Source organism: Varanus komodoensis, unplaced genomic scaffold, assembly GCF_004798865.1.
Source record: "Varanus komodoensis strain SLA01 unplaced genomic scaffold, ASM479886v1 scaffold19, whole genome shotgun sequence".
Lineage (NCBI taxonomy): Eukaryota > Metazoa > Chordata > Lepidosauria > Squamata > Varanidae > Varanus > Varanus komodoensis.
Genome location: NW_025335550.1, coordinates 5495144 through 5639027, shown reverse-complemented (window position 1 = coordinate 5639027; position 143884 = coordinate 5495144). Strand labels below are relative to the sequence as shown.

At 46.1% G+C, this 143884-nt stretch overlaps 2 protein-coding genes across 4 annotated transcripts; one reads left to right on the top strand and one right to left on the bottom strand.

Annotated features, from left to right (window-relative positions):
• Nucleotides 1-73109: 73109 nt before the first annotated feature.
• Nucleotides 73110-94198, top strand: BRD7 (bromodomain containing 7). Its single transcript, XM_044427570.1, has 17 exons — nt 73110-73246; nt 75828-76036; nt 76788-76917; nt 78177-78234; nt 79806-79950; nt 83094-83204; nt 83710-83891; nt 85215-85338; nt 85568-85640; nt 86985-87092; nt 87946-88078; nt 89259-89370; nt 91333-91395; nt 92149-92257; nt 92356-92499; nt 93343-93486; nt 94012-94198. The coding sequence occupies exons 1-17, from the start codon at nt 73198-73200 to the stop codon at nt 94074-94076; spliced, it is 1959 nt and encodes a 652-aa protein (XP_044283505.1). The 5' UTR covers nt 73110-73197; the 3' UTR covers nt 94077-94198.
• A 1144-nt stretch (nt 94199-95342) lies between these two features.
• Nucleotides 95343-141499, bottom strand: ADCY7 (adenylate cyclase 7). Of its 3 annotated transcripts, none has more exons than XM_044427567.1 (27): nt 141351-141499; nt 138361-138914; nt 137190-137393; nt 134616-134780; nt 128766-128915; nt 128010-128155; nt 126849-126960; nt 124532-124659; nt 123719-123877; nt 117048-117180; nt 114539-114724; nt 113917-113960; nt 113340-113393; nt 112862-112942; nt 111455-111536; nt 110324-110421; nt 109380-109464; nt 109020-109157; nt 107653-107712; nt 105875-106041; nt 105079-105160; nt 103441-103599; nt 102575-102721; nt 101614-101721; nt 101048-101162; nt 100165-100289; nt 95343-98693 (listed from the first exon to the last, which is right to left on the bottom strand). In XM_044427567.1, the coding sequence occupies exons 2-27, from the start codon at nt 138529-138531 to the stop codon at nt 98556-98558; spliced, it is 3237 nt and encodes a 1078-aa protein (XP_044283502.1). In that variant the 5' UTR covers nt 138532-138914; nt 141351-141499; the 3' UTR covers nt 95343-98555. The 3 variants fall into 3 exon arrangements, with proteins under 3 accessions (XP_044283502.1, XP_044283503.1, XP_044283504.1); XM_044427568.1 differs by having other exon boundaries at nt 105881-106041; XM_044427569.1 differs by lacking the exon at nt 113340-113393.
• Nucleotides 141500-143884: the final 2385 nt, after the last annotated feature.

The window sequence follows — 143884 nt, the reverse complement described above, 5'->3', positions numbered from 1 at the left end:
ACCCCATCGTACACATCATCTCCACATTCCACAAAGTAAACATGTTGTTGCGAGAGACACGAGCAAGGCCGGCTGGAAAATCCTCTGAGCCCTTGGGAACCCACCTGGACCCATCGTACGTCTAGGCAGAACATCTTAGCAGGTACTCCATTGTCAAGGCATTGTCTGCAGCCTGGACCTAGGCAAGCAATGACCTGTCCTTGGCAAAAGCAGTCCCATCCCACTTGCCTAAAAGAAAACACCATGTTAAGGATATGCCCCAGGATGTGAGGAGGCGCCATCACCCACTGGGACAGGACCACTTTTGCCCTGGAAGCCCTGAAATCCTGAAGTGCACTCAACAAGGTGGTCCCTCGATGGACAATGAAGTTGCCTAGGACAACGCAGGGATGGGGGATGATTGCTCAGGTCACTGCCCAAGCAGATTAGCAGAAAACAAGCCCAGATCCATGAGGAACAAGAGAAGCAGCAAGCATATTTCAATGGTCACACACTTTCAGGTGATCCAGGAAGACTGGATCAGAAGATCTGTAGGAATAGCCAATAGCATAACTTTGGAAGTTTCCCAGTAGTAAGATTCACACCTTTCTGTCTTCCATTAAAAAATGCCTACATCGCCTTTAATCGTAAAGGCGTAAAGCCTAGAGCAGCTTACAAAGGAGAATTGGAGCCATAAACCAGTATTTCAAATGCCAGTAAAACAATGTACCTCCAAAAATGAAAATCAGCAGCTGTTTCCACCCTGGCTCACAGCACTTTTAAAAGAACATGGTTAGAAGCAAATGCATTGCTATGGTTCATTTTAGAAGCCCTGGATGATGGAGCCAAACAAGCGTCTTTTGGAAGTGTGTTCCAGAGATTTGGGGCCACCAGCAAGACTGATGCAAAAGTTGATTGTTTGCTTCATACTGCAAGATTCCTCTAAAACTTCAGGAGTGGCTCCTCCATGCTTGAGATAAGTTTTGGTTAATCTCACAGAAAGAGAGCAATCTGCAAAGAAGCAGCCAAGTGGTAATAAGAAGTTATCACAGAAGCCGTGGTGGACAATGGGAATAAGTCTGCACCTTTAAACACAATGCCAGCGACGTCCATTATTCCTCCAAAATTCGTGGTATACTTTAAAGGCTCATCAAAAGCACATTCTTGACCTCCAGAATGCTTGCATGATTTCAATGCACACATAGGCAGACAGGCAGACAGGCAGACAGAAAGACACTTGCCCGAGCCTACATTTCTTCAACCGCAGTCATGTACCCTTTTACAGAACAGACAAGGTACTTCTCAGGGGAGAGGAGGGAGGGAAAGCCCAGCCTGACAACCCGTCAAATCAACATTAAAGCGCTGAGGGAAAATCATTAACAAGTACACTGTGTTTAAACAAGTGTCACAAAGACATCACTCAGCTAACACATCTGTCCCAAGCAACAGAACGGAGATGGCAAAAGTGCGAAGTGTTTTGATCTTTCCATTTCTTTATTGGTGAGGTGAATTAATGAGGCTTGCACTAATTCTATTTTGGAAGGATCTGGGGGAAAAGATAGGGAGGAAACAGGTTTAAGTCATGCGTGTAGGTATGTGCGGGTTTGTCAACTGAGTGAGTCTAGGAGTCTTTTCCTCCTTGGGTCATCAGGCACAACAACTCAGCTATTGCTTGCCAAAGATGGTGGACACAAACATCTTCCTGCATGAATCAAAGATGCTGATGTCTCAGAAAACCAAATGTCCTTTAGAAGATGCTCTTGGGGTCCAACCCCAAGTGGCAGGCAAGAACAAAAGCTAAATGCCACAAATACCTGCCTATTGTCCCTTACGGTCCCCCCTGCTAGCTCAGCCTCGGAGAAGGCATTCCAACATTTCAGAAATGGGGAAGGAAGGAACTGCAGAAAGCCAAAAACCACCAGGAGCTTGGTGGCTGACGTGGAAAGAACAGGGCGCGACCACCGGAGTGATTCCACAGCACTGGGCTGGGACACCAAGAGAGCTTTTTTTGGCCCCAGGCCTAACATTTTGCAGCCCGATCCACAAGGCCTGGTTGCAGCTTGCCATGGATTCAGAGAGGTCTTTCCTGGCCCTGGCCAAAAATATAAGCCGGAACCTGTGCACCTGTGCATGGCACACCTGTGTTCTGCCTCTGAGCTACAGCCTTCTGCCACTCATACCCTCAGTGGCTGCAATCCCCAACAAAGCAAAGGCAGAAACGTCCTTCCCCCATGTCTTCCCCAGTCTTTGCTATCCAGTTTTCCAGCCCAATGTATTGGCTGCCTCCCTTGCGAAGCTTAGGAATAGACCCATATTCACCAGCAGGCAACAGTGCATGTCATCTGGAAGGTTATTTCATAGCAGGTATAAACAGATCTCATGTCTAAGGATCCTGGCACTGCTATTAGCCTCAGCAAGGCTGCATGTGCTGGAAAACCAAAGGAAAGTTGGGCAGCAAGGTGCATGGATCACACAAACCATTGTGCACCTCCTAAGCCAGTCTTCAGGCACAGTGGGAGGTATTGCTCTGTCCCTGTCCCAGCTTCTGAACTTCTGAACACCTTCTCTTTTGCCGCGGGCCTGTCCTGTATTTATTAGAAGCTCACCAGCTAGACCCAGGTGTGAAATATTGACTTGCTGACTCTGCCTTCTTATTTTATTCATGTTTTCATACCTCTCCATATTTAGGCAGATTCTGGAGCAGAGAATAGTAAACTACAACAGATAAAAGAATAAGAACAATGCTGTCAAAACAAGGTAACATTACAACTGTGACTGATCAGCAAGAAAGGTTTCAAAAAAGGCCTTTTTGCAAGCTTATGCAGCTGCCAGAGCTGGACAAATTGCACCTGCCACATCCAAGTGAAGCCATGCCCGTTGGCACGCTTGGGCGTCCCCCTGCCAAGCTGCACCCAAATAGGCCACCAGCAGGCTGCCCCAGAGCAGTGGGAGCTGGGCAAGCAAATAACTCCTTTGCCTGATTGCAATTGTAGGGACTGGAAAGCAACGTGATAGTTGAGGAAATCTGCCCCTAGTGGCTGAAGGTGTTATTTCAGGCTTCACGCATGCAAAGTTTCAGGGGTCTAGGTTTCACAGGCTTGGAGCTATTGCAAGGATGGATGAACCAACGGACAGACAGATGCGCTTCCTCTTATCGCAGCTGTGCAAAATCAATAATTACTACAGATTGAGGTTCTGGCCATCCAATTTGAGAGAGGTGTGCCTTTGGGGGTTGATACAATTAAAGCATTCATAATCTACTGCAACCTCATCTAGTAAATCCAGAGCTGCATTCTGTCAACTCGTGCTCCTAAGAAGGGATGTAAGGGAAAAGTCTGGTCCAAAATTGATGGATGAGTTTCAGTTGTTGTGGCTGATGATGTGGACAAGATGCTTGGACAAGTACATCCCACCACCTGCTTACTGGACCCTTGCCCATCTTGGCTACTTAACAAAGCCAAGCACGGGATACGGATCTGGATCCTGGAGGTGGTCAACGCCTCTCTGAGGGATGGCTGGGTACCTGCCCCTTTAAAGGAGTCAGTAGTCCGGCTAGTCCTAAAGAAGGCATCCCTGGATCCAGAGATGGCCGCCAATTATAGATCGATGGCCAACATCCCGTTCTTGGGCAAGGTGTTTGAGCGGGTGGTGGCGGGACAACTCCAAGCACTCTTGGATGAGACTGATTATCTGGACCCATTTCAGTCCAGCTTCAGACCCAGGTATGGTACTGAATCTGCCTTGGTCGCCCTGTATGATGACCTGTGCAGGGAGAGAGACGGGGAGTGTGTCCCTGTTCGTTCTCCTGGACCTCTCAGCAGCTTTCGATACCATCGACCATGGTATCCTTCTGGATAGGCTAGCGGGATTGGGAGTTGGAGGCACAGCTTCGCAGTGGTTCCGCTCCTATCTCAGTGGCTGATTCCAGAAGGTGGTGCTGGGGGACTATGGCTCTGTGCCATGGCAGCTATGCCATGGAGTTCAGCAGGGGTCCATTTTGTCCCCCTTGCTATTCAACATCTACATGAAACTGCTGGGAGAGGTCATCCGGAGGTGTGGGCTGCGGAATCATCAGTACGCTGATGATACCCAGCTCTACCTCTCATTCTCCACCAATCCAGGTGAGGCAGTGGCTGTACTGAACCGGTGCCTGGCCGAGGTAATGGGCTGGATGAGGGCCAATAAACTGAGGCTCAATCCAGACAAGATGGAGGTCCTGTTGGTAGGTGGTTCGGGCTTCGGGGTAGGGGATCTGGACCTTGTCCTGAATGGCGTTGCACTCCCTCTTAGGGGCAAGGTTCGCAGCTTGGGAGTGCTCCTCGACCCAGAGCTGGCATTAGAAGCTCAGGTGACGGCGGTGGCGAGGAGCGCTTTCCTTCAGCTTCGGCTGATCCATCAGCTGCGTCCCTTCCTGGAGAACGATTGCCTGGCGACAGTGACACATGCACTGGTAACTTCCCGATTAGACTTCTGTAACATGCTGTATGTGGGGCTACCCTTGAAGGCAGTCCGGATACTTCAATTGGTGCAGAATAGAGCTGCCAGGCTGCTGACAGGGACTGGGCGTTGTTCTCATATAACCCCAGTTCTCCGTCAGCTTCACTGACTTCCCATTGAAGTCTGGGCCCAATTCAAGGTGTTGGTTATCACCTATAAAGCCCTTAACGGCTTGGGATCTGGTTATCTAAAGGAGCACTTGCGTCCATATATGCCCTCCTGCCCCTTGAGATCGGCAACAGATGCCCTTCTCCGGGAACCCTCTGCGAATGATATTAGGAGGGTGAGTACCCGGAGGAGGGCCTTCTCTGCGGTGGCGCCCCACCTATGGAATGCGCTTCCCAGAGAGGTTCGCCTGGAGCCATCGTTGTTTTTCAGCACCAGGCCAAGACCTTTTTATTTAAAAGTTATTTTAATTGTTAATTTATTGATTGTATTTATTGGGGTTTTTATGTATGTGCCGAGATGTTTCCGGATTTTTAAGGTTAATTATATAATTGTTTATTTATGTTGTAAGCCGCCCCAAGGCTTTTTGCAAATGGGGCGGCATAGAAATGGTTTAAATAAATAAATAAAAGCTTCCTTGAGAACAGCAGCCAGAGTTTTAGGACCCTGCAACAAACACTTCACATCCATTTCTGTCAAGCTGTTTCACAGTATCCTGGATACTGGGGAGATTAGTAAAGGTGGGAAGAAAAGATCCAGCTTGCACCAGTATTTGGGATTTTGTTAAAGAGAGAACAAAGTGAGTGAGGATCAGAAAGAGCAAGGTGATTGCTATGACACTAAGACAATTAATCACTGCCAGAGGTTAAGGGTCACCCAGCAGTGCATGCTGGGAAAAGCAGCAGGGATCCTTGGACACTGAATGGACAGAAGAAGGAAAAATAAATGGCCGTGTCAGTGAAGTAGTAAAAGGTTTGGGGCGCCCGTCATTTAACAGCAAGAATGCCCTCCATATTGATTGTGCGTTTTGGGCAGAAGTTGCTGAGAGATAGCTTAATAATCGCCATGTATCAAAAGAACTAACATCACTATTCAGGCTTTATCCTTTCCCCCCCTTAGTTTGTAATGAACACCTTGGGGGTTCTGTTGGATTAATAGATCACTTGTTGACTGACAAGAACAAATGTGCACAGGGAGCGAGCGTTACGCAACACGCACATCTACTACATTTGGTTTCATGGCCCCAGGAGATGCCGCAGCTCAGTGGCAGAGGGCGTGCGGAAGGTCACGGGTTCAGATCTTCACATCTCTCCTTTAACAAGGGCTGGCAAATACCTCTGCCTTGGACCCTGCAAAACGGCTCCAACATCCGAGATTCCAGATGCTCGGAAAGTCTGCGGTCTTAGGGGCAGGAAAATGGTCAGTTTAACTTGGATTAAGCCTCTCACAGGAGGAGACAGCGGTGAGCTAGCTCACCTGGAGTGAGGATGAGAAATGGTCATGCAGCAGAGACGGGGCAACATTTGTGAGGGGAAGGTATTTCGTCTGGGGGAAAAGAGAGCTCCACACAAGTTTGGTCCCCACATAAGATGGAAAGATGCGATTTTTAAAAAGAGGGTGACATGCATCCAAAATACATGGATGAAGTCCGCATCTGTCAAGGCAGAAGGAGGATGAGTATTGGTTTCCCTCCTCCTTCTTTTCGAAGAAGCCACTTCTAAGCCCACAGGCACCCCCCACACAATGGCCTCCCCAGGAGCCCCTCCCTCACTCCTTGCAGTTTGCTCTTGGCAGAAGTAGAAAGAGAATCGGTGATGCCGCTTCTTTGTAACCGTTGTGTTTCCAGGTGGGCTGGCGAAGATCATGTCACAGCGCTCTGAGGATGCTCAAAGGTGCTGTGAGTAAGACATGCTTTGATGCCAGCCAGAAAACCATTAGAAGCCAAGCGCCACTGACAGCAGCAGCTGTAGCAGAAGAGAAAGCACCGCCTCGCGGAGCAAGACCTCTTCCTCTCACCCAAGTAAGCCATCAAGGCTTTACCCATGAGCAAGACACAGAGAGAGTTCTCGACAGGACAGGCTGTGACATGGGGGACTCTTTAAGTTACAGGAAATGCAATTACAGGGCAACATGACAGAGCTGCACAAAATTATGCGTACTTCGGCAGGAAAAGTGGGTGGGGGGCATTTTTCTCCCTTTTCCATAATACTCCAAGCTGGGGTCATCCCATGGAACTGATGGGCGAGAGATGCATAGTTCAAACTAGGGAAACTGCTATTTTATGACGTCAGAATGGCCACAAATTTGGATGGGGATTGGATGAATTCATGGAGGAAACATTGCTAGTCCTGAAGGCTAGGGATGACCCTGCCCATGCAGGGAGCAATCTTTCAGGTGCTGGAGAGCATGGCCATGTTCTCAGTGGAGCTGCAACTGCTCCTCCTCAGCAAGGAACCACTGCTCTGGAAGGAGGGCACTGTCCGATGCCCCACCATCTAATTCCTCAATTGTGCCCCATGCAGGGAGCAGAGACCAAGCAAGAAAACACCAGCACAGCCCTGCAACCTCCCGACATCACTGGGGGGCACTGGGGTGCTCTGGGCTCAGTTTCCAGACTCTGGTGGCCAAGTTTGTGCTGACCCGCTTAGCAAGAGCCATGTTCGCTCCCTCTCCAAGAGTGGAAACCGGCCCTGGTGGCAGGAAGTGGGCTGCTCTGGGGCTCCAGGTGGCGGCCAGAACAAGGAAGCCCATCTCAGTATTTGCGGGATCGGTCCGTGGGAGCTCTCAGCCTCTTCATGAGAGGCAGCTGGGGGCCCTGGGGGAAGAGCTATACCGGCCTTCCCCAACCTGGTGGCCTTCAGAGGCATTCGGACTGCAACTCCCAGAATTCCTACCCAGCAGGGCCACTGAGTGGGAATCCCGGGTATTGCAGTCCAAACATGTCTGGAAGGCACCAGGGTGGGGGAGGCCGAGCTATACAAGAGCGAACTGCTTCCTCCAGTACTTGCCTCCTCCTTGCCTTGCCCTGCCTTACTATGACCTGCTCCTTAGCAACTCGGCTTCCTGCAAGTTGTGGCTCAGCTCTTGTATGCTGCCTGACCTTTGCCATGCATCCTGCCAGCTTACCCTGCCTCAAGGTACCTGCAGCTCTATCTGCCTTCTGGGCTTGATCCATAACCAAGCCCATGTCTTGCTCCAATGCGTACTTCTGCCTCCTGGCTTTAGCTTGCCCCATGACTCCCACCTGGACTTCTCCACTGGACTTTAGCCTCTCCGTTGCCCTGGTCCCAGTGCCTCTGTCTCATCCCCTGCACACCACACCCCAGCCCCTGACACCTGGAGACTTGCAGATGGCTGAAAATGGACGTGTAAATGAAACGCAAGAGGCAAGGCCCAGAGACGATGAATTTCACCATGACTGTGCCGTTGGTTACACGTAAACCCCTTCACCGGCCGGTTCGTGCACATTCAAGGTAGGGGTGCTTGGACCGCATCTTCAGCAGATCAGGACTAGCCACACCTGGATGGCTGCAGTTTATCTAGAACCTGACACAGTGTGGAAGCAGCACCCAGATCTCCGAGAGCCTCTTGCACAAACAGACACAGTTGTCCAGTCTGTACGCTGCGGGAAGCGTAAAGCAAAGGCAGGGAAACTTGTGCGATCCAAGCGAGGTGTCGACTCTCTCGGCAAGCTCAGCAGCAGTGCGTGTGAGTGGCGGTTGGGGCCACGGAGTAAAATAAGCAGGCGCATTCTTGCAGCCGTCCTCTCCCCTCTGCCAGGCTGGCCAGACACCCACATTGCATCCCATTCCTCTGGAACTCAGCCAAAGGCCCTGCATGGGCTAAGATGCCACCTCGTTGCAGGTGGACCTTTTGCTATTCCAGTTCTTGTCATCGGGGAGACATCACTGGGGCCTGGCCTGACCTTTTCCCTCCCATTCCGAAACCCCTCCTTCTGTTCCACACTCACTGGGACTTCCTTCTGAGCAAACATGCAAAGAGTTGCAGTGGGTGCATCACTCAGCATCAAATAAGTTAGCTCAGAGGTGGCAGCAGTAACTCCCACCAAAAAAAAAAAAAAGAGTAAATAAACTGGATGCTATTTGTTTAAGGATTTTGAATTCCGAATTTAAACGAGACGTTATGTGGTAGTGGTTGTTTTCACAAGAGCTGCTCTTGCTTTTAAACTCATCCAGCTAAGCCTCCGACCCACCTCCCTTCAGAGTCTCTAGAAAACGAAACACATGTGAAGCATTAAGCCCATTGAGAAAGCATGAATCATTTTGGCCAACGCTGGAGATGAGCTGGAAACGTATTTCTTAGTGTTTCCCATTATACAAGCATTCCAAAAAGTTTGATGGCAAAGTGGGTCAGTATGTTTGGTGACTTTCATCTCAGAAGGCTTGCATGCAATCTGTCCAAGACCAAAGCCTTGGCCAGGTGAAAGGCCATGGAGAGCCTGGAGAAGCCAGATTCTGCGGCCCCTCTGAGACCCTGCCAATTCGTTAAGGCAAGTTCGAGGGAAGACAGCAGCACCGAAGTGCCAGGAGACAAGATCCCGGCTCGGTCCATTTCAAGCCCTCCTGCATTTGCTTAACCAGGGCTCACAAGCAAAGAATTAGCGATGATACGGTGAGCATCACATGCCGCGCTTGCAAGCGAGTTTCAGTTGCTGTTGTCAAGCAAAGTCATCTCAAGCAAACCCTGGAAGGTCTGGCAAAAGGCCCTTCTTTTCTGTTCCTCCTCTCTTGTCCCCTTCAACCCACCTGGACCATCACAAGAGAATCCATAGGGTGCCCCAAAGAGCCAGTGTGTTGTAGTGGTTAAAGATAAAGCTGGGGATCCAGAGATCCACCTGGGTGACCTCAGGACAGGCACTGACTCTCAGCCCAACCGAGGCCCCACAGAGGTAAGGATAACGTGGAGAGATGGATTCTGTAAGTCATCTCAGCTTCCTCGCAGGGAAAAAGCAGGACAGAAATGCGATAAACAAAGATGCTGATTTTAGTCTGTTCCCCAAACCAGACCTCTGCCATAAGATTGTGTTTGCTTATGTTATTGCACATGTTCTCTGCTTTCCATCATGATCCTGATTTTCTTGTTACATTAGGAAACCTTTCTAACAGGGATGCTGGGCCGGGCCGGACTGGGCTTGATTCCCATGTACACCATGAAGAGTTGGCTTGTTCCGCCCCACCTGCACCCAGTCCTCATGCTGCTTAAAAGCTTAACTCTTCCTACACTTCACTTCACCTTGGATTAGTTCAGAGCAATTGTAGCAAAGAAAAGAGCCAGAGGCGCACAGCACAAGCCCCCACAGGGCATAAGTCCTTCAAAGGTTGTCACAAAGAGGAAGGTCAAGATCTCTTCTTGCTGACACCAGAGTGTAGGACACAGAGTAATCAAGTCAAGTTGCGACAACCCAGATTCAGGCTGGACATCAGGAACAGCTTCCTCACTGTCGGAGCAACACAACAGTGGAACCAGCTGCCTGGAGAGGTGGGGGGCTCTCCCCCACTGGAGACGTTCAGAAAGAAACTGGACAGCCACCTGAGTGGGATGGTGTAACGTGGTGTCCTGCAACAGCCATGCAACAACCCCAACAAGGGGTTGCACCCGATGGCCTTCATGGCCCTTCCAAGTCTATTGTTCTATGATTCTATGAAAACCAAAACCAGAAGCACTTTGAAGCTGTTGATACGAGCCTTCAGAATGTTATTATTTGTCCTTGCCCCCCAGAACTGCCATCTCCATCCACGAAAATCCATGCAACTGCACTCTTTAAGGAGTTTTCTTCCATCTAATAGGAGACCACGCAATATCTCCAGCATGGCTTGGTCACAGGAAGGTTAGAGGGAAAGGACCTCTTGTTGTTGTTCTTCTCTGTCCTCCCTTGTTCCTCTATATTATTTTCTCCTTTTTCATCTTCCTGGTGTATTTGACAGCTTTATACTTTGAACTCCTGCATTTTTCAAAGGGCGAACACAAGTTGAAGGTGTCTTGTTAGTTTATTCTTTCCTTGAAAAAGGTTCTTCTGCAAGACCGTCTGGGCTATTTTTCCCCTTTGCTCTTAGAACTAAGTTTGAGATCCTGATACTGCTTCCTATTCAGGCGGACTGAGATCAAAAGCAACATGCCAGGGTCTCCCCACCCTCTCCTCCTCCACTTGAGCCCAGACTAAGCATCAGGAAATCATCCGCACAAAGCAGTTTTTCCTCTGTCATTGCCATTGCCACCTGGTGGCAGAAGTCCTCAGAGCTCCCCTTGCCCTTGAGAAGAATGGAAAGGAAAGAAATTCATGATCAAAGTAGACCTCATGCAAAAATGCAAACTCCTGGCCAAAAATACACTCAGATTTTGCTTCCAGAACTGTGAGATTTCATCTGAAATATTCATAACAGCGTATATAATGCAGTTGCTTCCAAACATTTTTTCCCTTTAGAAAAGGGAGCTGAGCTTCTCTGGGAGGGACGAAATCAGTTTTGGAGAACCACCTCGCAGTGGATGAAGCTGCAAGCACAACAGACGGTGCCTTAAAGATGCAATCACCTGCATTTTTAGCCAGTAATGAGGCCTACCTTTCCCAGCACACCTCAGCTGGGAGAGGAAGATCATTTCCTACCCAAACATGTGTAGGATTTGCCATAAGTTTCTTATTTCCAATAATTAAGCCTTAGGAATGGTATTTCAGTCCTTCAGAAAGAGTGGGGAGATGGTTCAAATGCCAAGGAATTGCCCAGCAACTGGTAATTGAGGAAAAGGGCTGGAGTTCTCTGGGGAATTCCAGAGGGCTGTATTGGGATGGTACTCATATGAGGTTTGGAGTCCCTGCTTTAGGAAACCCCTTCTTCACTGTCTGTCTGCCATGGAACCCGGGCATGCTGCACAGGGTTCTTGGTTGTGTAGAAGCAGAAACTGCAAAGCCATCCGCCATTAGCTCGTGTGTTCCAGATGTTTTGGCCTTCAATCCCCATCAATCCCCAGAACCATGCTCAGTCTTTTGGATTCCAAGGGCACATCTGACAACCTGATAATCCACATTTCAATAATAACCCACACTCGTGTGGTCTAAACCTAACTAAAGCATAAGGGGGGTGGAGAGATGTTCAAAACTCTGTGTGCCCTTTTTAGCAGATGCTATCCGCCTCTTCATTCCCATCTGTAAAGAAGCCGTCTCCAAGCTGATGCCACCTAGATGCACTGGACTACAAACCCCATCACTCCCAGCCAGCACTGGTTAATACGCGCTGTAGAAGTTCACTTGCAACGAGCATTGCAAATCAGATTCTGGACACTTCAGTTCCAGTTTTCTGCCACCACTGGATGATTCCTCCTGCAATTTCATTGCTATTATAGGATTTTCATGCTGGTGTGCGCATTGGCGCTGGTGGCAACAGGCCTTGGTGACACAGCTGCCACATCACCATGTATATCATTACTGGAGGTATTCAGCGTGACACAAACATTGTTCATTTGGCATCAGCAAAGAAGATAATTACTGTCATGTGTGTGATCTGAGGGGTGTGCGCGTACGCCGTGGCCTCATGGATTCCTTGTCAAGTGAGCAGAATTCATTAGAATTTCCAGCTGCCAGTAAAAAGACTTGCTACTTTCTGGGAGGTCCCACTAATGGGAAAACGCGCGCAAAAGAAAAACAGATACGGCAAAACATCCAGGCTTGGAAGGCTTTTATGGCTTGCACAGAATTAACTCTGGCTGCATGTCCTGGACCTTTGCTCTGTTTTTGCGCAGGAAGCAAACTCGCATGTCAATTATGAGGCTGAGCATGGGAGACCAAAGGCTGTTCTTGAAGGACCTGCAGGCCAGAAAATAGCCACATTCGAAGACGGATGAACACGGATGTATGGACTTGCACAGGGCAAGAATTTCCAGAGAGAGCTGGTGAGGCGGGTCAGGGAAAAGAGCATCTGTCGATTGCTGTTTCACTTCCACAGCCCCAAAAGAATAGGCAATAGGTCTGTTCTATCCCTAAGCCTGAAGCCTGGACGCGTCAACGGGTGCTGTGTGAGAGATGCTCACTTCGTACCTGGGCATTCTCAAGTGCCCGTCCCTCCAAGCTCACCTGTACTATACAAGAGAAACGAACAGCATGGAAGTGGGACTGGATTTTGTAACACTGCGGCACTTTTGCCTCACAAAGAAAAGGAGTTCCTGCAAGACAGGAGAATGGAAATTTGGTAAAAGGCTGACTCATGGCCCTCCCTGCCATATTGGGAAACCTGAAATATAAAGTTATTTCTCCTTAGGAATGTAGGAAATTCCTTAGGAATGCTGCTTTTGCTGATTTTATCCATGGAAATGAAGGTGTTGAAGATGTAGGGCAGGCCCACATTCTCCCAAAATGCAAGAAACTAACTTTGGAAGTTAGCGTTTTGAATATTCTTAGGCTAGCCAAGCCACTAGACCCCACGGACATGACTGGGCCACCTGGCTTACTCACCCCTAATGCTGGCTGGTTTTGGAGGCCCTTGGACAAGACCTCCCCCATGGACCCTTCCTCAGAGAGCTCACAGCCTCAGCATCATTGCCCCCAGCTGCTCTTGGACCTCCTCCTCTTCCGTGTCATTGCTTCCCCTCACTTGATTGAAAGGAAGGGCATCTTTTCTCCTCCTTTCCATCACCTCTGGAAGGCAGGTGAACAAAGAGGTTGCAAAGGTGAGGAGAAGGGAGAGCAAGCTGACAGACCTCTGACATGGTGGGGACTTTAGGCCAGTGACCAACCTTACCTACCCTTTATGCATATTATGATCTATACCTGCTTCCAGGTGATTTGTGCTCAAACTGGTCCACATGCTTCTGAAGCAGCTTTGCGGCATCGTGCCCTTTGGCCTTCCTTTTGTCCACCTGATTCCACCATTCCCAGCACTAAGTGAGCTCAAAAGCAAACAGGGGAATCTACTGGAGAGAGGAAAGCAGGAACCAGGTATTTGAAACACCCTTTTGCCCCAAAGCATATAAAAAGAAAACCCCCAACTTAGCTCACCAGCTCCATAAATCAATCTCACGCCGATGTCTGAACTTTGAAGTCAACAGATGGGTCATCAAGAAACAAGCTCATTCATTCCTCCCCCTCCCCCCCCGCTGCACACCTGGGCAAAATCCCTCCCCTTGAGATGAATTTTGCAGAAGGCAGATAAACTGGAATTACCCGAGTGTCGGCCAGCCCACTTCAAAGAGGACATAATCAAATTCTGATGCCTGGTGCAGGGGGAGAGGCCTCCGCCAACTGCTCATTTGATCACCACTCAAAACGATTTTGCCACGGAAAGATACCTCATCAATTACAGCACAGACATCTGCTCCAACTAACCTTACTGATGACTTAGCAGAAAGAATGTGCACTACAAAGTGCAGGTCCGGAGGGAAAGGCGAGCAGGTGGTTGCCGAAGGAAGGGGGAACGACGGCGCAAGATGGGCATGGTGCCGAAACAGACGTGACTCGGAAGACGGAGCTGCTCATTGCGTCTCTCCTTCCTTTTTGCTCTAGCTGCATCCATTTGGATCGGGACGATGGCATGGGGTTAAGAGGGAGTTAACCTCCACCCTCAGCCCAACAGCTACGGGCTTCATCCAGATGAGGCGCCCATGTCTGCAAGCCAAGATCCAATGGATTGACTGTTTTGCAATATAAACGGAAAGTGGAGTTCCCCTGACCTGGGCTGAAGACCACCCCCACGTGTGGGGCAGGGCCAAAGCCCCCCTGTGCCTCATGCTAGGGCCCTGATCTAGCTGGGGATGGGGGAGAACTCTGCCTACTCTAGTGTAAAAATGAAAGAAAAACATGACTACCCTCAAGTGTAGCCCAAAGTGTAGCCACTAATGAGGAAAATGGGGAGGCTTAAAAACTGCACATTGCAGCCCGATCCGTGCCTCTTTACTTCAAAGTAAGTCCTGCTACATTGCTTGGTACCACAGTCTTTAGTCGGATAAAGTATTTGATGCATGTACAAATGCTTAAGGTTCTTTGTGTGAATTTTCTCACACTGACCCTGTAAGGTAGTCCAAAGCTTCATGCAAGGTAAAAACCATACAGAACAAATCTGACTTATAAAGCAACAAGGTCATACTCCATCGAAGTTCTATGAAACCCGTGATTACTATTTTTGAAGAAGCAGAAGCAGCAGCAGAAGAAGAGTTAGCAATACAGACCAACAGCCCAAGATGTTAAGGGATGGCTGGCAAAAACAGATCAGATGTGAGAGATTTCTTAAAGACCTGCAAAAGAGGAGTCTAAAAAGTTGATTCCAAAGGAGCAGGGCCACCACTAAAAGGCCTCCCCTCCTTAATTGCTTGTGCCCCCCCCCCGCCCCACCAATGTGGCTTAACATAACCTAAAAACAACCAATTACTCTAAAAGCAAACAAAACCAGAACCAGCAGCAGCAACACCTGCAAAATGGGTAACTGATGCTATACATCAATAGCAATGAGGACCATGGGAGGGGTGGTGTTGAATGTCCGCATTGCAATATTTACCTGGATGTTGCCATGGGCTGTTATTCTGCATATGCAAGGACAAACCCACATGCACGTCGCAATGAAGAACAACAGATGCAGTGAAGGATCCAAAGCAAAGCAAAACAAAACTTGGTGGCAGGGTTCACATGCCCATAACCAGCAAGCCTGTGTGGTTTCCACCATGTTGGGTGTTTTGCCTGGGGGTGCCCAACAGGCAATCAAGGGGTTTCTATGCTAGCCCAGTTTCCACCCTCCTGCTCCAGTCCTCCTGCTGTTGGAATGTATCCCACAAGCCACTGCGCCCAGAGGGATGGACGCAGCATCCTGCAGCTGCCGCCCTTTCCAGAGAAGTCTATGGTAGCTGCATTCCAAGACTGTGAAAGCCACGATGCTGGTTTCGGATGATTACAGAAACCATGGTGCACCATGCAAACCGTAGAATGGACCATTGTTTCTTATCAGCACTCGTAAACATCAAACATACCAGGCTGAAATGCCATGGCAGGGTTCAAACAACAGGACAGAGAAACCACTGTGGTTTGTTGTGTTGTGTGAACCCACCCAGGCGCTATCAAGTCTTCTCAATGACATTAACCTTTGCACCCAGCGGGCAGGCCTGTGAGGAGGATGCCAAAGGGCATGTGGGGTGGAGGGGGTGGAGAGACTGCTTAGAAGACCCTCACACAGCTCAACCGTCATCCGCCTGGAGTAATTAAGTAGGTATCCAGACAGCTACAGAAGGCAGTCCTTAAAATATCCACAGTAGGGCATTTCTTTTTAAATGCAAGTATGAATGGCATACACAAAAGGAAAGATGCTCTAAATTCCCATTTTTGAAACAAGTCAATGCCTTAAGCTTCCCTGTTTAAATCAAAGTGAACCTTCCCTTCCCTTCCCTTCTTCCACAGACTTTTCCAAGCCTTGTACTTTTCTTTCCTTGATGACTTTGTTGATTGTTCAGGGGGTGGGGTGGGGGCTCATTTAGCACGCTTCATTGAACAATTTGCCGGATCTCGCTTTATCCTCTCTCAATCAGGACAAGAGCCCATTGGACGGAGATGAAAATACTCAAAATCGCATCTCCGCTCTTCGGGCCAAGCATTCATGGAGCGTGTACAAGGCACATATGCAAAGAAAAGCTTACTGAAGCCCGGCCAAATTTTTGCTGAAGCAGTCATCCAGGTAGGGAGGCCAACTCTGCTCATGCACCCCATCCCCACTGCAAAAGGCTGCCAATCTTTTGTGGAGAGCAGTCCTCTGCAAGTTTTCTCAGCAACAGCAAGACAACACAGGAGTGTTCTTGAAGCAACTGGGCTTCTCCTGCGTTCTCACAGTTCTTGTGGCAGCTTATCCTTGCTTTATGTTTTTTGTGCTCAGGGAAGGAAGCTGGGTAATGATAATCTGGCCCCAGAATACAAGAAAGAGAGAGAGAGAGAGCGCGCGCGCGTGCAAAACAGAGAGAACACAAGTCATTTGCATTTATGGGCTTTCTTTTGCGGCACCAAAATAGGCAGAAGTTAAAAGCACCGTCCGTGCGTGGAATGAATAGCAAAGGGTTGTTTTCATCTTGCCTTTATTGAACAGATTCCTGCAGTTTACTTTTTTTTTTTTTTTTTTTAAGTATCTTCTGGCATCTCTGGATCAACCGACAAAGAAATTCTTTTTGGACTCAGCATGCGGTCAAATGAAGATCCAGTTCAAAGTGACATGAAATCAGAAATATTGGCTAGATAACAGGTATTGTCTTTTTCAAGGCCTCTGTTCTTCATTGTCAGTAGTCGCCATAACCGGAGAGACATGCTCACAAAGAAGTAAGAAATGTTCAAAGTGGGCAACAGATGCTTTATTAGAAGGCAAACCTTGCTCTTTTTTCTATTCATTTCATCCTAACACAGGCAGGTTTCCAAGGGGGAAAAAAGGAGCTTTGAAGTTCTTCTTCTACTTCTCTCTCCCTCTCTTCCTCCCTCCCTCTCTCCCTCTCTCTCTCTCTCTATTTGATGGGCTTAAAAAAGGACCCTAATTTCAAATCACCAGCATGGCCTTCTTAATGCTCTTATGCCACAAAATATCTTAACACCCTAATACCGGGATCATTACCATCCCTCTTTATATTTAGCACCTTGTCTAATTATTTAATTGGAAAGAGATTTCTGGCTAACGCTTACAGAATCGTCTTCCCACAAAAGAGAATGAGAAGTCACATTGATCCAGGCAGGTATGGTTTGAGTCGAATGGATTGCCCACTGTCTACCCCTTAAATCCCCATGGAATTGTGTGTTAGATAATGCAAAGGAGTGACTCCCAGCCTGTTGCGGCTTCTAGTTGACCTTTGCTAGGTAGATTGTTGGTTGAAGGATGGTTAGGTGGATATGAGTCAGTCTGCCAAAAGCTGGGAGTCTTGGAAGAAGATTCCCACCAGAATTAAGAAGTGACGGGTCACCAGCTGAGCGTGGGAGAAAGAGCAATGGAGTTTTCCTGTGGCTTTATTTCGTAATACACACATGCTGCTTTTCAGTTAAAAGTTACCAAAGCAGTTTATTAAAATAATATCCACCATCCATTGGTGGATATTATTATTGCATTACTTTAATATCCTGCCTTTTTTCCTCTTGCAAGCAACTCAAGGTGGCTGACAAAGTACCTCTCCACTCCATTTTTTCTCACAGCAACAACCCTGAGAAGGCAGTTAGGCTGAGATTAAGTGACCAGCCCAAAGTCACCCCATGAGTTTCATGGCTGAGGGGGTTCTAGAATCCCCATCTCCTGAGTCCCAGTTGGACCACCGTGTCACACTAAGTGTCTTGGTTTGGCCCCGAGACACAGGTTGGGGGTCTGTTTTCTGGAGTTCAGTGCAGAGAATTCAAATCTCAGATGCTTCTGGAAAGTCCACCAGAAGGTGGGCCACAACTGGAATAGATGAAATGGTACACTATCCCTGAACAGAGAAGCTCCATTTAGTAATCAAGGCTAGTTGCCTTGATAATCTTCTAAAGGTCCTAAGGTCCATGTCATATCTAAACCAACAAATTCGTTCACCTATCCTGAATCTAATGGCCATCAGATCCATAGGGGATCCCAATGCACAGCTCTGCGCACATTTAAATTATGCTTGCAGGGAGGATTATAATCTTCACTACTGATCAGAGCTGCTAATTGGTTATTCACACATTACTCTGATCCTGTGCAATTCTGCCATATTGCCACCCAGTCCCCAAGTCATTTCCAAAAGGACAACAGTATCGTCCAACAGAGTGCAGAAGAAAACGGTGCTTACTTACAATCTCCAGCACCTATTCATGCTTATTTATTGTTAGTGACATTATCCTCAAATACCGAAAGCAAAAGAACGCAAATCTCTCTTTATTATGCCAACAACAGCCATCTCCAACTTTTGCCCTTTGTGCTCATAAGCAAAGAATTAAAATGTCAGTGTTCATTGTTAACGTCTTCATATTTTATGGATTATGCCTTTTTTGTGTGCGGAAATCGTTTAGAAACCACGCCACAATAAGAGAACTTCACAGAGGCGGAAAAGGAAGTGAATTATTTAACACACAGAGGCGCCGAACTTCATTATCGCAGATACGAATGTATTGAAAGACACCTGGCTAGAAAAAGGAATTCAATAATATGAAATCGGAAACCCCCAAAGGCCTGTGCAGAAACAAAGAGAAAGATCCACAGATAACTAATTCACTAGGCACAACGTTGCTAGGCAAAAAGAACGCAATAGATAAAACAAACGATACAATCTGGACTGAAGTGGACCAAATGAACTTGTTCATGTCATAGACATGTCTAGAAGGGCTGTGCTTTCTCTGTGTGTTTGTTAAGGCTGGAAATGTTGACGGGATAGATTTTACTAACAGTTACAAAGATGTCTGCTCCTCTGTTAATCAGAGCAAAGACTTTTGCACAGCGGAGCCAAAGACATAAAATAACCTTCATCTTACCAGGAGACACACAGCAATGCTTTTAATGTTTTGGCCAATGCTGAAGGCCCATGTGTTCACATGAGCCTTTCCTGCACAGTGTCAGTTGCCTCCTTATTTAGATAAGATCTATGATATTTATCGGTCTTTATTTTTATCTTTCTATTAATTGTCTGCACGGCTTTGCAATCTTCAGATGGAATCAGTGAAGGATGCTGGGAGTCCTCTTGGCCAGAACAGAAATCCTATAGCCAGCTAAGCTATAAATAAATGATTTTAATAGAAGGGCTTGTAAAAATGTAAATAGCAGGCAAAATGCAGACGGCACACAAGCTCTTAGGAGATGCTTTCCCCTTTCCTTGATTTGTTCACACGGTTCTCATGTGCAAGAGTGGGATGCAATGATCCGATGGCCCAGAGACACCGTCTAGAACAGTGCCAGAAATCAGAGTTCCCTCCAGCTGCTCCCCAAGGTCAGAAAAGGGACCTCAGAGGTGGGTGAAGGAGACAGGGCAAGGGGCAGTGAGGGGAGGAGATGGAACAGTCTGGATGCCGGGTATCCAGCACTCCTTCCAGGCTCCTTTCCCCTTCCTCTGGAATACCCTCAGTTTGTTGTTCTTCTTGTTGTGTGCAAGCAAATCACCTCCAGCTTTTGGCAGCCCTCTGAATGAAAGCCCTCTAAGGCCTCCTATCTAGGGCAGCCCCACTCAGCTCGCCTACATTCAAGGCTGTGGCTTCCCTTACGGAGTCAACCATCCATCTCCTACTTGGTCTTCCGTTTCTTCTTTGTCTGCCTTCAACTCTCCCTAGCGTGATCATCTTCTCCAGGGAGTTTTACCTTCGCATGAGGTGCCCAAAGTATGACAACCTCAGTTTTGCCATTCTGAATCCAGGGAATGCTCTGATTTGGAGGGATACCATTGCTAGCAAGCCAAAAATGGCCAAAGTCACAGAGCAGGGAGGCAAGGATTGTCTTGGTTGCTCATGGCTGCCTGATGATCAGCCTCTGCGTTCAGGGCTTGATGCTCATCACCACACACGTGGTCAACATTACAGGGGGTGGGCTCACATGTTTAGCCACCCCGCCAAGTCCTGTCACTCCTCCCTCACCTGCTGTCAACATGCCCTGGATTGTGCAGGGAGGACCAGAGGGCCCCTCCTCCAGAATTATGCCAAAATGTCACCCACAGGGAAGGGGGACTGAAGGAATGGTTTGTCCCTGGGGGCCAGTCCCACTGCCCTTCCTCCTACATGGGCAACCCACAAGCCCAACTTCTCACGCAGCATCTCTTAACACTGGGGCTGCTGTGACATCTGCAAGGGATAGGATCCTTCTTGGTTGTGGCCCCCAGGTATGGAATGAACTCCCTGACAAGGCCTGCCTAGCCCCAACATGGTTATCTTTTAAGATGAAGAAAGTTAAGATCTCATCTTCTCTTAGGCACTGGGCAGCCTATGAGATTTCAGTCAGGCCTCCGATTTTTCTTATTGTGGATTGTTCAACATTGATTAAATACATGCATGTCTCTTTGTGCGCTGCCTGTTCGTATGCACTTAAAGGATTTTCAGATGATTAACCTTTGCAAAGAGCCCAGAGAGCTTTGACTATTGGGCAACATAGAAATGTAATACGCAAAACCGTAAGCTTGTTTAGGAGCGCAGCCTCAGTCTAGGTAATTTGGGGTAAAATTAAAGCGATTGTTTTGGAAAGGGCCAGGAAACAAGCTTTCTTTGCATGCTGATGTCCCAGCGGACCCAAAGTTAAGATATGCTGCATGATGTCAGGATGATGTCTTTGGTCCACCTGAAACCAACAGTGCTAGTGCAGGAAGCTTTATCTCATGGTGGAAGAATCTTTGATCTCCGACTTCAGGGAACTCCCATCAGCCCCAGACAGCACGGCTGGCCAATAGTCAGGATAATGGGAGCTGAGGACCACAAGTGCCCTGTCCCTGCTTCATTGTGTGATTTTGTTGAAAACTATCATCTTAAGGTATTGTCAGTGAAGGAATCCAGAGTCACATGTCTTTTGGCTTTGCTCCTACACCTAAAAGCCACAAATGCATCTGGGATACTTGTACTTGTTTTGATCGGCATTCCTCAACGGGATGATTTCTCACTGTAAGCTCCTCAGGACAGGAATGTTATGTGTTGTACTGTATATTTATGGTTCTCTATAAAGAATGATTTTCCATTAATTATTTTCCCCCTTACTTCCTTAAAATGAACACAGCCATTTACAAGTATATAAAACACAAGCCTTCGCCCCAAGGAGCTCATAACGCATACCCTCGCTAATGCTCAACGATTTGCAGAATGTGTGTTTCTTATTTCAGAGCAATGCGGTGCAATTTCGTATCCACAAAGAAACAGAAGCCTTTGTTTAAGATGCAAGTGATGTTGCACATCTGCACAAGAGACAGAGAAATGGAAATTCCAAGGTCAACAATTCAAGGCATGTTTGGGGAACAGATGTTGAGGCAACTATAGCCTCACTTTGGAGAAAAATCCTAGGGTGGGACAGAGAGGGAGAATGGGGGACAGAAAACGAGGTGGAGAGAGTTTTTTGGAACAAAGTGAGGGTACTGGGTTTTCTGTACATTTTCTCTGTTTTTTTCACCCTGTTCTTCCACCCAAACCAAGGGCAGGGGGATATAGCTGTGTTGAGATGGGACTAACTGATCTGTGGAATCAATCTACTGCAACAGGCATGTTATCTCATTAAAAGGACAGTCTTGGGACATATGGGGGGGCAACTGTGCTGATGGAAGTAGACACCCCCACACCTCCTTCAGCCCCTCGAAAATGTCACACAGAAACTCAGAAGACCTTGCTGAATGGGGTGTGTTGTGCTGTTGGGGAATCCCTAAAAACTGAGCAGAGGGGACCTCCCTGAGCTGAGCCATCCTATTGCAGAAGGCAGAGCCAAGATCCAACCCAGAAGCTGTGGGCACCTAAAGAGGCCCCTCTCCAATGCAGAGAGACCCCCAACAAAAAGCCTTTCTTCACCTCCATCCTCCAAGCAGTCCTTACAAAAGAAAGCACGAAGTGACTATTATCTGAGGCTCCTGTTCGGCTCTCCTTGCCCAGGCCCAGAACTTGCTTGCCTTGCTTTGGCTCTCGGTGAGTGGATTTCCAGTCTCTGTGCATAGTTTTCCAATCCCTTCACCCTGAGCTCTCCCCTATGGGGCTGCTGTGCCATCAGTCTCTCACCTTGCTATGGGCAGCGTGGCATAACCAAATTATGGAGAAGGAAAAGGTGCACAGGAAGGGCAGGGCAGGGCAAGAAACGAAAGGGGGAAGGGGGACGGGGGAAAGGGGGACGGGGGACAGGGGGAAGGGAAGGGCAGGGCAGGGCAGGGCAGGGCAGGGCAGGGCAGGGCAGGGCAGGGCAGGGAAGGGCTTCCTTGCTTTTGAATCAGAATTCTCCTGAAGCTGCCTTATACCACAGCATCTAACCCAGTATCACCTACCCTGACCGGCAGCAGCTTTCTGGCAAGAGGTCTGCTCTCTAAGAAGCCAGACACTGAACCTAAGATGTTCTACATAAAAAAAAAAAAGTGCTCTACCATGGAGATACAGCTCAGAGACACAACCCAAAGTGGTTGAAGATGATCCCTCGCCCTTGAATACCTGCACTAAACCAGCACCATTCGAAGTGGGAATAGCTGCAAAGTTTCCTTTCCAAGATCATGAAGACAAAACTAACCAAACTTGGCAGTTTTGATGGTTCAGGTTGTAAGTTAGGTATTTCCATGTTTTGCTAAAAGCAAATTCCAGATCTGTCTAACGGAAGAACATCTGAAGAACTCAAAGGAGTTACTTTCCTATCTACCACTGAGAACAAACTTTAAGCACAGTGAGACCTTTTCCTCTTAATAAACTCATCAATCCATACTGAACAAATCTAAGAGAGACAAGAAGGGGAGGGGGAAGGGAGGGGATGGGGAAGGGGAAGAAACATACTGCATGTAAACCAACTTAGAGGCATGCACTGGGCAAGGTTAAAGGCTAAACCTTTATTCATACCCAAAAAAAGAACTGGGAAGGTGAAGCCATACAAATCTCTTATTCTTGGTCCATTTTCCACTGCTCTGTTTTGAAAATCCTTCTTTGTCTGTATCCTCTGCCTTTACTCCAAAAGTTAGTTCACAAACAAAGGGAAATCTATGAGAAAAGCTGTCTGCTCATTCTTGAAGCTCGCTTTGCCTGACCAAGCGCGTCAGAAGTGCATGGAGAAATGGATGATCTGAACAGAGCTATTTTGTTATAATCCAAACGCAACTTCCTCAGTAAGCTATCTCTTTTGCACACCCCTCCAGTTCATGCTATTCTTCACAAACTTGCATTGCTGGAAAGGTCAGGAAAAACCAACTCAAAAGATGGAAAACATCTCTATGTGAATAAGCCCTGGCACACACCTTCATGTGAGCTTGATCATTTAGTTTTTAATACCTAGACCTGGACTTGTGAACAGTTACGTTTCCTCCTATATTTCCTAGTTATGTAGGGTTGGGGTTGGGGTTAGGGTGCAAGCTTCATGGCCTCCCTTGAGGTTGCTCATATCTCCTTGTTTTTCATGGCCCCATTTCAGCCACATCCCTGGCAGTGCTCACCCCCTGAGCTCGCTGCTACATGAAGTGCCTTTGACAGGCAGTTGAGAAGTAGCATCCGCATCTTGTCCTTCTACATATCCATCATGACAGGGAACCATTGATCGTCAGTCCACAGAAGGTACCCCTTGTGCCATTTCCAGGGTTCTGATGGCCATCAACAGGTCTCCTTCCTCAGTGAGTCTCCCTTCTTACCAGCTATTCTTGCTCCTCACCTTCCTCTTCATCATTGCTCTTCTTGGCAGACAAAGGTATCCTCTGCTCTTGCTTCTCACCATCACTGTGGTCCAGGCCAGAACAAGAGGTAGGTGAAGAAACAGCTTACAATGTTGGGCAGGAGAAGCAACTCCAGGGGGACCTTTTCAGAGTGCACCTGCTGGCATGTGAGCCCTTGGCAGGTGTTTGACCACGCCTGTCTGATCATCAGCTCAGAGGTTCTAGCAGCCCAAACATATCTGCACATCATCTGAGGCACATCTGCAACCTTAAATACAAACATCAGCATTGCAATTCCAAATTACCACATTGGCCAGACCTGTTCATATGGTGGCACTGGTTTCAACGGATGCCAGACTGGACATCTAATTCCAAAAAGGCCTTTGTCTCAGGCCTTCCAGAAATGTATCCGAGCTGAAACACCCCCTACATTCTTCCAAATGGAGGCAAGAGAGGGACTTTTATCTTGGCTAACAAATTTCTGGAAGGAATACAGTTTTCTTTGCCAACAGTCTAACAAGTCCCAATTTAAAAAAAGGAAGAAGAAGATCAGCTTTAACCTAATGAAATTACTTTTTCTTTAATGAAGGCGCAAAAGAAGGAGATCAGTGTAAACACACTTGTCCTGTAGTTTGTTTGGAGACGAGATTGACTTTCAAATTAGCTTGCTTTTCAAACATTTCACGTCAAAAACATAGTCAAAATGCAAATGGGGCATAAACGGCTCTTTAATAAATGCTCATTCAACATTTATTCTTTCTCAAATCATCTTTTTAAAGCGCTTTCATGGTAATGTTGAGAAGATGTGACATTAGAAAAATTGCTTTGACATGCTAAGGGGTTCCCAAGATTAACAAAAAGAAAAAGAACTAGATAAAGCTTTCAAAAGACCTATTTCAGAGGAATTATTACTTCCTTTGAAAGTCTTCCAAGGTTGCAGTGCATTTAAGCTTGTTGGCATACATGTAAATGAAATACTACAAAAGTATTCTCCTACATTCAACTTGAATTAAACCTTTAGGCTAATGTTCAGGAATGACAATAAAGGCTAAATCTTTGGCTGGCAAAAGTAAAAACCTAACAAGAGACTCTTTTACTCTCAGATATCAATGAGGGAGAATTGGTTTTCTTTAAAAAGAAGTATAGAATGTCTATAGTAGAAATTATCATTTTAATTCCCATTATGATATCGCTCAGGCCGTTGGACTCGATCTGATTTAATAAGAGAACTTCTGAGGCATATTTTATTATGCTGAAGAATTAACATACCCAGAGTGAGCTGCAAGAAAATGGCTTCTCTGCATTCTAGAGACTTTAACATTTGCTTTGTCTACACGTTTAAGATGGACAGAAAGAACGCCACCTTGCTGGAGCTGATCTAGAGGAAGTCCTCGAGAAGAAGACAGAAATAACAGGTGCAGTGGGGATGGAAGGAGCAGCCCAGGAGACACGCTGCAGGCGACATCTCAGGCAGGAAGGCTTTATAGTTCTTCCCAGTAATGGAAAGCAGAGTCCTGCACGGGTGGGTAGAGGAAGTCTGGAGTCCGAGATTTCCTCATCACCCATGGAATACTCCAAACTTGGTCCAGCATCTCATATTCATGGTTTCTAGTTTGATCATTCTACCCCAATGCCTCCAGACAGCACTTGTTCACGGTTATTTAGGCTATCTACTGTTACAGGAGCTGGGACTTTGCAATGAAAGCTCCATCTTTATGAGAAGATTTTAAAGTCACCTTTCAGGACAAACTGCCTTCCCAAGGTGAAGTGATGTCTGGTGTTCCCACTAACTGGCCCACAAACAGCACAAACCTCCCTTAGGATGGAGCCAAGCCCTTTTGGAGAGGAAGAGAAGAGGGGATTCCATTTGGGATCAAATCCTGATATGGGCAAAAGCTAACTCCACAAATCAGAGGGAACACTACTTTGATAGAGGCTATGTGTTAACAACTTTATTATTACTTGTTCTGTATTACAAAGCCAGTCTGACAGAGGACTGTATTTTAGAAGACTTTGCCTTCTAAAGGGGAAAGGGGAAAGACACTCACAACACAGGACAGCTCACAATCTTATAGAAACATACATATACAAATGGCCATTAAAAACACACACAATGGCCACAACCAATGATTTTCAAGCACCAAATGCAGCCTGGGATAGCTGCATCTTTAGTTGGGGAGGGAGTTCCAAAGGTGTGGAGTTACCACCGAGAAGCTCTATCCCTAGTATTTGCTCCCTAAGGGACCATGCTGATGGACCAGAGTATGCCTCTGTTGTTGATCTGAATGCTTGGTAGATTTGGCCATGGCGGGTTTTTTTTTACCACTATTGGGCTCTTGTGCTGTCTGAACTCAGTTGTGGTATTTCTCCATGAGAAGTCTGGTCTTTAGAGACCACAATAACAAATGGTGCTGACCACCCAACTTTTGTCCAGATTTTGTGTCTGACGTGTTGCTGGCTTCCTCTGAAGGCTAGTTAGAAGGCTGCAGTTCTAGTCAAGCAGCTTTATTATTTGGATTGTTTCCAAACTGTCTCCAAAAGTTTCAAAAACTTGTTTCAAAAAGTCAAACGCAGAAGAAGGGGGAAAAGCAATGTGGCTGGCAAATGTCAGCCCTATATTAATACAAGTATCACTTCCAAATGCCATGAAGTGCTAGTTCCCTTTTACTCAGCACTGGTTTGACCTCATCTGGAGTCCTCTGTTCCACTCTTTGATAAAGAAGCAGGCAAACTGGAAGGGTTCAGAGGCGGACAACAAGGATGACTGGGGGACTGGGAGCAAAGCCCTACAAGGAGAGACTACTGACATTCTCCAAGACCCCTTTATTCAAGAAGGCGTTTGGCCTGTAAGCAGCTCTGTGTATCAGGATATATTTGTATTGCATCATTCTAATTTGTTTTTCTAAGCTACCCCGAGATCCATTTTTGGTGAGAAAAGCAGGCTATAAATTCAAAAAGAAATCACACCACCTGAAGAACTTCCCATAGCATTCCATGCCATAGGAGTCACAACAATGAGTCCTAAATATACCTTCCTCGTTCTGCCTCTTCGTGCTGGTCTATACATGCAGCACTTATTTATTTTATTTTATTTACATATATTTATAGGCCGCCTATAATTCCGAGGCCTTCCTAGGCAGCTTACAATGCAAAACATACTAACAGGTAACTCTTCACTTGCTGTGACAAGAGTCATGGAGTGGTAAACTAAATGCTCACCCAAGTAGGCTGCAAATGAGCAGTAGCAGGTTCTCCGACTCAGTCTCAAGAGCAGGGAAAATGACATTAACACCCAATGCTTTAACCAATAGCCTCACTGCTCTCCAGATGCTACATCTGCCTTCCCTCCGATGCAGTTCCAGTAAGTAAACTCCCAGCACTTGCAGCACAGCGAATGTTGCAGAGTCACATTCCTGTTTGTAGCAGAAGAGAAAACAATTCTCAGCTCAAGAGATAACCACCATCTGGAACTTGCTGAATGCAAACTGTGCTTTGTCTGGTATCCGAATGCTCCATCCGTATCCTGTTAGAAGAACGCTGAATTTTGCTTGTGGGCAGACTCTTGAAATGAACAAGCTCTTCAAATATTGGCATGGAATGTATCTTATATGTCGCCGACATAGAAAAGCAAGTCATGGCCACAACGATCGGGAAATGGAAAAATGAAACGGCACATCTCCAATCTCTACTGGGGGCAGCAGCGGCGGATGCTGGCTCTCTTGTTAAGCAACCGGCCCACCATAATTTTATATTGTAAAGTGGAGCATCGCAGGCACACATACACACACACACACACACACAACCCTGATGCGATTCCTATCTTTTTCATTTGGGAGGCTATATATAGTTGAATAATGTAGCTGCCTTTCCCATCGGCGAAGGGGAAAAATGCAATTTCTACACACTCTGAAGGCACAAAACCGGCAATGGCTATGCAAGTAGGAATGACATAATGAGGCAAGCATTGTGCCATTGTACTTGTGTGCAGGGAAAAATACAGACATTTGTTTTATCATTTGCCGTTGCAGACAGACTACCAAACAGAACTGAACGATTCAGTTCAATTTTGCAACTTCTTAAACGGAAGACAGAAAAGATTCAAAGCCCAATCTGTCCAACAGAAGGGTTCCCCCCCCCAACTTAGTGTTTTATTTATATTACTTATATACCACTTATAATAAAATCTCTAAGTGGCTCATATAAAACATAAAACATTGCAATTAAACACACTATTAAAAACCATTTCAGCTACGATAGTAATCCAATTCAATCCATTCCAAGAAACAGTAAAACGAAGCAGTGTACAATTAATTGCAATAATAATTACAAGCTAGAGAAAGCCTGGGTGAACATGTGTGCTTTCAGGAAGTTTTTAACGCATACTACATTTTTCTGCCTTTCAAGCTGCACAGGGGGAAGATTATCCAGAAAGGTTTTTCCACCAAGAAGGCCCACCTTTGAGATGTTACATGGTGACATTCTATTAATCATAGAATGACCAGCAAGGCCTCGTCCTTAAAGGTTGGTTGGGTATATGTAAGGGAAGGGAGTCTGCTAGGTATCCTGTTTCAGTCTTATTTTGTACATCAATGAACTTTAATTTTTCTAAGCTTAATTTCCACGTGAAGGGGGAAACAAGGGATGCAGGGAAGGGAAAATAACCCTTTCTTCCCCAAATAGCTCCATCTGGAAATACCCACCCATTCAGCACCAGAAAACCTCTTGGAACTAGAAAACTTCTTGGAACCAGAAAACCTTGGAACTCTGCTGCTGCACAAGCCAGTAATTTGACTCAAGGCACCTGAAATAGTTTGGCAAAGTCAAAAGTATAAAGGTTATGGTGGATTTTTCAACCCATGTTGTCTGGCTATTACATGGGCTTTGAAGAAAGCTCTCTGCAGCTCCTAATTGCTTAATTAGTGCATGAGCTGTGTGGGCTGCCACAGAGGAAGCATGCCTCCGTCCCACAAGTGGCCGCATTCTGAGTTGCGCATCATGTCACATTTAGATATTCCTTGTCTGACTCACAAGGGTGCCGCCAGGCTTAATTAACGAAACTTTGCAAAGTCATTCAGATCCTCAGATGTAGGAGAACAAAATGCATGTGCCATCGCTGCTGAAATATCCCCCAGCTAAGCAGCTGGCAGGCAACACACCTGAGCATCATCCAGGCAAATGGGCTGAATCGTCTTTGATGGCGCATGTATGCCAATGGCTGGGATGTTTTAGAATGTGAATTCAAATGGGTTGTTTGAGGCTTCTGTTTCGGCTGCTTCCAGCTGAGATCTGTGGGGAGGGAAACTTTGTAGAGACAGGCATGAGAGAGTGAAGGTGCTTGAACGAAGACTCGATGCTGGGGCTGCGAACAACATCCTTCATGCCAGTAGAGCATTAAGAATGCATGGACTTCACGGTGCTTGTAATGGGAAGTGATGCAATTATTTTTATTTATTATTGAAAAAGATAAACCAAGATCCCAAGGTAGCATGCACAGCCTCAGAAGATGACGATGAGGACAAGCCGTTGTAAAATGCGCAGACACACACAGTAGACACTAAAAAGCAAATTGGGTCCGTTACTCTGACCACTGGGCTTCTGATCATACATACATCTGGCTGTTCATGGAAATATTAAAAAAATGTAAAATTATTGTTTCACTGCCAACAGGTCTGGCTCCAGCAACAAGTCCTGGCCTTGAAATTTCATGGTCTAGTGAGTCACTTCAGGCTTCTGTCCTGTGTTTTGCTGGTTTCCCCCAGGTGTTGTGCCAAGGAAACAGATCTCAAGGTGTGGCTGAAACTGACAGCAAGGAAGAGCAGCCAGCCAGGAAGGACTTGCCTATGATGTGTCAGAGGTTAGCCTCGCCCACCCATTTCCAGGCTGATCAAGATAAAGCACTTCTAACTACAGCCTTTATGGTGTAAAACCTAGCCAGATAGTCCAAGGTTGAGATACAAAAGGAGCACTGCAGAGGTCATTAGCAAGAGTCACCAGTTACTAGAGAAACATGGCTCATGCTAACATTACAAACTAAACCCATCTCTTCCCTTCCCAACCAAAAGGAGTTAGCTCCACCCTCAGGGTGGTTCCTGCTGCTGATGGCCTAGACAGTAGGAATATCAGACCCTTCTCAGTTGGCCTGCTCTTCTGATCAGTTGACGGACTCTAGAACTGAGTGTGTTACATTTGTCCCCACTTTGGCTCTGTCCGCTCAACAGCAGTCTCTTTCTCACCAGCTGCTTGCTTATCTCAGGTCCTGCTAGGCTTGCCATTTCAGCTACTAAAGTCAACCCCCTGCATCTTCTTATGATTCTGATTCAGATTCTAGGGTAGCAACCATGGGAAGCTGTGTTTTGGGAGAAGCAGGGTAGGTTGTTACACAAACACTTGGTGTGTCTGGTTTATTCTTCCTTTCTCTCTGTGGAAAGGGAAAAGGGAAGATAGAAAATATGCTGTGGGCTTAGGAAGCAGTCCCTCTACCTGAGTTGACAGGGACAGAGGAATGGCCACTCTCTGCCCCAGGATCTAGGAAGATAGGATGCTGCCTTGTAGAGAGCCTAGACCATTGTAGGTTGGCCAGAAAGTTACAGCATCCTCCATACCTGTGTTTTCCCCCCGTTTCCCCTGTGTTTTCCCTTAGCACAGATAACCCACTAAGAAAGAAATGGTGGAAGAAGCAGAATCTGAGTTATGGCCAATCCAAACAGTAAAGCCACAGCACAAGCAAATTATCAAGCACACGGGGGTTGGTCCAGGCCATTGTGGTCACAGTAGAAGCAGAGGACAAAATGCAGTCAGATACATTACACAATCCAAAACCCAAGTCAAACAGGACTCCAAAGGTCAGTAGCATGGAGAATTAATCATTCAGACAAGGGCCAGGAAACCAGGCACTGGCACTGAAGAACAGTGTTATTTCCAACACTCGGTTGTGGGCTTTTAATACCAGAGCCTACTGAGTCCCACCCAAGGCTCAGTTGCTGCATAGCAGAGCTCTTTGCTCAGAGCCCTTGGAAGATCTTGGAAGAAGAAGCAGGTAGACTCCCATTTCCAAAGGAAGTAAGCTCAGAAAAGCTGTCAAGTAGTGAAATAAAAATATCACCCTTTTCAGGGGTGAGATTCAGCACCATGGACAGCTTCGATAAAGCTGGAATGCCTAAGGAGTCTCCAAGCTCCTCCTGAGTCTAACACCTAGTCAGATGCAACTCAGAGTTTCCAGGTGAGAACTCTCGAGGGTGAAAGAGAAGTGCATGGCTGGAGTCAACAGTAGGTCTGGCTGAGCACCTAGCAGGTGGTGATGGTGGTGGAGAGAAGGGAGATTCGCAGAGGGAGGGGAAGCATTGAAGGTGTCTTGCCCCCAAAGTGCCAAGCCAGCACTCCCTTCCAAAACCTGGTTCGTAATAACTGGTGTTCCTCCTTCCCTCTTTTTTAGAATATTTGTATATTGCCTTTTAGCATCTAGACTCTTCCCAAGGGTTTAGTGTAATTCCGGAGATAATTATGACATCTGATGGTGTAATTAGGGTAAAGGACATTTTTTTTTAAACCAGTGTAAAACATACATCAGATTTCTAGAGAGAAATCGAATAATCTTTGATTTAAAGTGTGAAAATCAATTGTGGGCATGAAGAAAACGTCCTTTCTTGTCAAAGGAAGAAAAGCCGAGGCATTTGGTCAGTGGCTTGGGCTTAATAACACAGCAGCTGAATACTAGGAAAGACATCTTGTTTAAAAAAGAAAGAAACAACTTGACAAATCTAATCTTTTAATCCTGCCTTTTTCTTGCTCATTTGTATAAGGAATAAAGGAGATTGAATAATAAGCTATTAAAAATGCATATGTTACTCAGTTGGGCCTCTATTCTGAAACATCTAATATCCTGTGGAAATTTGATTTCTTCTCCTCTTAACAGAAGACTTCCTTTTGTGTGAATTCTGCCATTCGCCTTTATGTTGATTGTTGGGCTGTATAGCAGGGGGACACTCAACTTCCAAACTGAGCAAGGAGGAGGAGAGGGACTGGTGAGACATATTGAGAAAATGCTGCTTACCCAAGAATGCTTAGGCAATGTGGGTCACGGGTTCCCTCATCCCCGGAAGGCACAGGGTATGGAGATCCTGAATTTATCCCTGCTTGTCTTGCCAGTCATGGCATCCCCCAAACAAGAGGTGGCCAACCAGTAGCCCAAGGCTGGCACTGATCTCTCAGACTAACTTCCAACGTCTTCTGCAGGTGATCAATTCAGGCCTCTGCTGAGAGCAATCTGCCACTTTTCCAGAAGCCTGCTGGATGGAGGAGCAGAGAATGGAAAGATGGAAAAAACAGAATGGGAGAAAAGGGGTGGCCCCATCTACTTTGCCTTTGGATCCACTCACCACCAACAGGTTACCCCTGATAAGGAATCCGCAAAAGAAGCTGGAACTCCAAAGAACAGTGGTCCCCAACCTTGCACCAAAGGATTCTGAGAATGTGAGCTTTGTGGGGGTGCCAAGAATGATTTTCTATAACCCGCTCACTCTTCCTGCAGAACTGTAGCTCTCGTGGTTCCTACTGGAGATAGAATTAATTTTAAATTCCATTACAGTGCAAACTCATCTTTCATTTATGTCAGGAAGATGAGGCTAGAATTACTATGAAATCCCTTAAATGGGAGTAAGGCCAAGTTACGATGGTGAAAGGAAGTTAAAACCAAGTAACAACAGCATTGCTTTGGGGTCCAGGCAAATCCCATGCCAGCACAGCTAAGCCAGCCTAAGTGGGCAGTTTTGGGGATGTGATGCTGGCAAATTGAGTTGTCAGCTTAGCAGGCATCTTAGGCTCCCCGGGCAAAACACCCACCTCCTTCATAACTTTTGTGAAATTGTGATAAACTGGCATGTGAGTAAACACACTTGGTTAGTTGCTTTGATTGAGCATATGAAGGAAAAGGGCCTTGGTTTTAGGTTCCAAAAGCCCTCATAATTTGAGGAGGTTTAGCAAAAAAGTTTATGAAAGTAAACTCTTTTCTCATTTTCAGCCCAAATTGCTTGAGGTTAATTTTCAAATTCTGGGGTACATGCATGTTTGTGTCTGAGTCTGGGAGTGGCTGTGGGTAAATCATGGAAAGGGAGGGAGAAGAAGGAATTTGATAGGAATAGGCCCCCTAAATGGAGCATTTTGTGATTTCAGCATTAAAAATGAAATTCTGTTTACTGGAATGGAAAGCAAATAGGCAGCAACTAGAGACAAGAGTCTTTTTGGTGGTGGCACCATAATTTTGTGGTATCCCATCTACTGTATTCTGTTCAGCTTAACTCAAGACCTAACTCCACAAAGTTTGCAATCTTACATATACTTAGTCCCACTTAACTCAATGTGGCTAACTTCTGAGGAGGAGATGCATAGAATCACCCCGTTCGTCGATATTCCTCCCCAAATTCTCCATTCTTGATCAACTGGGCAAAATTAAAAGTGGCTTGCATTTATTAGCTTCCAAGAGGACATGGGAGAAAGCACTTTCTGATGCAACTAGATGCGACCTGCGATGGCCAAGCTATTGCAGTTATGTAGCTATAGGCATGAATAATGGAATGTCGCCTTATTTTATTTTACTTTTTAGGAAAGGGACGAAGAAAGCTGAAACCATAAACATACACACCTACCCTGCTGCTATCTGATGGGCTCAAAACAAAAAATGCTACAAAAACGTAGAAATGCTGATTGTAAAAAATAAAGAAAAAACTAACAGAACTTTCCTTTGGGTGCCCAATGCTGCCAGCTTTTTGATTACACTCCATACTGCATATGACAATATTGCAAATTTAGCTGCGTATTGACAAGGTGAGGCACAAGGTCTCTGTATTTCCAAATATCACTTTGTGAAAAATCACAGCCATATACGCTGACAATGCACCGCATGTGGTTTCATTGTGTTGGGCCATTTTAATTTGGATGGACACTGCACACAAATACACATCCATGGATTTATAGCCCCTTTGCTTGCATTATGGGGAGGAGAGAAGGACTGCCACTCACAACCCTTGTAAAACGTCATGTGCATTTTACAGACTGCCAAAAATCAGCCCTTCAGTACCACATTTCTTAGTCACCCGTTCTAAATCTATATTTTATCGTGCATATCACATATATTTATATCCCCCATGCAGAATCATTAATCTGCTCCCTGGCTGTGCAAGCTACTTTTTGAATATTTTATTATCTCTCATTCGACTTCCAAACTAATGTATATTTACAAATTCAGCCTCCTACAGGCAGAGCAATATTGTTTTCTTTCTACATTTGAGTAGCAAGGGACAGGCACCCAATACAGATAGAAGCATCTGTTCCCAGACACTTTTGTTGAAAGAGAGAACCAATCAGACCTCAAGCTGTGCAAGAGAAGAGGAGGGGGACTGGGCCAATTTGCATAATGCAAGAGGTGGGGGGAATCATCACCAAATGCAGAAAGGTAATACACTACATACCAAAGACGGACTTATCTTTCTGTAATGCTCCTATCGCATCCAAATGGCACTCCAGTCCACTGAAATGCAGATGACTTTCTTCCATTATAAAGACACTTTTCACGAGAATCTTGCCACCAAAGGATCAGCTAATTATTGTTTATCTATCATATTTATATTCCACCGGTTTCCCTGCAAGGAAGCCAAGACTGCTTCCATAATCCTTCTCTCTCTCTCTCTCTCTCTCTCTCCTCACAGCATCCATGAGAAGAGGGTGTGGATAAGAGCCAGTGACTGGCCCAAAGTTATCCATGGAGCATCATGGCTGAATGGACTCTAGAATCCAAATCTTCTGAGCCTTCCAACACTAATCGCTCAGCTGCACTTGGGGAATGGTGCAGGATACTTGATTTGCATGCATAAGTCCCCAGGTACATCCTTTCCCATTCCAGATAAAACAGTGCAGGTAACATGGGATCTTTTCCCTGCAATCTGGAGAATGGGTGCAATTCCAGCTGGCTAAAGCAGAGGGAGACGAGGCCCTGGTGGGAAGACAATTATTTTGACTTCCTCTTCCCTCTCCATTGCTTTCAGGGGTATCCAGAAGTACAACTGTCTTCAGACCTGTTTCTGAGCTTCCATGGGAAAAACCACACCACCTTTCAATGTTCCGAGCTCAAGTCAGTGGAGAAGCTTGAAGGTCACCCCAAACCGTGATTTCACTTTCTGTGACTGGGCAGTGAGTTCAGGCACTCCTTCCTCTGCTCGCACGGTACTGTTACTTTCCCTCCAGAGTCCAAGTATATGGCAAACCAATGTTTACTGTTTAGTCCAAAACACAGCCAAAGATGCTTTGTGCTTGCTCTGCAAGTTAAGACAGAAAGTATCGTGCGTGTGTATTCAGCTTCCCATAAGAGTGTAATCAACTTCATGGTGATAGCAATTTAGTTAGAATTTGCCCAACAATGGAAAGCTCAATCCAGATTCACAATTCAGGGCCAATTTTCCAAAAATTGGGAGAATCGCTTCATCAAACACACCCCAGTAGAGTTGCATGGGCAATATCTGCCCTGACATATAATATCCGTTTTATCAACAAAGGACTTCCAAATTATTTATGTACTGCTTTCCTTCCAAGGAACTCAAGGCAGCTTATATTAGTCTCCTCTTCCTCTTGGTCTTACCCTCACAACAACACCCCTGTGAGGTAGGTTGTGCTGACAGTCTGTGACTGGCCCAAAGTCACCCCGTAAGCTCCATGGCTGAGCGGGAGTAGAAGCCCCGTCTCCAGAGTCGCAGTCCTGGACTTTTATAAAAAGGCCTTCCACGCGGCATCTTGCTTCGTCCTCCTCCACGCCTATGCAGTATGTGTCAAGTTAGAAGGACGATCCCACCCTAGCAGCTGTCATCTGCATCCAGCACAAAGACCAGTTTCTCGGAGGATAAATTTAACTCCTAATGAAAGAAAAAGCAAATGTATTCCTTACACGGGAGGTACTGTTCCAAAATTGCTTTGCAAAATCTTCAGCACCCAGTACTGAGCAAAGAAATGTGACAATGTCTGAGCGTCTTCTCTTTTCCCCCCTGCCACTTTTTCCCCTTTTTTGGTGGCTCGGCAGTTAACGAAGGCATGTGCATTTCTATGGAATTAAAGGATGCCAAGAATAGATTTGTGTGATATGCAAAGCCGCAAGAAAGACTCGGCCGAGCTGATCTTCCTTAGGACCGTCTCACAATCTCTAGATGTTCTGCTTTCTTTGATCCAGAAGAGATTTGAAGCTGGTGCTTGGAGATAAAGGTATTTTTGTTTTCTATTATATTAATACATTGTTGATTGACCACCTGAATGCTAGCTCAGCTTTGCCTTCATATTCTTTAGGACATAATTAAAGGGAAAATATCAAGGCACACACACATGCCCACACACACACACAACTTCTGAGATTCCCTCTTTTCCTTCAAATCAAATATTTCAATCTTCACAACACAAATCTCTTACAACCAGTATACCATTACGGCAAACAATTCTCCCTCACACCAAGAATAAAAAGTAAGGGTACTTACATTTTGGAGCCTAGTTTTTCTTTATAAGTAAGAGCTTTTCTAGATAAGGCTGCTAAACCTTGGTATCTATTTTAGCTTTTGTGGCAGAAGAAAAATCTGAGCACTGCGGAAGAGCATTTCTTTCCTGCTATTCTGTTATATAACCTCTAGGTGGCACTGTGGCACAATAGAATAATGTGACTACACAAGTAGAAATTGCACTTTCCTTCACTTTCACAATTAAATCCCTTGTTTTCTCCAACAACCCTGTACACAGGTTCAGCTGAGAAACAATTTATCCCATGAGTTTCATACATAAATGAGAATTCAAGTCCAGATCAGTCCCATCCCAATATTCCATCTGAGACACAATGATACCCTGATTAAACCTGTGAGAACAGAAAATGTCAGTCTATTAAAAAAGAAGAACCACCTGACTCCATCACAGGATACCCCATTTTCGTATTTTAAGCATTTCTATACCACCTTTTCACCAAACTAATTAACTGTATGGTAAACCTGTATCAATTGCCATTAAAGGCTCAGGTAAATAGACAACTAGGCAAATCTCATGTGATGCTACAATCCAGGTTTTAACATTTTAATCATAAACACATCATTTTCTTCATCAGGCCTACAGTGTGTTGGGAGGTGAGATTTAACCCTTTACTCCCATGCCACATTTTTGACACTGCTGTAGGCCTTAGGAAAAATCCTCCCTTTGGCACAAATGGCAGGGTAGTTGTGGTACTACCTGGAATTGCACAATGACCACACCCATCCAGGATAGGGCAACCCTGTAGACAGCGGTTGGAGCCAGACAAGTTCAAATGGGATCTAGTTTTTCACAAGGGATAGGGTTAGAGACATCAAATTAAACCTCTGAACACATACCCAGTCCCAGAATATGTTCAACTGAGTTCAAACAGCTCTCGCAAAAAAAAAAAAAAAAAATCCAATCCAGGTATCTTGCACGAGCAGGGTTGACACCAAAGAGAAGAAGAAAGGTGTACCCACAGATTGGATACTGCAGAGCTCCTTATCTATTACAGCTTTCATTTTGAGCTTTATAGAAACAAGCCACAGCACTGAACTCTAATCTCCAAAGTAGGTTCACCACCATGCAGCACCATGGAAAGCTCCTACTAAGTTCAAAATGAATGCTACAAAGGATGAGAAGCCTATTGCCATAGCATGGGACATACCCTGGACTGCTCTTCCAATGCTACGCTTTTGTAAACATATTCAAAGCTCTGGCTCTCCCTTCATATGTATTGATAGATCTTCCAGCCTGCTTTTCCCCAACAAAGGTTGGTAATAAGGTAGAAAGAAGCAGCAAAACTTGAGTGCCTGTTCTTGGTTTCCAAGTTCTTTTAGCTATTCTTTTGTGGGAGACCATGGTAAAACAAGCTCCCCACAGTTCTCCCCTCTCTGATGGACCCATGGGGCCCACTAGGTCTCTCCTTTGGCACAAGGTTTCTATTGTGAGGTGGTCTCCCAAGGGCCCTCGGTTCTTTGGCCAATGGATGGTGGTTCTTCCTCTTGGACGTGGACTGGGCAGCTCTTTAAACAAAGGCCACTTTCCAAGTGAGACTTGGAAAGCCCTTCAAACATAGTCCTGTTATCTGTAAAGCAACCTTGGAGACCCTATTAATAACTGGCATTTCTTTCTTATCTGGTCCAAGCGAAGACACTGGCATTCCAAGATGGGGCAACAGTAGTTGGGCTGGCCAGAAATCTTGCAAATTGTGTGTGTTGGCAGGAGAGAATTAAAAGCTTCTTGTTAAGCAGTAGACGAAAAGTCTCCTCCAACAAAGACTTCCTTTCCCTTAGTGGTAATATGATTCATTTTCCTATAAGACGAGAAGGCTGGTACATAAAAAGAGCCATTTGGGTGACATTTAACAAGCCTCAAACTTCTGGTTTCCTTACTAACCTAGATCTGCCTTAAGGCTTCCCCAGACAAAAAGAGCCTTCTCCTCGCACAGCTTCAAAGGACCGAGGAAACTCCTGCCTCTCCGCAACCCCAAAAGAGAGTAAGCTGGTCAGCCACTGTGTCATGAATGCTGAAGTCAAAATATTATGAATGCAAATTTAAAGTATGCCCCAACAGCACTTCACATGAACACCCTTGCCTGTACCGCTGGACTTTTTTTTAATGTCGCCTTTTCAGCAAGAAGAGTTTAAAAAAACATAGCAAAGAAGCTTATTATGTTTGTCTTGCTTCACAGACTATTAGGTAGACAAAAAAGAGCGAGAGAGAAGAAAGAAAGAAGGAATTTGGTTACGCTTGCTTATCTCCTAACCTTATAAATTTGGGATTAACAGATCAAAGGCGGATTTGGTTCAGTTGATAGAAAATGTGAGATCTTTTATAGCTGTTTGGCTTTCTTGTCCCTTATGATAAAATGACCTCAAGCCATTGGTAAAATAAATGTTGGGGATTTTTTACACCAATGCATTTTATTTGTGTGTGTTTCGTTGTGTCGAGTTATACATTTGTGTGCAAAATTTAAAGAGCCACACGTATAAAAAGGCTTCTTGAGCAACTAAATCTGAGCAATGCTTATGGTCTTACAACGGGAACCACAATCCACAAGAGCCTGAACTGATATGGGTTTCTTTAACTGCTGTTATGAACTTACATATCATGCTCCCAAAGCCACAAGCAGTAGCCCCTAAGGTATTGTTAGACCTTGACGTGTATCAGAAATTTGCTCATCCCAAACAATTCTGCATGCTTTGGGAGAGCTGTAATGCACACAAAAACGGAGGCCAAGATTTATATCTGAAAGCACACTAGATAACAGTGCTTCAAACCACAATAAAAGCATAACACCCATACTGATGAATGGCACTTGGGCCCTTCTAGTTCATCAACCTTGTCTCCAACATAGGAAAGCTCACTAGATTTGTTCCAGGAGCTGTTATCAAAGGTAACAGACCAAGGAATCGTTTCCAGACAGAGGGATTCAATTCTTAGATACTTGGTGGGCAGCAATTGATAAAGTTATCCTTCCCAAGTGGGTCTAATCATTTAAAAAAACACCCTGAGTTTCATCTGTATTATCGGGAAAGGAAGTGCGTTATGAACACGGCTTTCTGGATTTATGGGAGTATCGACAGAGCTCAGCCTAGCCCTAAGTGTGCAAATGCTTGTGCCCCTAAAGGTACACACGGCAGTCACAAATGTGTGAAAGAATCAGACGGCACTTCGGAAGTTGTCTTTAGGAAACGGGATGATGAAATCAGCATTAAAATGTAAACCCACAAATGCCTCCAGCATCACACCAGCAGTAAATTGTGGGACTTGGGGCCATGACAAAATGCGCCAGAGTCCAGGAAATCCAATGGATTCCCTCTCCCAAATAGATTCCTCACACTCCCCTAGCCTTAACGGCCCATTCAGGAAGGAACCTTCCCAAATACTCTGCATTACATCAGGGAAGACGACATGTAGGGAAACCATCATTTCCCCTCCAGCTGCTGTGCAAAGTGCAAGTACACTCAAAGGCTAAGGAAAACCTGGACGGCAGACGCATTCATGATCCTGCTAATAAAAAAGTGCTGGTCTTCCATCCCTGTGAACCCTGCGTCCTCTACACCACGGATCTGGACAGGTAACCAATGGGCCCCCTCCTAGCCATGCTAAAATTGCCTTCTGGCCTCCTGCCCCGTCCTTCACCTGGGAACCTGTCAAGTTTGGGGAACCTTGTCTGGGCACGGTGGTGCTTCAGCCATTCATCAGTGGAAAGATGACAAAACACATTCTGTAAAACAAAAAAAATCAAACATGGCTGTGTTGGACGCGGGGAAGCGGCAGATATAATACTTGTTTCCTCTCTGTTAGCAGCCGCATTGGCAGGCTGCGCATGGCGAACCCGTGGAAGGATTAGGTTTCCTTCTCTGAATGGCATCATTCAGAGAAAGGCACAAGGTGAAAGGTTTAAAAATCAAAAGAACAGTTTGCTTTCATAAGCAGCTTGAGGCATTTCTTAACCCGATCCATGCTTGCTTAGCCTGACAGGCGCTTTTGCAGCGTCCCTGCTTTCAACTGCCTCAGTATTATTGCACCCATGCTAATAAAACAAACACTCGCGCCAGACATTTGAACAGACGCAGAGCGATGTCCCTTCTTCTCAGCAAAGAACAGAGATGCTGACCGAGGCTGGACTCCAGCAGAATGCAATCCACCTGCTTGCACCCATCGTGAAGAAGAAAATGACCCTGCTGGACCAGCCCAAAGCTCACCTGCTCTGTCCTAAGCCAAGGTTCCTCCTTGGAGCAGCAGGACGCCACAGAAAATTCTCCTGGCGAAACATCCGTTAAAGTGCAGGCCATCCAGAGTGTTCTCTGAGTACGCATGGGGCTGTTTGTGGACCCAGTCCAGTGTTTCCCTCCAGGCACTCTCCTTATAAACATGCCTGGGCCCAATCCACCTGAGCAAGGCTCTCTGTAGGCAAGCATGCCTCCTCTCCATGTGCTGCTCATTCAGTTTGGCCTCGCTCCTCTGCTGACACCTCGCCACGGGGTCAAGAGTGGGGGTGGGGTCTGGCCTCTGCCAGAGAGTTCCCTATCCTCAGAGACCCCTCCCCTTGGCTGCGCATCCTGGTCATTCCCAGGAAAAGCTGGCTCAGCAAAGCACCTGGCCTTGAGATCATCCCCTCCACCTCATTCATCTCAGAAACTTGACCTAACCCATCCTCCTCAATCTCACTGTAAATCGTTTCACATTCCAATACCAAGGAATCGTCTGGGAGGCAGCCAACAGTTCATAATGAACCAGCATACCTCTCATTCCCAGTATCCAGCACTCTGTCTCCCACAGTGGCCAACGGGAAACCCACACGAGGCCAAGAGCTCTCTCCTGCAGTTGCCGCCCAACAACGAACACCTGGAGCCACACACTCCCCAAACACACAGGCAACATCTGGCCATCATGACAAGTGGCCATCAACAACCTCACCTGCCACAAATATGTCTAAGCTTTTTTTTGACTCTTAAGTGGTTTGGAGCAAATCTAGAGAGGGCAACTCCCATACGTTAATGGTATGAAGAAGTACTTCCCCCAACACAAATATGGATTTGATCGCTGCATTGAGGTCAATGGATAACAACTAAGAAAGTATCAAATGGATGGGGTTTTGGTTTATGGTTTGTTCATCTACAGAAGGAGTGGGCCGACCAACTCCTTAATTGGTCTCCTTTTCATTTTTTTACTACAGGCCTCCTGGTCTACAAGTATTTTTAAAATTTACCAAGCAAGAAGGCACGTTTGAGAACCTATCTAACAACTTGGACACAACTCATCTATGCTAAGTGATTTGGAATAGGCAAGGCCTTGCTCAAAAACAACCTTGTTGGATTCTACCAAGATTCACCAAGCTCAGCGGAGTTTCCAAGCATGCCAGGAACCAGCGGCACTAGGTGATCCACCAGAAATTGGCCAATGACCTCATCCTTCTGCCTACCCTTGCGCTAAGCTATGGCAGGAAGGATACACAAAACAATGTGCAGGGTTGGCACCCTCACAAAAATCGCTGTGACAAATTCTTCCTTCTCCTACATAACATCTTCTGTCACTTATCCTGCATTATGATGTCATTTCATTGTGTGACGCGATGCCATGACCCCTTTAGAAGACAGGAGGCCCACCCAGTCCCCGGGAGGATCCTCACTGGGCACAGGGCAACTCAAAAGATCCGAGATGGCACACCGAGGGGTTCTTCTGCTGCTCCCAATACACTTTTGGGAACTCTTCTGACCTGCTGCAGTAATGCTTGTCCCTGCATGGAACAACCTGAAAGTTCCCCATCTAAGGTTCAGTCTTTCATCTCCATATAGCCTGGCATGCCTGATCCTGCATCATCTTGGAAGAAAACAGGTGGGCCAGATTGGAATCTTGATGGGAGACGCGAGTCCTACATTGAGAAAGCGGTTGGACCCGATGGCCTACTGGGCGCTTTCCAACTGAATGATTCTACGATTTGTTTTTTACCCTGTCAATAGTGTGAAAATGATTATACAACTAGCTTCTTAATCATGTTGCTTCGGTACGCATAATGCAGTGCTGCAAACAAACCAAATGACCATTCACAGCACATCCAGTTTATTAAACTGTATACGCAATTTAAAACTTCAAGAATGCTTAGCAAATTCTCACAGATTGAACATGCAAACTTCTTTTTTTAAAAAAAACCTATATAATTTTAAATATGCAGGTTTTAAACATACAGCAAGTTTTTAAAAGTCTAAAACACCAGCTTCGATCACAAATAGGGGTATGCCACAGTCCCACTTAAGAAATGGACCATGTAGCTTTTCAACTTCCATTGTAGGGAAAATACAACAGCTGCCAACCTGTGGTGCAGAACAACAGCCGTATCCGCAGAATAAGCTCCTTCTATTTACTTTTGTATCTGGTTTTTGCTCTAATGTCTTTGCCAAGAACGAGTGCACACCACAGACTTTATATCCTACAGTTAAAATTCTTAGAAGTATTATTGGTTTGCTTTTCTTGGCAAGCTCACAAGTCCTACCTCCAACACTCAGGTAACTGGATACAGCATTAGCTGGAGCAATTTGTTGAACACTGGGAACAGTTTACAATGTTTCTTGGTACTGCTAATAAATAATATAACTCTAGCCTCTTTTAACTTGGTGTGTGTGTGCGTGTATACGCACATGTGTGCATGAACTGGGGGCTTCATACTTTAATGCCTGGTGTTCTGGAAAAAGTCCTCGTGTCGGAGGATTTGGATCCCGAAAAGTCGGTAGGCATAGTGAAGAAAAGTGTGTTACCAGACAACTAGCTCTTTGTTTTAATTTTCTTTTTTCCCCAAGTCTCTCTGTGAAATGATTTAAGGCACATGAATGTATTTGAAAAGTAATGACATTTTGAAAAAGTAACCCTAGGAAACAAAAACAGAGAGAAAGGAAGGGAGGCAGGAGCATTAAATGCTGGAATTAAGAACTCAACATGCGGGAAATCGGACCCAATCACGGTCCGAATTTTCTACTCAGCGCATTGCAAACCAGGATGACAGTCTCTGGACAAAAGACGTCTTGTCCCTGGGGGCTTCTGGACAAAAAATTCCTAGCACTTCTTAAAGATGGAGGAGGCACTTATGGGTTTGCATTTTAATGCTGATTTACCTGATTTTATATGTTCAAATCAATATGCAAAACGCTGCTGTTCGCCTTTGAAATTTCACTTCTACAAATTTTGCTGCCAAGTTCCCCACATTCATAAAATGGCATCAGTTAAGGGAATGTGCACCCAGAAATGCACATTTGGGGAAAAGAATGCTAAAAAAAAGCTTGTGTAAGGCAAAATAGTGTAAAAGAGTCCATATATTACATGAAACATGCAAATCGTTCCATACCAATTTTCATGTGTGTGGGTTTTTTTAAATCTGTCACTCAAGATGAACTGAAAGTAACCCTTGAAAAATGGGCAACTGACAGAAAGCAAAAGTGAAGACCATGCTTGGACCCTCCCAGTAAATTCCTGTGAATGGGGCACAAGGAGAGACTGCACAAGGAAAACCCCATCAGAATCCCAAATCTGAACCTGAAACAAGCCACAATATCTGCTAAGCCCTTTCTATAGGTAAATACAGTCTCGCTTCTAAGCCTTTGAGGTCCTCCTCCTGCTTAGCAGAGTTGCTCAGCACCAGCAGGGTGTGACACCATTCACACCATTAGCCATACCAGCAATTACTTTTAGTATTATCAAAAAGGGGTGGCGGTAGGCCTGCCATTTAATTATAAAGAATGACCACAACTGCTTCTGCACCTAGATTTCCTCAGAGGCAAACAGCTGAGTACACTAAAAGGCACTTGCAAGCTGGCCATGTCAAACCCAAAACAGCATTCTATTATTTAATTGATCTGCTGCTTAAGTGATCCAGCCTCACCAGCTCTTGTATACATTGTATAAAAGCCACACACAGACTCTGCTTGCTTAGAATGTGTCAGTGGGGGAAGAATTTCAGCTGTTTTCATGTTTGCATCTCCTTGCACCATCTCCAGCTGGTTTCTATTTTTAGAAGTGGATGGTTTGCAGCTAGCGATGCTCATCCAAGATTAAATTAACTCAGCTGTTTACAAGACTTTTCACGGTTCCAGAAATGTATGCTCTTAAGACTGCCAATGATTACCGAAATGTCACTTATTTCAAACCCAGGGACATGGACAGGAATTCTTCACAGCCTCAGTGATGAGAATTATTTTTCAGGATTCCAAAGAAAACTCCACCAAGTTGCTCTGACTTAACTGATTCTGTGTTGCCTACCTGAGCAGAGCTTAGGTTGTGGAGCATATTCTTATAAGATTGCATTTCTATCCTGCCTCCATCCTCTTGTATGGAACCCAAGGTGGTGGGCATAGCTCCACTTTATTCTCACAACAACCCTGTGAGGTAGATTAGGCCAAGCAGGAGTGATTGGCCCAAAGACACCCAGTGAGCTTCGAGTGGGGGCTAGAACCCGCATCTCACAAGTCCCTGGTCAAACACTCAAACCACCACACAGGCAGAAGGCAGGTTGAAGACACGCCAGCCTTGGCTCCCCGATTTGAAGCAGCTAAGAAGGCCCAGACTGAGAGCAAAGTCCCCTATTTATGGGGATCCAAGATCAGTATAGCCAGGCTCCTACCAGTAACTGAATATTGGCTTCTTCCATAGCACAATACCCTCAATTTCTGAGGTCAGTGGATTACCGAAACATTATGCAGGGCGGAAAACACCTTTGTAAAGATGCAGAACTTGAATTTCCAGACAGCCGGCCAGTTCCAGCTAGAAAAGGTGGTGGACAAGAAAGTTTCGTTTGGCTGTGGGTGTGTATTCAGGGACAAAGCCCACTACGAGTGAGCAGGGCTTTCACTTACCCCTTCTCTTCCCTGCCCAGTAGACAGACAAGACGTGAGAAGCACAGTCCCTTTATGGGAGCGAAGGAGTTACAAAACAGCATAAACCAAAGCAACGTTCCCTTTGAGAAGTGGGAGAAGCCTCTTCCCATGTGAAGAGCTGAATTCAAACTGAAACATCCCCTCCTTCCTTCCTTCCCCTTCCAAAAAAGATTTTAGCTATTCCTTCAGGATGGTTCTTACTGCTTCAGACTAGATGGTGTGAAGGCCAGACACTTTGCCTGACATCTCCTCAGAGTCAAGGAATTTCCCCTTGACTCACAGAACATCATCTGGGGTTTACTCATATCAGAAGCCCATGAAAGACAGTGAATTGGTGAAAGTTTCAATCATCAATTCAAAGGAGGCTGCACCCAAGAAATAGGAACACCGGCCCTTGGAAGAGCAGCAATGGAAGGGACTAGAAAAGATCAAGTGTAAGGAAGTTTCACCAAGGCCAAGATTGTCCATACTATTTTCTTCCCCATCACAATGTACGAGTGTGAAAGCTGGACAGGGAAGAAAGCCGGCAAGAAGAAAATGGAGGGGTTCAAAACATGGCGCTGGTGGAGAGCTCTGCGAATACCCTGGACTGCAGAAAGACGAACAAGTGGGACCCAGATCAAATCAAGCCAGGCCTTTTCCTACAAGCTAAAATGACAAAGCGAAAAGGCATCACGAGAAGGCAAGACTCACTGGAGAGGTCAACCATGTTAGGAAAGCCCAAGGCAGAAGAAGAAAAGAAGGACTGGCTCTGAGATGGATGAACTCCATGAAGGAAGCTACAGCCTTGAACTTAGAAGACTTTGCCATGGCCATTTCGGAAGGCGCTCATTCTTCGAGAAGTCATAAGCCAGAACCAACTTGGTGGTACATAACGTAACTGGTTAGTATTTAGGGGATGGGAGAATTCCTGTCCTCCCCCGAAACTGCCTGAAGATGCCCGTGAAAGTTGGGGACATCTTGGTCACCCCTGTGAAAGCACATGGCAATTTGAGGCATGACTTTTCAGCACTGTCTGGCAAGGGTAGGAACCCTTTCTCGACACGGGGCAAGAGAACATGCATGGCTTTTAACTGAGCAAACAACGCTAAAATTCCCACATCCGCGGGGTTTACATTTTTGTCTGTAAATGAGCTGCAGATACAATAGATGCTTTCTGTAAAGATATTAACGGCAAGCACTTTCAACGAAGCCCCGGTGCACGATTGCTTCCCACAAGGTCTGCACAATGCGGCGCTCGAAGTGGAGGGATTCAGGGGTGCGAGCAAAGCGAGGAAAAATAAAAGCAGGGCTGGAATGCACAGCCTGACTCAGCAAACACTCAAATTATCTAGGCCGCTGCGAGATAAATAGGCTCTTTTGTCAACATGTTGGTCACTTCAAGTTAAGAGAAATCTGTGTTGCTGGGGAAAGCTATGTGGGACAGGGTTCAGTCACTTACAGTGCATCATTATTCAATCAGAAGCCCAGGGCAGACGCACCCAGGAAGAGAACAATGGTGCTTAAAGACTAAGAACCGCGGACTGAGCATTTTAATTAGCATTCTGTATGCAGCGCTGAAATAATACAGTCCCTCAGTTCTAAAAACAGGGCCGGGCATTCTTCAAGGTCTCATTCGCACGAAAAGATTCTGCAGTTTTACAAACCGCAGACGCGCCCTTTTCAGGTGCCAATTCATTTGAACAGCTGTGCTTGGAGGGGGTGTTGAATGTTCTGCACCCCGAATGAGCTGTGTTTATTTGGTTGGCTATGGATCTGTATGCAAAGGGGCCGTTCCAAGCTTCCTGGTCCCTTGGTTGGACCTCCTCCTATTACGATTCCACCAGTCTTCCCCTCACAAGGAACCCAAAGCAGCTTAAGGTTTCTCCTCCTCCCCATTTTATCCTCACAACAACCCTGCAAGGCAGGTTGAGAGTGAATACTTAGGGATTAGAACCCAGATTGCTGGAGTCCCAGTTTGGCACTAGTCACCACTGCACCGCACTGGCTCTTGCTGTTGGTCTTTTCCCCACAGGTGCACTCCAGTAACAGCAGGGCCCATTGGAGCCTTCATCCAAATTTCCCAGAATGCCCCAAGCAACTCCACTGCATTGTGGGAAATTTAAAGTTAGTGTGAGGAGGGAAACAGAGAAACTGGACAAAGGTGTGGAGAGAAGAAACAGATGTTATTCCACTCCACGAGGATTTTTATAAAATTGATGGGGGGGTATATTTATTACCTCAATTTTTGGGGGTGTTTCCCAAAAGCCTGCATCGCTCTAGCAACATCCACAAACCGGCCCAACAGAGACTTTCCAGGGAATCAACCAAGCAAGCCCCATCGCGGCCATAGAGGAAGCCGCACTGCTTGGGGGCAGAGCACAGCGTGGAGAAGGTCCAAGGAAGGAATTATCTCCTGTCTCAAGCCCTGGACAGTCCATGGGTGTTCAGATGTCAGGGCCAAAAATCCCACCCACCCTGTGGCACGAAGGGTCTGCATGGGCACCATGCCCCAAGCGTTTACGTGGAAGCAAGTCCAGGAAAGTCCTCCAGGCCCGCGGGCACACACACCGCCCGGGTACTGGCTGTGCAAGCAGAGCCCTTCTTCCGCACATGTGATCGTCAGGCTTCGCACGCTGAGCACAAAGAAGGGCGTGCATTGTGGATTTTGCGCAAAGCAGCTGCCCACGTCCCCAAGGGTCGGAGGACGTGATCTTGCCTCAGCTTGCTTCCTGGCCAGGGCCAAGCGCAGCCCCGTGAGCGCAAAGGCGCCATTGCTGGCCTCACCGTCACATCCCGTGCTGCAAATACTATTTGCATGGGGGGAAATGGGTGGGAAAGGCACGGCCCCAGAGCCGCGTGCAGCCCTCGGCCTGATTTCCAAAGTGTGCGATGCGTTCGGACCTTTGGCAGAAGAAACTTTTCCCGATGGCAACCGCTCCCTACATGGGAAGCGGGGAGAGAAAGGGAAGGGGGTGGCAGAGAGAGGAAAGGGAGAGATGGGAAAGACAAAAGGAATGCCCCCCACATTTTTTTATCCTGGTCTGCCCCACTGCTGACACGCAAGCCTCAATAGCGTTACCCATAAAGGACTGCAGCCCTTGATGGAAAAAAGTATCCCACGCCCAGTTTTAAAGAACACGGATCACCTTTGGGGCATGTTATACATATATTATATGTAAACTTATAATTTGGCCCTGAGAATTAGTAATAACAGGAAGGGCTTTACTTTTGGTGGTATTTCTCTCCACGTCTGGTTCAGCTCTATAGCATGAAAACAGCTATTTGCAATCTCCTGGGAATCGCCATTTCCACAACCCTTTCTCCCTTCACAACCAAATCTCTCATCTGTCCATGTTTAGGAATATGATGATAATTACCAAAACTATAAATGGTTTTATTTGCACAGACTTAAAATATAACTTCTATCACTGGTTTTAGGAAACTGCCTTAGACTTCTATCAAGAGCCTCTCAAAGCAGGCAGTAATTAATCTGCGATTTATCCTTAACATCGTGAAACGATCAAAGGCGGATACATATTTTGAAATGAGCAGGGAATCATAAAATGTTTGAGACCCTGCTAATATAGGGAATTATCAAAAGACCTCCCAAATGAATTGAGTTAATTCAAGCCTCCTTGTTCACAATTAGCCCGTTATCTTAAAAATCTGCAGCTCGGTTCCTCACTATCACATCTGTGCACAAAAACAGACCCCTCTTTGGGGAAAAGGCTAAGATTTCTACATCCTTAAAACTTCTGCATTTTCTGCTTCTTTTTCTGCTCAAGAATGAATGCCTGTGCTTAAAGGGATGGCTCTTTTCATGTGAGATTGATGCTGTCTAACCTAATTCTTGATGTTTCTTCTATTGTACAGGAAGGTATCCTTTGAGGAAGAGAAAAAACAGCTTGTGTTGTGATAACAAAGACACAAAAAATAGCTCCATCTCTGCTTTCAAAGGGACAAGCTGTTTTCATTTTCTCTGAAGAAGCTCATTACAATATGATGGGCGAAATGTCAGGAATAATTAAGTGCAAAAGGTAATGGCCAAAAAAAGGCCATTTGGAATCAATGCTTCTTTTGTGAAGACCTCCCACCAGAAACATCTCCATCACCTGACAGGAATTTATTGATTTTTGTTTTTGAAGGAAAAGAAGGCATCTGAAGCACTCCAAGAAAAATATGGAGAAACAGACAGAGATCCTATGAAATGTAACGCTGGCATTTTCCATTTCCACTCCCTCCTCCCTGCCTGTTTCCTTTTCACCAAGAAACTTAAAAGGAGCTTGATGTTAGAACAGATGCTAGTGCAAAGCAACACTGGCAGACACAAATAAAAATGTGTGCATCTCACAGATGGAGCAAAGTTGTCTGTGAAGCTGAAAAGTGGCTGGACTTTCCTGCCACTTTATATAGAGGAGGCTGTGCCTCCCACCGACCCTGGGGTCAAGATTGTAAATGTTATGCTATCATGATAAGAAAGGCAAAGCAGATGATATTAATTATCTGCTCTTTCAAGTTATCTCTGTCTCGCATCTCGTTTCCTCTTTGCAACATTCAACTAGGCCAATAAAAATGGCAGAGGTTGGGAGCTTTTACTGGGTTGATATGGTAGAAGGAGTCGTCAAGAGCTCCGGCTATTGGGAAGTAGCGAAATGTATTGGATGAATGAATTTATGTGACCTGCCTCTTTTGTACACATATTTAAGTATTTTTATCCTATGCCTTCCGGAGCGGCTTACGTGGATTCAATAAAACAAGACAGTCCCTTCATGCAGACTTAGCGTCTAAAATTGTACGACCTGCATGGAAAGAATGGTGGGGAGGGAAGAGGAAAAGTAAGGAGTGTCAGTAGGATCTAGTGAGATGACTCTACCTGCCTCCTCTGCTTCCTCTGCATTGCCTTCGGAACAGCAAGTGACACAGACAGTTCACTTTTAATAGATGGTTGTCTTTTATGGCTTCGATCCATTTTCCAATTACATGCTGATTCCCTGGAAGCCTGATAAGTTTCACCTGTCTGAACTAGATAGAAATGTTATAATAATAATAATAGTAATAATAATAACAACAACAACAACTGCCCCAACTCAGTTCCTTCCAGATGTGTGGGATCACAACTTCCCTCATTCGGAGCCAGCATGAATCTATAGCTTTGCGGAATGGCTAGAGAAGGATTCCCACAAAGCAGAAGGCAGGCAAATCTCGCCCACTTCTTCAAAACAGAAAAGGGTGGATTCAGGGGACGAATGATGACCCAGCTTGAAGTTGCTACTTGGAATGCCCAAGAACAAATTGCTGAAAGCATTTTAAGGAAAATGCCATGGTCGCAACACAGGTTTCTTAAGAGTGTGGTGCAGGGGAAGGAGTGTTGGTCTAGGATTTGGGGGATCTGAGTTCCAGTCCCCACTTAGCCATGGGTGACTTTGGGCCAGTCACGGACTCTCAGCCCAAGCCACACTGCAGCAAGGATACAATGAGGAGGAAGAGGGGCGTGGATGCCACCTTAGCATAGCCCATAGAAAGCGAGAATCTCAGAGCCAATCTGTTAGGATTCCAGTACATTGTGGAGCATTGTGGTGATACTGCGGCTTGGTTGATCTGTCGCTGGCTGAGTCACTGAATTCAAAGAAGCTCAACAGTTTCTCATCAATGTGGAGAGAAGTGACACATGAAGAGCCGGGGGGGGGCGGGGGGGGTCCAGTACCCAGTGTAAAAGCTTCACACCTTTGGCAGGCCTGGCTTGTCTTTCTTGCAAGCAGGGCTTTGGGCAGAGAGGGAGAAGGTGAGAGAAGGAAGACCATACCAGAAAGAACAAGGGATAAGGAGGGATGGAGGGGAGGCAGAAAAAGAGCTGGGGGGGGGAGGAAAGGCGGTGGTCCTACCCACTTTCAGCACCTGCTGTACCCATTGCCAGGATGCAGACCTCAACAGATTATTTGCAAAGGAATGCAATCCCCCCTCCTCCCTCCCTCCCTCCCTCTGCTTGTTTGGGAAGTAAGACAGGGAGGGGGGCACAAGGACAGAAGGTCGGAGGGAAGAGTCACCCAGAACCACGGAGGAGAAAATAAGGGCAGACCAGTCTGTTCTGAGAGGGAGCACCAAGGATTGCTCCACAACCGGGAGCAGCAAGGTGGCGTATCAGAGACGCTGGTGCGTAACAGCGTAAGACAAGCCCTGCTGGATCAGAGCAAAGGTCATCCCGGCCCAGCCCAGCCCTCCGCAGACCGCTGGCAACCCAGCTGCCCGCAGGATCCCCCAGGCAGGAGGGGTGCGAGGCCTCCGCCCGCCCAAGCTCCTCAGCAACCGGGCCATGCAGCCAGGCCACTCTGGCGCAGGAGGGAGCACACGGCCAGCAAGGCTAGTCAGACAACCCCAGACTTTGGACTAGGATCAAGGTGATCAAGTTACTGCATTGGGTGTGACCAGACCTTGGAGACCACATACAGGCCCTGAAGCAAAGAGCAGTTTGCTGCGCCCTTTCCTACAACTGGAAGGCGGCATGCGTCCTTCGGTGTGGGCAGGCCTGCTGTGAAGACCAGGAAGGCCATCCTCAGCCAGCTGCCAGCTCAGACCCTCAGCCTCAGGGACCCTGAACGTGAGAACACATTCTTTGGGTCAAGATTTGGGTACAGCCAGCCAACATCCTGACACCGAGTGTGACTAACCTTGGCATGCCTGTTTCAAATGGCCAGCTAATTTTTCGGGTACAGACAGCATGCCAAGGAACACCAGCTGCTGTGGAACATGGGCTGAGGAACATGGGTGCAAGGGTACAGTTCCACTCAGGTCCTGCTTGTGGATTTCCCAGAGGGATCTCGTTGGACGAGGCATGAACAGATTGCTGGACTGGATACAACCTGGCCTGATCCAGCGTGGCTCTTCCTTTTGGTCTCTCTTCTGCCTAGAATACTATCCGAAATGCCTGGATAGAGAATGATCAGAAACATTTTCCCACTCTCAAAGACTGTGGCAGGGGAATTCAATTTATGCCAGGTCCTGGTTTCCTAAAAGAATAAAGAGGCGCAAAAAGTTAAGCCAATGGATTAACATTTAAAGGAATGTGTTTCTCTCCAGGACATTGGCTCCCACAATCTGGTCGTCTTGTGTTTATAACGACAGGTGCAGGTTAGCCCTTTATCTACAGCAAATCAACCAGGGAAAGAGACTACGGCCATCTATAGTACATCTTTTAAAGGCTAGATAGCAAATGCCAAGACGATTTGATCGGGTTTCAGAAATCAACTTTCAAGATGTTGTAAGATTTCTTGTGTATGTATCTGCGCCACACGTGCGCCCGCACACTTTGAAAAGATTTCAAGAATAAACTTTTATCTCGAAGCGTGCATGCACGCGGGGGGGGGGGGGGACGTGTGTGTAAAAGACATGTTCAAAGTCTCTGGGAAACGAGAAAGGAAAGGGGCACTGTCTGCAGTGCATCATAAATCCATCGAATCAGGTGACAGAAGCTGTATCATTTATATGTGCTCTTGAAGATTTAGACCAGCACATACAGCTGGACTTACTGAACTGCAGAAGCATGAACTGCATCTGGCCCAAAGTCCAGAAATGCTTGATAACAGACCGAGCCTTTGAAATGAAGAGCGATCTACTCAGAGTACAAAAATGTCAGATGCCAGCATGTGGACAGGACTGGCCAAGTAGGTCCACGCAGGATAGGATTCTGCGTTTTCAGAATGTGATCTTTGCACAATGAATTGTATAAGAGGAACTGACCTGTTTCAGAGCTCGCATGCTCACTCTTTGTTCCTTCCGGCTACATCGATTTATACAATTGTCATTATACAATGAATGAATATTAGCCTCCAGTTGGGGCATGCTAGAAAACAGTCGTACAATTTCCATCAAAACTTACATAGAACTGCACCCTTAAAGACATTCAGTGGGGTATCCTAAACACGTGGGTGGGAAGGGCTGAAGTAGCAAGATCCCCCCCCCCGACCCAGGCATCCTCACTCCCCCCCCCCTTGACCCAAGCATCCTCACTCCCTGGAATCATCCCAAAACCATCTGACCACCCTGCCGACCCCGGTCTGTGGAAAGATTGTCTTCCGGGAAACTAGCCCCGAACAGGCTGGGGACAGCAGCCGTAATCGAAAGGTTGGCCAAGGAAGGTACAAAACAGTTTAGGTATAAAAGCACAAATCCTCTTAACTTCATTTTTTTTAATGGGGCCCATTTGCTTTCTGAAGGTAATGCATTGTTATTGATAACTTCTCTTTCCCACAGCTCAAGGAAAGAGAGAATGTCCCCCACACAGCAAGTTGCCCGGCTTTGCTTGCAGATGCGTAGCAAAGTGGCCTGCAGTCAAAACATCAGCACAAAAGGGACACCCTCCTCCCGGGATTGCACTGCATGAAATGGGCTAGCCGCTTATTGTGCCAGAGGCCGAAAAGAAAGCATCCCAGAGGCTGGGTGGGAAGCCACCCCAGCACAAACAGAACCCTAAACTGCTGCCTCACTTGACTCTAGAGAGGCTATTTCAAGCCTCTCCTCTGGAGAAGATACATCAAATATCACCCAAGTCAGGGAGAGTGTCAAGACTTGAGGCAGCTTCACAGCTCCACCTTCTGGCCAAAAGCCGGAATAACAGCCCTGGTAGTTGCAGGATTGGACCCAGTGCCGACTGCGGGTATCAGGGCCCTTACAAGCATCACCTGGGAGCCCTGCGGGAAGAGCTATAGAAGAACTGGCTCCTCCCTCCAGAAGCTACCTTGGCAATGAAGGTCTTCTGACCCGCTGGACTCTTGGATTCTGCTCGTGATCCCGCTTCTGGACCCCACCTGGCTTCCTGGGCCTTGCTTGCTCCAGCCCTCCGGTGTCTGCTCCCCTCGACACTGTCTCCTCGGTTTCCTGACTCCTCTCTTGTTTGACCACACATGCCTCTTGGACTGACTCCCCCTTGCTCCCCTACTGCTGGCTCTGACCTTGGGCTGCTTGACTACGATTTGGACTGAACCCTGAGCCTCAACCTGGTTGCTCGGGTCCTGGTGCCTCTGGCACGCATGCAGAGAGATGCAGAAGTATGCAAGCAGAGCTCGTGGCCATCCATGTGTGGCACGTCTCCTTCCCTTTGACCCAGCCGCTTTGCGGCATTAACAAGCTCTGCCAGGAGGGCCGCGCTTTTCCCTTTCAAGATGCCTTCCTCTGGCAACACCTGTGGGTGATGGTGCGCCACACAGCCTGCACGTGCAGCGAAATGCCACTGCTGGATTTTGGCCCTGAGACAGAGATAAGCGATTCCTAGTCCATCATCCCCAGGACGCCTATATGCAAGACGAACTGGCGGCAGTGATGTGGAGCAGACATTTTTCCAGGTTTTCCAGAAACGCTTCCAGTGCTCTATTTTTGCATGGGACACGTTGCTTTTCCGAAGTGCGTTAGTCACAACGCCTGGAAGTCAACTGCAAATACAAAACTAGACAAACTTGGCAGTTCCAGCATCGCTGTGAATATTTTTCTAGTGATAATCCCTAGTTAGTATGTGAGAGAATACATGCATGTCTTAGAGCTTTCCTAGGCGAAGTATCCGTGGCGTGCTCATCGTTCTCTGTCCGTGGGCAATTCACACATTATATTGTAACCATAAGAGAAGCAACTTACGGAACTATCGCAACTTCTTTTGTGTGTGAGGCCTCTGAATTTTCTTGGGGATGCCAACTAGCTGCCCCCCCCCCAAAAAAAAAAAGACTGCTGACCTACAGCTTAACGCAAGGATAAGGAGAAACCATTTATGTTGGCATCATCCGATTAAATTCTGTACAGCTCAGCATTTCCTAGCTCGCAGAGATACATTTTCAAAGCAGCAAGTAAGAGATACAAGTATGAATCCTATTATTCAGGCTATCAGGCATACTCGATAGCTCCCTCCCCCCGATCCAATACATCTCCACCGTTCACATCTTCGTAAACACAGCTCATAATCTCAGCTTGCCTCTGCACCCACTTGTAAGAGGAGACGTGTCTGCCAGAAAACATTAGTGGCCTGTACTTCAGTTTTACCATGCAGCTTTTCTTCTCTTGTTATGTTCAGGTCTGTTGGTTAGTTGTGCCTGTCAGGAGACAAGCTCCTCTACATTTCCTGCTCCAATTTCTGAGGCGAGCATTCGCCTCTGCAAGAGGACAGGCCCTGGAAAATCATTTCAACACAAACGTCTTTCGTAATTGCAGTTCTTCTCACTCTTCTCAAAATGGTCGTCTCCCCAAGGAGAGATGAACGAGAGGGGTACTGGGGTGGAGGGAGAGGTGAACCAAGAGAAGACAGAGCAAAAAAGGATGGTTAGAGAAATAAAGAAGGAAACTAGCGGCACTAAGAGAATCGGTGTGTGATCTGAGCCCTTGTGAACGCTGGAGCATTGATGCGTAGGGCTTGCCGTGGGGTTTCCGACTTGGGGAAACATAACGACCAGAGAGCGAAGTATGAAGTGGCCGTCCAAGACAGCTATGAGCAAGCTGCAGTGTATGTTTTGATTCCATGCAGCCCCTGTCAAGCAGAGAGTCTGAGAGCAAGGAGATGTCAAGATCTAGGACAGAAGTGGACTCCTTTCCATGGAGAACATGGGGGAAACAGAAGCTTCTAGACAGTTCAGGCACACAAATGTAACATGTTGACCACTTTGGGGGACCACCTTATCTTTCTGTCCAACCCGGGGTATTTTCAGGCCTCTGTATGTGCACAGGAAGCCCAATTTTGCTAATTGAAACTCATCTCTGATCCAAAGATACAAGTAAAACCCCTCTCCATTCCAAAAGAATGCTGAAAACTAGCACCCAGAATGCCCTAGGAGACCATCCGTTCTGCCCAATCCAGAATACTTCCAGACCTTAGAACCTATACCATACTATAGGGGGTCAGGCTAAGTCTAGCCTGAAACTTTGGGTTTAAGCTGATAGGATCTGAGCTATTGGAGATGAACCCCAAGAGAGATCTTGAGGTTGTGGTGGACAGCCCAACAAAAAGGTGCATCCAGTATTCAGCTGCTGTGAAAAAGGCAAACACTGCATTAGGCATAATTCAGAAAGAAACTGAAAATTAAACTGCCAACATATCCTAATAAAAATGGATAGTGCGGCCTCATATAAAATATTATGTCCAATTCTGCACACAGCACCTGAAAGAATAGGGTAGAATTGGAAAATGTGCAGAAAAGTGTGTGTGGGGGGGGGGGGGGGGGGGAACAAGGGGCCAATACAACTCTTCTATGAAGAAAGCTTACAACAGCTGGGATTGTTTAGCTTAAAGAAAAAGAACGCGGGGGGGGGGGGCTGATAGAGGAGTACAGAATTAGGCATGGTGTGGAGAAAGTGGAAAGGGAGACATTTTTCCTGTTCTCACATACTGGTAGCACCCACACGGCTGACTGGTTGGAGACAAATTCAGGGAGGAGAAGGCTATCCCTGAATACTAGGCCTGAGGGCTACATACTACCTCTAGTATCAAGGTCTGTATACCCAGATGTTGGTAGGGCAGCGGTTGGCCACTGGGTGGACAAAATGCTGGACTAGATGGACCCTTGGTCTAATAGTGGGGTTAGGTCCTTAACCCTAACCCAACACACTGGGATAGCCAGGTTTTCCTCATCTTGAAATGAAGCTTCATCCTGGCCAGGGTGACTTCTTTTATATTTTATATTTTTATTTATTTTATATTGTTAATTTTAATTTTATATTGCTATTTTTGTATTTTATTGTGTTTGTAAGCCGCCCCGAGGCTTCAGCAAGGGGCGGCATAGAAATGTTCTAATAATAATAATAATACTAATAGACAGGTATAATTCCTAGACATTCACACAGCTTCCCCAGCGACATCACTGAGCGTGTTCTTGATTGCTCTTGCTGCCCGACTTAGGCTAGTTTCAGGCCCCTGGACATGCAAAGGGAAGAAGGTTTCCCAAACCTGAATCCAGACCTGAAGCCCAGCCCTCAATGGTACATTCCCTATACGTTCAGGCAGGGCGCTGAAAGGCATCACTGACCATGTCCGTGTGGACCTCTTGGTGCTTCTGCACCAATGAGAAAAGCTTTAGGACATGTACAGGGGCCCAGGCTGAACTAAGCCTAACCCTGACACACAGGTATAGCCTGTCTCCAACTGGACAACAGGCCCAGAAGCATCACCGATCACACTCACTGTTGTTGAAATACCAAGGACAGTTCTAGGACCCAGTTTTAACTCGCCCTAAGCCTAAACAGAAGCTTAACTTTAACCCTAACAGGCAGGTGCACCCTCTATACATTCATATAGCATCCACAGTAGCAATAACAACAGTAGTTGTTCCTGGTTCCTAACACATGCATGGCCCCTTCTCTTCCTAAGCAGAAGCTTAAACTTAATCCAGATAATTCATATACATTCAGGTAGCTTCCACAAAGTCATTACTGAGAACATTCCTTTTGACCACTCGCACTTTCTGCCCAGTCAAAGTGAGTCCCAGGATGTGAAGACAGATCCAAGTTTCCCAAACCCAACCTGAAGTTGAACCCTAACTTCAGATACTGGTATAATGCTTCTCCATTCAGACAGGATGCCTAGAGACATCACTAGCCACCATTGCCTACCCAAACTAGGCTAGTCCCAGGGCATCACCTGGAGCTAAACCCTTGGGGGTAATCCCCACATGTTCAGAGAGAGCTAAAGGGCATAATTGAGCATATTGATGACAACTCCCTTTCTCTGTCCAGTGCATTCCAGTTCCTTGGACGAACACAGGTAGTGGGAATTTATTAACACTAACCTGAAGGGTAACCTTAAGCCTAACATGCAGCTAAAATTTCTCTCCATCCCCAAAGGCAGCAGCAGAATATCTCGCTTGACTGCTGTATCTCTGCTGAACCTAATCTAGGTCTCTGGTCCTGCTTTTTGAGCCAGCTTTTGCTAATCCTAAGCCTAACACCTACCGACATGTCAACTGCCTCCATTCTTCCCCAAAATTTCCAGGGCTGGCGTTTTGAATTATGTCCATGTGATTTACACATTGGATCAGAATACTAACAATGCAGTACAAAAAGGAGCTATAGCAAAGATTCATAAAATAATACTAAAAGTAGAGTATTTACAACAGGACTAGATTCAAACTGAAAAGAAGCCCCACGTTTTGACGAGTTAAAAGCAAGCAGCAAAAGCACATTGAAATAAAAAGGGTTTTGGCAAGAATCTTCAAACTAAAGAGACCAGGCCTGGCAGTTTTTGATGTGAAGTCCTGGTACCACCATGACTCAGAACCACTGCCAAAAATGATCCTGGCGCAGATTCTTGTGATGACATGCTTTTTACCAAAGGATCAGTTCCAGTTTGCAAGGCTACCATAAATTTCCCTACAATGTGGTTTGTTGCATGGACACAAGGCAATCCTGCGCACTGAAGGGCCCCCTAAAAAGTCTAATTTGCATATATATTCCACAAGAGCACCAGCATAATTAAACACGCCTTTCTTTCTTTCTCTCTTTCTCTCTTTCTTTCTTTCTTTTGTGGCCTTATCATTGCTTCTTAGGCCCCGTCGCGGTTGCTTTTGCTTTTATTCCTCCAGTCCGCATGCAAATTTCCTCCGCATACAAAATTATATCGAGGTCAGATTAATTAAACTCCCTGGTATGGCCTGTTGATATTGTATAAATAGTTGTTTATCTAGGTTCTCCCTTTCTAGTCCTACAAACAAAGCCAAAAAACAGAATTATATTTAATTGGGGCAGTGGTAGTAGAAATACCCTACGTGAAGCATTGAAATATCTTTGTCTTTCGAATCGGCTGGAGTTTCAGTTATTTGGGGTTCTGAGCTTTTCCAGCATTATCAGGTTAGAACAGAACAAACACTTGAATGCCTGACATCAGCACTAAACTCAGCAGGATGCGTTACTTTTTTCATTAGAATCTTTGAGCTTGAGATCAGACACAGGAAAAGATTAAAACAAATATGAATTTAATCAAGGGATTCTACTTTCCCGGTGTGGGAACAGGATCACGCTGACATAAATAGAGGGCCGAGCACCAGGGCATCTAAACCATATCAAAGGCAGCTTGCTTACCACTAACTGCTCAGATGATCCGTATCATAACAACCAAAAAGAAAAACAATTATTTATTCTTTTTGATGTTTGTGGCTCAGAAGTAACTTCCTTTTTGAAGAGTGCAAGGTCAAAGCCAAGTTATTGTGTGTTTCTTTTAACAGATTTTTTTTCCCCATTTCACTTGAAACTTTGTCAGCGAGGGACTGAAAGTTATTAGGTATGACCTACATTTGGGAACTAGGCATGGAAACAAATAGAAGCAAGCTTCTTTTGTGGGCAATCAACTTGGGGAGAGATGCGAAAGGTGTTAATGGCCAAAAGCAGGCTGAAAATTACATCTTTATTATTGAAAAGTGAGGTGATTAACAAGAGAAAAAAGGACTGGGGGATTTTTGAAGTACAAAAAGTCCTTGCTGATGATCTCATTTTCCTGGTATCTATTGCTGAAACACCTTGGATACAACAGCCAAACCATGGTTGTGCCATCTCAGTTGGATTTTTGTTGCTCACACACACACACAACTGCCTCCCTTTCCTTCCCTTGGTTGCTCAGATTCTCTCCCTAGCAACATGATTACAAACAAACCATAGTTTACCATTGCATCTCATGTAATGGCTGGTGTTCTGCATAAACCATTGTTTGTCTACAAACAGCAACTGGAAACCATCATCTGAATGTAGTTTTCAATTCTATTTGGAACCAACAATGGTTGGCCTGATATATGAGAAGCAGCACAAACTATGGTTTGTTGTGAGCCAGCAGATCAGGAAGGGAATTGTTAGCATATGGAGGAAAGAACGGAGCTTATGGACAAATTTAGTGTTGCTAGATAGGGAATCTCAAATTTCTTTCAGCCCAAAGGCCAGAATCAATGTTGGAGAAGCTCTTGACTGAATTCCAGGGATGGGGAGGTTTGAAGACAAAAGGGTAGAGACTGAAGCAACATACCAGCATAATTTCGCTCAATACTCTTGTGACAAGTAACTAAGATCTTAGAAGAGACATTTCAATCTTTCAGAATAGGAAATGAAAGGCACAAAAGCTGAGAAGTCGCCAGACTATTGATGGGCAAAGGAAAGGAGGTGAGTCTGAAGGACAGGAACTTGACCATCTGAGGAGGCCTCAAGGGCCAGATTTGGTTCCAGAGTCTGCAGTTCTGTGCCGAGTTCTAACAGAAACTCTTTGATAGGTGAAAAATGCTGGTGAATTAAAATGGGAAATACTGATTATTGCATCAGAATGATATTAACTTGGGTATCAGCGTCACTGTCATGCTCAAGATGTTGGCCAGCTACTGGAACCTGGTGTGCATCATACGGAGGTGCTCGCCACTGGTGACTTTCTCAGTCGGAGGGGCACCACCAGCATGAGCCTGAGGTCCCCAGTCTGCTACAACCCTGTTCCTGGCACTTGGACATCGGAAGCCGATGAGGTTCTTTATGCGGCGGTCCAGTGTGATGAGCTATCAGAACTGAGGATGCTCCTGCCGGTGACGCTTCTTCCAATTCTGGATTGGCTCTACCCAGCCAGGCTGGCCCCTCCTGGACAGGAAGGGCTGTAAATTTGTTCGATGTGTACCCCACCTTTCTTCCAAGAAACACAGCACCAAACATGGCTTCTTGTTTGGGAAGGGCCTTTCCCCAAACAGCATCTTTTCTCGCAGTCCTTCCTCCACACTGAGTTCTGGCTCAGCTCCTGACTCAGCTCTGGCCATGTGCCGGCCATCTGGGACAGAACCCCAAGCTGTGGGAAGGAGATCACTAGTGACCAATCATCTTGTTCCACAAAACCAGAAGGACAACGTATCCTCCTCCCTACAGCTGAAGCCTCCAGTGGACTAGAGACTTAGCTACAGTTTCTACCTGGAGCAAGTCATATTGAAAAGAGACCCCATGGCTGCAGAATGTTCTCCCTGGTGAGGTCCATATGACACTAGAATTCTCAGCTTTGCAGCACCAGATTAAGACTGTCCTCTACTCCCGCGCATTTAATGGCATTTTAAAATGTAATTAAGTAATTAAACTTCTTATACTGCTCAAGAGCCAAAGCTCACTGTGCAATTCACAAAAATTTCTAAACAGGACAATGATTCAGTACAAGCAAGCATAAACTTCCCATGATACAAAATATACAAATAATTTAAAATGTTTAAAACATTTTAGCAGTTACAGCAGTATTGAGTATAGACCTGCTAAAAACACTGGATGTGGTACCCCATCAGCCCATTAAGGTAAAGGTAAAGGTTTCCCCTTGACATTAAGTCCAGTCATGCCTGACTCTAGGGGGCGGTGCTCATCTCTGTTTCCTGGCCGAGGGAGCCAGCGTTTGTCCACAGACAGCCTCTGTGGTCGTGTGGCCAGCATGACTAAACACCGAGGTGCACGGAACGCTGCTACCTGCCCACCAAAGTGGTACCTTTTTATCTACTTGCTTTTGCATGCTTTCGAGCTGCAAGGTTGGCAGAAGCTGGGACGGAGCAACGGGAACTCACTCCGTTGTACAGATTCGAACCGGCGACCTTTCGATCAACCAGCCCAGCAGCACAGCAGTTTAACCCACTGTGCCACCTGCAGTCCCCTGTCTATAAATGCCTCAGCACAGAGGGCTGTTCTAACCCGAAGCTGAAAGGATGATAAAAGTTGGTGTCTAGCAGGCTTCAGTGGGGAGTTCATTCCACAATTGTGGGGCTGCCACTGAGAAGGCCCTGCCTCCTTGTGGAGGCCTTTGAAGCCTCACTTGGAGGTGGCACTTGTAGGAAGGTTCCAGATGCTGATTGTAGTGTCTGGGTAAGACTGCAGTTAGGAGAAGCATGCCATCAACTCTTGCAGTCCCAAGTTAGATAAGGTTTTGGGATTAAAACCAGCACCTTGGATCAGGACTGAAAGCATAAAATAGCGGGTGCAAGCAGGCCAGAATCAGGATTCTGTGTTCAGACTTTCTGGTCCCACTGATGAGTCTGGCTGCTGCATTTTGCACCAGCAAAATCTTCAAGGGCAGCCCCACAGACAGCACATTAAATTTAGAAATCTCCACGAAGCCCAGCCAGCAACATGGCCGATGAGCAGGAATGCTGGGAACTCTAGCCCAAAATAACTATCTGGAAAACATCAGGTTGGAGAAGGATGCACTGGTGAAACCCCAATCCCAACAGTACTTCAGGTAAAATTTTGCTGAGCAAAAGAGGAGATCAACCAAGTAGAATCTAACATTCCTGGCCAGGTTGGAGCTACTGCTGTTTGGTTGGGAAGGGTGCCATGAGGTCCAGTTTGTCAGCAACTTTTTAACGTGAGCCCGTTTCTCTAATAAGCTGTTTATCTAACTCTGCTGGCACCTTTTGGTAATGGCTCCTGCGATATTCCTTTGGTATCGCAACACCAGCCTAGCTGGCCAGCTTTAACCAAATCAAGGCTGCAGTTAGAAATCCTGCCTGGGAGAGAGCAGAAAATGCCTCAACACACAGTCAGCCCGACATGCTGACAGTCATTGAGGCTAGAGTCCCACTGAATTCAAGAGGGCTTATTTATGAATAGAGGTGCACAGAATCATAGTGCTAATTATATTGCTTCTCAGTGAGCAACTGCACTGAATGCCACGTCCAGGTTTTTCCTTTTTGTCTCCATGAACAAATGGGCTGCGGACCTTACCTTTTATATGAGAGATGAATAGACAAGGAAGACTTGGGTTAACTTTAAAACAGTACGGACTGAGTCCCGTGCAGAAAAGATGCTGAAAATTCAATTAACTTCAATGGCACGGTTTTCATTTCTACCCTGCCCATTTGTAGGACTCGAAACATCGCTTTAAACCATCACCCAGGTAAAAATGAACTATGAAACATACAACCTGAGGCAGAGACCTGGAAAGTTAGTTCAAATTAATGGGTAAAACTCATTGCCTTTAATCTCTCCAAATATTTAGTTATTTATTTGTTTAAAGCTTTTGTATACCGTCCCATTACTGGTATCTCAGGACGGTTTATCCTTTTCGAAGCCACACCAACCCACCGCCGTCAGTTTTCCAAAGCTCTCTTGTCTATCAATTCTTATCTGATCCATGGGTGTCCCTCTTGCTTGTAGGCATTGGCAACCTAGTGCCCTCCAGATGTACTGGATTGCAACTCCCATCAGCCCCAGCCAGCATGGCCAATGGACAAAGACTGTCGGGGCCGCACTCAAAAATATCTAGAGGACAAGGGTTCACTACCTCCCAATTCTTCTTTGGGATCTTCTTTCGTGGCACATGGTACTACTGCAGACGGGCATCTGCGGCCAAATATCGTCTGTGTGGGCCTATTTGTTCCTGTGGCAGAGCTATATCCCTCACTAAATCTATTTCCCTGATTTTCTTTATCAGCAACAGCAAGGAAGGTCAGCATTCCAGATGCAAAGCACATGTTGGCACGTCAGGAAGACCAGTAGAGGTACCGGATCACAGTGTACTGGTGTTCGCAGAAGATCTCTGCAGAGTGTCACTGGGCTCGGCCGCAAGCAGCTAAAATACTATGCTCCTGCAGGGCAGCTCCTATTTTTTATGCTGCTAAATATGGTTTAAAGGTCCACAGTTTTCACTGCAAAGGGTTTGTGTGGACCTCTCCAAAGACGTGGGAAGTACTCGTTTGTGCCCAGAAGATGAGCCAAAGCATGTTAAGGAGCTATAAACCACCATCCCTTTATCTGCAGAAAAAAGCGCACTTCTTCAGATCGAGTGCCACATCGAATCAACAGAACCGCCGTCAAATGTCAGCCACTTCTGAGGGCGACATGGTGTGGTGTGGTGATGCAGACAGACTGAAAAAAGAGGTGCCTTTTAAAAAGGGGGAAAGAAAAGCCCACCACAACCCCTAAAATCAAAATCGAGACCTCATTATTAACACCGCTGCTGGCAAGGTAAGCAGAGAACACAACCTTGCCTTTCTTCCTTCACTTGCATGCCAATAATTATGCATGGGACACTTTCTTAAGATGTTTTTTTGAAAAGAGGCGGTTTATTGTTTTTAGTTTGCCTTTCTTCATACAAGGTGAAAGGTTCCTTGGGTCAAAATATTGTGCACGGCATCTCTCTCCTGCATCAATCCTTTCCAGCAAAAAAACAAAACAAAAACACCCAGAGCCATAATTTGTCTTAGAATTCCTTTTGAAACGCTACAAGAAAGAATAACTACTGCTCTTTTCCCTCTGTTTCTTATTCTGGCAATCCCTTTATCTGGCTTTCATTTCCAGGCCCGCTTGGCCTCTTTTGTACGAGAGACTTCAGGGAGCCCAAGTCACTCTCGCAGCCCCTGTGATGTTGGCGAAGATTAAAAAGCAGCTTTGAAGCTCTAACAGTGCTCTGTAAAGCCCCGTTGGTACAGGACCTCAGAAAGACCCAAGCCATCTGGCAAACTGACATAAAGACGACGCAAAAGTGATTGAAAGAGTTTCTTCAAAGCAACAATGGCCGGCTGGCAGGTTTGTTGATTTGGGTTTTTGTCTTTCATGTGTCACCCTCAAAAAAGTCACAAGAACACCTAGGCAATCGCAGAGAGGAAAAACCGATTGGCACAATCTGCTTCCGTAAGTATCTGTTACCAGAAGCAAAAGAGGAACTCTGGAGTCACTCTGAAAGCAATCCGGTAAAACACTAATGAATTTACCCCGAGGCGGTCTGTTTGGTAATTATATAATTAAACACTTCATTTGGAATTTCTAAGGCCTTTACAGAGAGAAACAGCTCTTCCTAGTTACAGAATCATTTTTAAACAGTTTAAGCTCTCACGCACGGACACACACACACACACACACGAACACGAACGGAGTAGCAACACAGGAGAGGAGGGGCAGTGTATGGAGCAGGGATGCTGAAAAGAAAGCGATTTCATTCCAGGGAGAAACGATTTTGAAGATAAGACGCCATCAGCATGTACCTAATTGCAATTGTCTCATTATAATAACCGGCAACATAAATAACTCAAATGAGAACGGTTCCTTGCAAAGTAAGGACTCAATGATTGATGTGAAGAAGAAGAGAAGAAATAAAAAGAAACAGAGATGCTCTGATCTGTGACTACATTAAATACGTTTGTTGTTTTTCCCTGGGTGATGTCAAACATTTCTAGGGTGAGAGAAAATATTAAAAAGACAGATTTACATATCATTGATACTGTCATTCTTTGCTACTGGGCTCCAAAGTGTTTATGGTGAAAAGTAAGAGCTGTGAAGGAGTCGGCTATGTGGGGAAATGCCACAGAGAAGGTGAATTCGAGTTCATGTATTTACTCCTGTGCTTTTGGAACGGGCACCCCCCCATATGCTTTGCACACACACTCCATACTTCCATTTCCCAGGTGTCAGAAATAAAAACACCAAGGGACTGCCCACCCAATCCTGAGTAGGCCTGGCCAGCCGAAGGAAAGAAGGCAGAGCTCCAGACCTTTTGGAGTTCGTCCCCCAAGGTCTCCTTTCAGCCCCCCTCTGGCCTAGAGTTCTACAAAGGCTATGGCTACCAAATATCGGACATTTTAGAGCTGGCAAAGGGTTGCAGGCTGGAGGTCCCAGCACTTGGCCGCCGAACAGACTAAGCTCTCTGGCTCGGGCACGCTTGACCACCTGTAGTCGAGGGCCAATCCCCGTCCTCCAAACCCAGTAGAAGTTCACAGCTCAGGCACTGGTAGAGTCTTCTGTGTGGGCACTCAGCCCAAGCACCTGCTTTCGCTCCCCACATGCTGACTTTGCTCTCCCGCACTGAGCTTGATCGGCAGCACACACCTGCTTCTGGCCCACTTGGCCTGGCAGCCAGCCCGCAACCCCAACCTCAGCAGAAGTCCTGGTTCTGGATGCTGGCCAGGGCCCAACAGAAAACCTCCGGCCCGAGAAAGTGGTCCATCCTGGCCTCCTGGTGCCAGTATGGGAAAGGCTTCAGCCAGACGTATCACACAGCATGCCTGGAGAGTGGCTTTGACGCTGCAGCTCAGCAAGCAGGCAGCAAAGGGATTCGGGCAGCACTGGGTGAGGAGCACTCATGCACCGCACAGGGCAGAAGAGAGGAGGCGGCTGGAAGGGGCATGGCCATCCTCTCAGCCTCCCCAGAAGGCCAGGGACTGGTCCGTGGCCTTAGGCAGTAGGGCATCTTCGAAGAGCCACACGGATGTGAGAAAGGGAGCGATGTTATGAGATGCCTGAAATGCACTGTGTCAAGGGCAAGGAAGGACTTTGTTATGACCTGCACCATACTGGAGATAACAACATTGTGTGTGTGTGAAATTCTTAATTTGATGCTGCTGCTTCAACGGCAGAAGTCAGAGCTCCAATGAGCCCACAGGAGGCGGGGGGAATGCTCTGTCGCTTTCGGCGGCGTCAAAGGCAGGGGAAAAATATGTGGAGTTGCTATCATTATGTTGAGGTGCTGAAACGATTTCCTCTCTCATTTTCTCTTTTCCCATCGCTTTCATTCCTTGCACTCTTCTGATCTTGGCACAGCAAAGCCGTCTCTCTCTGCCCTTTCCTGCTCAGAACTGCCCTCTTAGCCCTCCAAATCAATGCCACTAAACTGAGCCGCATCGTCAGAGAGTACTTTGCTGGAGGGAAGTGCTCTGCCGATCCTTCCTGCCTCAACAAGGGGTTTGTCATACAGACAAGAGGACAGAAACTGATCAGACGGCAGGAGCAGATGCAACTCCCAGGATCCTCCCCACTGGCTCTGGCTGATGGGAACTGCATCCAACGACTTTTGGAGGGACGTCACGCCACAGCTGGGGGCCACCACAAAGAAAGCCTCCCTGCTTGTTGCCACCCTCCAAGCCTGCCTCGGAGGTGGCACTCAAGAGAGAGAGGGAGAGTCAGGACTCCAACTTCCATCAACCCCAGCCAGGACATTTTGCTGTCTGAGCCAGAAAGATGGTACCTTCTCCCATTCCAGGTATGCAAATCAAATTAACTGGTAGCTGAATCTTTCTTCCGTGCTGGCAATGGGACTGCATTGTCCACCACACCTGAAGGCAATCGGTTAGGGGGCTCAGAATAGGCCCTTCCCCAACACCTTCCTGCCAGCTCCTAGTATTGGCTACCTGAGGCATTGGCCTCACTCCGCCCAATGGGAGGACCAGTCCTTGCAATGGATGATGGGAGCTCCGTGTAGTCCAGGGATACTGAGCCTCAGCCTAGAGGACCAAACTGGGCTCTTCTGGGTTCCCACTTAGCCATCCCCCCCCCCGAGTGCCCAGGTGGATGTGCCCCCTTCCTCTGGGCCCCAAACCTTTCCCCCAACCACCAACCATGGGATGGTTCCCCAACTTCTGTGCATTTTCCGTTGGTTTAAAAAGTGGAATTAACTTTCCTGCAGCTTATTTACCAGCAGAGAGAGGGTATCAGCTAAACTATTCTGATGTTTGGGGCTTCTGAGCTGTGCCCATCACCAGAAAGCGGTCACTGAAAGCTCCTCAAAGACGGAATGCACGCCTGGCTCAAAAGAGACCCTGGCCTCTTTTTCTCTGCCTTGAAACCCCACCTTCTCCATGGAGCCAAGGGCTGGCCCCTTTACACCCCACACATATTCTTCCTGTTTACCCTGCCTTCCTTTCTTCCCTTCCTCTGGAGTTAAATTTTAGATGGTAAGCCTCCAAGGGCAGGGACCTGTTCTCTTGTATTGTGGGAGAATAGCCACGGAGAGGGAAATTAGCACCCTAAGAATAATAATGCAACAGTATGGTACTTAGATAACTTATTCATGACTTTATGTGGCTCCTTGTTTGTAAACATTTGCAAATAGAAGATGCCTACATATTGATGGTTAGTAGATAGGCAACAACTGAAGAGAAAGAGAGAGAGAGAGAATTCATTCCAGGGTCTACAGCATCTGTAGTGATAAATCCCCTATAAAAGAATGAACGGGTATCTAAAGGGATTCAGAATGTGGTGAAGCCTAACACATGTTCTAATGTCAACTGTGAATTTTCCAAACATGGAAGCTCCACTCCTTCTAATATGTAGGGCAACCAAATGTACAACTGGTTTCCATCACAGCAAACTGAGGATATACCTAAGTTACTGATAGGAATCCCTTTGGGCTTATACGGACCATTAGCAAATGTTTATTTTAGCATGCATGCAAAAGCCATGCACATTAAAATATCCAGAAGGCATTTAAATTGCTGTCTTTCTCTCAGTTTCTGAAATACTTATGTATTATCAGCAATGCATATACCCACTGATCTGCTAAACAGCCCCCAGCATCTCCTGTTGGGGCCAGGAAACTCTGCAGAGGGCCTGCCAGACAGTTCAGGTCAGAGGTGCTGATTCATATATCCAGAGAGCAATCCAGTCCACCAGGGCTTCCCCAGAAGGCTTTTCTCCCTTCCCCTAGTCCCACCCCTTTCCCTCCAACCATGGATGGTTTGATGGTTCCCCAGAATCTGTGCAGAGTTTCCCCATTCCGAAAGGCTGAAATGCCTCCTAAGGCTTCGTTGGTTGCAGAAATAAAGCTACAAGATACTGGTATTTTGGCTCAACCCTGTTTGCCTTTGATGCCACCCTCCATGAGAAGGAGCCCCTCGAGAGCATCCTCAAGCTGGAATTTGTCTCTTGAGCTGAAAGGGGTTCAACACACACAGTGTAGGCAATACTGGGCTAGATGGACCAAAGTTACAATTCAAAATATGACATCTCCTCCAGAAAAAAGAACCTGTGGGCCCTCATCCATTTAGGAATCAAATCTACTGCCTTGACATCACGAGCACCAGTTTCTGGTCACCTGAATTAGCTGAAAGCAGAGTAGTTTGTAGGGAAGAAGGAGCTTCCTGTGCTGAAGGGCTGCCTTCTCACTTGCCTTGAATCTTTCTTGCTCTCTTAGTACAGCTTAGGGAACTCCTAGATATAAACAGGCAAAACATTACACAAAGGAAGCGGAGTTTGCCTGCAAGATTGTATTCGTTTTTTAAAACAAAAAAGAATACTTTTATTTCCTCCAACAAACGCTCTGTCTTCATGAAACTAAGTATCCGTCTTAGCAATAACTTATCACCACACAAGCTCAAAGCAACTGAGAGACTCCCTGAAACTCTGTTAAAAATAATATTTCTTCCTATTTTATTTAATAATCCAGCAGCTTAGCCAAACTCTTAACAAGTTCCAGTGTTATTTAATAATCTAGCAAGTTGTGTTATCTGAAATAGAAATCCACATTTCATTACTGCGGAAAAGCTGAATATGACAAGCCCATTTTCCTTTGCATATTACACCACCAAGTGGATGGAAGCACGAGAAGATACTAAGCCGGTGTGACCACCCTTCAGACCGGCCTTTCCCAACCTTGTGCCCTTGGGACGTGCCAAACCAGGCCTCCCATCACTCCAAGCAAGCACGGGCGAGGATGACAGGGGAGGCAGTGCAACCCAGCAACATAAAAGAGAGGGAAACTCTCTCTTGAAGAACATAGCTTAAGAAGATAAGCACAGGTAAATTTAAAAGATAGCTGGACTACCGGAAATGACAATGGAGCTCGGGACCCTTTTAAAGCCCAGTCTGCTGCGAACTGGACACTCGGTCCACCGTGTTGTCCTGGCCCGTGTATGAAGAATACCTCTCGCTGCTGGTCATTACGCGAGTCCCCAGCCCTTTGGAGTCTGTGGTGAACTTTGGGATTTTGAGCGTTGTGGGCACTCTCACAAATTGGCAGCCATGGAGAGGATGGTCCATTCATAAATGGCTACCATGGGTGGGGGGGAGCCACAGAATATTCACTGTCCTGAAGACAAGCTACTGAGACTCAAAAAAAGCAACTTGCCCCAAAACCTAAGGTCATGGCAGAGCTGAGGTCTATCCTCTAAAATGCAAAAACACACTTTTGAACCCTGGTAAAGATGGCGCTGGAAGGCCGCCATTTTGCTTTGAAGTGTGGCCATTCCTCAGCTTAAAAAATCAATTTTAAAAATGTTAAGAAATAAAGCAGAGATCAGGAGAGGAAGAAACCTGACTGGGAAAGGCACCTGTGTGCACACACGTGCTTTGGGCACCACATGAGACATCCCAAGAGTGGCGCTTGGGCTGCTTGAGTGTTGGACAACCTGGGCTCCAGACACACGTCTACTTTGAGCTTCCTGCGTGGTCTTGGACGAGTCCCTCTCTGATCTCCCCAGCTAAGGGAAGGACCAGAACAAACAATGCAGGACACGTTGTGCGCAGCTCTGTTCACTGAGATCAGTAACGTTCACATCTTTTTCATCTGCTTGTCTTCCAGGGAATTCCTGCCCGTTGCAAGCTGTAGGATGCACTCATTCAACGGGATGGGCGAGACATGGTCACCTTTTCTACCCTGTGGCCTCTCTTGGCATCAGCCACCTTTCCTACTATCTTTACACCATGAGGACGATTAGTCATGATAGAGCATGGACTAACACTTCCTCAGAGACACTCGTCAGCCATTACATCCAAACCATGGCACGGTTCTAAACTCTGGATTTCTCGGGATTACACGAACCCCCCTTTAGATGGCAACGGGTGTTGCTTCACTCACTTCAAAATTGGGTTTGGGGGCCCTGCTCATTCCTCGAAGTGGGGCCCTTCATGTTTCCCTCAAAGTACCAGACCTTAGGCTTCCCTAGAACAACATCTGAAAACCATTGTCACAAACACAGAGTTGCCTTCTGCATCAGGAACTGCTGAGCCAAACCCCAACAGATACACTGGAGGTCTCCCGCCCACCTGGCGAGCCACCAAGATTCCCAGTCAAGGAACCCCGCAGAGACTCAATATACCATTAGCTGTTACAAGTACCATTACTAAGTGGAACAGAAATTAAACGAACAAACGAACATGCCGGTGGAAGTGTAGGCAAGGCACAGAGTATCCTTTCCCATGCACTCAGCATAAAGTTTCTCCAGTGAGTAGGGTTCCTTCATGGGTGGATCTGGGGGGCAGTGGGTCTCTTGGGAAAAAGGTGTGTGGTGCACCTAGGCTTTGGAGGGACCCTGCCCTCCCAGGCTAACCATCCTGAACAGGAAAGACTGCAGTGCCTCCAAGTCCACCTTGAACACTGCTCACCACCATGTTTGGCTCTGTGGTCCATCCCTGAGACCATCACTTGATCTAGTCCAAACCATCCCAAGGGTTGGAGTAGGCTGTGATCCAACCACACCTCTGGCTATAGACCGAGTTCCTCCTCACTGCTTTTGGAGGGGCGCAGCCTAACCAATTCACTACTCCACGTAAATGCAAATTTCATCAAATGCATGCCCTTCCTTCTACAAAAATGCTTTTTCTTCCATCGTGCACCTTGAAGGACCTTTGGCCACTCCGAGATTTGCCAGTTTGCACTGCAAGTCCTGTATAGATCAATAAACGCTTGTTCTAAACAAAAATCGATGTGTGTTCTTAGCCATCTCTCCCGTAAAGCCAAGTATGATGGGGGAAGGGGAGGGAAGAATAACAACAAGGAAATCTCACACTCAAGTACTTCATGTCCTTTTATGCTGATGCCCAATAAACTCGGCTCAGACCAAAACCTCCCTAGCACTGGCAAAGAAACAATGGCTTACATTAGCTGTCACCTACAGATATGAAAAATATATAGATTTTTGCTAGTGTGGATTCAAGTTTTGTTGAGGTTGAGAGGAAACCACTGGATGGAAAAATAGTATTTTGATTTGAACAGGTACAAGAACATTTGGTTGTTTGGATCTATGATATTAATATAACCTTTCCCAACAGATGTGTTGGTTTGTAACGCCCACCATTCCCTGGTAGGCATGGCCATAAAACAAGCCCTTTTGGATTGGACCCAAGAGCCTTCCAGTCCTCTTTCCTGCTTCCCACAAGCAGAATTACATTAAACAGACTGCCCTGGAATATGGAAGTGCCATCAGGGCCCACAGCTGTGGAGGAAATGAGATCAACCAACACAGACTAGAATCAATGTTGGGGACAACACACTAGGGTTGGAGCCCTGATTCTTTTAAGCAGAGCCCCCAAATCTTTGGGAAGTCTTCTGCCCACAGACCCTTGCTGAAACAGGGGCTTTGGGGGGTGGTCTCTGCTACTGTTGGGGTAGAGCCCCACAGTCTTATACATGTAACTTATCTGCATTACCACGGAGATCATGGCCTTCTTCCCAACGTAGGGGAGGGGCAAAGAAAGGGCAGTGAAGCACTCTGCATGTGCTCAGAGGTATTCAGCACACCAAGATACCAGAATTTTAGAAACGTCTGTGAATGTGTGTGTCAAAGGCAAGGAAGAATGCAGATTAAAATAAAATGGGAGCCAGGCTGGGGAGGACCAAAAGCAAGCTTTGCATTGGAGTCTCCATGATACCATACAAGAAGTGGTGTGTGAAAATAGCTGCTAATATAAGCCCACCCTTTTTGGGGAAGTTTCAATATCATGAAATCAGGTCTCCCAACAATTGCATGTTGCCACCTTCATTTATATGCATTTATTCATTTCATTAATGGAGCAATCAATTCTACGATTTACCATATCCAAAATGCCTTTGTAACTAACATATAAAAAGCATAATGAACTGTGAGTTTAATACGATGCCATATCATAGAATTGGGACACCCCCAACCGCTGTCCCAAAATTAAGCCTCCCCTCAGACAGGGACCCGCACATAAGAGAGCAAGGTTATATAATATCATTATCTACATAATTAGGACCGACCTCTGCACTGAAAGCGTGGAAGAACGCCCAACAAGCAGCGGCGACTCGTCTGTAGTAGCACCTCGGAGCCACCAGGGGGAGAGCAAACCTTATTGAGGCCGCTCTCGCGCGGCGCCGCCTCCTTCTCGGTGGTCCTCCTCCTGCTCCTCCCTGTCATGTTGAGCCCATAGAGATAAAAAAAGTAGAGCCGCATTTCACGTCTATTCCTAGATATTTTTGAAATCGCTTTTTGCCTACAGCGGGAGCAGTCGCAAGCGCGGCGCATTCAAGGCCCCGGGTGCGGGCATGAAGCCAAGGGCGGCGTGCGAGAAAGAGGGAGAGAGGAGGAGGGAGAGAAGCCGCTTTCCCCAGGGAACCCGGAAGTTCCCTATCGGAGGAAGGGCCGGATGCCTCCTCGGCTGCGCGGCACTTAGCTCTGTGTCCCGCCCGGCCTCGGCTCGGGCCCGTCGCGCGACGGCAACCGCAGCGGGCAGGGGGCGCGCGGGGCGCGGCGGGCGGCCGGCTCGGGCCATGGGCAAGAAGCACAAGAAGCACAAGGCGGAGAAGTACCCGTATGAAGGTGCCCCCGCGGCCGTTTCCCCGGGGGGGGGAGGGAGGGAACGATGTGGGCGCGAAGAGGAATGATGGGAGGGCGTCTGGGGGAGGAGGGGGGATTGGGGGGGCCCGGGGGGTGAGGGGTAGCGCTGTGGGCGCCAGGGGGATTGTGGGAAGGCTTCTGGGGGAGAGGGCGGGAATTACGGGGGATGCTGGGATGAAGCGGGGGATTATGGGAGAGAAAGAAGGGGACGTAGGGAGGAATCTGGGGGTGATGGATTGTGGGGTGATTGCGCAGGGTTGCCTTCCGTGGCCTTTGGTGGTCTTGGTGGGGGAGCCGTTACTTTAAGCGTGATTTGCTTACTGAGGACCAGGGGGCCTCGCCCCCACTTTTTAACAGGAAAGGGCCAAGTGGGGTAGAGCAGCCTTCCCCAACTTGGTGCCCGGCAGATGTGCTTGACCACAGTTCTGTCTAAACGTAAATGCATTATTGATTTAGTTATTTATTCGATTTATATCCCACCTTTTCCCTTTTTTCAAAGAAATCAAAGCCGCTTATATCATTCCTCCCGCTCTTACTAGGCCACTAGGGATTTAAAACAATAACTGGAATACCAAAATTCTTGGTAAAAGAAGATCTTTCCCTGATCTGCTGGTGTTGGCGGCCTCTGGAGTGCCAGCGAAGAAAGGGCAGGGTTTTCTTTGTACTTGTCCCTGCCCCATTTCCTTTGCCAGAGACTCCCGGAGTAGGACTGCTTATCTTACACACAAGACCCCCACATTTAGGGGTTTACAATCATCACAACACCTTAGTGGTCTTGCTGCAGTAGGCTAACACAAACTACCCTCTGTAAAGTCTATCAGCACGGCTGGTATGTGGCAAGCGATAGACACTTCTGTACCTATATATACATTTATCTTTATCTACACACAAGCAATGCCGCTGACAGATAGACTACACATGTGCATATACATTTTCCAAGGGTAGCTGTGTTACTCCAGGGAGTCTGTGGTATCTTAAAGACTTATTAAAGTTTATTTAAACTTTAATAGTTTAAAGTTTAAACTTAAAGTTTATTATGGCATAAAGTTTCATGGACTTTAGCCCACTTCATCAGATGTACAAAGAATTTTGGAGATATAAATGCATGCACATAATCATACAGATACTAATATCATTCGGTAGCAGGGGTGGGCCTTCCATGTCTCGGCCTACAGTTTGCAATATCCCTCATCATTGCTGTGCTAGCAAGGACTGATGAATTGCAAGCCAAAACATCTGGAGGGCCACAAGTGCCCACCCGTGATCCATGTCATATGCACAGTTTCTTCTCCTTTCTAGGCTGGATCCAGTTTTAGGCACAGTCTTGTGACTAACTTAAGCAGCATTAATTGAAGTGGGTCTGCTGCAGTTGTGAGTAAATATGGATCCAACCCATTATCCATGGAGCCAGGGCTGGAGCCCAGGGTCAGACTAGATTGATTGATTGATTGATTTATATCCTGCCTTTTTCCTCAAAGGGCTCAAGGCAGCTTACATCATTCTCCTCCTCCATCTTATCCCCACAACAACAACCCTGTGAGGTAGGTTGGGCTGAGAGTCTGTGACTGGCCCAAAGTCACCCAGTTGGCTCCATGGCTGAGCGGGGACTAGAACCCAGATCCTCTGAGTCCCAGTCCCACGCTCTTAACCACTACACCACACTGGCTCTTCTGACTCGCTCTGTTTCTATGTTTCTGTTTATCTCTGTTGCAGAACAATACATTTATCTATATCATCATTCCGATCAAACTATGTACCTGTTCTTTCAAGGGGAATTTCAACCCCACCTAGAACAGAGCACACACCTAACTCCCTCTCATGGAGCCTCTGCCTTATTGGGATTTAGTTTCAGTTTGTTGTACGTCATGCAACCCATTAGCAGACATAGGTTCAGCACCTGCACAGCTTCACCAGACTCGGATGCCAAGAGAAAATAGAGCTGGGTGTTGTTTTTGACACACTTCATTCCAAATTGCTGATCACCTCACCCAGTGGCTTCATAGATATGTTAAGGGACAAGATGGTCAAGATAGAATCTTGCAGAACCACCACTATTCAGATACTACAAGGGTGAGCAGAGGATCTCCCCGTTGCTCTTAGAAACTAACTCTGCAGGTAGGATCGAACAGCAGACTGCAAAGCTGATTCAAGTAAGATACCACAGTCAGGAAATCTTTCAAGTCTCACCTCAGGAAAGAGCCAAGCATATCTCAGTATGTCAGCCTGAGTCTAACAGCTTACGGCACCACACACAGCCTCAAGGACACAAGAGAGAAGGGAAACAGAATAAGGCCTTGTGTCTGTTGAGAACTTTTCCCTTGGGAAACAAATTAGGGGTCCTGTGCTAAGGAGTATTTCAGGGCTAACAAATTTGACTACTTCTTGCCTCTAGTCTCCCCCAGCCCCTTGCCAACCTTGGATCTCGGAATCCAAAAATCATGCAGCCCTCTCTGAGCTATTTAAGGGCCACAGGATTGCTTCAAAATCATTCAAAGTTGAATTGAGTTTGTGTGTACTGCAGGTTATTTCTAAGACTTATCCAGGTTTCCTGTGCTTCTTCAAGAATATGTAGAAAAACCCCTAAAGCTGGTTTTAAAAGTCGGAGGAAATGAAGTAGCAGAGCTTTCCACTCAGAGCACAATACACGATTCGACCCTATTTGAAGACAAAAATGAACATGAAAAACACAAAGACAAGAAAAGGAAGAAGAGGAAAAAAGCTGAAAAGCAAGTTCCTGGAGAGGAGAAGGAAAAAAGGAGGAGAAAAGTAAAGGTAGTTTTAGATAATGTATTTTGCTTGCCTTTACAGGTAAAAAAAAAATGCTTGTGCTGGAGTAGTTTGGGGGATAGTCTTGGATTGTCCAGAAGATCTGAAACGTGGCCTAGTAAGTTGCAGCAGCAGAAGGGAGTCAGTAAAAATTAAGTTTGCATGAGTAGAAAGCCCCACTGCATTAGCAGTCTTTTCAGTCACGTACCTGTGGTCAGTAGCTGAGAAGCAGACCTCCCTGCCCGCAGAAGGTTCTGTGTTCGAAGCCCTGGCATGTCCAATTAAGCATGGCCTAGCTAGCAGCTGATGTAAAAGGCCTCTGCCTCGGATGCAGGAACGCTGCTGTCAATCAGAGTAGCTGGGGTGGGGAACCTGTCACTTTGCAGGTAGTGGAGTACAGGTCCCATGATCCCTGCTCATTGTCCATGTGAGTTGGGGAGATTACTTTTGGAGTCCAACAAAATCCTGAGGTCCGCTTTGGAGTCACTAATACAGGGTTGGATGAATATTATGACCTGGTATAAGGCTGCTTGTCATTTCCCCCTGGATCTCATTCCATTGCATTCCGTAAATATTATGAATAATATCCTGAGTATATGTGACTTCCAGTAGATGGAGACAGCACATAAAGAATAGATTCTGTCTGGGCTTTTAACACTCTGATAATTAATGTCTACATTGAGTAAGCAAATTGTGGTCAGAACTCTGCACCCAGTAGTGTGATGCCTCACAAGACAATTGTTGTTTATATCCTTAGGAGGATAAAAAGAAGCGAGATAGGGACCGTGGTGATACCGAAGGAGAAAGAGAACTGAAATGTCAAACTCCTGTAAGACTGGAAATGCCACTTGAAAAACCACTGGCAAGCAGTTTAGCAAAACAGGAAGGTAAAAAATGCTGTCTGTTTTCATGGAATCATAGAGTTGAAGGAGGTCTAGAAAGCCATCAGGGCCAACCCCCTTCTCAGTGCAAGACTCAAGCCTCCCATTCAGATTCTAAGCAGGCCTGACCCTGCTTGCCTTCCAGGTTTAGGTAGGATTAAACACTTTAGGCTATAAAGGCCATTGTATTGTTGATTTGATTGGCTCTACTTCGATGTTTTAAAAATTTTAGTCACTTCAAGTATGCTATTGTTAAAGTACAAGGCAGTGCATAAATCATGATTGTAAAAAAAAAAAAACTTCCCTTATTTGAAAAAATTGTTCAAGTGACTAGTGGCCCCAGAACATAACATGCTACATTAAAAGCAGTGTCACAACAACTGTGGAATAACAACAGTAGCCACTGTGTTTCTTCGTTCCTCCATCATTAAGAATGCATTGGCTAGAATGTGAAAATGTCAGAAGCTTGATCTCAGCTTATTTATATTTTATTTTTATAAAATGAATGGAGTTTGTTTGTGCCTGCTCCTAAAATTAAATAAATTCATGCTTGGAATTACAAGTTGAAAAACTTCCTGAACTGGAGCAGCACGCCCCAGAAACATCAGCCCATTTGTGAGCATCCGGATCCAAACCACCTTCACACGGCTTGTTGCCCAGGAAGGCAATACAAAAAAAAACCCCTACATAAATTTTAAAAGCTCTCAAATTGGGGATGGGGAACATGTGGCCTTCTAGCTGTTCTTGAACCGCAACTTCCTCCAGCCTCTCCCACTGGCTGGGCTAGCTAGAGCTGATGGGGAGTGCAGTACTTGAAGGGCTACTCAACCTCACCATCCCTGTTGTAGGGAGTTTCCTGCTGAGTGGGTATTGCGAAACATAAATAAGCTGGCTCTTTCGCACTCCAGCCAACTAAGCTGGAGTTGTGGGGAGAAATTCCAAGGTTAAAGCTCTGAAAACACCCTGTTGCTGTGAAGCAAACAGGCCTGGAACTGGAGCAGGAAGCCACCTCCCTACATGGGAAAGTCAAAACTCTTGCTCGTTTGCATGGCCCTGAAACACTCGGAAGATCTCCTCTGATGTGCATGGAAAATACTGTTCAGCTTAACAGAGGAAAGCTTACCCTTTTGCTTCACTGCCTCTAAGATGCTGTATCATTGTGCCATAAGAAACAGTAACATCTCCAAGCCTGGATTTCGCGATACGTGCGTGTCCTTTTTCAATTAATGTGTGCTCTTTTTCCTTCTTTCATCTCTTTGTCTTAGAAGTTGAGCAGACTCCACTTCAAGAAGCTTTGAACCAACTTGTCAGACAGCTGCAGAGGTGAGTTCTTGTCAGGTTTCCAAGCATCTTTGATAAGACCAGTAAGAATGCTAAATAGTTTAATACTGGAAGAACCTGTGTGTTTATCTTTCTAATTTGGATTGTTCCTTTTTCATGTTTTGTTGGTATGCTACTATCCATATCTGTACATTCTACCAAGCTAATATGTATCATTACACATGCTCATCTTCATGTAACACTAGCATTTGCTTTTTAAAATTAACATGTTATTGAAATAGTTCTAGAAATTGGCTGCTATTTAATAAACCAATCACTCTGAGGGAGTCATGGAATGTCCTGTAGATTTTATGCAGCTTCAGTGAGTGAATGGTTTATGATCTCAGTTTCTCATTCTTCAGAGAGGATTGCCTCTCTTTTAATAGGAGAAACCTGTCAAAATGATTCTCTTGCTTAAGCCAAGAGAACTTTTTTTTAGCATAACTAATTATTCCTATAAACTGACGGCGGACTATATGTGAAACACTGCAGCTGTTAGAGTAAAAGGTTATTCTTTGGAAGGAGTCCAAGTGTGTGTTCAGCTAATCCAGGAAGTAGGCAGTAACTACTACGCGTAGATGATACACACCTTAGCTTAGACCACCGCAGGCCTACGGTTTTGTGAGGCTTTGCAAGAATCCAGTGGCTTTCTTCCCAGCCAGTGCAATGAAGTTGAGTACATTGGAGCTCTGCTGGCTTGCGAAACCCTTCCTTTGCCACTGCAAGGTAATCCTGCCTGCCCCTGTGGCATGGAACACGGAGAAATTGATGGCTGCCATCTTGATTTTAGATATCGCCCATATATTAACCCTTGTTGCACTTTGGGAAATACCACCAGTCTTATATATTGAAAGATATTAGGAGGGTGAGTACCTGGAGGAGGGCCTTCTCTGCGGTGGCGCCCCACTTATGGAATGCGCTCCCCAGAGAGGTCTGCCTGGCACTGTCATTATTTGTTTTCCGGTGCCAGGCCAAGACCTTTTTATTTAAACGATATTTTAATAATTGTTGATATTATGTATTGGTTTTAAAATATTTAGCCAGGATGCATCTAGATTTTATATGCATTTATTTGTATGAGTATTTATTTATGATGTTGGAAGCCATCCCGAGGCTTATGCGAATGGGACAGCATACAGAAATTCCAAATAATAATAATAATATATGGGAGGCGCTGTTTGAAGGGGGAAGTCCTGTGTGGCTAGCATTCAGCAGCCTTGTACCATATCCTTTCCCAGCCACTGACATTATGCTGAAACTGTAATGCATCTTTCCGTCTGAAGGAGAGGCAAAAAAATGTGATACCTGCAGTTTGGTTTAGAAATATCAAACACATTTTAACAATAGCATCCCAGCAAAAAATGTGGGAGTGGGGAGGCAGGGACGGGTCCCGGTAGCTCTTCCACACTTTAAAGAAATGCAAGATTGGATTAGGGCAAAAGCTACCTCTTGTTTCAGTTCAGTTTTCTGGTTCCTTTCAAGTTGGAGTCTTCTCTTCAATTTAATACTAAACTCTGTCTGTTCTTTGTTATGGAAACGTACCATAAAGGGCTCTTCTTTTCATTTCTTAACAGAAAGGATCCAAATGCTTTCTTTTCATTTCCTGTGACTGACTTTATTGCTCCCGGCTACTCCATGATCATTAAACGGCCAATGGATTTCAGTACCATGAAAGAGAAGATCAAGAACAATGGTTACCAGTCCATAGAAGAACTAAAGGTGCTTTTAATTTATATTTTAAACTGCAGAGAGGGGATTAAACATTGACACTTGCTGGTACTAGCGATTGCATTGCACCGAGTTTTTTCCACATTTTATTCATTTCGGGGCTTAACTTTCATGGTTTATGAACACACAGAATCAAAAATGGGCACATCTGGCTTCAAGAGTTTTCCATTCACTTACTTTACAGAAAGCCTTTGTTAATGCCTTCAGTAGATACTTTTAATGTTAACTCACGAGGTGTTAGAAATTGTGTGCGGGAGGGAGGAAGGCTGAACACATCAAAACACATTTCAGTAATACCAGATATCTTAAAACAAGACTATGGATTCAGATGACCCTACGTGTAACTGATCCAAATAGAATTTGGGGCAGAAGACGGCATCCCTAATGGATGACCTGTGCCCAGCGGTGGTTGTGGGAATGCAACGGCCTCGCTTTCTGCCTGGCTTTTGTTGCCGTCGACCATGTCCAGCTGGGGTGCAGGAGGCATCGTGCGATTCCAGTCCTGCCTGATTTCTGAAATCAGCCCTGCTGACTGTTCCTCAGCACCTCGGCTGTTGAGCAGCGGGGTCCTGTGGAGACCATCCTGCTCCAGCAGTTGTTTGACACCCGCCTGACGCCGTAGAAACATTGTTTAGGGGATCTGATCTGGAGGAAAGCACTGCCAGTAGGCCAGTGACACATAGCTCCATCCACTCCGGAGATCTGAACCTGATGAGGCCTTGCAAGTTTTGGATCAGCACCTAGAGGTCATGATGACCTGGACGGGGCTAGCAAAGGGAGGCTGAATCAGTCCTCTCAGGGTGGGGGCCTGGTGGGCAAGTGGGTCCCAGATCCAGGAAATCAGCTTGCTGATGGGGCCACACGGCCTCTAAAGGCCCCGTTCGTAGCATCTAGGCATAATATCACCAGGTCCCAAATAGCCATGGCAGCCCGAGGGCCTTCTGCCGCATGAACTGCTACGGCTACCGCTGGGCAGGAACAGCCTGGCTGTAGCACTGCAGGGGCGAGTTGCAGCCTCAGCCCAGCAGCCACCGTTAAGGCTGGTCTCCGAGTTGCAGGCAGTGCGGAGCCTAACAGGAACCGGTCCTTTCCAGCATGTTGCACCCTTACGGAGGAAGGCTGTATCGGCTGGTTGGTTGCTCCCGAGTCAGATTTAAGGTGCTTCTGTCAGGGTATAAGGGACTGCAGGTGGCGCAGTGGTTTAAACCGCTGTGCTGCTGGGCTGGTTGATCGAAAGGTCGCCGGTTCGAATCTGCACAACGGGGTGAGCTCCTGTTGCTCCGTCCCAGCTCCTGCCAACCTTGCAGTTCGAAAGCATGCAAATGCAAGTAGATAGGAAGGTACCACTTCGGTGGGCAGGTAACACCGTTCCGTGCACTTCGGTGTTTAGTCATGCTGGCCACACGAACACGGAGACTGTCTGTGGACAAACGCTGGCTCCCTCGGCCAGGAAACGGAGATGAGCACCGCCCCCTAGAGTCAGGCATGACTGGACTTAAAGTCAAGGGGAAACCTTTACCTTTACCTTATCAGGGTATAAAGTCCTAAGTAATCCATTTGGGGAGGTGCGCCTGGTGGTTCTGCAGCCCAGGTGGAGTCCAGGTGCAGTGGCGCCTTCAGTGTCCTTGCCCCCTCTTTGTGGAACTCCCTGTGGGCACCAGTGTTTTGTTTTTGGCACCTGAAGAGGTTTTTTTAAACCCTAAACCGGCCAGCCACCTTTACTGACATACCTAACTTCCAGGATTTTAATTTTGTATTTTGATTTTAAATCCTCCTTATTGTTCATTACTATCATGAATTTTAATGGGTTTAGAGCAGTATATACATCTTGTAAGTCAATTAATAATTTAAAAGGAAAAACCTTAAAGGATAGCAAAAGTCAGCTTATCTCCTTCTTGCCTTCTATTTAGCACTGCTTATTAAAATTCTTGTCTCACCCTTGTCCCTCTCTGTGCCTTTTAAAGAAAATCATAAGATTTGTGCGGTTCCTTTATTACTGTTTTCAATCTGATGAAAAAGGGCCCTGTGATCTCCTGGGAAAACTGACTGTGATGAGCATCGCGGTACATTAATACCAAAGTGTAAACCGATGTGTTTGCTATGAGCACTGTTGTCCTCAGATCAAATCTGTCATTTCTAAAGGATGTCAGCTGCTGGCTGAGTGCTTTGCGAGCTGGTGTCAGAGGAGAGGGTACTGAATTCCACCTGGAGGTTTAGCTTGTCACTCTGAAGAACTCAGCCGCAGTACAGAGAGCGCGGGCACGACACCGCCTCTCCCCACCGGGCCGGTGATCCTTGGTCCTGGCTTTTTGTCTGCAGCAGCAATCACATGGAAGAGGCAGAAAAGCGCAGTGGCTAACAGGGACTGCAGAGCACTGGTTAAAGCAGAAGGCATGCTGTTCCGCGCAGAGACACACATACATCATGCTTGTTAAGGTGGCAGGTGATAGGACTGGAATGCAGGAATTCGACTCAGAAATTGCAGAGAATCTGCACCTCTATTATGGTGGATGACTAGGTTACCCTTCCTGTGGTGCCTCTTCTAGCATCATTCAGGCATGTCAGTGTGCTTATTCTGGCCACAGGCAGTGCTTCAGTTTCAGAACACCGGCAGCTCCAAGCACAGGTTACGTTTCGCATTTCGTTGAGGTAAAGCAGGGGAGTAATGTCTTTTCAGCCACGGAGGTCACAGTCTGTGTCTTCCAGGGTGCCAGCGGGGTCCCACTTGCACTCACATACAATCCCATGCATGTTCAGAGACCCTGCCTGGTCACTGCTTATTTATGGTCCCCGTCAGCCATCCAGCCCTCGCCACGCCCCAGGCACCCTGACCTTCTCCTGGTTCTAGCAGCAGTGAAGCACTGATCCTGCTAAGGGGCTGCACTACCAGTCCAGGACAGTTCTTCCAGGACGCACTCTGAAAGGCACTTGGGGGACTCTGTGGTTCCTTCCTAGGATGCCCAGGGAAGGAGTGGAGCCAGCTTTGTTGCTGGGTTTGGGGGCAGATGCTGGCAGTCTTTGGGGGGCCATCTGCAGGCTTCCTTTCTTTGCACCCCTGGAATAAAGGGACAGATCAGACAGGAAACATTTGTAGAAGCACCTGCTCATTCGTCTTAATTTTTCTGCTTATACAGGACAACTTCAAACTGATGTGCACCAATGCCATGGTCTATAACAAACCAGAGACGATCTATTACAAGGCAGCAAAAAAACTCTTGCATTCAGGAATGAAAATACTCAGCCAGGTATTGACTTGAAAACAAATGATGGCAGGTGAATGGGGAGTGGCTTCATCTATGGCAGTATGTGAGGAATCCAGTTCTGGGGGAGAAATCTGTCAGATTCACTCAGCTCAGCTCCCCATAAGTACTTATTTCTTCCTTAGCACTTCTAAAACTGTTGTACTTCGATTATTTGCATCTCTTTTGAAGTGCAGCATTTGACTACCGTTGTTTTCCCTTCAGAAATCCCCAAGTCTGCAATTCTAAACACACGCACAAAAAAATAAATCCCATTCGACTCAATGAGACACATGCATAAAAATGATGTTACAGTAGATTAATGGCTGTGTCATCACTTTGGAGTAAAGGCTGCAGCCATCGCCATTCAGAACAAGAATTTTGGGGTGCTCTTGCTGCTCCTCAAAGAGCTCTTGATCTTTTGCAGCTGAGCAGAAAGTTCTTGCACTTTGGACCTGTTATACATGTGGGCATCAAATGAGAAAGTATTAAATTTGGTTTGCTCTTTCAGGAAAGAATTCAGAGCTTGAAACAAAGTATTGACTTCATGGCAGACCTGCAAAAAAGTAGGAAGCAGAAAGATAAAGCAGGCGTACAGTCCAGTGGAGAAGACGACGATGGCCTTGGAAAAGATGCAGACTGCCCGGATGGAGACCTCAAAACCTTTAAAATTCCCAGCAAGGAGCACAAAAAGTAATTGCGCCACAAGGGGCTACGTATTATTTTCATTTGACCAAAGTCAGGAGCCCTGCATTTGATGGTAGCAACTAAACTAGTTTTAAGAGGGGATTAAACCAAACGGTAGAAGAGGCGTGGTCATAAAATCCTGGAATAATAGAATTGGAAGGGGCCAGAAGCTCATTGGGTCCAACGCGCTGCCCAGTGCAGGTCTGTCAGCAGCTGTTGCTTAGTAACATCAAACTTGTAGCAGTGTGTATGTCTTTGCCTGGCTATCGAAGGAGCAGAAAACTGTTGCTGGCTTCTTACAGGCATGTGTAGCAGGGCAGCTTTTGGCCGGTTAAGCCAGCCAAGCCAGAAATTCTCATCACCCTCCCTCCCTCTCTCCACTTCTTCAGCAGCTGTGGGAAGTGTTGCACGGTGGGACGCCACTTCCCTAAAATGCATGGAACACCTCCAGGCGGATGTAGGCTGAACTTTGAAACAGGAGGGGCTGGTGGGGAGGGAGACCTCTTAGCTGCCAGGACCCGCAGCATCGCTCCCAACTTTGGCGCTGGGGAGGTGTCTGGGATCATTGCGCAGCTGTTTGCATAGTCCTGCCTACCTCAAAGTAGGGAAGGGGGCTGGCGCCTTGTCCGACTCCCTCCCGGCAGTGGGGCATGCACCCCCGCTGGGCATCTGTAGGCCAAGCTTGGGCAGCAAAAGGCTGGTTTAGATGCACTGTGGATCCGTTGGCGGCATCCTTCATACTTGACCATACCTTGAAGCATTTGCTGAAGCTTGAGGTATGCTCCGGACACGATTCTTAAGAAATCTTCTGGTTTGGAGGATGCTTTCTGTGCCAATTCTGCCAGTTGGGTCACAATATCATAGTAGACTTAAAATTTCACTGATATTTCTGAACCTTGCCCAAATTGATTTGCAGTCTAGTGAGACTTTGGGAATCTTTGGGCACAAAATCAGTTCAACAGCTTTCTGTTGGAGACTCAGGGCTGGCGGCATGCAAAGCGAAGAAAGCAAATTGCTAGCAGAGATGCCTTCCCATTTCACTGTAAAAAGGGCCTTATTCTTTATTTTAAACAGGTGACAGATGTCCGGTATGTACAAGTCGCCCTACTGAGCTTATCCAAAGAGAGAAAGCCCCTGAATTAGATAGGAAATTGTTTGGAGGATAAAATGAACCTGTGTAAGCCACCTTGGTTTCCTTGCAAGAGGAAAGCGGCAGGACAGAAATGCAATGTAATGATAATTATAAATAATGTAGTAGTCTTATATATAGTAAGGGGGAACAGTAACCTATATAGCTTTTTGTGTTTGTTCTACCACTTTTTCCCCCAGGAAAGAAAAAGATCTCCTTGAGGAAAAAATAAGGAATAGTAATTTAGAGCGGGAACAAGAGCTGATTGAACGGATCATTCGGGAGTCAGGGGGGAAGCTGACAAAACGACCTCCTAACGCTCAGGTAAACAGAGCAGAGAATATGGGCGCCCCATCTCTGGGAAGCCACAACCCTTTGAGAGTAGGTGCCGTTCTGTTCAGTATCATTAAACATCGGAATCAACTCCCATAATATCTATTAATTGCAGCAACGCGCAAAACAGCCTACTAAATTATGTATGGCGCTTGTGTCGCGCTAACTGCTCAGGCAGTGCACCAGAGACCTGTTTTAATGGCTTGATCTTTTCTTTCAGTGTGAATTTGAACGAAGAAAATCAGATGGCACAACCACCCTGGGACTTCTTAATCCAGCAGAAGCAGCTGGGGGTAATGCTGGCGATGATAATAATTTGAGCCATCTTTTCTCTTGTTGGCATGTATTGCCAATGATTCTTAGCTTTGGAGAGGTACCGAGGAAGTCCCCCTGGGACTGAGCCGCACTCCTCCAGAGCAGGCATGCCTTAGAGCTCTCGAAGAACATTTGTCGGTTCCTGATACATGCTTGATTTAATGGATCCCAGGCTGATCAGTCAACTCAGGAAATGCCATTTGAGCAGACCACAGCAGACCAAAATGTTGGAATACGCCGTGTCAGTTTTTCACGAGTGCCTTGCTGGTGTGTAAAACTTGATCACAGCAGACCTGGGTGCAAGAGCAGAAGGTCCTGATGCATCAGCCTGGCAGCCACAGCTCAAAGTATGTCTGACACCTGGGCTAAGGTGCCTACCTGTGAGAGGGCAGGGGCAGGTGATGTAGCGCTGTCCAGGTATTTTGGACCACAATCCCCATGATAACCTGACCAGTGGGTGTGGTGATGGGGGCTTATGGGGGTTACAACTTAAAAGCTCTGGTGAGCATCACGTTGTCCACCCCCATCTGAGTTGCCTCTTCAGTGGAACAGCGCCGAGCTATATCTCGATTGCCAATCTTCCCGAGCGAGCTTACTCAGAAGCAAGTCCCACAGATTCCATTGGTGCTGCCCTCCCTGATGCTTAGAGCCATTTGCTTCATACGATGTTGATACCCAGACTAATACATGCCAGTGGGTGGACTGTTAGTCACACTGCTAGTTGTAGTTCATAACTCTACTTTTAAGCGGCTTTTATACTGGGCTACAGGGTAACGTTTCACAGGCCTTTAAATCCGTGAAAATGGACACACTTTTATTCAGCGATTTATTTTCAGTGTTGATATCCCACTTGTCACGTTATGCTTTGAAGGCCGTGCACAGGAATCCCAGCATAAGTAAATAAATAATCCGCATGGCAATATACAAATGTAATGAAATCCAAGACTTTCCAGCTTATATAACGGGTAAAAGCAGTTTAAAGGAACTGGCGCTGCAAGCCACCAAAGGCTGAGCTCAGCATCAGGATCTTCAGCGTGCCCCGACATTCTGTGCGTGCCTTCTGTTCCGGGGAAGGCTGTTGAAAAGCATTTCAACTCTGGAGCTGAGAACCACTCCAGAGAAAGTGTTCCTGCCGAATGAGCATCCGAAAGGTTTAATGGCTTGTAATCTAACCGGGAACTAAGACTGATTGTCACAAGGGCTTCAGAAAAGCCCAGAAGGAGATGTTGTGTATGTGGTGGCGTTTAACGTAGGATTATTTTAAAAAGAGGTTAAGCTACATAACTGTTTTCTTGTTCATGTCTCATTCTCTTGGGTGGCAGAAGTCGGCCATGGCTCTGCGAAGTTGGGTGTGACTGCCGGAAGACTTCAGTCAGGCGTCAATACATTACAAGGGTTCAAAGAAGACAAGCGGAATAAAGTTACTCCCGGTAAATCCTGCTGCTAGTGTGTGCTGAAGAATATTCGAATGTCCTGGAGGATGTGGGCAGTGGGAATCGATAAATGAAAGGGACAAATACAGATGGAGGGTTTCGCTCTATACTGAGGAGACCAAAATGTCAAAGCCACAGATGACAATCTCCAAAAGTTTCCAACTTTATGCACACAGTAAAGATTGAGAGAACCTGTTTTTCCTTAATTCTGATTCAGGGGGTTTTCAGATGAAAACATTCTGTGCTTTGTGACACAAAAAAACTTCCACCGGAGTTCCATCAGCACCTGTTTCTCCTAATAGTGCATGCAAAATCTTCTAGTGTAATAGTTGGATTTTCTTCTTCGCACTTGGATTTCTTATGACTGAACGACAGACTTTTGTAGGATCCTTCTATCCACAGAAGGTGGAATTAAAAGTAGGACTTAGATACCATAGCAAGCTCTGACATGAGCTAAGAAAGGCTGCACTGGAAGGGTGTGAGGTCCAGCCTATTTATTAATTAAACAAGATCCTTCTTGTAGACTATGAGCAAGCACTGCCAGACAGTTTTCTGCCTTGAAGGGGGCACAACAATTCTACCTTTCTTGGATGAGGCCTACAGAGTATGGGGAACACGCAGAATTAATCCTTCCCTTTGGACCTAACCTAATGCCCAGGGAAGACTTTGTTTAGTAGCCAAAGGATTGTAGCCATATAGAATGAACAGTTAGCTCCTGTGTCATTTCTACTGGCTAAATACAGTGTGGGCTGGGGATGTTGGGCGTTGCATTTAGACACACCAGGAGGTCGCCCGATTGCGGAAGTCTGCACCAATATGTGACTCATTCCTGCTCTGTGTTTTTCCTCAGTGATGTACTTGAACTATGGACCCTTTAGCTCTTACGCTCCAGCTTACGATTCCACGTTTGCAAATATCAGCAAGGATGATTCAGATTTAATCTACTCCACTTATGGAGAAGATTCTAATCAAGGGAATTTCAGGTAAGTGTTTCAACAAAGGAGCAGGCTCCCCTTTGGTGTTTTCCCATTACTAGCAGCAGCACTAGCAAATGAAACCAGATGCTTACTGGGGTTTCATCTATATGTTTTTGACTAGTTGAGAGTGAGGGAATTTCACTTCATTTTATTTAGTTATAAAATATAAAGCTATGTATTCATATCCTGCCCTTTTTTTAAAGAACTCAAAGCAGCTTACATCAGTCTCTTCCTCCTGCTCTCAGTATTAGTCCAACAACAACAACAACCCTATGAGGTAGATTGGGCTTCTGTAACTGGCCCGAAGTCACTCAGTGAGCTCCATGGCTGAGCAGGGACTAGAACCCAGATTGCCTGAGTCCTAGACCCAGGCTCCTAACAATTACACCACTCTGGTTTGCTAGATTAGATTCATAATCACATTCTTAACATTCCATCAAATCTCAGTTGTTAATACCAAGTGTTCTTTCTGAAATAATATCAACAGACACCTAGCCTTGTGGTTCCCAGCCCTTTGCTTCAGCGTTCCATCCATGATACACCTATCTTTTTCTCACCTGAGTTTCCCCTAGTGACGAGCTTTGCTTTTTAGGAGGTCTGTTGAAACCGCATTCCATCTCTACCTTCCTGGCAGGATCCTGCTGGCTGTAATCCGCAGGATCAGCTTTCTTTGCGAGGGACTAAAGAAGGACTTCTTGGGTTAGGGATCAGGCATGCCCTGTTACCGCTTCTCAAGTGGTGTTTGGAATGCTAAGAATCTCTATGTATCGCAAACTTACTTGATACTCTGTTTAGCTTATCCAGGTTACAGCTTAGCTTTACTCTCTAGGTGGCCAAGGCTTGGGTCTGAATTTGTTTCTGCTGCTCATGTGAAATGATGATGAAATGAAATGATCGTTTCCCAGCATAACTGAGGTGCTTTTAAAAATTCACCTCATCACTATGCACGGTTTTGGATAGCTCTCAAATTCAATAACGACCAGTTTATTCTTAAGCCAATGGGAATTTCTGGAAACACCTAACACGGTGCACGCCACACCTTCCCAGATAAGGAACTGAATCTCCACCTGGTTTCCTGGAAGGCTATTTCTAGTCACTGACCTGCTCAGGTAACCAGCAAATTGCAAGAGCTATTTTTCCCCGCCCTGTTTGTTTGTTAATGTGTTTGTGCTTCTTTGGTCTTTAGCATTAACGAATTTTTGGCCAAGTGTCAGGACTACCCCTATGTAATGGCTGACAGCTTGCTGGATGTCCTCACCCAAGGAGGACATTCTCGCTCACTGAGAGAGCTAGAGACGGTAAGCCCACCTGTGTGTTCCCTTCTGAAAATTAAGGAAGGAAAAATCAAGCCAGTGGAGAAGGAGCATCATTCCTTGTTCTCTACTTCTTGGCCAAGAGAAACATTCTAAAACCCAGTCTATTTATGTCAGTCTTCCAGCAGACTGTCAAAGTGGCTTGCAACATGTCTATAAAATTGATAATAAAAAGATGAAACTGAGCAGCCAAACTATGTAAATCAGCCACCTAAGGAAAAACCGTCATGAGGCCCTAGCACCCCCGAGGGAAGAAGAACGGCTCGTGGGTCCTCCTCCTGCTTAGCACATGGTCCCACTGCTCCAGGCGGCGCATTCCCCAGCAGCAGAGTTGGGAAGGGCGGCAATAGGCAGGGGTCTTGGTGGAGAGCTGGGCACACTGCAGATGTGGTGGCACAGCATGTTCTCCACGTGGCCCTTCACGCTGCGTCTGCCACCTAATCCAAAGCAGCCTGCCATGGGCTCTGGATCTGCGCGGCCCCCGACCCACCCACATTTCCGCCTCTTGCATCCAAACCGAGGATTAAGCCCCACTGAATGGAGCAGGACTGGTGTCTGCATAGTGGTGGGCCAGGATATTCTGGGACCGTTGCCTGTCAAAGGGCTCCCAAGACATTTGGAGCATACTGGGTGAAGATGCACTCTCCAGGCCTCTGAACATTGGCCACGCCCAGGCTTGGTTTGCCGATTGAAATGGGTGTCAGGAGGAGAAAACCTGCAGCCCGATCTGATGGGGAGGAGGCGGTGCTACATTCTGTGCCTTCACTGGCCTGGTCCTTCCTGACTTTTTATTTTTTATTTATTTTTCGATTTATATCCTGCCTTTTTCCGACAAAGGGCTCAAGGCAGCTTACATCTCCTCCTCCATCTTACCCTCACAACAACCCGGTGAGGTGGGTTGGGCTGAGAGTCTGTGACTGGCCCAAAGTCACCCAGTTGGCTCCATGGCTGAGCAGGGACTCGAACCCGGATCATCTGAGTCCCAGTCCCATGCTCTTAACCACTACGTCACACTGACTTCAGTCGCTGCAAGTGGGGGAGAGGCACGCCATGAAACCCTGTCCATGGGCCAGCTTTGATTTTTGTCTGTTGTCTTAACTGTTTGTTTAAATAATAAAAGACTGTACGCAATATAAAACGAATCAATAAATTCAGGCACATTTTCTGCTTACCCCTTCTAGGCTTTTCAGGGCTGGCGATGGAGGGGATGATCTGGTTAGAAGGAAGACTTCTGTACGCGGTGGTGGGAGGGCAGCTGTTCTTAAGTTTGCCTCCCGGCTGGGACTGCTGTCCTTGGCATTCAGACATGGGAGTTAATTGCACTGGCTGTAAATAAAATCCAAGTGAGATTTGATTTAAAATAAATTACTTCTGGAACCACGTATTTATTCTCCTTGGAAGGAACTATTAGAAAGAAGCCATGACTAGGGAATATCAGTTAGAAATGTATGAAGCCAGGTGCCTTTTATATAAATCTCTTGACTGTTTTCTGTTGGAACTCCAGTTGAAATGGTCATTGAGAGATTTATTTTCTGGACGTTAGGTTTTAACAAGGATATGTAAAACCTACCATTAAATCCCTTTGAATTTGGAGGGGGAGAGCTCACTGCTGGGATTTTACATTAGTGGCATGAAAGCCAGAGCAGCAGTTTTCCTTCCCTTGCCACTGGCAGCCTGACATGTCTGGAGCCACCTGTAGGCCACAGGTAGGCAACCTGGGGCCCCAGATGTTGGAGTGCACCTCCCCTCGCCACTCACCATTGGCTCAGGAAGGCCAGAGTTGGCCCATGCTGGGAAGAGGAGGAGCCCGCAGTGCTCAAGTAGAGTAAACACGCAGTCCAAGGGACCTGAGCAAGCTAAGCCCAGGAGACGCGTTTTACTGGATCACATTAAGGATCAAATAAAATTTATTTCAACAGATCATAACCACAGGTGATCCTTTTCCAGGTACAGTCAGCAGAGGATGCCGAAGGCCTCCGTGAAAGGGCTGAAGTGGCCAAGGACATAGAGGTGACGGTCTTTTAAATTTCTTCAGCCCTCTAGGCAGCAAACAGGTCAGGGAAATGCTTCACCAAACCAGCCTAAATCAAAATGCCAGGTTTTACTTTCGTATATAGAATAGAGACAGTCCACTTGCTCTCTTTCTTACTTTGCGTCATGGGATATGAAATTGACGTTCGATAAATAGGTGACTGAGATACAGAACAGAAAAAAGTCAACCCCTGTGAAATTTACCTACTGCGGTGCCATATTTCAGGCTTTGCTTCCATCTGCCAGCGCTTCTCAGTTTGGACTTTATACAGAACTTCTTTTAACAACTTTGTAGGTTGAGATTTCACACCTTGTTTTGCAACACAGTGGCTTGGCTGCCTTTTAACACGTTAGCAGTAAGCCAAAAGCAAAGCCATTTGGTCAAAATGTATGGCCAGCTTATCCAAATCATTACTCATCCTTGGCCAGAAGGGTGGGATTCTGAAGACCGGCTTCCAGGGCCTGCCTCTTACGGCTTTGGCCCCGGCTGCAAGCAGTCAGGGTGCAACGGGCCTCACAGTGCCAGGCACAACAGCCAGCTAGCTAGATGAGGGGGTCTGGGCAGGGTCAGCCCAATGCTCTAAAGAGGGCACAGAGGGTCACATTTCAAGCCACCCATGCTATTTATCCTGCGTCTTGCTCTGAAGAGTCAACATACTCGCTTGGTTCAAAAATACTAACACAAGTGCATTTTGCCGGAGTTTAAAAGCAGGCATTTGTTGCCCCGAGCAGGTTATGGAAACGGATCTGGCCAGCAGGTCCTCTCTTACTAAGGAGAGGCTCACAGCCCTGAGAGCAGTGATCAATTTTGGGATGCCCACAGAGGAGTTTGAATCCGAAGGTGAGTGGAACGCACAGGGCTGGCATTGATTCGCAAGGCTTCTTGGCCCCTTCCAGCCGGGCTGACTTCTGCCCACGGTTTCCTTCCGAATTTCACAGAAGCAGAGGTGTTCCAGAGAAAACTTGACGAAACCACGAAGTTGCTCAGGGAGCTCCAGGATGCACAGAATGAGCGGCTGAGCACAAAACCGCCTCCGAACACGATCTGCCTCTTGAGTCCCTCTTACAAGGAGATGCATTTGGGTAAGTACGGGTCTTCTGGTGCACTTAAGGGCATCCCCACGTACACTGGAGAAGACTCCACTGAGGTCCGTGGGGCATGCTTTGGAATGCACATGAATCTTATTGTGCCGCACATGTTCAGATTTTAGAAAACCAGCAAGGCTAGTAGTATACAGTATCCTTCAGCTCTCTCAGGGTATGATGTGACAGCTTCCCGTGTTGACTGGAACGCCATGCGGTCTCGCAGCTGGACCTCTGAAGACCAGGTCCCTGCCCTGCCCTGCCCTTCCTAGCTGGCACTCAGAGAGCCCTCTGGCCTGCCCATCCTCCAAGTGCCAACTGGGGGTGAGGGGAGGGAGAGAGAGGCATGCTGGGAGATGAGGAGCAGAGGAAGCTGAGGCCGTGCAATTAGATTCCAATTGGTGCCCAGCCTTCCTCCCTCTACCTCTGCATACTAAGGGTAGATGGCCAAAAGCAGCTTTCCTGAGAAAAGGCAAGCCATGTTGGAAATTACCGCTGCCATACTTCCTGTCCTGCATGGGATGCTTGTAATCATAGACTAGTAGAATTGGAAGGGGCCAAGAAGGCCATGGAGTCCAAGTGCTGCAAGGAGTGCTGTGATTGTGCTGTCCATTTCATCACTGTCAGGTTTTTTTTTTAAAAACATTCAACGTTGTAATATTTTCAACAGCTTGGAGAGGTTGCTTGTACCAGAAAAGCAGTGCAAACAGGTTTCAAAGAATTAAAATAGCAAGGAAGGCTCTCTAAATGCATAAACGCAGATTTTCAGTCTACTGGGGGCTATTTTCAGAATTTTTACGTTCTGTGAAAAGTTGCGCCGTTGCGGCCTTGTTCTCTTTCCAGCCGAGAGAGTTACCAGTAACCTCAAAGAGCTTGCGCAGCAAGTCGCTCCCGGCGATATCGTGAGCACCTACGGAATCCGCAAAGCCATGGGCATTTCGGTCCCTCTGCCAGACGTCGCAGAGAACTGCGTTGACCTCACGGAGGGTGAGTAAGTGCCGGGCGCCCGGCAAGGCCCCGGGCGCTTTCCATGGTGCTCTGCTGCCACAACCACATTTTGCACAGTAGCACGTAACACAGAGGGCGTGCGGTCAGAACTTCTTCCCATGTGGGAGAGGGTGGCTGCAGAAGAACGATCAGTGCCCGCACTTGAGTGCCGCGCCTTTTAAAATCCCAGGTTTTCCCTCCTCCACACAGGAAAGGTGCTCATTATTTCAGGTGGTTTTTGTTTGTTTGTTTGTTTGTTTGTTTGTTAGTTTGTTAGTTTGTGGCCAGCTCTGAAAGCAGGGCTGCTACTGTAGGCTAAGGAGCATGAGGCATTGACGCTGCGGTCTTGTATCAGTTTACCTGGGAGTAAGTCTAACTGAGCTCTGCTTTTGGACAAGCTCAGTTAGCTTTGCAGAGCACGTCTAAGCAGGGTCACAGCAGCCACATAGTCACATGCTACGACCCGTTCCCCCTTTCAGTGGACGAACCAAGTGAGGTAAGATTATATGTAATACTTTTTTCCAGAGGTGGAAGAAGCCCCACAAGCTCCCATTGCCATTGGAAATGAATGTGAGCCCGTTGCCACGTGATCCTTAGGCTATTTAGACTTCAGCACTCTGCTTGCAGTTTACCCCAGCACACGTGTGGGCTCTTCGTGTGGGGTCTGTCTACGGAAACGTTTGAGTCCTTAATAAAACCATTTAAAATTGAACTGGCCCTGTTTTATTGGTGGCTCCTAAGAGGTGCTCCTGAAATGGACTGCAGAAGCCCTGTTCAGGCTTTGCGTCGGTCAGAGGAAGAGCGCGCTCGCTTGCCTCCCTCTTGCACAGCTCCAGCACCCTTGGGGCTGGAAGGGACCCGGCTGAGCAGGCATCGGCTCTCTGCGTGGCCACGGTCTAAGTCGCCCTGGGAGTTCACGGGTGCAGAGCAGGGTCTCTTGATTCAGACCTTCCCGTGTGCGGCTGCCAAGGGCTGGCTGCCACATGCCGTCCTGCTGCTCCCACTCCACATGATGAACGGAGAACACCCCGCAGGAGGTCTTAGAATGAGGCATGCTGCCACTTTTGCATTCATCCTGTGCCTCCAGTGGTGCTCCATCAGAAACCGCCTCTACCTCTTTGGGCGGCGCACAACCGAGGGGGAAGGAAACATTAAAAGCAAGCTTAAGCTTCGTGCATTCACGGAAAGCAAACAGCAGCGCTGAGGGAGAGATTTCAACCTGAAGCGAAGCACGGAACACGCCTGCACGTTCACAAAGCAGGTCTCTGTGGGTATGGATGAGTCATCCCCAAGCAAGCTTCGCCTCACCTCAAGCACGATTCTTTGCGAAGCGACATGTTTATCTACAGACCAGTCATGAGGTACACAAGGTCATCCACAGCTTTGGGGACGCGCCAGCGCCTAAGAAATGCTTAGATGACCGCTGCTTAGCTTCTAGGAGCAAAGAGGGAGATCTTGACCTCGGGGGGGGGGGGGCACTGCCTCAAGCTGGCCTTTTGTCCCCCTGCAGTTCCCTTTGTCCACTACTGTTAACATAGGGCGGGGGTATTTTCAGTGTCCGAGACTTAACCCAGCAACAGAGAGGCTAAACCAGGAGTAAGCGTGGCAATTCCTTTTCTTTAAACGAGGGTTTTCCATTTCAGGCAACAAACAGTACAAACTTTCCATCTAGGAAATTCAGAGCTTAAATGCAAACTAATGTAGCTGAGGCAAATTACTTCCCATGGCAGTATAATCTGAATAGAAGCAATTTTTAAAGTGATGCTTTAATTTCGCACTTTTACATTTGTTACACAACATTTGGTAGCTGCTCTCAAACACAATAATAGTTACAAATATTAGAGACTATAGACCCGTTGACTAAAGCATTCTTTTATTTTAAAAACCAGACATGTAACAAATCCACAATAAAGAGTTGAAAGCAATACTTCATAATTCACATTAAGTTGCAGCTATAACAAACAAACAGTTGCATATGCTTCCTCTTAATAATACCCAGGACTACCCAACTGTGCCACTTTCCAGTGTGACCTATTCTAGTTAGCTAAGACTTTCCAAAAGTCCTAAATCTACAGTAGGACCTCAGAAGAAGAGATTTGTTCCTGTCATGAAACATAGGCAGTTTAGCCTCCGCATAAGTTAATTACACAGTAATTATAATGAACACAACAGGGGTACATCCAGGGCAAACAAGGCTGAAAAATGCTCCACTCTGAAAACTTTAAATTAGACTAGAGGCAGAATCCTCAAACTCTTGGACTCGCTTCCATAAATGGATTTCAGTAAAATTACTCTAGCAATTCATACGTGAATGGTATTCTACAAAGTTTTAATCCAATGCGTCCAGTGAAAACTTAACCACATGGAAAAACAACATTGCAAGGAGTGTCATGATATTCACACTTCAGTTTATAAACCACTTCAATGCAAAGCAATATGTCTCTCTTCCTTAGGACAAGTAAACTGTACTTGTCAACACAAAATCCAGTTTTAGGCCGTAGTCCTTCATACACTAACATGGGAGTAATCCCACTGCCCCAGTGGGAGCTGCTATTAAATAAACACAAACAGGATTGTACTACTAAGCTTTTTAAAAGAGGCACATGAGAAATGGCTACTTATTTTGGACACAGTGCAAACAATTTACGTATTTTCCTTTCCACATGTAAGGCTTTGTGGGGTTTGCTCTTGGGTTTTTTTTTTTTTCCTTGTTCCCTTGAGACAGAACTGTCATAGGGGGAAAAAATCAAGATGAGCTGCTTACCAATACATTAACTGCAAGTATACGGAGCTGGATCCAGAGACCCTTCAGCAAGCACAGTTCTGTGAAGACTTCACAGATTTCCTCAGTGCTAGAGTTTGGTTCTAGAGCAGGTCTTTGTGCTTGTGCAGGTGGCTACGCAAGCTAAGCACCGTGTTTAGATTCAGATTTTTTCTACAGTGCTCGTACGAAGACTCAAATAAATACCTTTTGCATCTCTGGGTCCAACCCCATGTAATTTAAGCAGACTCAAAAAATATCCCTAAAAGAACTCTATTTTTTGAAAAGCAGCTTTGCAAGAAACTCTTCCCTTCTAATAATAATCTTATCCCATACAGCTCTTACACAGTAGCCCTACTACTCACACTTTATGAAAAAGCGTTCCCAAACAGAACCCTTAAAATGCATGTTGTTTCTCCATAAACGAGTGAATGACTTAGTTGAGTAAGGTACACAGGTAGTAAACTTTGGAGTTGCCTGATATTGTTGTGATTTATGATACAAGTTAATAAACAAAAGAAGATAAAATGTATTGAATTAAACAACAGGAGGAAAATTAATAAGCAAAGGGGGTTTTTTTTCCAAAACTTCTAAGGGAACTGGAGCAGAAGCCCATGGGAATACCCATGCTTTGAAATTTGAGAAATACAGGCAAGCTATCAAATAAAATTGCGACAGCAAAAGGCATAAACATCCCAAAGTAAAAGCTGGTTATTCTCTGGTTTACCATAGAGACTGCATTTGGTCCCATTCCCCTTGTTTATTTTACCTATGAGAACCATACAAAAAAGGAGGAGAAGCATCTCACCGATGGCGAAATCCAGCAATGCAATTACTCGAAAGAGAAAACGTCACTTACCGTACAGAATCGTGCGCAGGGCTGCTAGCATTCCAAAGCGCTAAGCAATGTCCATTGTTGCAAAGAAAGAGCAACAGAAAGAGCGGAGACCTCTTTCCCTAGAAGTCACGCTTCGGGAGGTACGGGGAAGATATTGGGCATGGCAGGACGGCGACTCTTTTGCCACTGCCACAACGCATTTTGCGATCAGGCAGCATTCGGTTCTTCTGCCTGGCGCAGAGAGACTTCTCTTGCCAGTCATGGAACTGGAAAAGAAGCCATGTAAATCGAGACTACCCAAAGCTGTTGGCCCCTGAGGATGAATTAGAATTTACATACATCAACGATGCTGGTGTTTTGTGCCCTGCTGTGGGGCACGGCACTCAACGGTTGTTTACGTAGGACGGGGCGTTGTGAGGAGCAAACACCGTACAGCAGAAGCCAAAGGGAAATGTCCATATAGCCCCAAGTGCCTGGTCCTGCCTATTCTTGGAAGCTAAGCAGGGTCGGGCCTGGCTGAAATCTGGATGGGTGACTTAAATAAGAGAGCTTCAGCTACGGGTGGTATAGAAATGTAAGGTGGTAATATTAACAAGGAAAAGCCACTCTGGCATTTCCACCAACTAGAAGCGCACTGAAGAACTAAAGCCGAAGATGCTTGCCCCAAAACCTGGCTAGCGAACTCCAGAAAAAGAAGTATGAATGAATCAGAGACGTTCCCCACTTGCAGCCTTTCTCTTGTAAGGATGACATAAGCTGGACAGTGGGCAGGGACACAGTATCAGGTTCAGGTTTAGCAGTAAGGAAGAACATCCACCCAGGGGGATGTTTTTGTGGAGTGGAATGCGTCTGTAGACAATACTGGCAGTGTAACATCTCCTCGTCTTGAAAAGAGGTGGTAGGACAGAGCGCTGGCATAAAGGGAGAGAAAGGGGTCCATGGATCCCTGGCAGAGTACAAGCTCTGTGGGAAAACAGTCCCAATTTCAACCTCTGACACTTCCAGTTTAAAAGATTTCAATAGCAGGACTGCAGTCCTGTTGTCACCTACAAAATGGATGACTTTGTGCTAAAGGCAGTGCAGTTCAGACCTGTTCTTTTGTATGACAAATGCAATACTGTTACTGGATCTGGTGAAAGATTAGGCAGCAGAACGTTGTAGCAAGGCAGTTAGTTCAACTGTGATTCCACAGAAGGCATGCAGAAATGTCACTTCAGTCCCATGTGCCTGTGGCCAGGAAACAAGAATCATCCATGTGGGGACCACAGAAAAACTCTTGGAAACGGGGACTAACACAGGGCTGTAAACATCTTCCAAGAGCTCTCTGTGCTCCTCTCTCGAGATGCAGATGTACCACTCACAGGTAAGTTAAGCTTCTTTACATAAGAAGGCAGAATCTCCAGACTTCCCAGAAGGACAAGAGGAAGGACTTGCCTTTCGACCAAACTTCTCCACAGCTTCTGGTTCGAGTCAAAGGGCTTGGGATTTGGCTGTGTCAGTGCACACGAAGTAGGTCATCAGTTCTCCCTTTCCCTTGACATTAATCAGTCCTCGGCATTCGCAGGCGTATCCGAGGCCCTCCAGTATCTTGCACGTCTCTTCCGTAACCTGCACATGCAACACAGAACTTGAAAGGTCACTGAGGCATTCAGGGCTTGCAACATGCATCTGGTCGATCGCTTTCAGACCTTGCTTCGCAGAAGCAGCTTCCAAAACAGCTTTTACAGAGACAGAATTTGCAAACAGGATGGAACCACCAGCAACACTACTTCAGAGAAGGAAGCAGACCTAATGGCCATGCAAGAAACTATAAAACCTTTCCCAGCAGCCAGCCCAAGAGTTGCATCACTCTGCTTCGCCTCCCCTACTTGGTCAGGAAAAGCTCTGTCGTCTTCCTGGGGAGAAAGGGAGTGTGCAGACCCCCTAATTTCCCGTAGCTAGCAGACCAAGGCTCAATGAAATGCAGCAACAGCCTCAGCAGTATCTCAAGAAGGGAGTCTGGTGCTCATTTGGGTGGGTGCATAAGCAAGATGCCGTCAGTAGAACTTGACAGGCCTACTCCATCGCTACAGTTCCCACGGCCCATTTGCATGCCCCTTTCATCTCTGGGCCCAATCCACTGGCATCCCAATTCCATTGCAGCGTTAGCTCAGGGAGGGCAAGTAAGGACAGCTCCTATTCCTCTGCCTGATCCTTGCTCACATGCTTCAGGAGCTCCGCGTGGGTCCTAGCAGCTGCCCAGCAGTGCAGAGTCCTGGCCCCAGCTCCAAGGGGAGAAGACGTCCGAATAAGTGTCCTAAACTACCCCAGAGCTTTAAATAGTTGGGTTCTATCCAAGTTTAACTAAACTTAATAGCCCATTCAATTCAATGGGCCTTTGTGAAATAGGGCTCACACTGGCTAAATCGCAAGGGGGTGTGGAGGCATTCATTAGTCTGGGTTAGATCACCTCAAGGATTCTTCCAGCTTGAAAGGTGGGGCAGAAATCCATCTAATGCAAAATCTTCATGTTTTAGGGACAACAGCCCTCTTTAAAAGCAGCCATTTATCTTCAAAAGAGGGGACTAACTAGGAGGCTTCCATGGGAGAAGAGCTCAGTGAACAGGGCCCACAAGAGAGAAGGCTGGTTGTCTTTTAAATTCCACTAAAGCCCAAACAGCCACTGAATCCGAAAAGGGGCTTCCAAGGACAGGGTTAAGGAAGGAGAGAGAGATGCTTTGCTGACCTGTATCACCAGTGTGCAAGTTTGCTTCTAGAGCCAAAGCGTTGAACTTCTTTTAGCCTGAGGTCAAATTCAACTCGGGGAAATTCTCATGAGTCACATTCCAGTGGTGAGTGAAGGCCCGAGAGGTGGAGCCAGAAATATCAGCTGAACTTAAAGCTCTCACCATGACAAACTAAGAGAGGTCAACCTCTTCGAATGGGAGGAAGACACACACAACCCAGGAAGACACACTGGCAGTCACGGGAAAGCGGATGGCAGAGGGAGAAGCTGGAAGCTAGGTGGGATGGATTTGTCCTCGGGGTTGAGGCTTTACATCCCTAAGCTAGAAGGACGGTTTAAAACATTTTATTTTACCTGGATTTTCCCAAGCTCTCCAGTACTTTCCATCCTGCTGGCGACATTAACGGTGTTTCCCCAGATATCATACTGGGGTTTGCGAGCACCGATCACACCAGCGATAACAGGCCCATGGTTTATACCTGTATGAACAAAACAGTGAGGAAAGACTCAGACTTGCCTGGAGCTTGTGTGGCTGGTTGCACAGTGGGAAAAGCTCTCTCTGTTGCTTACCATGTCTCTGTTACTCGTCCATCCCCTACCACGTCGTTCACTCTTTCTCCCCTATCCTCTCCCAAGGAGTTGCAGTACTAATTACTGCAAAAAGTGCTTCTACCAATTGTTGATTCAGCAGGGCGACTCGTTGGCAACCCACAAGTCATAGGATGCATTGATAAACTCTCTCAGTCAGAAATGGAAGAAGGCCAAGGAGGGTGCCTGAGGTTTAGTTTCATTTTTAACACCTATAAACCAGCCTTCATCCTCAAAGGATCCAAGGGAAGCGGGCAAAGTCTTATACAAGTATGGTAAAACAGTAACATCACAAGAACTATTTATTATTTATTTATTAAAACATTTCTATGCCGCCCCTTGCCGAACTATACAGTGTATTATTAAAACAAGATAATGCTATATTAATAATGCATTATTTTAAAAAATGTATCAACACCAATAGTTTTAGGTATAAATTTGCAGAAAGGTCTATGGATGAAATACTTTGATTAGTCTATAGATTTAAAGCTGTACAACCAGTAAACCAACCATCGAAAGAGAAGAAAAAAACTAAATGCTTGGGCAAGAAGGAACGTTTTGATTTTGTGCTGAAAAGAATGCGAAGTTGGTAAAATTAAACCCACGTGGCTATTTAATCCTAATCTTTGTGGGGGGATAACAAACTTACCAACTCGAAGGCGGAAATTGTTGAATGAATGCCTGTTGATGCCATCAAGTTTAGTCATCAAGGCCATTGCAAATTCCACCATGATGCCAATTTGAGCGTGCTGCCTTTCCTGGTCCTAAACAATACGGATGGAATAGTTAAGAGGTCCTTCGCATTAAGTCACTCAGTGAATGAAAATCTTTGCAACGCATCCCAGGAAATGTCAGCAAAAACCTAAGCAGAAACCTCAAAGGCTGTCACAAAGATGAAGGTCAAGATCTCTTCTCACCGAGACCCGAGTGCGGGACAAGGAGTAATCAATTCAAGTTGTGACAACTCAGATTCAGGCTGGACATCAGGAAAAGCTGCCTAGAGAGGAGGTGGGCTCTCCCACACTGGAGACATTCAAAAAGAAACTGGACAGCCATCTGAGTGAGATGGTGTAACGTGGTGTCCTGCAACAGCAAAGGGTTGGACCTGATGGCCTTCATGGCCCCTCCCATCTCTACTATTCTATGATTTTATGAAGTTACACTCTCTGATGCAAACCCAAAGTCTAAGGAGTTGGTATACAATAGATGACTCACCAGATTATTCTCTTGCCCTGGAGTAACACAGAGCCCTGATGCCGCCATGTATGTGCTTCCAATAGTTTTGATTTTTTCAACACCACTGAATTTAGGTTTTAGCAGCAGCTGTTAGGAAAAGGCAGAAAACAACCAACATTCAGATTACCCAGTCATCCTCTCAAAGGCCAGACTTCCTAGTGGAATACGCTAGCGTGGGACAAGGGTGCTATGGACATTCAAACAGCACTGATTTTCACACTGCATTTTGAGTTTCAGAGAGATACTCAAGTACAAAAGCCCTTGAGCGTCATACTTTAAGATTTTTAAGACTCAGCGTGTGTTTCTGAGTCTTTCCCCTGTGTATCAAGCTCAGCACATTTTGAAGCTTAACAGCAACTATTTCAAAATGGGGTTGTTGTAGATTCAGGACGGACTGCCTTCCTTCTAGGGCCATGTAGTCGGACTGCAACTCTCATGGTTGAACCAACGTCTGTTGATGCCATCAGGTTGAGTCACCACTGTCTATCCTGGCTAGGGCTGAAGGCAGTTCCAGTCCAACACCATCTGGTGGGCCACATGTTCAATTTATTTACTTAGCCAACGCCTGCAGAGCTTACAGTCTAAAAAGACAAGATGCGAGATGAAAGAAGGAATGGGGAGGGAAGAGGAAAGAGCGAACTTTCAGCAAGCCTGGTGAAATGGCCTCACCCCATCTCTGGAGAGATCAGTAGCCCAGCCAAGCAAGGGTTGCCTTTACCCTCCCCGTATTCTTTCCCACAGGGCAGTGGGTATGAGTTAGCTCTGGGGTGGGGAGTCCAACTGGAGTAGACCCTTTGACTCCTCCTATCACACCGGCTCCTCCTCTTCTGCAGGTTACTTGATGCAAGGGAGGGATTCATCCGGAGCGGGTCCTGAGGCTCCATAGCCGAGTGCTACCCCAACACAAAGAGAGACTGTGCCAAAGGCAGCCCAGAAATACCTCATCGAAGTCGGCAATGATCTCATTGAGGAGCCGAAGGCACTCCAGCCCTTCCTTGTTGACGTCACATTCGGTATAGAACACCTTGAAGTCGGGCACCGAGGCAAAGAGGACGCAGACACAGTCGTAGGACTGATGGTACCAATCCTGCAGAAAATGCAGCAAAACACTCGCAGTCTCTCAGCTGGCAACCGCCATGCCTGTCTTAACACACGTCCTTCACCATAAAACAGCATCAACCCACTACGCACCTAGACATGCAAAATGATTTGCCCCATCGGGCACACTGGGAGGGCCCGGTAGCCAGAAACCGGTTCGTGTCCTCAGCGGTGACGGCTTCTTGGCTAGACAACTCGGACGCTCAACAAAAGGTCGCCATCCGGAATCTTTGGATTCACCCGGCCAGCCACGCCTCCTTCCAGGATGCTCCATTCCGCTCGTCTCCCTCCCAATTTCCCATCATTTCCCCATCCTGTGCCTTCTGCAGCTGCTCAGGAGAAGGCTATCACCTTGCAGGTTGCCCACAGGCCGGACACTATGTGAGCTAAATGCCGGCCAGGAGGAAGGCCTGGTTTGATTCAGCATGGCGGTTCTAAGGTTTGGTCTTTTGGTTCCCCCTCCTTTGGGCTTGCCCCTGAAGCATTTCTGAAAACCACACATTTCCTCCAAGTCTGCCAGGATCTCCGCCTCTTTGCACAGGCAGTAAGTTTTGACTACTTAGGCATCCCTGCACTGAGAATGACTCTACTGTTAATATTTAGGCTTCTACAGCTTCGGCGTTAGTGCCGGGGTCAAGAGAACCCTCTCTGAAACGATCAGCTAGTATGAAAACACCATTAGCCAAACCAGCTAATATTCTTCCGTACCTCATTTAATTTGTTGTCTCCAATAAAATGGGCAGCAACATGAGCTGGAAGGACATTTTCCAGAAGCAGTCTGTTTACATTCTCCATGGTTTCGAAAGATTCGTTTTCTTTTTTGAATTTATTCTTCTGCAGGCAGTCCAGCCGACAGTAATAGTCTATCTGCAAGCAAGGGAAGGAGTAATGAAACACTTAGTGAAACATCATCAGCAAACAAAACACTTCCCATGCTGCTGTTGTAAATAGGATAAGCAGCCGCACAGTTGGCACAGGGCACTTTCACGTGCAGCCTGCCTGATCCAGGGCCACATGAAAAATGCGCTTCAGTGAAGACCACCGAAGAAAAAAATCAGTAACCTTCTGTCTGGTGTCCTTCCTGCCAAACATCTTCTAGGAAATGCAGCAGCGCTATTTGAATGATTCATTTATGAAACACCTGCACCCACACCCCCTTTTTAAGCAGGAATTTTGTTGTGTTTTCCCTAAGTCAACTCGATTTGCAGAATTCTTTGCTGTTCTATGTTTCTGACTCCTGTCGATCTGTGAGTTGGCAAAATCTAATCCAGTATATATTCTTTAATTAGAGCACATTTTTCCTCTTGCCTTTAGCAGTCAGTCATTCTCCAGATGCATCCCACCAAGACGTGTTTGCGCCATTTCTTTGCAACGGCAACAAACCCTTTTGTACTTTTTGGGGCTTCCACTGTGGCACAAGAGCAATGCCTCAAACCACGTCAAATGGGGCACCGGACCAATACGTGGCTCCTTCGGGGTACTCAAGCCCCCCACGATTCCCCTTGTGGAATTCCCACATGCGATACACACACAAGGACGCAGACAACAAAGCCCAGTGCTTTCACGCACAGGCTGTGTTCCCTGCAGCCTAATTTACTCCCACGAGCCACATTTCTATTTTAAACTGCACTTATTTATCCCACATCGTTGCACTCTGTTTTCTAGATTGCCTCAGCAGTCATCAAATATAATCATCGCCATTATTAATAGCCCAACAAATTTGAGCTGTTTGCATGCAAAGGGGGGGTCATTTTGTTGCTGGCATGTAGAAGAATAAATGCGCTGGCACGCATGGAACCCCAAACGCCATGAACCAGTAAGGTTTCCTCTGCCATATGGGGGACGGTGCAATCTAAAGATGGTAGTGAGGCTACCACCACCTCAATTTTGCATTCAAAGGAAGTGTGGGGGTCATTCTAAAATACTCCATACAATTAAAAATCGAATTAATACAAAGAGAGTGCTAAGGAGAAGATGTCATGCCCATCTCGCTTCCAACTCAGTTAATTTTCTGCTTGCATAAAGATTTCTTTTCCATGGGGGAATATCAGAAATCCAGGATCCCCACCTGCAATCTGAAATGTCACCATTTAATTTAACAATACAGGATTCTGCTGCCTCATTGCCACTAATATTTTTAATCCAGGTCTTCCAACAATGCATATTGTCTCTCATTGCAGCATTTTGATATGTGAAGTCTCCAAAAATAATTCTGGAACAATGGATGAGAAAGCCTTTTTCCCACTTATCACAAGCCAAAGAATACCTGAACACAGTTTCTTAGTTTACCTGTTCAGAAGTGCCAGGCAAAACAGAAGTCTACAAGAACAGTGCTGAGAACCTTACCTGTTTCGACAGCAGAACCAGGGTTATATAAAACAGAGCCAGGTACAAATTGGTCATTATTGTTGGTTGTTTCATTAGAAACCTAAAACCAAAAGAGAACATGTGGGAAAGATAACTCATGTGAAATTGTAAGTGAAACAGGCATTCTCAGTTTCCAAAAACAGCTCCCAAGCGGTACATTTCCAAGTAACAGGGCCTTCCTAGCACTTCCAGCCTGAAACTATCTGGCAAATTTGCTTGCTACACTGAGCCTGAAGATGAGCTGAGGTGGGTTGTTTTTTCGCTTAATAACCCACATCGTAACCATCAGATGATCAGCACACTACGACTTACCATGGGATGCCTCCCTTTTGGTACCCACAGCTGGTCTTGACACAAATCCCAAATGCCTTTGTGCAGCAAGCTCATTTCCTACCTTTTCCACCACTGATCATTTGTCACCCGAACCATAAGTTGTTTAGGCAGTGACCAAACCACCATGGGTTCATACCGGAGTGGGTTACCGCGATGTGTGAATCCGCTTAGCATCTCCTCCACAAAATTCTGCTAATGAAGCAGGAAACTTGTGGGACAAAAGCCTTATCTGGAAGTACCCTTCAAGGAACACTGTCCGCTGAATGTCCATTATTGCAATATTTTCAGTGGCAAGACTGCTGCTGTTCCCCATATTCCCCCATCTGCTCTTGTCTTCCCATCTTGCTTTCATTTCCTTACTGAAGGACCATTTCTTTGCGCTGTAGTCTAACACTACACGAAACCTACAGAACGCGTTCCTGGTGGGAAACAAGATACTTACTCTGGCTCTGGTGGGGTGCCATTGATGGGGAGCTTTGGCTGGTTGGTGTTAAACACTATGAAATACCCAATGACCGCTCCCGACAAAAGCAGAAGCTTGAATTCAAAGCTCATTCGAAGGAACACAGAGCACGCGATAAAACCCAAGAGGCAGCTGTATGTGTAATACTGAAACAGAAGAGGTTAAAAAATGCTCAAACATACATCCCTGAAACAAGGCATTATGCACTGTGCAGCTTTCAATGACCTGCATATAAAAGTACGAAGGGTTAGGTTCATATGCAAAACACCAAGCTATCCAGGATCAATTTACGAGCGTCCCTTTCATTCTAATGGATCCAATCTAATTAGGGATGGTAACACTGGATACCTCTCAAACTCAGACCGTCTTCTAAGCCAGCCAAGTTTAAATGAGGGGTTGTTTATCTGGGATGTTTCAACCCCAACCAGAATTTGTTTTCAATCATCCTCTCGTGGAATCCATCCCTCTAGCACATCCTCTTGTGCTTGGCCTGATCCTGAAAAAAGCACGCTGAGCCGAGAGGTCTGCAAACATCTGTGGAGGCCCAGGTGCACCTTCCCCACTGAGCAAGGTGGTCACTGCTGCCCGGCAGCCCCAGTGACCAACCATCTGTATGTGGAGTCGCACGCAGCGGCTGGACCAGGGGCGGGACAGGGGTGCTGCTTGCACAGAGCAGGGGGCGCCATTCTAGGTCACCGCCCTGTGTACTCCAGGCAAGCTTGCCAGAACTAGAACGCAGGGTTCCTGCAAAGCAAACTGGGAGCAGAGGCCTGCACATCTGCACCGACACTTGGGCCACTAGATTCCCACCTCCCATCAGATTCCAGACACTCCACTCCTCATAAAAATCGCAGCCAGGCTTTTGCGGAAGTGAAACTAATCTCTGCCAAAGTCCTCTTCCGGATGAAACCGGGTGAGAGGGAAGTCTGAGAACTTGGCGCTCTTCTCAGCCTTGCTCGGGATCATCCACATGGCACTCGACCGGAGTTCTGTGTTCCGTGCGAGCCCCCCCAGGCAGGCACACGCCATGCCTCTGCAACCGTGCCACAACTGGGTTCCCTCCAGATGCGGGACTCCGTAACTTCTCGCTCTGGTACCAGGTTGGAGAAGGGCAGTTTATAGACCACACACAGAGGCAAAAGTCATGCTCCATAAAGACTTCCGAGAGCCGCAAGCGCTTTCCCTGCCAGCATCAATGGAAAGATTTTGCCTCCCTGCAGTGACAACGCGACACTGCAGGTCCCGCCCCTTGGTCATCCCGGACCAACACGCTCCCTCCACTTTGCACAGCTCACTCTGAAGAGCACGACTCCCTCCAGAGACAGGCCAGGTTCGGCCCGGCTTTCTGCTCTGTTTCTCCAGTTCAGACTTTTCCTTTGCAACAAAATCTGGGAGTCCCACAAAGGAATGCTTGTGTAGCCCTTTGGGACCAGAACTGCCTGCTTTTCTTAGCTAGGAATGGAAGGGGGCCCTGGAAAGCATTAGGGCACATACTGGACACAGCTGGGTCTCAGTAGCAGCAGTACTAGGCTTATTCCGGCTCTTCAGCATGGCTGCAACCAACAAGCTGGGCTTCTTCGTTCTTCCTCGGGGGCTGCCCCGATGTCCAACCCTCCCCAACGATCAAAGAACATGGTCTTCACAGGGCACAAGGGGCAGGAAGAATTGGTAAGCCCCATTACCAGGCTTTGACGCACGCACGTAGCGTGGAAACCCCAAATTCCAGTCTTTAGAGCATAACATCCAACTTGACTCACTGAGTATGTCATAGCCTTGGTGTTCCAATCACTGCCATCTTCAGAACTGCTCCCCAACACCTGTATGTGGGGGGGGGCAGGCGGGGAAGAAAGAAAGATTGATTTCAGTAGAATACCAGGCCATGTCAACATGCAAAGCTGAATGATTCAGCACAGTATTTTCTGATGCGTCACTAAGGCAGAGGTGCAGACTGGCAAACCAAACCAAGCTTTGTAGGATTTCTCATTTAGGAGGCCATCATACAAGTACTAATATCCTGATCAGCGGAGAGACCTGTTTCAGTCTTGGGGTCATGGATTGTCACTGGTGTGCCTCTGAGCACAGCCTTGCTCTTCGCACTTGCCTGTATTCCAGAGGAAACAAGCAGATCCACTTCCTTTAGAGCTGACAGTTTCCTATCCTTCCAAACATTGATTAACCCCTTGAAAGGGGAGTCAAGGTTCATTCAGGGATTTTTATTCCATAATAGCCAGCTGTAAACATAAGCAATTTGCAGCTAATGGCATGCCTATTACAGGGAAAGGGGATGGAGGAGCTAGATAGCAGATGGGTGAAATTGCTGCACCTAGGAATCAAAACATTATGTAGTACTTTGAGGAAGAGATAAGAAAATACTGAAAGCTTGCCAGGTTTTGCTATTAAGCCAACACAATTAATGCATGAAACAAAAGCACTTTTTTAACTCATCGGGGTGGTAAGTGATGCAATATGGTTTCCGCCAGGCTAGTTTGTGAGCTAATTAAAATATAAAAAGCAGTTGAGCAATGAGAGTTCAACACACGGCTTTCTTACAAAGCAACCCTTCTGAGCCTTAGCTTTCAAAAGCAACGTGGTCACGGAAGGGGAAACTGAGAAATTCACCAAAATTTGGGCAGGGAGCGGGCTGAAATGTTTTACAATGCAAGGGTGGAACATATGGTTTCACATCTGCTTCTGTCTGCAGCTTGACTATTCACACCACTGGTGTCCAGCAGCACCACCACTGCAAACGCTGCCCATACTTTGAGAAGCAGCTGGAAATGGTTCCTCCCATGACTGCACAAGCAGCCGCCGCTGCCCATTTTCCAGCCACCTGCACTGACCTGTCTCGGGGCGGCAGCTGCTCTCGAGCACGTTCGCAAGCAGGGCGGAGTGCTTTTGGGAGTGCTTTTGGGGGACTGCCACGGTGCTACTTTGACACTTTAATGGGCTGGCTTTTCCTTCTCTGGCATTTTAAATAAATCCTAGCCATCCTTTCTAAAAGCGCAGCTCTAGATATAGACGAGCATGTGCAGAGTTCGTATCTTGTGGGCCTTGGCCACGGGTCTTTTCAGTGCCAGCAGCACCCCTGGTGCACCCCCTATTCAAGGCTGAGGGAAGGCATTACCAAGTTCAAAATGGCCGTGATGAGCAGAGAGCCTATTGCTATTGTGGCCAGGGGGAGCCGCACAGAGGGCCTCGTCTCCACCTTCTGGGAAAGCGTGCGAAGATAGCGAGCCGGAGGCCATCTCTTGGAGAAACATTTCTGCAAACAGAAGGCGGAAGCATCAGCGAGGTGTGTAAACAAGGCTTTTTATCATCTTTCCTATGGCAACGGATGCTATCAAATCTTTATGAGGTCCTTGATGAAGGAGGGTGACCCTTGGAACGGTTTTCAAAAGAGGGGGAAGTTCTGATCTCCCCCCACCACCGCCTTTTCAAAGCGTAAGTCTCTTGGGGCCGTTTTTTATTTATTTATTTTACTTACCCAACAGTCATCAGCAAAACACACACAGAGAGTAAGACCCATTATGATAGCTACAACCCCAAATGAAATTCCTAAAGTTGGCGTTCTGAAAGAGAGAAAAGGGTGGGAAGGAGAGGGTGGAAACAGAGATGATGCAGAGTTCAGGGAAAACACGATTCATGATTCAGTAGTCATGTACTCTCGAGGGAAATCTTAATTCCTTCCACTGCCAAGCTGCTTGCAGCTTTCAAATTTTACTTTCAGAGTTAATTTAGCAGCAGTTTCTCAAGCCCTGCATCGTTATACCCTCTCCTATCCACCACTAAAAAATAATCACATTAATTTGCTATGAGAAAGACTTGGAGAGACCAGTATACCAGAGGTTATAATACCTGATTAGCAAAGTGTTTTCGAGCAAATTTCTTCTACTTTTCTCTATGCAGCCACATGCAAATCTTTCCAGCCCTTTCTGTTGTCCTTCCTAGCCTACCTCGAGTGGGGACAACCGACCAACTGCAGGTCTCTAAATCAAATTTAGGCCAGCTGGGGGCAGGACAGATGGGGACCAAAGCTTATGCTTCACACACAGAAGGTGTCTTCCTATGGCTATTTAAGATGACATTATTATTACATTTATATTCCACCTTTTTCCCCCTTGCAAAGAACCCACAGCAGTTTCTCTGATTTATCCTCATAACAACCCTGTGAGGTAGGCAGGTTGGCCGCAATTCAGCTACAAACCCGTAGTCACTTAATGAGCTTCATGGCTATTTTCACACTCCGCTGCTTCATGCTTTTTCTTGAGACTGGTGCAAGCAACCAGAATCAAGTGGTAAAGCTTTTCTTGAACATCTAAACTGGCAAAGCCAGCTTGAAGCAAAACAAGTCCAAGGAAAAACATTACCAGTTGAATCTCCTGCTTGCACGAGTACAGAACCAATTTTTAAAGATAGATACGCACTTACGTTTTCATTATGAGTATCTGGACCAAAAACATGCACAGCAAGACGATGCTGGCGCAGGCGAAATAGCCTCCCACCTTGCGGATCGGGATGGTGCGATACTGGAAAGATACACCAAAGAAAGCACAGGTCAACTATTTTATTCACTCACTAACTTCTTGGCTGATTTGCAGGAGAGCTTTACCCTTAAGGAACCCTGTCACCCAGCTTCTTCGCTGGATCCCACAAATGGCAGAAACTTGTATCAGCAGTGGAAAAAAACCAAAATAGATTGGTCTTTGCAAATACCCTGGGCGAACAGAGGGAGGAACGAGTGGGTCCTTGATTGACTCAAACCAGAGCTTTCCCTAGAAGCAAAAATAACGAAACTGAAGCTATTACACTTCAGACACGTCATGTGACGACAAACCTCCCTGGAGAAGACAATCATGGTAGGGAAAGTCCAAGACATAAGACAAAAGGGAAGACCAAATATGGACTGCATCACTCAGACATGTTCAGATGGACTGAATCCATAAAGGAAGCCACAGCCCTGGATTTGGAACATCCACTGGGAATATCCTGGATCGGACATTTTGGAGGGCTTTCCCTCTCAGGATCACCGTACGTTGGAGACAATTTGATGCCACAGAACTACAAAGTTAAGAACTACTGAAGTCAGGATGAAAAGAGGATGATAAAAAGGGCTTGTTTGTGCTGTCTCCCAGCTTGTTATTCTTTCCAAACTGAGAGCAGACATGGACAGAGCTGACCATTTCACTTCCTCCTGCAGTCAAGTTTTTAAGACTTCCATCTCACTGTTCTCAAAGTGCACCTTTTTTCAATTCTGATAAAACATGACCCAAAATGGAATTTGCACCTATTTGCGCCAGTCAAAATCAAGGGGGCCAAGCAAGGAACCGTGTGGTACCTGCTTGCCACACAGCTGTTACAAATGAGGAGCTCAGCCCTGCAAACATGGCTGGAATCACAAGGATCCAGAGCTAAGCACTCAGAATCCCGAGCCTGGATCAGTCCATTCTGTATTTCCCCCACATTGGAACAGATTCATCGTGCTTTCTTATATTCCTGTGTAGCTCTGAACATATTTGCTTTTCGAACAGTTCCTGCAAAGTCTCTTTGGCGCTTACGAACCTCCTTCTCCAGTCCCATATCTACGAAACACAGCAAAAACCCGCACAGTCCACGGAAGTCGTCTTTTGAGCCACACCACGGCCTGCATTGGAAAACAAAGATATTGGGGCAAAAACACGCACACATCAGGGAAATGAAACAATGCACCTTGTTTTATTTATTATTTATTTACATCCTGCCTTCTTTCTCTCAAGGAACCCAAAGCAGCTTACATAATCCTCTTCTTCCTCTTATCTTGACAACAACCCTGTGAGGTAGGCTGGTCTGAGAGTCTGTGGCTGGCCCAAAGTCACCCAGTGAGCTCCTTGACTGAGTGGGGACTAGAACTCGAATCTCCTGCGTCCCAGTCCAACAGGATGACCATTACGCCGGATCGAAGTATTCCTACTGCTACACTGGAAGGGGAAAAGGGCACCTTGGATGGCTTAGGATGAGGATGGACAGATGGCCGATGCCCGGATGCTTTGGACTTCATCTCTGAGGAAGTCACCCTGAATCCAACCTGGGTGGTATAGCAATGCTTAAAAATAAATTAACATGATGGGGATTTAAGGTTTGCATTGCTTTTTAATACCTCTCTATTTCTGAGGGTTATGCAAGACTTGATAACACAAGGCAGCTGTGCAAAGCCATTTTGCTTCCTTGTCATCTGCTGCACTGATCTGAAGGGAAGATGCTTCTACTTTGCAGATTCTGGGAAGTGCCCTTAAGGGGCTGCTGCACTAAATGTCTTAATCAGCAGCCATGTTGGGAAAGCCTGTCTCAGTTTCCTGTTTTGTGAAGCCAGTGTGGTGTAGTGGTTAGAGAGCCAAGGTGGTGTGGTGGTGAAGAGCATGAGACTGGGACTCAGATGATCTGGGTTCTAGTCCCCACTCGGCCATGGAGCCAACTGGGTGACTTTGGGCCAGTCACAGACTCTCAGCCCAACCCACCTCACAGGGTTCTTGTTGTGGGGATAAGATGGAGGAGGAGAATGATGTAAGCTGTCTTGAGCCCTTTGTAGGAAAAAGGCAGGATATAAATGGAAAATAAATAAAGAGTTCATATTGCAATTGTGGCATCAAACGGCTGTTCCTCCTGGCTTGGGACTATGATTCCAAAAAGGCGGCCATGTGTGCTAAGAGGCAAGACTTCCAAGGCCCCAGAACTTATTTTCCCTGTTAAGGTTCACTTTTGGAACATGCAAAATAGCAGTACAGAGAAGCAGGTGTGTTTGTTCATCATGCAAATTCCCATCGGCCTGCTCTGCATCACTCAGACATGTTCAGAATAAAGCAGCATGTTTTTAAGCCAGTGTGCAACCTTGTACTACAGAATAAGCACAAGAACACTCCCATCTTCCTCCTCCTTCCTTCCGTAAATGAAGCAAGTTATCCTAAGAACAGGAAAACAAGATTGGCCGTTTACCTGGCTGAGTTTAGGCCCTCAATGGTCGACAACATTTTATCATTAATGTCTTCTTCCATCCTCCCCTTCTGTGAAGAATTTCTAAGGACAGACAGAAAGCCAGGATTCCCAAAAATGCAGGAAAAGAAAGAACAAAGCACAAAATCATTACACACTTTCTAATTCTGTTTCAAGCAAGCAAATCCAGAAAATGTGCAGACCCGTTCACACACCCACGTTTAGCAAGTGGCTGCACTTGTCCTAATCCAAAACAAAAACACTTTTAGGAACTACAAACAGAAGTCAACGAAACACAGAAAACCAAAGAACGAAGAACCGGGAAGCATGAACAACTAACGTTATCTTTTCAGCCAACAGAAAAATGATTTGATTTGCTGGAGGAAGGGAGAAAAGAAAGAAATGAGCAAGAAAATATCCAGATGTTCCATGCTGCACAGATGGGAAACGGATACAAACATACGGAGAAGGAAGAACTCACTTATAGTGTGCAATTGAAGGGGAACATAACTGCTCTTGTCTAGATCCATCCAAACTAATAAATGCACAAGGAAAGAGAGGGGAGAGAGAGAGAGGTGATGCCATTTGGCCTCTCTAGCGCATTTTCCCTTGAAATTAAAATGTATCACTTTCATTACCCAAATCTGTCTGGAAATGCACCATTCTTAAACTCTTATAAACAGACTTTCAGGTTTAAAATCTCAGTTATTTGGTTTGATTACACTAGCAGAGGGACAGACGTTTCCCTATGTATCTATCTATTTTGATCCTCCTTGGAGGATCTGCTCTGTGATTGCTGGACAGAACATAGTATCCTTGAGAGTGGCTCCAAAGATCCACAAAGTCTTCTCCAGTTCTCTTCCAATTCTCTTTTGGAATTCATTGAAACTCTCTGTTTCAGCACCTGCATCAGTTTAATTCTGTTGCTCATGCAGGTCTTTGTTGCCATTTTTAATCAGGTTTTGTAACTTCTTTTTAGTTGCTTTGTTGATTGCAAATCAAAAGAAGGAATGTGTCTCTACCTGTGTTTAAAATAAACAGAATAACAATGGACTTGCCTCTCTGAAGTCCTCTGGCGACTTGCTAGCTGCAAAGCGATCTCCTAAAAAAGAGAGAAGGGTGGACAGGAAATATGTTTTTTCCCTAAACATGTCTATGGAATAAATGAATTCAGTGAGCTAAACAACGTATTTATGCTAGCAAGGCACAGAAAAGCCAAAACTGCAGGTTCCCTGGAAGACAGAAAACCTGATAAATATCTGAGGACTGGGGTAAGCTTCATTCCAGGAATAGGCAGCTCCGCTGGAGCAGAGCAAACTCTACCCAGATGCTGCAGCACTCTGTTCCCACAGCAGAGAACCAGATGCCCCTGAGAAGCCCACGAGAAGCCCACAAGCAGGATGCCAAGGCCACTGCACTCTTCTGCTCATACCCCTGAAAGAAGTTGAGTAAAAAACCCAAATACGTCTCCGCAGCATGGTGTGTATAAACCACATCTGAGAAGCACGACAAAAGGTGACGCCAAGGAACGTGCTTTTGGGTTTTCATGGCGTCAACCGCAAGACTGATGCATCCACTGGACCTTTTCTGCCCACTGTTTTCCTGTCCTTTTGTTGTTTCCAATTCCTCCGCCGTCTGAGGATGAAACCAAAACTTAAAAGCGCAGTGACGCGGCATCACCTTTCTACGCTTTCGGTTCGGCGCAGCGGTCTCGCTGCTCACGCTTTCTCGGTGATTTAGATGGGCGAAAGGTCGGGCTGCTCCCCAGGATTCCAAATATCGCGACATCCGGACCGAGGCCCGCATCTTCAAGCCGTCCTGCACTCTGGTTTGAGGCAGGTGATGGTTGGAAGCTTTCTGCTTAGACTAAAACAGGGCAAAGCACAGATGGAAATTAGAGAGCATGATGCAATTAACCGTCTGTTCACATAGCACATGAGGCTACACTGCAACATGGGGGTAGGGAACTCGGCACTGGGACCATATTCTATCCCACACTCTCCCACACAGTGGCGAAAAGAGCACCGGCAGCTCTTTCGGCGACAAGCTACCACGGGCCCTTAGAAATGTCACATTTAGCTTGACGACAAGCAAAACCTTCGAAGCTCCTCCTGGCCATTTAGAATAAAAGAGGGGAAAGGGAAGGCCCACAAACCCAAGCTGAGCTGCGACCCATTCCTGCTCTGGAAAACTGTGATGTTCCACTTAGCATGAGATACAAGCACAGTCATACAGTACATCCTTTTCCAGGTATTAAGGCAGCCTTCCCGATGCTCATTATTCCACCTGGAATCAAACCCTTACCATCCAGCCCATTCTAACGGAGCTGGTATTGTTGGTTCATGGTCCCTGATATGCCCTTCTCTTGTATCGCAAAGCCAGGCTAGCTGGCCAGTTTTAACATTATAAAGGCCACACTTGGTTTTTTCTCCTGATCTGCTTGAAGGGATGCCAAGCTGGGACCCTTGTCCTGCACTCTCATTATTTTCTAGATTGGTTCTAATACTCCATCGCTGGAGATGTGTAAGGCAGAAAAAGGAAAAGAAAAAAGACAAGAAAAAGCAATGAATCTAGCGAACCGTCTGCTGCCTGAACTCTGCAAATGGTTGGAATACAAAACACACTTTTGTTTCTGAGCTGAGCAAAATAAACTAGATTTTACCAGGCAGAGCGCCTTTCCTTTTCTAATCACTTCTGCTCAGAATGCCGGTAGGGCAGCACTTAAGGCAGAATGTGGGAGGCTCAAAGCGTATTTCTTTAATTACACACAGTTAAAGAACTGCCTTTTCTGGATACTTAAAGTGTTCCTTGGAGACTGAAATCTAAAAGCCATTGTTTCGTGGTTCTGTGGTCCATGGCAACTGAACGTCGTTTCAGACATTTTAGCCTCGTTATGCAATCAGGGTAACATGCGTTCTCTCCCAGCTCCGTGCCCCTGCCCTTGGCGTTTTTGTCTCCCACCTGCTCTGCAGGACAAAACCTGGACCGAAACCAGCCACAGCGGCAGTAAAGCCAAATCTAGCCATGCGACCAAAATTAGGCAGGCACGCTTGATAAACTTACTTCAACTGCAAAACGCAGATTTCCAGGCTGCAATCTATTCCTCTCACATTAAGGCTCCCCAAGTTTTTTCTAGTGTATATGCGTATGTGTGCGCGCGCACACACACACACAACAAATCACGCCTGGCTTGTTAATCCAAATCAACTGAAAGGGACCAGCACACCTATCAAGATTTGGCTTCCCACATCCACAACAAGCCCTGAATTTAAATCTTTTTTGTAACTCCCTTCCTGTCACTTTTCCCTCCCACGGTCTCAAGCCTTCTCCCTCTACTGCTCACTTTGTTCTGTTCCCACAACCCCATTTCTGGGTTCCTTGCCTCCTATCGCAGGACCACAGAACCCAAAATGCTAGGTCCCAATCACCCCACCGGGGGTCAAAGCTGCTGAGGTTCCTCAGGGGTCACCCCACCCCCCCAGCGTTCCTCTAGCTGCCAATTATTGCATCCGGGCTTTTGTGCAGCTGTCCCCCTGCTAAATTGTATACAGCTTAGTGACTGCTTTAAGCTAAAATGGGCTGGATGTTTCAATATTTTTGTCCTCACCCCTTCTGACTCTGGCCACATCCACCACCGAAATGCAACCCCTTCTGCAAAATGGAATTCAGTGCCCAGGTTGAAGGAATGCTGACACCCCTGGGCTGACTTGTGAATTATTTCCCGACCTTTACTGCCTGCCCAAAATTTCTGCCACTGTCCCCTGCTTCCTAAAAGAAATGCACACAGCTCCCCCCTCACTCTTCTCCACAACTCCCATGTGAACCCATTGTTTCCCACAGATGCTGCTGCTTGCAAATATTTTGTAAGAACAACACAACATCACGGTCCATCAGTCAGTGGCATCATAGAAGGCACTCTGTTTTCTAACCTGGATTGCTTCAAGGCAGACGCCTCTGGATGCCCCCTTCGGAAATTATTTCCTACCTGATGGATCTATTCTCTTAAGAAAAAAAACTGATTGCATTGTGGGGGAACACAGGAGGGTAACCAACAGAAGGCAGCAGCCTCCTGCAAAATCCCGCAAACAAGACAGGACAGTGGCAGAATGAGAAGCTTGCCTGGAAGCGCCCCAAACCGAACGGGAGAAGTGGCGTGCATGGGCGGACTGCTGGGCAACAGCACACTTACTCTTGGATCGATCACCAAGAACGTCTTTATATGCATGGCTTCCAGATACGGGTCTCTGAGGTGCCCGTTCCCGTCTTCCACTTCATAGGCTTTGCCTAGGTGATTCAGCGTCGCTTCGGTGATGTGTACGCGGCTGGAGAGGGGAAAGACAGAGGCACAAAAGAGCAGGACTGTTGCGGAAAGGTCAGCCCAAGCGATTCATTTCCATCTCAATGGGGCAGCCGCCAGGGCTGTGCCTCTGAACAGCTTCCGGCCTTGCCAGGCCAATCCAGGATGCTACAGCTCCTTCGCGCTCCTTCCCTGCTGCAGTGCGTCCTTGTGCAGCGTCCACAACCCTTTACAAAAGGAGGCACGCCCAAGATTTATCTATTCCACAAATTTAACAACTTTGGGCATGTGCGGACGCACACGCAAAGACACACCGTTAGTTAATTTGTGGGAATCATGTATTCGAGGTGTATACAGTTTTGTTTTGCTGTCTTAAGATGGGACCCCCCACCCTTTTGGTTTGGTGGGCATCTTTTGAATCCTGCAAGAGAATTGTGAGAGCTCCTATAACATGCTGGGCACATGGGTGGAGTTTGCCCATTCACAGAATGGTGGATGTGGCCAGTGACACTTATTGCTCAAACTGATGTGATTAACAGGAGTAATTTGCTCAAGAACCTGTATTAAAAGAGCTCATATTAAGAGCAAAGTGTTTCAGGCATAAGGGTGAAGAAAGGGTGAAATGGTTTAGGGAAGCAGGAGAGTCTTGTTGTTGTTAGTCGCGAAGTTGTGTCCGATTCATCGCGACCCCATGGACAATGTTCCTCCAGGCCTTCCTGTTCTCCACCATCCCCCAGAGTCCACCTAAGCTCACACGACTGCTTCACTGACTCCATCTAGCCACCTCATCCTCTGCCGCCCCCTTCTTCATTTGCCATCGATTGTTCCCAGCATCAGGCTCTTCTCCAGGGAGTCCTTCCTTCTCATTAGGTGGCCAAAGTATTTGAGTTTCATCTTCAGGATCTGGCCTTCTAAAGAGCAGTCAGGGTTGCTCTCCTCTAGGATTGACTGGTTCAATCGCCTTGGTTATTACATAATATGACAGTGGGTTTTATTCCTCCAGTATGTTAGGATATGGGTATCATTTCGTTTTGGATCACAAAATAGTTCCAGCAAACTTTCTGGTAATGCCATATTCTCTTACCCTAATACAAGCAGCTGAAGCTGAGTTCAACCAGCTGAACTCTTGTACACAAGGCTATTAGGAAAAAAATAGATATAAGGGACCTTACGCAATAGGCAGTTGATTTCCACTCTTCCATCTCCTTCTCATCTCCATCACTGCTGAAATTTGGACTCCAGCCTTCCTAAGCAACAGATCTGCCTTTCCTTCCCTCACCTTGTGTTGGCTTGCAAAGCATTGTCCCCATTCGTGACAACACCGTTACTGCTATTATTAATAGATGCCATCACAAATAGATGCACAGGAATTGAATGCAAATTAATGTTAATCATATGCACATTGGGACACACAGATTAGCAGCGGCTCGGAGGTCAAGACTATGCAAATTGGTCATCTTGTTTTCAAAGACAATTTGCATGTGTGCCAAGACAGCTGATCAATGTTTATTGAAATTTATACAAAAAGTGCTCTTCCTTTTCTACTCCCTCTTTGAACAGGCTGCTCAATGGCTCTTAAAACAGGCTAGAAGCTCTCAAAAGCAACGTCTCTAAGCATTACACAACCCACCATTATCCAAGAGTTACTCAGCTGGCTAGTGCTAGAGTTTCTCAAAACAATATACTAAAGGACACATCACTGCAAAGTCATGGTCCAAAAATGTATCTTTCTTCCTTTCTTAAAATGGTCAGTTTCCAGCAACTTGTCGTCATATGAATATTCTCGAAAAGAGAATTAGATATATTTGAAGGGAGAAAAGAGAATTGGGTATATCTTTTTTCCTCAGTAGGAAAAACTGGCAAGATTGTGTCATTATACATCATCATCTAATAACATTCAATACAACTGTTTATTTAAACACTATCATTGTTTAGCTTCCAGTCAAATAACTGGTATGATTCATGCACTGAAAAAAAAAATCCAGAAAAGACAACATTGAAGATATTTGGCAACAGGGGATCCCAGGCCGGATTTAAGCATTACAAGAGCAGTGGGAAAACCAACACTCCCCCGTTGCAGACGTCCATAATAAAATCCAAAATAGGATGAAGAGCGGTATTAAAAATATTTTAAATAAAGCTACTATGAAGAAACAGCACTGCCTTCCCTTTTTGGCACTCAGTTTGGCTGCAGAAGAACACGGATTTTAAGTGCCAATCAGTTTCAGTGAAGAAGTTCATGGTTTAGAGGTCTGAAATTTAGTCAGAATACCAAAGTCCTGAAGTTTTTCTCAGGAAGGAGGAAGTAATGCAGCTCAAGGTCAGAGAAAGAGAGAGAAGGGGAATTTTGGGGAGGGTAGTTAAGGACAGAAGAACTAAACTTAGCAAAAGAACCACCGTCCTGGTTGGATGGAATTGGTAGAAGAGAAAAATAAAGTAAAGATGACAAGAAGAAGAGGGTCAAAGAAGGAAAAGGGGAAAAAAGGAGAGAAAGGGAAGGAAGGTGAGAATCCTACAGGAAAGTCCTAGCTGAAAAGGCACTGCAATGGGAGAAGTGATCGAGAGGACTGGACCAACAATAATCAGTACTGCTTGAATAAGGAACCTGGTAAAATAGCAATGCAATATAATTACGTTAGCGGGATGCATTTAATCTTGCGCCTTTATTATTTCTCAAAGTTTGAGTGGTGCAGTATGGGTGGAAGTCCATTCAGATATTTTTCTTCAAGCAAATTTAAACATCGTGCTTTGGACTGCTGGGGGGCTTTTCCTTGTTACCCACCCCATGCCTAATCACCAGTCTGTGCTAGCTAAAACAAGATACCCGAGGCTTCCAAGGTTTAGGCCTGGACTGCAGGAGATTGCCAGGGAAATGAGATTTCTACCTGGTGGAGGGAGAAAAAGCCACAAGAGCAAAAAAGAGTGCAAGCGTGTGGCTTTGCCAAATTTTCCTTCCATGGCATCGCTTGTCCAGGACAAATAATGAAAGAATTTCATCTATATGGCTACGTGAGGGCTGGCTGGAGGGGGAGAAACACTTCCTTCCAACTTTTCCATCTGAAAAACGGCATATCAAATCTCCTATGATGGAGGAGAGCTTCGCAAGCACCTTGGGCCTACCGAAGATGAACAACCCCAAACGTGCTCTGAAAGCAAGAACGGCAAAGCTGAGCTGGTTGTGATTCAGGCACATCATGAGCAGGGAAGTCTCACTGGAGAAGCGAGTAGCACTAGAGGAAATTGAGGGCTGCTGAAGAAGGGGAAGACCAATTATGAGATGAATCAATTTGGTCAAGGGAGCTGCGGCCTGGAGCGTGCAAGAGCCGAGCGGGGAGCTGAAGAGCCCTTCCTTCACGGGGCTGCCATAAATCGGAGACAGAACAACAGCATATGCGGTAGACCTACAGATGGAAATCCAAGATGCATTTCTGCACCTACGAAGTGCTGAGATCTTCATGAGAGACGCACACAAGGCCTCAGTTGGTTATGACACGCGGTTTGCAAAATGACAAACATTCTTTTTGCTCAGGTGACAAAAACTTAAAGAGACACCTGTTTAGGTAGGATAATTTGCAGCTTGCTCTAGCACGGAGTCCTACGAATTGGCTTGTGCAAAACTAAGGCATTTTTACTTTCGAGGCTTGCTTTCCTGGGAGTAAGCGCTACTAAACAGTGGGCCACGCTGCTAAGTAAAGTTGCACCATGTTGCTTGGAATAGTTTCCAAATACGTCAATGCTACAATTGTATAGGGTCAGTTATAAATGATGCACTGTATGTTGTTAAAAGTATGGAATAAATTCAATCTTGATAAGAAATACAATTTTTCATTCAAAACATTCTAATTTCCCATGGGGGAAAACCCCGTTTTCCTCTCCCAGCTTTTAATTTCCCAGAAAAGCTGTATCCGGATTGCAAAGCAGGGTTTAGAACCACGCAAGCCACCCAGACTAGAACAGCGGTGATCTTGATGGTGTGGGCACATCCACTGATGAGGACTAAGCAGTGTTGAAATGAGCCTTATATTTTTTTACCCCTCATCCTGAGAAGGATTAACAGAGAGAAATAATGGACTCATAACAGAGAGATTAAAATTATGGAGACACTGATTCCCATCAGAATAGGACAAGCCCAGAAGACTTGTGACCACGAACACAAAGTATAATGCCAGTGAGTCCATTTCCTCTAAAAAAAAGAAAAGAAAGAACAGAAGGACACGTGTGGTACAAAACTGCAGGTTACCTGTCCTTTTTTAAAGAGGTTTTTCAGTTCAAAAGGCAGAGAGGAACCTTCTGCAACCCGGTTTCCTCCAGATATATTTCGATTTTCGATTTATATCCTGCCTTTTACCTACAAAGGGCTCAAGGCAGCTTACATCATTCTCCTCCTCCATCTTATCCCCACAACAATAACCCTGTGAGGTGGGTTGGGCTGAGAGTCTGTGACTGGCCCAGAGTCACCCAGCTGGCTCCATGGCTGAGTGGGGACTAGAACCCGGATCCTCTGAGTCCCAGTCCCCTGCTGCTCACTGCATCGTTTGTCCCACTGGCTATGCCCATGTTGATGGGAACCGCAGTCTGTAGGAGCACCGTGGGAGGGAAGTCTGGGTCGGAGCGCCAGCAAGTACAGTGTCTGCTGAAATCAGGCCCCAGCGCTGCTCCGCAAGCGATGATGACAGCAAAGAGAGTGCCTGAGTCGTAGGATATATACGGGATGCCGCAGCACGTCCAGCTCCGTCGGGCAAACAGGTAAGCTCACGTACCAGAAAAAAGCAATCAATCCAGCTAGGGCCATAAAAGTGACTAAAAATAAATCCCCCTCGAGCCTTTTCCACCTGCAAGAACTTTCCAGCCTTTCGCTAACGTCAACGGCAACAGAAACGCATGCAAGGGAGTCTGCCTTAAGTGCGGGCTGCCTCGGCAGGCGACACACTCGTTCTGTTGCTGGTGCAGCGGGCAACCCGGGAGTCTCGGCTTGCCAAGTTCAGAGTGAGACACTGCATTACCCTGAGCTTTCTGGAAAGCTCGCTGCTGTATTCTGAACAACATCATGGCAGAGACCGGACTCCGTAAGCAGCTCGGAACCTTGCAAGCCTACTTATTCTCAGCTTATTTTGCAAACAAGGATCTCCACATCAAACGAGGGATGGCAGCCGCACTTGCTCACGGCGCAAGCAAGCAGAGTGCACGCTTCCCTTCGTTAGGCACTCTGCAGAAATGAAAAGGTTGTTCACGGATGCGTCTTTATGATGCGACCCTTTCCCGGAAAAATGTTATGAATGAGGAGATACAGGTGTTCTTCCTGCCTGTGGTGCTAGATCTGCACTGGCTGAATCACACAGAGTAACTCTGTCTTGGGTGCTAAAACTGAGTCCTGCCCCTAAAGCAAACACAGCTAGTTACAGCTGTAATTCCAATTAAGAAAAACCGTGCGTCTTAGTGCATTTGAACAGGGCGACCTTGCATGGTTGAAGCATTGCATTTTCTTTAGCATCGCATGTTGCCTGCCAGGTGTTTCTGACGAACATCCATCAGTCTAAGCCAGCACAGCCAATGGTCAGGAACACTGGGAGTCATTGTTCAAAATATCTTAAGGGCATCAGGTCGGGAAAGGCTATCCTTAGGTGTCCTTTCTTTGTTGACAGAGACAGCATTTCTGAAAGTGCTTTGAGGGCAGCTTCGTTCCTTTAAGCCTCCTGTTCTCATGTGGTTAAAAGCCATAACAAAAGGGTTTGCTAAGTAATGCACATGTTATAAGAAAAAACGAAAACCCTTCAAGGATAGGACAATAATCTGTGGACTTCAACAGTTGAACATCAAGAAAATTATTCCTCCAAGAAAACACTGTACTAGAAGGATTCACTCTGGTAAATGGTCCTGTCTCCTTTCTTGAGCTTTCCTTTAAGGCAGGCAAGACAGGAAATGTATGAAGACATAAATGGCCTATAATCTTGCAAAGGTTTATGTCAAGGCCAGTCCACATCCTTCCAAATGAACCCGCACTGGTCCAGGGGTGATAAAGCAAGGCATGTGTCAGTGTGGCTAAGAGTGCTGTTCTGGAGATCCGGGAGATCCAGAATCTAGTCCCCGCTCAGCCATGAAAGCCACTGAGGGACTTTGGCCAGTCACTGCCTCCTAGCCTAACCTACCTCACAGGGTTGTTCTTGTGAGGATCAAATGGAGAGGAGGAGCAAACTGCCTTGATCAAATCATTGTTTGATCTTATGTCCAAATTGGCTCAATGATGGACGCTACTAACCAACTTCAAACCATAGTTTCAATAGTTTGCTTGGAAGCAAACTTGAGTTTGCACTAACCATTCTTTGGACCTCAGGGCAAGCCATGGCTATGAACCAGAAACTGAAGAGAAACCTGAAGCGTCACCCCAACAACCAACCCATGAGACATCCGAACCAGGTCTCTAAACTCCACCCAGGTAGTTAGAACAGTTGGACGCAGTTAGAACCAGCCAACGTTTTCCATTATTCCGACCAAAGCAGCGAGGTTCCAATTATCTCAAGCAACCCCCAGCAGCAACCCACAAGACAGGAAAGAGCAGTGCTTACCCAGGGACCCCTGCTGATTCCATTCGGTTAGCTAAGGAGACGTCGTGAGACCAAACGTCGTACTGCCATTTCCGAAGTCCAATCACACCACAGAGGACATTCCCGGAATGAATACCGACACGCATATTGATGTCCACCCCTGTGGCTTCTCGCACTTGCCTACCAAAACAGTTCAGAAGACACAGTGAAGGCGCCATGTTCTTCCTTCTTCGTACCTACAATTCATCGTACATTGCAATCCCCCCTGCTTGCTACAACACCAGTGTGCAAAGGAAGGGTGTTCTCTACACCATGCTCTGAAGAACAGCAAAAACCAGACTGCAGAGCAGTGGAAAGAGTTGTAAGTGGATCAGGAAAACCTGGGTCTAGAACCCCACTGAGCCAAGAAGATTCCACCTCTTCCTGCCCGAAAACCAAACCCAATTTTTGAGAAAACCCTGGAGGGTGGCATTCTTGCAGCATGTGAGTCTGAAGGCAAAGAGGGTGGGACCCAAATACCCACCTCTTCCTGCCAGTGACTTAAGCCTACAGAGAGACCTTTTGGAATGGAAAAAATGTATAAAAGCTGGAGAATCACTGAATCATTGAGTGGGAAGAAGGGTGAGGCTATCTAGGGAATTCAAGGGGGGTGGCAGGAGCGTATCAGGCAAGCCAGACTTGGCCTGCATTTTCAACCTATGTCCTAAGGCAGCCTTCTCCAACCCGGTGGCCTTCGGAGGATTATGAGGACATGCATTTCAGCCAAAACTATATTTCTGGCTCTAATTTAACATTTCCAAACTTTCAGTTTTAAAACTCTCCTTCAGTACATACTTTATAGCTTCGCACATGTCAAGGCCCATTTTCACACAATTCTTGGCATGGACTGGCAAAGAAACAGGCAAGCCCGAGACACAATAATAACAGTCTCCCAGGATTTTAATCCGCATGCATTCATTTTCCTGCCAAACAAAAACAGCACACGAGTCATCAGAAACACTGTAAATATGAATTAGCAGGTATCTCTCTTAAGTAGGGCAAACCGTATATTTTATAGCACAGAACAAACAAACTGGTCACTGTCTCACTTGAAAAGGAGGGTTATTTCAGCTCATCTAAGGAAAGAAAAGCCAATGGATAAATGCAATGCCAAGCAAGAGAGCTGCCATGGACTTTTCAGCTGCTCCCACTTGCAGCTCGCTCTCGCTCTCATTCTCTCTCTCTCCCATTCAACTATTGTGACACAGGAACTGGGTCATTATTTCTCCTTTGCCTGAACCAGGGAAACACAGTAAACAATTTCAGAACAACCAGGATATTAAGCCAGCTTTGACCTATGGCTTAATAGACTGCATTTTTCCCCCAGAGCCATTAATCATCATGTCCCAGTTTGGGCAAAAACGGTAAATAAGTTAATGAAAGACCTCCAGGTTTGCTTGCTGGCTCATGCAAAGTGTTCCATGGGACCCTCAAAGATTAACTAATATCTTAGGAGAGTAAGCCAAGGTATGACCAAAAATGCCCAATGAGAAGTCACGGTGAATAGGTTTCCTCAGAGACAGCTTGTCGGCCATTCTCAATCTTCCTCTGCTATTCGCAGCCGGAAGGCAGTGCCGTCTCGTGTGTTAACATGTCTTGACGTACAGGACCATTTATTAGCAACAGCCCAACTGCTCAAAGTTCAACAAGGTCATCCCTTCACCCTCCTCCACTCCCTACAAAGTTCTAACAACCTGATAGGCAAGTATTATATGAGACGCAAGAAAGAAGGACACTGGAGATAGCACACATGTATAATTAATATATTTAAAATTCTATTTTAGCACAAAAGTTGTTTCGGAACAGGTAGTGATTAAATTCTATTGCATTCATCAAGACTTAATTAAGTTCACATCCCAATAGATTCTTTGTCTTTAATAAGATATGCTTCACCAACAAAATACTTTTAGACCATAATTCCTACCTCATTAACATGTATAATTTTATAAGGCAAAATGGTCTGAAACAGAACCTTCCATAAATATAGGCACATGTATAAAGCCCACTTGATTAACACAAGGGACATTTCTAGAACTTTCCTCTGAAAGGACATGGAAGGCTCTTTTATATTAGAACATCGTGTTTGGACCGTCTTTAGACTCAAATTATATTACACTGCTTCTAACTTTTTGTCATTGTTATTAGTCACGAAGTCGTGTTCGACCCATCGCGACCCCATGGACAACATTCCTCCAGGCCTTCCTGTCCTCCACCATCTCCCAGAGTCCACCCAAGCTCACACCAACTGCTTCAGTGACTCCATCCAGCCACCTCATTCTCTGCCGTCCCCTTCTTCTTTTGCCATCTCTTGTTCCCAGCATTAGGCTGTTCTCCAGGGAGTCCTTCCTTCTCACTAGGTGGCCAAAGTATTTGAGTTTCATCTTCAGGATCTGGCCTTCTAAAGAGCAGTCAGGGTTGATCTCCTCTAGGACTGACCAGTTTGATCGCCTTGCGGTCCAAGGGACTCGCAGGAGTCTCCTCCAGCACCACAATTCAAAGGCCTCAATCCTTCGCTGCTCAGCTTTCCTTATGGTCCAGCTTTCACAGCCATACATTGCAACTGGGAAGACCATAGCCTTGACTATACGCACTTTTGTTGGCAGGCTGATGTCTCTGCTTTTTAGTATGCTGTCTAGATTTGTCCAACTTTTTAATTGCATCATATATTTTATACAACTTTGCGGGGGTTTAAAAATGTTGTTGCATATAGTATTTGCCTCTTTTGCAAAATACAGGTCAAAATACTGAGCAATCCAAACCTGTTGAGATGCAACCACTAAACCAAGGTTTGTGTCATACACCTCTTCCTCCTTTCACGTACAGAGTATCTTCCAGGTTTGGGCATCTCAACTGTCAAAATCTGTGTTGCACTTGATGTCCAAACCATCATATGAATAGCTTAATCTAGGTTTGGAGGGCAAACCACAGTTTCCCAGTTTGGATGCAAATGGCCAACAGTGGTCAGGCAGGGAATGTGCATGTATGAACCCAAGACCTGATGGCCAAACCACAGACTGGCTTGCATCCATTCCTACAATTCCTAAGTCTCAGTGCTGAATAGATATTTATAGACCCACATTCACTGAAAGAGTCTCTTCACAAAGTCACTTACCTTTGCAATTTGATCAAATTTCCCAAAGAGTTCATTCAGCATCACCACCAGCTCTTTGGGAGAGCAGTCACTTGCCAGGCGAGTGAATCCAACAATATCTGCATACAGGATACTAAGGAAGGACATAGAGTTCAGTCACATATGTAATTCTCTTTCATTTCCTACGTCAGACAAAAGGGCCTTTAAGCCTTGCTGAGATTCAGTGAAACCCCTTATCTTCTCCCTGCCACCAGCCCTCGAATTATCCCTTTGCTTTTCTGCAGCGACTGGCCGTGTATAAGGTGTTAATTCCATTGTTAGGCTTCTTATCTTGTGAAACCAACTCTACTTAGATCTCCGAGTGGAGGCAAATGTGATGCAGCTTCTCCAGTACATATTGCAATTTTGGTCCAGTGCAGACATAATCCCTATGCAGATATTTTAAAGTACGTGGTCTCCACACGGCCGGTGACACAGGCTAGTGAAAGGGTGGGTAGAATTCCCAATGGGAGCCAGCAAAGGAAGGACACACTCAGAGGAGCAATAGAAAAAAGCCTGCTGACCTAGCCAGGGTCCACAGAAGGTGGATTCCACCGCAAGGGTGCCGGGGAGATGTGCTGGCACTGGCTGCAAGGGGAAGGCAACCCCCTGCCCCCCGGCATCATGGGTTGTTCACAGAGCTTATTTGCAGGGCGACTCCACCTTCAAGGTATGCAAATATGTCTGATATAACCCACTCGTATAAATAGATTTTAAATAATATCATAAAGCATCTTCTTAAAAATCAAAATTGATATTGTAAGCATATAGCAAAATATATTGAACGGAAGATGGTAGCAGTAAAACCAGAGTAGCAAAAGCAAAGCAAACAGCAGTAACCATTTTGAAGCTCCAGACCAACGTCAGCAGTAAATGAGGACTAAGGGGAAAAATGATTTTATGATCTGTTCATTAGGGAGTCTAACGCTCATGCCAGGGAAGGAAATTCCACCAAGATGGGATCTCTGTAAAGAGAGTTGCCACTTCTCTGGAGAACACACATGTTATGGAGCGATCCAAGACTGATCCACCATGGAACACCTTCCCACTGTAAGTGGCAGTGGGAAGAACTGGATGCTGTCTGTAGATACTGGGCCCATAGAAATAACAGTTATAGGAACCATGAAAGGTTATGTTGCTCACCTAACATTCTGGTGCCGCTTCACATACAGGCTGTGGAAGTTGTTGTCATGTTTCTTTCTATCGCTGCTTTCTTTGAGACGTTCTATGATAGCCAGTTTCATCCCCATAGAGATGTGAGCTGGCAGTATTGATAAAAGCAGGCTTTCCTGAGAGGAAAGAGGAACTTTTGAGTAATGCTAAATAACACCAATACTGCAAAACTAGAAACCTGGGGATTTAGGGGAAAGATCTGGAGAAAACAGAAAATAATGGATGAGGAAGGAGAGCTTTAGACGTGTTACCAACTTGTTCACTAGGTCTCTGTCCTTCAAGCAAGCAAGTGGAACAAACAATGAGAAAGAAGGTAAAGAGCATCTGTATCTCTTGCCAATGGTGGTGACCCACTAAGTCTCAACTGACTCACTAAGGGAGGGACCTCTGGAGGGTGTCTGGCCCAAGGACCCTCCGAAATCTAGAGTTGGCATGGTGTGGAAGTAGGATGCATGGCTGAACTCACTCACATCTTTCACCAAGCACTGTGTTTAATCTTGCTCCCTGGAGTCATCCATGGTGCTTCGGCCTGAAGAAGACTTTGGGGCTTTAATGTTGACTTCTACGTTAGTCAACATTAAAGGCTACTGTTTTCTCTCTTGGATGCTCTAAGTAAACTGGATTGAGACCTTAAGGACTGTTCAGCTCCACACCTTCTACATATCACAGAAAAATGGTGCCAAGAAGAAGTGCAGGTTTATAATTTTGAAAAACCAGTTCACTCACTTGTTGCCTCTTCTCGATCTTCAGCTTCATCTGAACTTGGATACACTTGAGAGTGTATCTGTACAGATCCCACGACGCATCCTGCATCTGATGCTTGTGAAATGCACCCATCAGGTTCCCACAAAGGAAAATGAAAGCGTTGGCGAGCACCTGAGGAAATGAAGAAAAGATCCCCAAATCATGATGTGATCTTACGCTTTTCTCTCCCTTCGGCCATACGCAGAGGCCCCAATTTCTTTAACCAATGAATCCAACCACACATCATACTGGAGATTCCATGCTGCTGACTGAGTCAACTATGAGACCCTGAGGTTATTCTGTTTTCTTTGGACTTGTGTACATGATACCGCAGTCTCACAGGCCTGTAAAACCCACTTCCACAGTTGTCTGTACAAAGCCAGTTCCTAGAGGAGGCTGGAGTAGTACTTTAAGGAGAGCCCTGAACACAAAGCGGAGGGGAAAATTTCTCAGAACTGCCAAGTTCCCTAGAAGATGACTAAGGTGGAGGCTTTCTACAAAGACATCAACAGATACCAAAGCCAAGCCAAACATATTAGAAAGGGACCACAGCACAAGGGCAGAACACGCTGTTTTCATGCAGAAGGTCCTGAGTTCTAGAAGATGCCCTGGAGAACCATTGCCACAGTAGACAATACAGCGGAAGGTGAACAAAGGGTCTGAAAGTATATTTTTAATAAATCTATTTATTTATTAGATTTATATCCTGATTTTTTTTTACAACAAAGTGGCTTACATCATTCTCCTCCTCCTGCTCTCCATCTTATCCCCACAACAACAACCCTGTGAGGTAGGCTGGGCTGAGAGTCTGTGACTGGCCCAGAGTCACCCAGTTGGCTCCATGGCTGAGCAGGGACTCGAACCCAGATCGCCTGAGTTCCAGACCTGCACTCTCAACCACTACACCACACGGGCTCTCTGATATAAGGCAGCTTCCTAGACAAGGACCAGAAGAGGCCAAATTCAACTCATGTAGGCAGGCGATAAACTACTATTTGCTCGCCAATGTTAGCACTGATCAAGCAAAGTTACTGAAGAAATGAGCACATGATTGTGAATAGAACAGTTCCGCTGTGCCAACCAGTTGGTTTTAAGGGGGAAAAAACATGCAAATCTGGACACATATTCCCGCCTTTCTGCATCTCTTCTACCCCCAATTTTGCACTGTAGGAGTCTTCTGGATTTGACTTGATATATTACAAATCAGCAGTCCGCTTCATGCAGCAGATCTTAATTTTTCAGTATCTGCAAAGTGATGTGATTTTTCACCCTATTTGAACAAGAAGCAATAACCTTTCTTTGACTGGAAGATGATGCAAGGTCATTTCTCTTTTAACAAGCTCTTTGTACAGAGGCTTACCCTCGAACTCTGATATGAATTCAAGTCATTTAAAAATCATGAAAGCAATGGTGTTTGCTCAGCTGAAAGGCAACTGAGGGAAAATTAATGAACTTATAGGCAAGCGTTTGCTCTGGTGAAGTGTCAGAAAGAAAAAGAAGCTGTGCTTTGAAAATTGTATGATTTAATAACCAGTATTAACAAACTGAAACACCATTGTAGAGTAAGGATATTAACTCATCAAGTGCATGCATTGTGATTTAACTTCTAGTATGTGCATTAGAACAGGCAGAAAATGAAATTACATATTTTAATAACTTGAGGAGGTTCTTTTTTGTGTTATGAACTTCTGTGCAGGGGGAATGAACCAAGGAGGAAACAGAAGATGAGAACTATTAGAGGATAGGAAAGTTCCTTCTTTCTCTACTGCAGTTCTCTGCACAATTCAGATGAAACCAAAGAAAACCACTGCTTCTGGGACTAAAGAGAAAAAGCCAAACCGACCTACTAACAACTAACCAGAAGTCCCAGCTTTGACTGCAGCAGCTTCAGATGTCCCCACAACAGCTGGACTTGCATACAATAACATTTCCCTGTGGTTTCCCATTTTAACACAGTGACCGATTATGAAATCAGGAAGGTAGCTTTCCTTCAACTAGACTGGCTAACCATTCTAGTGGAGGAGTGGAGGGTTTGCACTTTCGTTTTTCGTTCTTGTTGCCGCTGGGTTTTTGCTCTTTTATTACTCTGGGCTTCTCTTTATCGCATGTCTCTTCCGAGTCAATTCCAGGAGCCTGGAGCTCCCTGCCTTGAACCTGCCCGCTCTGTTGGTGACATGCAATGCTCAGATGCTATGGGGTGATTAGCAAAGTTGTGCTATTGCATGGTTTAGCATTATGTGTGGATGCACCAACGCCGTCTCTATAGTCCAAGTGAATGACGCTTGCCCTGCCTTGTAAATCTATCGATACATCACTAGAACAAGTTTTTCCACCGATGGGACATCCAAACATAGGCCCAAAATGGTTTCATAAACAGTGGCACAGAACTCAAAGCATGAGATAGACTTCCAAAACCCATCTTTAAAGTTGGCTTTGTGCTTTTATTCCCCTCCCCCTCAGAAGCTGATTTAATAAGTACACTCTAGTCTTCGTCTTATGATAACCTCTGGAGTCATGACCATAACTCTGGTTCATCAATCCAGATCTCGTGCCAAAATCTTGTTTGGCAAGCCATGGATTCCAATTCTGATTTGCTAAGCAGTCAGAAAGGATGCTTTCTCAATTCAGGCACCAAAACAAACCATAGCTACATATTCTCGACCATGGTTTGGCACAGGGCTTTTTTTGTCATAGAACGCACCGGAACAGCATTCCGGCACCCTTTTTTCCAATGGATTTTACAAAGTGATTTTGAATCGCCTGTCAGCATAGCAGGTCATCAGCAAACTTCATTAACATGGTGCCTGCGGGCTGCTTGTGTGTCCGTGCTGAGATTGTGAGGGCGCTGCTCGGCTTGGGATGGGAATGCTGCTTGGCTTGGGATGGGTGTGTGTGGTCGCGCACTGAGTGCTTACTGCCGGCGGCGACGTGAGTTCCGGCACTTTTTTTTTTTTTTTTACAAAGAAAGCACTGGTTTGGCATATTCAAGCCGAAGGATATGTGCGCAATGTCCCACTGCTACCATTTAAAGGATGCAACTTTCCAGGATAGCATAAAAAGGGCAAATGCACTCGGGAGAGCAAAACAAATCCCACTGCACTTTGCGATGACTGCAGTTTAGGGGGAAGGCAAACAAAACTTGCAAGCATTTAGATGTTAGTTCGTTCTACGTATTTCCTGGACCTTTAGCTTTGCAGGGGTGATGTAAGTAGACCTAAAGCAGAGTAAACTTGTGGTTTCTAACAATGAGAAAGGAAAATGTCATATCTGATTTGACTGTGAGTTTCTTCTAAATCACCAAATGACTGTACAATGCCCTGGAGAAAACTTTTAAACAAAGGAGCGTGCCATGCAGTTAGTGGCTTGGGAATACAGATAGTTTTTAAAGAAAAAGCACCTCATTCCCCTGAGCTGAAATCCAGCCAAAAAACTAAAAGTGAAATTCAAATGGTGCTTGCTGGCAAACTGAAAGAAAGCACATTAAGAGCATTCAGTTCTGGAATGGCTTGCATTTGTCAATCCAGACTCTTCCACACAGAACATGAATTTTCCCATACATGTGCCTCACATGTAGTTCTTCACAGATATGGAATGTACACAAGCACTTACGGCACAAATTGAACACTCACATCTTCCCAACATATTCTACAATTTGACAAAGGGTGTACATTTATTTCTCCAAAGTCAAAAACAGTACCAGACTTGTAAATAACCATCAAGTAGCCCTCTTTGGAAGACCACTAGCTCATCTTAAGCTGAGACAGAAGCCTTTGCCCATACAGGTAACTCCTCTCAGTTTCCCTGTCATTCATGGTGCATCTGCATGCACTGTGGAAGGCTTCCATTTACTCAAGTTTCCTGCGTTCTCCAAACAAGGAAACTGTGTTATCACTCTTGGAACAACCAACTTCACATACCTTTTTCCTCAATCTTTGCTCTGACCAAATTCAGAGAACCAGCACAAACACACCCTGAGGTTGGTGTAAGCTCATTCAAATGCTTCAGGAGATCATCTCTCCTATGTAAGATGTAGCCCGGCCCCAACCTATTAAAGAGCCCTTCCATAACGTTGATCTTCCTAGGTTGCTTCCTTTAGGTTGCTGAGCATCTTGATTCAAACTGATCTTTTCTTTTTAAAGGGACAAAGGGCTCCATAAAGTTTTTTTTTCCTCCTTTGCCTTGGTTTGGTTTTTCTCCTAGCATTTAAATTGTACCCATTTCCGCAGAGGACTGAAACTGAGCTAATGCAGCTCAGTGTGACAATGTAGTGTTTGGATATGGAGAAGGCATTTCACAACAAACCAGTAATCAAAAGTCCAGGTGAATCTGTCCCAAGAAAGCTGAGATTCCCCAGTACCAAAGGGAAAGCAAAGTGTTAAACAGAAGGAGTTGCATCACTTAACCAAAAAGCCTCCATCCAGGGGAAGGAAATGAGTTACCTCACTCACACAGACATGACACACACACCTCAAGCATGTAGGTTCTGAATCACTGAGCCTCTGCCTCTGGGTACTGAGCTGTTTATCAGATTTCAAAAGTTGTATGACTAGACACTGGTGCTGCCAAACATTTGTGAAAATTCACTGGCCAGCTGGTTTATATTCTTCGTTGCTATAAAATCACGATAAACTCCTTTTTCCAAGTAATTCAGGAACACGCCCAGTCCTCTCCACACACAAAAAATATTTCCGTCTGGAATTGAGCACAAATTATAAAACTGTAAAGGAGATCCCTGCCTCTCCCAAAGGAGGACTCTTAAAAATAATAAACTGACAAAAATGCAGGATACGCTTCATCTCTGCAATCTGTTTTCTAGGACTGATTAACCTGCTGCTCCAAATAAGTGGTACAGTCCAACTCAGCAGGTGCATGTTTGTTTTCTGCAGACAGTGTCCGACCTCCAAAACAGTAGTCTCGTCCTCCAAAACCTTTCATGGCCCTACTTGAATGAATATTTGCTTTACTGCTTCTGGATTTGCCCACGATTCTGCTTGGGTCTTGGAAAGAAGGCTGCCAGGGTTTCAAAGCCGGCAAGGGGGTAACAGTCAGTGCTGGCACTGGAGCACAATTAAGAACAACAAATATACACAGAGAAAGGCAAATTTCAATCAAGGATGCAGTGTTTCTAACCGCCACACATCCTTCCAACAAATGTGCTTGAGTGTGTAAAGAACAGGACTGTAATGAATGATCAACTGCCAGTTAAATTAATATAATAAAGCCCTTTAATAGACTAGAGGAGTACACTGGATTAACTGGGCAGCCAGAGTGGTTCAAAAATATTTTAAATTTATGTTATAAAATTGCCAGCATTTTCTTTTAAAAATATTTCTCTTTCCTCTCTCAGGCATGAATGCATTATCAGACAAAGACTACATTCTTCTTACTTTGAGAAATCCTGTTTTTTATCCATTTACATATTTAAACCCATTACTAAACCCATTGACTAAAATGCATATGCTGAACCAAGTTAAAATGCAAATTTGTTCAAATTGGATTGTGGCACTGCCCAGAGAGCTGCAGCTAAAGGATGGTGCAGAAATAAATAAATGAATTGTGGAATATCAAAATGGATACATAAAAGATAATTCAATTATTTGACTTGCATTGCAGTTTTATACCACAAACAGCTCTCACAGTGGCTTACAACCACAAACAAATTTAATGAATACAATTCTAAAACAAGTACATGAAACTCATTTTTAAAAAGGTAACAGACCCACTTCCATCGCAAAGTCCTGCATGAATTCAGTGGGCTTGCTTACTGGTGGAAGAGCAATGGAGAGGAAGCAAACTTGAGCCCCGTCTCTCTCTCTAAAACTCTTGCCTTACCTGATACACAAGGTCCTTCTGATACTTCTTGTCACCGGACGTTACAGCTATGCTCAGGACTACGATGTGGGACAACGCTGAAACGCTGCTGACAATCACAGCTTCTCTCATTCCAAAGGGCAGCATGGTGTACACCGTGAAGATGATGAACAGGAAAAAGGGCACCTGCAAAAGAACCAGGCTTATTTTTCAAGCGCCTGCCCAAAATCATGAAATATGCTCACTACAAGAGGAAAGCAGGCATTACAAAGGAAGCAGTGCTCATAAAAACATTCGGAGAACTAAACAAAATGAGAGGTATACTGAGAAACGGTGGAGTGGGACAGCTAGTGCTGGAGTGGGAGGATCAGGTGCCACGTCCTCACTTGGCCATCAAGTCAAGGTGTCAAGAATCGGGTGCCACGTCCTCACTTGGCCATCAAGTCAAGGTGTCGAGAATCGGGTGCCGCGTCCTCACTTGGCCATCAAGTCAAGGCGTCGAGAATCGGGTGCCGCGTCCTCACTTGGCCATCAAGTCAAGGCGTCGAGAATCGGGTGCCGCGTCCTCACTTGGCCATCAAGTCAAGGTGTCGAGAATCGGGTGCCGCGTCCTCACTTGGCCATCAAGTCCTCACTTGGCCTCATTGGGTGACCTCAGGCCAATCGGTGGGGTGGTTCGCATGATTCCCGGTAGCCACCGTGGCTTAACTAATCCACAGAAGGCTGCCGCCCATGCCAGCCTCCACTGCAAATATTCAAGCCACCATGGGCAGGTTTTGTGGCCAGCTGTATCATGAGGACCCAGGAATAGGGGCTTGATGCTGTGGTGAGCCATCCAACCAGAACTCTACCACGTGGGTTCTGGCTGGGTTGTCCTTCCATCCAAGGTTCACATGCCACAACAAGCTGCATCAACTGCCCAACCATCCCGGGTTTGGATATTCACAGCAGGGGACCGCTCATGCTGTCATCCAGCAGGGCTTATTTAAACCCTGACAGGCACTGGACCTGTGCAGATTGGGCTGCTGGTTCTCTGCTAAAGCTATCTCACATCAGCCTTCAATTCCTACAATGACGTAAATTCCTTGGAGGAAAAGGCAGGATGTGAATGTAACACATACACTGGTCCTTCTACACGTGGATGAGGAACATGCCCATCATGGGGAGTGAGGCCAAGTTTTGGAGGAGAGCCCATAAAGTGAGGTGCAAACACAAGATGCAAACACACTGCCACTCGCTCTAATCTGCCTCCTAGCATGGCTGTCAGAACAAGACAACGACCCAGGCACCGCGGATCCAGGAAGGTGACCTTAACTTCTTGGAAGGAAGGCTAGGATATTACCATAACAATAAAAGAAAAAGCAGCATTCACGTGACGTGCAACTGGAAAAGTTGCCGTTCTGGTCATCACACACATTTTTGCATGCAGGCAGTTTGTAAAGCAAACGGCTCTCATTTTTACATAATCCCAGTTTAATGAGAAGCTCTAAAGCCTTTTATGATGTCATCTGTCCAGGGGCCATGAATACCTTAGAACCACGCTCACACACAATATATACACAAAGTTATTGTGTATATTCCTAATATCCATTTCAGGCAGGCAGGCAACACCAATCTCTCTCCCTCTCTCTCTCTCCCCCCCCCTTCCCCCCCCCCCCCCCAGTTTCAGATAACATTTCTCAGGCATATCCCCATCTGTAATTCTCAATGGAGCCCCTAACTGCTCGTAATCAAAGAAGCATTAGTTTTGCAAACTGATGTCATAATTAAACGATTCTCCACCCTGCAGGTGATTAATCATGTCCATTTGCATAATAAGCAGTGTCTAGGGATAGCCAGACTGCCCTAAATTTGAAGGCATTCCATGTCTTTTAAACATGGATTTTTAAAAGTGTTTACGGAAACACAGTATTATGGAGAGAGTGCATGTGCCAGAGTGGATAAAACGCCAAGCAAATGCGGCATGGAAGTTTGTGCTCTGGATGGGGAACCCAAGAGATTGGGCTCAAAGTCCCCACACAGTGATGGAGCTCACTGGTAACTTTCAGCCAGTCACTCTCAGCCCAACTCCCCTCACAGGGTTGTTGTTGAAATAATGAAATGGAGGAGGGCTACACAAGCCGCTCTGGACTCCTCACAGGAAGATCAGCAGGATAGCAATGCAATGCAATGCAATGCAATGCAATGCAATGCAATAATGATCACAACAACAACAACGAACAACAGTAACTTAGACTTAGGAAACTAAGCTGTAAATTTCCATTCATCCATGAAGTTCAACTCTTTGGGTTCGTTCTTTTCTGTCAGGCACTATCCAGCCGAGTTCACGAGGAGGAGGTCAGGAGGGGGGGGGGGAGGGGGGGGGAAGGGAAGCGTCCACATACCGGCCCTTTCCAACACCAGATGTTTGGGATTACAGGTCTCATCCACCACAACCAGTGTGGCTAATGGTCAAGGAGATGGGAGCTGGAAGTCTAAATCACACACGGAGTACCAGAGGTTGGGGAAAGCTATCATTTATCCAGTCTTGCGCTCTTGGGGGAAGAACCAGGTGACAGATTAATACACTGTAAATTAATAAACAGGCATAAATACCTGTTCCCATGCAGCAAGGTGAGTTTTCCCCTTGTCGAAAATAGACACATATCCAATGGCCAGCAAGCAGATCCAAATCAGAACAGCCAACAGTTTCAGACGGCACCAGAAGAAGAATTCGATATATACCAGAATGTACATAATAATAAAAACCACAAGAGCACTGCTCACTGTGATGATGAACGTAAGATGCTCTTGCGCCGCCTGTTCAAAATAAAGAAAACGTTACCCAGTCGCAACCTTGAGCCTGCCATTCCACAGCATCTGCAAACTTTTAAACGCAATACACCTGAAGTTTTAGGCACAGCATAATAACCCTGTTATACACAAGGAACGCAAGAAGCTGTCTTCTCTGATCTGGTCTCTCTGTCCACCTAAGCCAAAACTGTCTGCTCCAACATGCACAAATTCATCTTTTTAATTTGTAATTCACTAACAAACGAAATGCACTTAAAGAATTCTGAGCCCAGAGAGTTGTTCAGAATTCACAGTCTTTCCCACACACAATCTTTCCTCATTTTGCTGTTGCTGTTCAACAGCTGGTAGTCAGAGATCCTTGGTAATCTACTACAAATCACCCAGAGAGTAGATCCCAGTCAACCTTCTGCCCCCACCCGTATCTGCTCCATGATCTTGCAGGCTGGTCTTTCCTGTACCAGAGATCTTAGACTAGATGCAGGGTGAGCAGCTAGAATCCTTTGAATTGGTGATGTAAAAAATTGAACCCAGGAATGTCTTCATGCAACATTTTGCTGCCAAGTCTATGCTCTGCTACCAGTATAAAAGAGTAACTCTGAAACCTACCTTGTGTTGTGAAAAGAATTTCACTTCAACTATTTACAATTTGGTATTAAACAAGCATTTTCTACAGAGAATGCTGTATTTCGAAAACAATTAGACTGAAGCCTGAAACGGGACTCCCAAATACCGTTAGAATAAGCAACTTCCTTGGCAAACTTCTTCTCCATCCCGCATCCCCTCTGTGCAAGAGACCACCTTTCTATTTGGCTCCTAACTTCTCAAGGAACTTACGCCTTCCAGAGTAAGGGCACCATCACAAAGCAAAGTTTCTGACACCCTTCTTATCCCAGATGGTTTTATCTCTGACTGTAACTTCTGGGCTTCGCTCCAGAGCCTATAAAACGCCTGACCAGCGCTGCCGATTACTCACATTGCAGATGGAAACAGCTAGGATGAGAGTTGTGCAGTAAGCGACGGCGATAAAGAGCAGGAAGAAGAGAAGAGGGTGCTGCTGGCTCGCGTAGCGGTACTTCTCGTACAAAGGGTCCGTGATCTTGCAGTCCTCATTTTCGTTGAAGAAGTATTTGCCTTTAGCTGGCATTTTAATCCTCGTTTGCCTCCGAGCCTCTCTTTCACAACAGGCAACACAGTTCCGCGCTGCCTCCCGCGGGTCAAGTTGCCGTCAGGTCTGCCTTGTTTGGCCACATTGATTGGCTCGAGCTCTGCATTAGCATCTCTTCTTATAAGGATTGAGTCCTCCGGATCTCAGCATAAATCGGAAGAGAAGCACCCGCCTCCTCCTCCTCCTCGCCGTCCTCCACTCCAAAGCCATGTGCTACTCATCAACACTTCCAAACATGTTTTTCGAGACTTGATTGCTATTTGTCTTGTGGAGGGAAAGCGCTTTGCTCTTTCCCTGCATTCATTCAGGCATCTTTCCTATGTTGTCAGCGATTCTCTGAGATGAATGTTCTGCAGGACACACTGAGGAGAAAAGGAGACAGAGTTTTTTCAAAGGCTTCAGTGTAACAGGTGTGCCTTTGTTTAAGAAGTGTATGTTCTTCAGAGTCAAGGTAAATATTATTTAACAGGGGCACCCCCTTGCCCCACTCTCTCCCAAGCAAATGAGTCACCGCTCTCCCTTTAACACGAAGTTCCTCTTCTTTTAACAAAGGCCTCAAACATGGCAGTCTATTTCTTAACGATTATTAATACACTGACTTTGCCCTGCAACATTCTGAGCTGAAATCCTTTAAATGCACTCTGATATTATTCCAGAGGAAGGACTGAAAAGATCCGAGAACTGCCATCTACTTAACCATTCTGGTGGCCTGTGGCAATCAGGAATCCACGCAGACACGTCAGAAGGATGGGTGAGAGAGGGGACTCCATCTCATTCTGTGCTTGCCTCTGGAGGAGGGAAGTCTTCTTCCATAGCCAGCAGAACCACAAAGCAGGGATGCTGGTGAGAAAAGACCACAGCCTCTTCTGCTAGTCCCCTTAGCAGAAATCTCTCTTAAATCGCCCCTTAAGATCTGCAGCAGAGGCCCTGCTCCTTGAAGGAGGACAGAAGAGAGAACACCCAGAGGAGGGCCTTCTCTGCGGTGGCGCCCCAGCTATGGGGTGCGCTCCTCAGAGAGGTTCACCTGGCACCAACGTTATACGCTTTTTGACACCAGGTCAAGACCTTTGTATTTACCCAATATTTTAAAGTTTAAATATTTTAATGTTTTTATCCTCAGTCGTGTGTTATTGTGATGCATCTATTAGGTGTTTTATATTGTAAGCCATCCGGAGACGAACCGTAATGGATGGCATAGAAATACCCCAATAAATAAAATTTTAAAAAATTGTAGCTTGCTATAAGATTAGCATCCTGCTTTTCCATTCCTGTTCCTTTCTCTGCAGCCAAACACTAGAAGGCAAGTAAAAATCTTTGCAGGCTCTTCACTTGTTGATTCAAGAATCTTAATTGATCAATCATGATCTGAGTTTAATCGTTTCAATCACCGCAGCCACATTATGATTCCGTTTATGATTTCAGCACCAGTTGTACCTTTTAGTTATGTTTAAATATATTTTTTCTAAGATTTTCTTATATAGTTTAATTTACTGATTGTTCAATTTTATGTCTATTTTTATTATTGATTTTATTTTTACTGTTGGTTGTTTATATTATATATTGTTTTACATGTTTTATAAATTGTACTTTTTAAATTGTTGCATAACATGTCATGAGCTGCCCAGAAAACCTTATGGCTAAGAGGGTGGCATTCAAGTCCAATAAATAAACAAACAAATACATCTGTACATCCATTAACATTTGCATGAGCCTTAAAACAAGTTTCAAAGCAGCAACAACAAAAGTACTTGATTTTCAAATAGAGAGAGAGAGAGAGAGAGAGAGAGAGAGAGAGAGAGAGAGAGAGAGAATCCTCTTCAAAGATGTTGCTTGTTATGAGCAGTTCCTGTAAGTACTTCACTAAAAACGGGGGCAGGGAGCTGTCCTATTAATCAGAAGCATATAAATGCAGCGATTAATCAAGCCCCATTGATCACTGCAGTCCTAGAAAATGTATTGCACGATGTTATGGGCAGCCCTGTAAAGGAATGAAAAGATGTTCTTAATGCTCAGTATTAAACATTAAAGCACAGGGGCTCTTCTTTTCTTGGTCGGGAATATTTCCAATTCGCAAGAGTCAGAGTCACCCTGCAAGTCAAAACAATCCATCCTTACAGACACAGAAGCAAAGACTGCTTCCTTACTCCCAAGTAGGCATGCATAGGCTTGTAGCCTAGCACAAGCACAGGCGTGTCCATTTAGAAGTGACTCTGACTTAAGTGGGACTTGCTCTTAGTTACCTGTCTGAAAGATATCCTCTGATTAAAATACTAAGCCTGGGTCCCAGCCTTACACAGCATTTCAGTAATGACCTTCTACAGAATTATATACACATTCAAAAGCAGGATGGGAGGCTAGGCTTTCTCTAGCACCGCTGTACCGCCAACTTCGGAAAGTTCCCAACTGAAGGGTGATAGCAGGGTTACGCTAACTAGAAAGGAGTACATGTCCTTGAGTAACAACTCCTGACTTTCCACAGTGGGTGAAGATATTCATCCCAAGAAAGAGGTATCCTAAGAAGTCAGTCAACTGTGGAAAAAGAGGTGTGAACATGAGTTCCAAGAAATGGTTGGATATTCGGATGGCTTCATGATTTAACTGCACAGCTTCTTTTACTACTGACTCTCCTCTGCTGTGGAAACTCTTGGCTTGCATTCCAACATGGAGAGAGCACCACGAAATCTGTCAGATCCAGGTCCAATGATGCAGCAGGTACTTACAAACACATGTACAGTATCTGTTTGTTTCTGAGTGGTTCTTTGGGGATGTCAGTTGGATACAGAACCTCAGCTCCTTACCTGGGCCTCTCTGGATGTGTTAGGATGCAATTTCCAAATGAAAAGCGGACAGAATCCAACCGGGGAAGTCTGCAAGGCTGATGTGAGTGCTGCAAGCTTTCTTCCTTTGTAAACTGCTCTGGCTTTCTGTTTTTGTGTTAGATGAAAATCTGCACAGATGAAACATCAATAAATACATAAAAACACCGAAGCAGCAAAGATTCAAAATAATCCAGCTTCTATGCACCCAAAGTTTGAGCACACCCACTTGGATTTTGGACACACCCCCACACACTGCATTGGACATCAGGCTGCATCACAACTTTTAGTTAAGACTTTTTTATTCCAACTTTCCATGAAAATTTCCAAGGCGATTTTATAACCAGTCTCAGCAAAACCAATACAAATTCATTAAAGCCCTAAAAACACTCCGTGAATGAAACACTCGGCCAGAACACCCCAACCAAAAGTCCAACAACCGCTGAAGGCTCAGAGCAGCTGAAAAAGGTGGGGAGACAAAACGAAAAACCTGACCCGTCCGTGTTTATTAAAAGCCTGAGCGCAATGATAACCTGAACAGGGCTTTGCTGCCAGACCCAGCTCCAGCTGGCCCCTCCAATTTAAATGAGATCTTGAATAATGGATCCATGCACATGGGTGCAAGCCGTCTTCCTTCTAAAAGTCCAGCTTCAGATGCAGCTGTTCTTGGACCACAGGCTGAGTTCTGGAGTTATATGCCCATCTATCTTTGGGCATCGAGAACTACAGAAGCAATCTTCTTGCATCTTCTCAAGACTGGTATTTTCCTCAGCCTTGAATAAACCCTCACCAGCACTGCTGTTCTTTTCCCACACCCAAAGCATGGTATAATCATCCAAGAGACCATTTCCACACATCAACACTTCAGAACGGAAGGACAGATGGAAGGAAGGAAGAAGGAAGGAGCCATGTGCTAAGCAAACCACCATGTTGAACTTTAAGCTAGACTGTATGCATGGGAGACCTGAGGAACATAAGAGCTTTGCTGGAACAGACCTGAGGTCCATCTAACCGGGCATTCTCTTCCCACCATGGCCAACCACCTGCCCACAAGATCTTGCAAGCAGGAAAGGAGCACAAGGCAACCTCCGGCACAAGTGCCTCAGCAACTGTTCCCCATCAACAGATGCCTCTGATACTAGAGGTAGCATATGACTATCAGGGTCTAACCCATCTTAAGACTGTCCAAACTGCTGGCCATCACAGTGAATCCCCTAGTTTAACTATGCAGTGTGTGAAGACCTTGTCTGAATGCAGCCCGATATGGAACACACACAAAGAGCAACAACAGGTCATGGGAAAGGGTTCTAGTTGATGCACCTGCCTTTTAAGGGCCGGAAGGAGCTGTACCACTTCTCTTGTGCTTTGTTTTTGATGAACAAGCATTAAAATATGGTACTCCCCCAATGGCATTCCGAAATGGTAACAGTGCAGCAAGAGCGGTGCTCTTGGGATCTGACTGATCATAAAGCCCAGGGTGCAAGAAATGTGGTGTTCAAGGCCAGATGACCCTGGACCATTGACCGGGCTGGCTAGAGCGGGTGGAAGTTCAAATCCAGCAACATCTGGAGGACCCCCCATTACCCTTCCTTGGCGTATCTTGATCAAAGACTCCATGGAAAGACAACCCATGCGCCACTTCATAGATACAAATCTGGCTGGGCTTCAGCGATGTCAGCACTGCCCAGTCAGTCCCACACACGCTGCATCTGCTTCCTCCTTTGAAGTAAATGGGGAAGCTTTTGTGGGCGTCTTCCAATCAACTAGAATGTCTGGAATCAGCCCGTATAGAAGCCCACATGAGGGCTAATTATAGCAGAGTCAGTCCAGAACGGCCTGTACAGGGAGTTGCCCGAGTTGGTGAAATGTTTGACATTTGATTAAAGCAAAGCCTTATTGACCTTCGGAAAGAAAAGCCTTGGTCTTCTTACAATACCTTGTTTTAGTTGCCCAAGGGCTCAGTGTCAACACCAGGCTGAAAAGATGAAAGGCAGAGACTCCCCCACCTGGGTGCATGCACAAGTGTCCAACACAGGGCTGGCTGCCCATCGTAGGTAACAAACGGCCATCGGGCAGACTCATTTGCTAATCACACATCGTAAAGATATGACTCCCCCGTTCAGTTCATGCAGCGTCTGAGCATCGTTTATGTGCGACTGATGACTGACTGAGGCAGGACCTTTGCATCCGGTCCTGCCTCCGAGCTGCATCTGGCATTCTCCCAATTACTAGCAGACCCTCCTCTATTTTGTGAGGGATTGGACTGTCCAGTTTTGCCCAGCTCACCCCATTGGCATGCAGTCCCCAAAGTTACCCAGAATGGAATGGTAACCTTAGCTACAAGGACTCCGGCATAGAAGCAATGCCCAAGACAGCGAACTATCAACAGTTTAAAAGAATAAAATGAAATAAAACTGCAGCAAAACTCAGTATATCAGAAGTTTAAAGAGCCAGTTTGGAAGACCAGGAAGCAGAGACCAAAGAAGCCCGTGGGGTCTTCAAAGTAAAATTGAGTA

What these genes read in the sequence shown, in the direction of transcription:
- ADCY7 (XM_044427567.1), bottom strand. Translation starts at nt 138,531, where the DNA reads ATGCCAGCTAAAGGCAAATACTTCTTCAACGAAAATGAGGACTGCAAG. An exon ending in GACATGTGCGAAGCTATAAA is followed by an intron (nt 123,878 to 124,531) that starts GTATGTACTGAA and finishes CTGTTTTGGTAG; the next exon opens with GCAAGTGCGAGAAGCCACAG. An exon ending in CCTTCAATTGCACACTATAA is followed by an intron (nt 112,943 to 113,339) that starts GTGAGTTCTTCC and finishes GTCTGTCCTTAG; the next exon opens with AAATTCTTCACAGAAGGGGA.
- BRD7 (XM_044427570.1), top strand. Translation starts at nt 73,198, where the DNA reads ATGGGCAAGAAGCACAAGAAGCACAAGGCGGAGAAGTACCCGTATGAA. An exon ending in GGAGAAGTACCCGTATGAAG is followed by an intron (nt 73,247 to 75,827) that starts GTGCCCCCGCGG and finishes TGCTTCTTCAAG; the next exon opens with AATATGTAGAAAAACCCCTA. An exon ending in CTGCGTTGACCTCACGGAGG is followed by an intron (nt 93,487 to 94,011) that starts GTGAGTAAGTGC and finishes ACTTTTTTCCAG; the next exon opens with AGGTGGAAGAAGCCCCACAA.